This window comes from Tenrec ecaudatus, chromosome 2 (genome assembly GCF_050624435.1).
Source record: "Tenrec ecaudatus isolate mTenEca1 chromosome 2, mTenEca1.hap1, whole genome shotgun sequence".
Taxonomy (NCBI): Eukaryota; Metazoa; Chordata; class Mammalia; order Afrosoricida; family Tenrecidae; genus Tenrec; species Tenrec ecaudatus.
In genome coordinates, this window is record NC_134531.1 from 66,534,079 (window position 1) to 66,655,974 (window position 121,896).

A 121,896-nucleotide genomic window follows, 5' to 3' on the forward strand; every position below is an offset into this window, starting at 1 on the left:
TTCGAACCACCCAGATGAACCCAGTCAACCTAATAATCATAAGAAAAAATGAATGACATTTTGTTTTAAGACAGTTTTGGAGTGGTTTGTTGTACAAAGATAGGAAACTGAAACACTGTTATGTAGCTAGAGGTCAGTGAAACGTTTCAATCAAAAGCTTTCTCTTCCCTTTTAATCCTTATTGATTCCATTCCTTTTGAGTTTGTATAGTTATATTCTAATCTACTATGATTTCTAATATGTCTTAACATCACTTTCTTATGATTGGAGATTTTTATAGTCATCAATTTGTCTCCTGATCTTCGTATGCTACAATTTTTAACTTTTTTATTTTGAATTAGAGGAAGGCTACAGAGTAGGTCATCTTTCCACTCAACAATTCATATATATTTTGCATCATTCCATTGATTGCAATCTCCACAATGAAGCATTTCTCCCCTGTGCTTCCCATTTCCATTCCTCTCTTGTTTCTTAAGCCTCTGAACTTGGTCCTTGGGAAAAGTCTGACCCCTTGATTTCAAATGGTTGCTTATTCTAAGGTATGCATCCCTCATTCGTGTTCCACCTGATAGAACCGTCCATTGCCTGGCTGAAAAGTGAACTATACGGTCAAGTTCAGACCTGGAGGGCAGGGTGCTCACACTTTTTCAGCATGTGAGCTACTTATAAAATGATCAAGTCAAAATGATCTACCATCTACAAAAATGCAAAACATAGAAATGCACCTGGGGAACTTTTTAAAAATGTATTCATCCTCACCATGATGGATTAAAAAAAATTGGTTTCCAGCTGCTCCCATAACAGTGTGCAAGTTAATTTAATAATCTCACCAGGAAAGCTATTTCATAACTCAATTAAGTATTTCCTGAATTTTGATTAAAAGAAAATCAGCATGCTAAACCCTGTGTGTAAGAATCCAAAAACTGTCAAAATATAACCCTTGCTCTCAAAAAGTTTAGAAATCAGTTGCAAAGGAAAAAGTTAAGGACAACAATATCAGATTAGCATTTAATTGGCCTGTTCTCAAACTTGCCCAACTCTAGCGGACACCATTCACATAGAAAACAATTTGAACTTTGTCTTCCTAGAGCTATTTAACAGATTGCATTTCATAGTAAGCAAAACAAAAGCTATTCCTCCAAATAATATACCCTTAGAGAAGGGGACTCTTATCATTTACCTTCGACTGTCACACATTCTGGCCCTACATTTGGTGCTCAGTAATGCTACTTCAGTGATCATTACTGAATTAACAAAATCATACGGTGGTGATCAAGGACGGATCGCTTAAGAAAGGAGACAGAGCCCAGCTGTGAGGGAAAGGACAGGGTGAAACAGGAATCATGGGAGCTAAGAAGGCTTAAGCAAAGTTCCCTCCCTTGAGTGCAGACAAAAGCCTCAGTGTGGCCTTCTATGAACATGGAATAGCATATACCATTAGATTACAGGCTGTAAGCCCATGAGTCTTAAAAACTGCCTCTTTCAGTTACCATCATTTACATGCACCTGAGAGCAGTTATAAAGAGGAAGAAAAAAATTTCCCCATATCAACACCCCCACAGTCTCATTGTGGGGTCTATCTCCTTCTTTAAGGAACTTAGTTATCAGGAAAGAACACAAGTATTGTATGTTTGGCCTTTTTTTTTTTAAACATTTCATTAGGGGTGTTTGGCCTTTTTTAAATTGGAGTAACAAGAACTACAAAGCCCCAACATAGTTCTATCTCCATCACATTGCAGTCTGTTGTGTTTGAATAAAGTAGGGATGGAGCTGCCTCAAAATCAGACTGCTCCTGATCTCTCCATCCTCTGATATCTTCAGAGCCTGCAATGTATGTCAGTGAACTGAGAAGCCAAACGATGGCTGAAGAAGAGGTTGTGTTTGAAGCAGGATGGTCACATGGCTCTAGAGGGCATCTTCTAACACTCTACAGCAGAAGATCCATGCTAGTGTGAAAGCCACCTCAAGGCAAAGAAATCAAGGCTTGGAGGGAGGGGGGATGTTAATTAAACTATGGCTCCTATTCCATGACACGAGAGCAGGTCAACATAGGCTGTTATCAAGTCAGATCAGTAAATAGACGGTAAAGTAGGAGAAGATTGAGTACAGTGGGATTCTATTGACCCATGTGTGTATAGAACCTTCCTACGAAGCAAACAAGCTCCTGTGAAAGCACAAGTAGAGAAAATACAATTTAGCCACCGATGGCATTTCATGCCAAGGTTAAGGGCAAATATTACAGTGCTGGCAATACTATTAATAACATGAACCATAGTAGATAGGAAAAGGCAGTCGCTGTGTACAATTTAGCAGCCCTGGCAGCATAGTGATTACATGTTCAACTGCAAGCTGCAAGGTCAGCAGCTCAAAACCACCAGTCACTCCTCGGGTCAAAGACAGGTCTTTTCAGTCCTATCAAGAGTCACAGTCTCAGAAGCTCACAGGGGCCATTCTCCCCAGCCCTGTAAGGTTGCTATGAGTCGGCATCAGCTCGATGGCAATGAGTTTGGTTTGCTATGCAACTTAGTATCCTTCAAAGACGGGGGATAATGAGCTGGGGACCCCGCTTATTGTTCCACAGATGAAACCAGACTTACGGTATTTCGAGTATATGTTTAGGAATATTTTGTCATGGTGGGCAGGCAAAGAGACTGTGGCCAAGAAAATACCCCCAAGTGGAAGTGGAATGGTGGAACAGGAAGAAGGAGCCAACCTTGCATGGAAGAGCCCCTTCTGGGGTTCTGGAACTTTCTTTCAGAGTGGGCCTGCCCGAGAACACTTGCCTAAGCCAGGCTCCTGTTGAGCTGAACCAGGGCTGCCTATGACTTTGTGAGGGAATGTCATTCTCATTCCTCAATTCCCTTTTATTAGGAGCAAAGCTGATGTTTTGGTCGTGACCAATCTGACTCCATGTTTTACCACCATGAGAAGGTTTATGCCACAACCCCCAAGAGGCCTTCTCATATTTCTTTGGCCTTCTGAGGGAAAATTTGTATTATGTCAAGATTAGGAAATTTCTGGTTAACACTTTAATATTGGGTACACCATGACAGAAGTGTTTGCTTTTTCTTGGAACTCGGATTTCTGACTATCATGAAAACTGAGGTAACCCACACAGGCCATTGACCTTAGGTGTCCGTTGGAAGCCTGAACCTAAAAATATTTTATTCTTTTTATTTTTTTAATCATTTTATTGGGGGCTCATACAACTCTTATCACAATCCATACATACATCCATTTTGTCAAGCACATTTGGACATTTGTTGCTATCATTATTTTCAAAGCATTTTCTTTCTACTTGACCCCTTGGTATCAGCTCTTCAGTTTTTCCCTCCCTTCCCCACTTTCCCTCCCTCCCTCATGAAGCCTTGATAATTTATAAATCATTATTATTTTTTAATGTCTTACACTGACCAACGTCGCCCTTCACCCACTTTTCCGTCATCTATCCCCCTGGGAGAAGGTTATATGTAGATAATTGTGATCAGTTCTCTTTTCTCCCCCCACCTTCCCTTTCCCCTCCTGGTATCGCTACTCCCCTTAATGGTCCTGAGGGGTTTATCTGTCCTGGATTCCCTATGTTTCCAGCTCTTATCTGTATCCATGTGCATGCTCTGGTCTACCCAGATTTGTAAGGCAGAATTGGGATCATGATAGTGGGGGGAGGAATCATTAAAGAACTAGAGGAAAGTTGTATGTTTCATTGGTGCTATACTGCACTCTGACTGACTCATCTCCTCCCCGCAGCCCTTCTGTAAGGGGATGCCCAGTTGCCTACAGATGGGCTTTGAGTCTCCACTCCAAATTCACAATGATATGAATTTTTGTTCTTTGATGCCTGATACCCAATCCCATCGACACCTCATGATCACACAGGCTGGTGTGCTACTTCCATGTGGACTTTGTTGCTTTCAGCTAGATGGCTGCTTGTTTATCTTCAAGTCTTTAAAACCCCAGATGCTATATCTTTTGATACCTGGGCACCATCAGCTTTCTTCACCACAGTTACTTATGCACCCGCTTTGTCTGCAGTGATCCTATGAGGAATGCCAGTTTAATAGAACAAAGTGTTCTTGCATTAAAGAAGTACTTGAGTAGAGGCCCAATGTCCATCTGCTACCTTAATACTGAACCTATAAATATATGTACATAGATCTATTTCCCCATCATATATATTTTTTTACATATGTACATGTCTATATTTAGACCTCTATAAATGCCCTTTGCCTCCTAGTTCTTTCCTCTATTTTCTTTTACTCTCCTCTTGCCCCACTATCATGTTCAGCCTTCATTTGGCTTTCAGTAATTCCTCTCAGTTACATTTCCCTTGACCAAACCCTACCAGGGCTCCTACACCCTCTTCACCATCGATTTTAGAACACTTTTTGTTCCCTTGTCCTGTGTTTGTTAACACCCACTTCCTTTCCTCCACCTCCCCTTCTCATATGTACCCCCAGAACTGTAGGTCCCATTGTTTTCTCCTCCAGATTGTTTATCCTGCCTATCTAAAATCTGGTTCTTAAAAGCCAGTTTGAATCAGCTGAGGGTCTAGATACACTAGTAAGACCATTTTGCCTTGGGCATTGCGTTCTTTTGAAAAATGCCATTTCTGGAAATAGATTTAAGGTCAGTCTAGCAAGAATATTGAAGTTAGTAATTTTTCCCTTTGGTCTTCAAAACAATGCTGTATGAAACCTTCATGACCACAAATTTGTTTATCAGTTCTTTCCACCCCTTTTCCCATGGCAATGGCAATAATATATGGTAGAATTTTGGGAGCATTTTTCATCTTCTAAGAAGCTCTGCTGGCATAATGAGTTGGGAGTTGCTAACTGAAAAGTCAGAGGTTTGAATCGACCAAGTACCACTGACGATACAAATGAGGCTGTCTGCTCATGTAAAACTTTAGTGTCAGAAACCTAAAGGAGAAATTGTACTCTATCCTACAGGGTCGCTATGAGTTGAAATCCACTCAATGGAGGTGGCCTATCTTGTATGTCAGGAGCCCTAGTGATGTAGCAATTATGTGATGGACTGCTAACTGCAAGTTCAGCAGTTCAAAACGGCCAGCTGCTCCAAGGGAGAAAGATGAGGCCTTCTACTCTCATAAAAAATTACAGTCTTAAATAAGTAAAAAATGAAGAAGAAGGAATAAAAAGAGAATTACAGTCTCAGAAACCTACAGCAACAGTTCTATCCTATTCTATTAAGAAGGGGATCTCTTACAGGTGCTATAGCAAAGTGTCACAAAGAAATTAGATGGTGCCTGGCTATCAGATAGACTAGCATCTGGGATCTTAAAGGCTGTCTCCAACCAAGCAGCCATCTAAGTGAGATATCAACTAAACCCACATAGGAAAAGCACACCAACATCAGTCACCAAAGTATTATACATCATATAATCTGATGTTGAAAGCGGGATTAGTTCCAGATCCTAAATTGTGAGAATCTGGTTTGCAGAAGGCTATGGGTGACAGTGGGAGCCCATGATACATTTGTGATAACAGCATAGGAAATACAATTTTTAAAGGGGGATCTCTTCTTTCATCATATTTTATCATTGCTTCTTTTAACATATTTTAAGTTTAACTCCTAAGTCTAAACCCCTTTAATTATTGCTACCCTGACTAACTTCTTATGTTAATGCATTCCCAGAACATGTAGCTCAGTATGAATTTTGTACTGTGTTATTATATTAATTCAAACATAGGATAAGGGATTTGGCCATGAAATGAGCCAAAAGGAAACAAACACATCAAAGGAGGTGAATGACATGAACCCATGTGTCAAAGGAGGTACCCTTAATTAGATGTTTCCTTTAAGAAATTAACCTTGGGTGCTGGAGCCGTCATGTGGAGACCCCTGCCAGTGCTGAGATGCTTACACATTCACTGATTTGGCTTTCCTCCTACAGTCAGCATCATTTCATCTGTTTTGTGAGATGGAGGAGGACTTTGTGGACTGTTGTAGGACATATGGGTTAATGGGCTAATGTTGGACTTGTGGGCTTGGGCAGCACTGGGTTGGGATATTCTCTTGATGCGCACTTAACCTTATATAAAACTCTCTCTTATAAAAAAATTAATTAACCTTGTCTGAAGAGGAAGGGGCAGCCATGTACCCAGGATGTACATCTGATGGCTCTGTAAGATCAAATGTACTGACACCCCAAAAGAGAATAAAAACCCCAACTGTGTGAGAAGAGATGAAGCAGTCTTGGAGATTTTATCCATGTGTGTTAATGGAACATATGCTGATTCTCACCCCACCTCTGTGGTTGGCTATAGTGGCCAGTAGCCAACTCTTAATCTGGTCATACTATAGGGTCACTATGCGTGAGAATGAAGTCAATTGCAATGATTTTGATTCACTTTGGTTTGGTTGTTTCCTTTGGGTCATTGTATGAGATCTTAAATTCTGAGTATTGGCTCTACAGTGGGAGCCCTAACTTTATTTGGAATCACCACATACTTTCAGCCTCCACTGAGTTCTTTCTGATAATTGACTGGCCATGTAAAAGAGTTTGCCCTCAGGCAGTATGAGTTTGCTGGATTCTTCCCTTTTGGAGGCCAGGAGGGACTATTTCTCCCTTAGAAACTTGTCTGAGCATGCCCTTCAAGGAAATTGGAATACTAGGGCCATGTGATCATGAGTGACACCCTGCAGTTAGAGGGCCATGAGTCAATTTTGTAAACCTTTTCTAATATCCAATAGTGTACCTATCCCAATCATGGTCCCTCTCCTACTTCTGTAGTCCAGCCTATGAATATGACGAATTGATCTACCGATCATGATTTTATGACAACTTGTTCTGTGATCCATGTCTGTGTAAGTTGCCAAGTGACTGTGACTCCTGTGGTCTTCTATTGGCCTCTCTCCTTGGCTTATTTGTCTTTGTCCTGGTTAAGACTTAAAAAGTAAATCCCTGCACATTATATTTGAATTTGTGGTCTGGTGCTGCCTAGAACAGCATGAAACTAATCTTCAAAGGATATAATAGATCTGGAAGGCAAACAGAAATCCAAAGGACTGAAGTTTACAGAAAAGAGCTAGATAGGGTGATAAAGGGGGCTTTAGGGAGAGCGAGAGGGTTCTTTGAGGGATTTACTATGAACTTTACCCAAAGAAATCGGTCTTTGTCCTTTATTCCTAAGAGAAAACCTCTTTAGATAACCTCCTTGGAATTTCCCCAGTTATTATTATTCATAAGGGGTCCAGACCTACCTTACAGGCTAAACTAAAAAGCTTACTCCTGGGACAGGGACAACCCAGGTCAGAAAGACCTACCACAGAATATCAGCATGACCTCAAAGGAGAGGAGAGTTGGATTCAATCAATCATGCGTACATTTTTTTAAAAAGGATCTGACACAGAAGTCCAGATTGTGCTTCCTGGTTGGGAAAGACATCAGTTCTTGGGAAAGTGATACAGACCTTTTTTGGAAACATAGACACTCTGCATCCAGAGCCCTCCAAGACCTTGCCCTATGCATCCCTTCATCTGTCTGCTTTTTGCTATAAAAATAACATTTTAATTGTTATTATAGCATTTCCCTGAGTTTTATTGGTCATGCTAGTGACTTATAAAACCCAAGGGTGTAATGGAAGCCAGCGGAACATAAGCAAGGGATCCTGGGGATCCTGAGTTTATGACTAGCATTTTGAAGGGTAGCAGAAGCCCCTGAATTTGAAGGCAGCAGGTCAGAAATGAAGGTACCATGAGACCCCTAAACTTGTGGCTGACCTCTGAAATCTTAGGTAGACGTGACAGTCCGGAGGACTGGGCCCTTGAAATCATGAGATCTGACCTAGTCCTAGTGGATAGAATCAGAGGAGGAAGTCTAACAGTGTCGCAATTGAACCAAAGTGGAACAGATGTCAATCCGAACAGGATTTAATTGATAAGACTAACTGCACTCTAACACAGAGAGCCATAGAGAGTATATTTCAGGATGATTCGTGTGTGTGCGTGTGTGTATGTGTGTGACAGAGAGAGAGATAAGGCATGACTACCCTTTACCTCTTCAAGGGTCCATACACTGCTTTTCAAAGTGGCTGGATCTTTTTGGTCCAAATTTGTTAGTCTGAGTAGACTAGAGAAACAAATCCATGGACACACATATATGTATAAGAAAAAGATTTATATACAAGAGCAATTGAACATTGAGAAAACATCCCAGTCCAGTCTAGATCAAGACCATAAGTCTGATATTAGCCCATATGTTTGATACCAATCGATAAAGTCCTCTTCAGACTCACAAAACACATGCAATGATGCCAAATGTAGAAGATCACAGGCAGTGGGTAGAAAGTCTTTGGGTCCACTGTCATTGGAGACAGCTCAGCACTGGCAGGGGGTCTCTGCATCTGGGTGGGTCCATGTGTTTGTCAGCTGCTCTGTCTCCCAGGGTATGAGTAGAGAGTCTCCCACCTCCAAGGAGGAAACACCAGATCTCCCAGAATTCTTGGGCCCACACAGAAGCCTCATTGGCTAAGATCTAATTGACAAGCTAGACTCCACCCCTACACTCTTACTCCTCAAATTGACAAATGATTCTATATCTACCACACATGGAATGACTACCCTTTCTCTACCTCTTCAAGGGGCCGCTGTATTCATTGCCATACACTGATTTTCAAAGTGGCTGGGTTTTCATGGTCCAAAGTTGGGGTCATTTCAGAGGTGTGAGTGTGCTGAGATGGTGTGGTATGGTGAATTACTTAATATGACTCTTCTCGTCATAATCTTTTAACTCCCACCAAGTAACCTTTTTCCTGATGGGTCTTGGTAAATTATCAAGGGTTCATGATGGAGGGGGTAGTGGAAAGGGAAGGGGAAAGTGAGGAGCTAATACCAAGGGCTCAAGTAGAAAGCAAATGTTTTTAGAATGATGAAGGCAGCAAATGTACAAATGTGCTTGACACACAATGGATAGATGTATGGATTGTTATATGAGGTTTATGAGCCCCAATAAAATGGTGTTTTAAGGGTAGATCCATAGAGATAATAACTGATGCAAGCATTTGTAGAGGATGTAGGAATGGGAGATGGGAGATAGGGAGGGTGAGGGGATTTCAGGAGCAAACACATCATTGTGGGAAGGAGGGAGCACTAGAACTGATTGTGTTTGCAAAACTCATTTTAAAAGCTATTTAACCATGAAAAAAATTATAAAATTGATTGTGGTAGTGATTGTACAATTCTTGATATGATTGAACTATTGAATTGTCTGTTATATGGATTATGTGCCAATAAAACTGGGGGTGAGATAAATTTAGAGGCAGACCTCTGTTTCTCCTATAGGGATTTGTATTAATAGAGTCAAGGTTCTGAAGAAATGGTCTAAAAGGGAATCTATTTCATTTATTCCAATGTCTCCCAAATTTTATTATTACAGCTTACAACTTTGAGACCCTTAGCAGGAATGGTAAAATAGTAAGACTCAAAGTTACTACTTGGTAGTGTAAGGAGAAAGGACACTGAAATTGTTACCGGAAAATATATAGCATTCCCATCTCTGCCGGGGGGGACTGTTTTAACTTTAATTTCTGCCTAAAGCACAACACAATGTTGAAAAAAAGTTATTCTAGGTAAAAATGTCATATAATCTATATATTTTCCTCAGAACAAAATGCATTTCCAACTTCATAATGTGCTGAGTTAAATAAACCCATTAGTTGAAAGTCTGAATAATCAATAACTACAGAAGAGATAGAAAACATAAAGTTCCAAAAATGGCATCTGGCTCGAGTTTCATTCAGAGAATTCTACCAAAACAATGTTATCATTCGGTGCTGCCTAATCAGTTCCAACTCACAGCAACCCTCTAAAACACTGCCCAGTGCTTATGTCAGAACCACGAAAACTATGTTGAAAAAGTCAACCAAAATCTTCAGTGTAAAATTAACCAAACATACCCTCAGGAGGCACTGATGATTACTAGTGATTGGAATGTGAAAATTAGACAGAAAAATGAGGGATCAGTAGTTGGGAGATATGGTCTTAGTGATAGAAATGAAGACAGAGATCCCAAGATAAAATTTTGCCAAATCAACAACATAATAGTAACTATATACTTAGACTTAGACTTCACCAGATAGAACACACCAACATCAAATTGAATCCACCTGTGTGAAGAGACAATGGAGGAATTCACTGTCATCAGCCAAAACAGAGGAGGGGCTGACTCTGAAACAGTCCATCAATTGCTCATCAGCAAGTTCAAGGTGAAGATGAAGAAATTAAAATAAGAATCAAATACAACCTTTAATACATCCTAGTTGAATTTAGAGAACATCTCAAGAACAAATTTGATGCATTAAACACTAATGAGAGAAGAGCTGATGACATCATCAAGCCCATCATGCATGGTCTACGGATGGGTCCCATTCCCAACTACATGGACACACACACCCTCCCCTCCCAGAAAAATGCACTCTAGAGGACAACACAGGGGCTACAGCTCAGAGAGAGGGGCCAGTCTGATCACAGCACACAGGAGCAAATGAAGAGGGAAGGAGAGAAATTGGAACATATCCTGGCCCATCAAGCCCTGGGGATGATATTCCTGCTCAGAGCAGCCAATACACAGAGAGGACCATAGGGTCAACCCCACCATGAGACAAGATGTCCCTCACTGACCCATATCGCTATGAGGGACAACACTGGAGGCAGAGTGAGGGAATTGGTCCAGGTCAGACCCCACCACATGGAAGAAGCACACCAACCTCTGTGATCAGGAGGTGTCAATGGGATCAGGCATCACAGACCCAGAACAAAAATTCTTATCAATGTGAATGAGGGAGAGTGCAGAGTGGAGACCCAAATCCCATCTGTAGACAATTGGACATCCCCTCACAGAAGGATCACGAAGAAGGAATGAGCCAGCCAGGGTGCAGCATAGCACCGATGAAACACAACACTCCTCTAGTACTTTTATGCTTACACACACACACACAATCATGACCCCACTTCTGTCTTATAAATATGGCTAGACCAGGGCATGTACACTGGTACAGATAAGAGCTCTCAACACACAGACTCCAGGAGAGATAAATCCCTCAGGACCAATAATGAGAGTAGCAATACCATGAAGGTAGAGGTAAGATGGGCGGAGAAAGGGGAGCAGGGTAGAACCTATAGCAATTGACATACAACACAATGTGCTTGACACAATGAATGGAGGTATAGATTGTGATAAGAGCTGTATGAGCCCCCAATAAAATGATTTTTTAAAGAATAAAAACAATATATAATAAGGGAACATCAAACACTTAAATAAATAAAAATAAACAAACAAACTTGGGGGAAATTTTTTTTAATAATTACAGAGGCAAATATGTATGCTAATTAGGTCCGGGAGTCATATGGGAACACACCTATGTACATTGTACAGGAATCGTGGTGTACATTTCTACGTACCTTTAGAGGGCACAGTTATCAAAACTACTTAGCCTGTGAGATGCAATCACTAGACTCGAAGGCTTGGGACCACAGTCTCTGGAGACCTCTAGGTCAATTGGCAAAACACAGTTTCGAGATAATGGTCTACATTGTACTGAGGTCGTAAAAGCCTGCAAACAGCCATCAAAAAAGCAATTTTTGTCTCTTCCCTCCTGGAACCAAAAAAAAAAGAAAGGAAGCAGCAATAAGTCCAAAGAACTAATAGTCTACGTGAAGCACAGCCTCCTCTATCCTGAGACCAGAAGAATTAAATGGTGACTGGCTCTGACCAAAACCATAACAGAAGGTCTGTTAGGGGTGGTGGGGAGGGAGGGGGAAATGAGGAGCTGATAACAAGGGCTCCAGTAGAAAGCAGATGTTTGGAGAATGATGATGGCAACAAATGCACAAATGTGCTTGACACAATGGATGGATGCATGGATTGTGATAAGAGTTGTATGAGCCCCCAATAATATTATTTTTAAAAAGAAAGTCTCAGTTATAATGTGTAAAACATATAGAACAGAGTAAAATTTTTAAAAAACAGGTTTATAGTTCTGAAGCAATCTCTGAGACAGTGACCTAAGACAACCATCAACCATAAAACTGAAGACCCTCTCTGAGGCCACCTTTCAGTCAACTCGTGGCTGTACCTACAAAACCAAGACTGACGCCCATGAAGAATGTGCTCCTGAGCACAGTCAACGACTGGGGACCCAAAGGGTAACATTTTCCCAAAACCCAAGACGAGAAGGCAGGGAGAGACAGCAGACAGATGAATGGGAACTGGAAACCCAAGGAGGAAAAGACAGGGAGTGCTGACACGGTGGAAATCACAACCAAAGTCAGAGAACAATTTCAGCATGAATTATTCATTGGAAAACTAGTTTGTTGTATAGACTTTCAACCTAAAGCACACCAAAAAGCTCAATTTTTTTAATTTAAAAAAGTACAACTTAAAAAATACAAATCAGGCTGAACCTTTATTCCAAACAACAACAACAAAACAAGTTCATTGCCTTGGAGTTGATGCCGACTCATAGTGACCTATAGGGCAGGGTAGAACGGACCCTGTGACTTTCCCAGACTGTGACAAGAGAAGAAAGCCCACAGAGCGGCTGGTGAGTTTGAACTGGGGAGATTTCAGATGGCGGCTCAACGTATAATCACTACACATCCAGGGCTCTGACCTTTGTCCAGACCCAGTTTAACTAAAACAAAAAACTGCAGTTGTCATCAGGGGATTAACATGGCGATACACAGCAATGACATATTTAAATGAACATGTATGTGTGCTGTTGATGTTATTTGCCATTGAGTCCATTATAAACTCATGGTAACTCCATACAGTTTTCAAGGCTCACCTGGTTTATTTCCTAGTGCACTTCTGGGTGGGTTTGAACTACTAACCTTTCAGCTAGTAGTCAAGTGCTTAACCATTTATGCTATGCAGGGTCTCCCAAAGGAAAAAGTCATGTAGGAAATGTCAAGGAAAACTGGGCCTTGATGATATCCATGGAACATTTCTTTCAAGGCACACTGAAAGTTAGGCCTAGCCCTGGACTTCTCAATTCTGCATGCCCAGGGCCAGGAAGAGAACGGGGTAGTCTTTGTTGCTTGGTGCCAATTTCAGTTGGACTTTCTGTAGGCCACAGCACATCTTTCTTAGAAGCTCGCTTTTCATCAGTAAGATAGGATAATACTGACTCCTAGGCTCTGGTGAGTACTTTGGAACGTGTCAGCCTCACTGAAATATGAAGTAGTAGTGTACCTACTTACTTCTAGTTCCCCTTCTCGGCTCCTGCCTAAGTCCTTCGCATGCTAACACTTTCAAAGCAAGATATTATACCAGAGAACATTTTCATTACCAAATATGCCTGCTCTGTGTGCAGGGACTTCTGCTCCCATCTGTTCTGCAGAATTTTTCATATAATAGAATTCTTTGAAACCAGATCAGCAAAGTTCTGTTTCAGTGAACCATTTATTCCCTGGGCCATGAAAACAGCTCCTGCAAATAAAACCTTGCTTTTAAAATGGTGTTTGTGAAAACATCCTTTTACCTGTAGCACAGGTGGACATGCTTTGAAAGTGAGATTGCATTCCAAATTTGTCCGTAGAGGTTGGACAACCCTCGCTACTACTGATTAGTTAAAGTCTTGGCTCCTGCTGGTTTCTGCATCTTGAGAACTGCTGCCCAACAGCCCAGCCTCGTGGGGAGCCCCACAAAAGCTCTTGGGTCTCTATTCCAACAGCAGAGGACCATGTTGTCACGATGTTAGCCAACTGCTGATTTTACTTGTGGAATTCTGTTTCTTCCTTCATTTCTGCTTCCCCTTCCCTCGCATGGCTCCTTGATCTGACTTCCAAAATTGAATGACTTAGCTAATCTGTCTGTAAGCAGTCAGGCCAGGGTGTTCCTTAGAGGCAAGGATGATGGCAAGACTTTGTCTTAAATAGTTAGGACTTGTTGTCAGGAGAGACCAGTCCCTGGAGAAGGACATCATGCTCAGTCCAGTAGAGGGGCAGCAAAAAAGAGTCCCCTCAACGAGATGGACTGACACGGTGGTGGCAACGATGCGGATGGTGCAGGACTGGGCAGTGTCTCCTTCTGCTGTTAAGTAGAAGCTGTGAGATGGAGCTGGCTAGACGGCACCTAACAACAACAACAACAACAATCTGTCTGTGATATGTATTCCCTGCAGTCACAAGCCAGTCTGTGCAGAAGTTCACCTGATGGCTGTGGACAATAGATGGCAAAGAGATAGTAGGAGTTTCTGGTGAACTCTAGAAAAACAAACAGAAGCAATAACTTGGCATGTGAACACTATCTCAATCGAGCTGTTACTTAAAAACCCAATAACACAGAAACTTTTTTAATTAAGCTCCTGTGTGGACCCACCCACTAAAATATAGTCATATACCTCTGCCCGCCTCCCCGCAGAAACCAAACTATGGTCCGGAGCCATCAGTAAGAAGGATGGTGTCATTCTTCTTTCAATAACCCAATAAACCCTGCAGGCCCTCCTTTGAAGGTTACCAGTGAGGCATGTGGGAACACAGCAAGTGGTTTTAACTGACAAAACCGTTGTTATCTGCCAGCATTTAAATGTGTCCTTTAGAGATTTAAAATCAGTTCCAATCTCCTAATTTATGCTCTGGTGGTACACATGGATATAGATAGCAACGCAGTCCTCTTGAGAGTCGCTTTGGGATGGTAGGATGGTGATGTGGTCACTGTATCAAGTCCTAGCAGGAGGAAAAAACATGGCACGGATATATTCAAAGCCAGCTTCTTGTTCAATCTGACTTTCCATGTTTCATGTTTCACCCACCTGGTCCGGGTACTCTCCCTGTAATTCACTGCCCAGCTAGGGTGGAGCTGGGCTGCTCCGGCTGGCAGATGCCACAGCAGAACGATGATGTCACCCTGAGCTGGTTCCAAATTGCACTATTATTACCAAACCACATGTATTCTCCTTCATTTATCTCTGCTGACATCGCTCCCCGGGAAGGTTTGCCAGGGCAGATGTGAGCTCCCTTGGCAACAAAAGTGGTAGAGAGTGCACATTCATTTTAAATTCCCAAGAGTTCCGAGTTATTAAATCCTGATTTCTTAACAGTGCATTGTGAATAAAGGACACATCAAAGTGTGTGCCCAAAACTGCACAGAAGAAAAACTTCAAAGAATTTTTGGGGTGGAATCGTTCCCTAAAGCGTACTGTCATTACAAAAACGTTTCCTTCTTTTAAAGGCATGCTGTGACCCACCAAAACAGTGTGCAAATTAAAATCATCCATTTTGCAAGCATCACACATCTGTGAAGAAATGGCAGTGCACTTCAGTTATCACTTGATGTGGAATTAGGGCCCAAAAAATTAGCAAAAGATCACTTTCAGAGTTTCATGCAAGTGTAGGGGGGCAAAAAACCAACTTCAATGCAAAAACAACCCCTCCAATCCATTAGGGAGCAAACAGCCCTGTGAGAAGGCACCTGTGTGCAGCCCTCTGCAGCCAGGCACCTTTGTGGTTTGGCAAATCGAGCATAAGCCCCACTCACCCCTTAAACAGGGCACTTTGGTGCAGTGAACAACCTACGCAATGGCACAGGGTGATCCTGCCAATTAGTTGTTGTTGTTCTTGTTGTTGTGCCATAGAGTCAGTTCTGACTGACAGCAATCCTCTGTACAACAGAACACAGCACTGACCAGCCCGTCAACATCCTTCACAATGGTTCTTACATTGGAGCCCGTAGCTGCAACCACCCTGTCAGTCCACCTTGTCCAGGGTCTTCCTCTGTCACTGGCTCTACCAAACATGATGTCCTTCTCCAGGGACTGGTTTATCCTGGTAACATGTCCCAAGTATGTGATGAACCTTACCATCCGTGCCTCTACGTCAGCATTCTGACTGCTTCTCAGAGCACGGGGCTCTAGTTCTCACTCCTTAACCCACAGGTGTTCCCACTGGCCTCCAGAGCAAGAGAGTCGGCTTTTCCTCTTTTATGTTGTGCTAAAATCAAAAATAATCCCAGTTACTTTACACTTAAGACAGGATACTTAGTGCTTTTAACCAAAAGAATAAAGTGACACTATAGGAATAATAGTGTATAGATGCATGAAGGCCTGGCTCCTGCTGGGGTCTACAATGTCTGTCTCCATGACCATTATCCCTAATATACACTCAGATACACACACACACACACACACACACACCAGCATCTAATTGTTTCTTTTCATGTCCATGGCCATTTCTATTGGATACCCACAGCAGTTTAGGGGCTCTTAGGGGGAAGCTGAGACTGGAAGGGGTACTAGGGCTCTGCTTCCTGCCAGGTCCTATGGAACTACAATAGCAATGATTTTCTTATGACTGATTATGGAAAACACGATGTGCAAAATAAGTAAGTCATAAATGGGCAAATACTATATTATCACACTGCTGTGGAGTACCTAGAATGGGCAGACGCACTGAGAGCAGAGTGTGTTAGAGGTCGCCAGGCACGGCTGAGAGCGAGGAGGAACGGGAGCTCAGTGCTTAGGGAACTTCTGTTGAGAGTAATGGGGAAATTTGGAAATGGATACTGGTCAGGGTTAAACATTATGATGACCAGAATTACTTCACTATATCGTGCGTGTAAAAACTGGTGAAATGGTCGATGTTTTCCTAAAATCCTATTGTCTTTTCATTCCATTTGCCATGACCTTTTTGAAACTCCTTCATATTTACCACTAAGGAACAAAGGAAGGAGGGAAAGGGAGGGGAAAAACTAGCAAAACTGAAGCCAGGCAAAACTGACCTAAACTATACAGATAGAAAATTATACTCTGGTGAAAACATTTTAAATAAAGATATATTTGCCATAAAAAATCAATGCTTGGATCTTGATTCAAACTATTCAATTATTAAAATATATTTTAGTCTATTTGGGAAATTTTGAACATGGATTAGATGACATTAAGAAATTATTGTTAATCGTGTTTAGTATGTTAATAGTATTCTACTTCAGAAGGAAATGTCTTTGTTTTTTAAGGGGTATACATTAATTCATAGGGATGAAATGACATCTCTGGGTTTGTTTTCAAATCCCAGAAAGGAAGTGGGAGAAGGAGAAGAAGAGGAAGAGAGAGATGAGAAGGAGGGAGGAAAAGGTGATTAAAATAGTGCAAAAGAAAATGTAGATGCTTGTTGAAGCTCAGTGATAGACCCAAGGGATTTTTCTATTCTGCAATTTGTTCACATGTAGAATTTTTCATAAGAAAAAGGAAAATAAGAAACAAAAGCAGCTGGCCACGTTCAAGAATGATGTAAGGTCCTGGCACATTCAAGCTGCGTCAGTCCCTGGAAACCAAGGGCAGCGCAAATGTCTGCTTGTGCCTTTGCAATGCCAAAGTCTTGGCTCTCAAGCCCCCCACGTTGAACCAAGGTCCCTGAGCATATGGGAGAGTTGAACACAAGCCTTGCCTCCAATTGATTACAGACAAATGATAAGGTGGATGTTCTTTCCTCTTTTGGAACTTAAAAATCTAGTTTCTACTTATTTAAATGCAACTACTGCCTTAAAGTACCTCCTCAGTTGCTGGAGAGTCTTTCTTCAACCTCAGGAGCAGTCATATTTTTGCTATCTGTTTGAAACAAAGCTTTACTTTCAAGACAATTTATAGTCACATTTGACAAATTAAGAAGGCTCCACTCTCTGCCTGCTCTCAACCCCCACAGCTGACACCTCCTAGCTCTAGATAAAGGACCAAATTCCATCCCTTAGTATTTACCACTATAAGAACAAAGGAAAGAGGTCAGGCCTTGGGGGAGGAGAAATACAAAGACCTGCACGCACTTAAAGTCACCAGTGGCCAAACAGTTTGCACTCTCCCACTAAGCTGCTGCTAACTAGAACCTCGATACTAACTAGGATCTTATAGGCTGCTACCTGCACGATCAGCAGTAAACATCAGCAGCTCCCGGGAGAAAAATGGGACTTTCTACTCCGGTAAAGAGCTACAGTCTCCCACACCCACAGTCAGTTCTACCCTGTCCTATTGGAGTTGGAATTGACCAGCTGGCAGTGAGTTTGGTCTGTTGTTATTGTTTTGTTTTGTTTTGTAACTAGTCTAGAGGTTGGAATTTCAAACCCACCCAATACAACTAGAGATGAAAGACCTACTTTCCTGAATATTTCCTCCATGACAGAGAACAGAGTAAATGTGCCTCTTGATTCTGGCAGGAAATAGCTGGATTTCATGCTCTCTCACACCACACACACACACACACACACACACACACACACACACTCATACACCCCACTCACAAGAACGAATACTAGTACTCCAGGACAGCACAGTCTAACCCCTCAGGCAGGTGTGGTAGGGAGCCTTTTTCTCTGGAGATTCGTTTAGACATTTATAACATCATTCACAGGCCGTACTGGTTAAAAGTCCAACCCATCCCGAGTGTAACAACTGAAACTGCTTCTCTTTGGTGAGACCTGTGATACTATAGCTGGTGTTGATGATTTTGCAGGCCTCATAGCACACATCAAGAGCCCTGGTGGGGAAGTGGTTCTACTTTGGGCTGCTAACTACAAGGTCAGCCGCTCAAAAGCACCAGCCGCCCAGCAGGAGAAAGACAGGGCACTCAACGCCTATATAGAGGATCAGCCTCGGAAATTCACAGGGGCAAGTTCTACCCTGTCCTGTAGGGTCACTATGAGGTAGAATGGACTCTTTTGAAAATGAGGTTGGTGAATTTTGGTCTCTCTGTCCAGAGGCTGTATGGTGTCCATACCAGCAACCAGGAGCCCTGTGTGCTGCCAGTCTCGCTATGCTGCTGTGGGCCAATTGCCCCATCTCTCTGGTCATCGCTTGCCTCCTTTTTTCTTTTTTTAATTAGCTGTAAGGGTACTTTCGAGCTTCGTCATATAAAATAATATTACTGATACTGGGAAGTTTTCTGAAGTCTCTGGACCTCTTGCTTTAGCTCCTGAATCAGAAAGTTGAGCTAAGTGATCTTTTCGACTACAAAATGCCTTCTTCTGTTTATAAACAAAATGGTTTAGCAGACCTCAGAATAAGGAACTTAGCAAGCAAATAAGGGCCTCTTTTCACTTAGCTCAGGAAAGTGGTCTTCAAGTGCAAAAAGAGAATAAGATATACTAAGTTGTTGTTAGGTACCATCAGGGGACTCATAACGACCCTATGCTCACCAGAACAGAACAAAACACGGCCATCCTGCCCGGTTCCACACAAGCCTCACAATTGTACCCTGAGCCCATGATTGCAACCACTGTGTCTTGGTGAGGTTTACCTCTATTTTACCAAGCATGATGTCCTTTTCTAAGAACTGGCCTCTCTTCATAACAGTCTCACCATCTTTGCCTCTAAGGAGCACTCTGGCCTGACTTCTTCCGACACAGAAGAGTTTGTCCTTTTAGCAGTCCATGGTACGTTCGATATTCTTCTCCAACACCACCATCCAAATGCATCAATCTTTGGTCTTCCTTATTCAATGTTCAACTTTCATATGAACCACTGGGGAATACTATCGCTTGAGTCTGTTGCACCTTAGTCCTCAAAGTAATATCCTTGATTTTCAACATTTTAAAGCCGTCTTGTGATGAAAATTTACTCAACGCAATACGCCATTTGATCTCTTGACTGCTGCTTCCATGAGCATTGGTTGTGGATCCAAGCAAGATGATACCTATTGGTCCAGTTGTGAAAATTCTGCTCTTCTTGACATTGAGTCGTAGTTCATCCTGAAGGCTGAAATCCTTGATCTTCATCAACAAGTGCTTCCAGTCCTCCTGCTTTCAGCCAGCAAGGTTGTGTCATCTGCATACAGCAAGCTGCTAAAGCCTTCATCCGATCCTATAGCACAGTCTTCTTCATACCATACAGCGCCTCTGATGATTTGCTCAGCATCCAGATTGAAAAAGGATGGTGGGAGGGCACAATCCTGATGCATACCTGTCCTGATTTTAAACCATGCCAATTTTGTTTCCAAGATATACTATAAGCACTTGAAATCCAGCCCAATCTGGAAGCAGGCAAAATCACAAGCTGCCTCCATCCAAAGACTTTCTTAGGCTGGGCTGACCTTGGAGTTGCCAACCAGGCAAAATTTCTTGATAGGGTGGTCCACAACCCACCCTCTCAGGAAGAAACACAGGAATGCCATATATAAACAGGTGTGCATTACTAGAGCCAAACAATAAACCCAGAGGGCTGGTGGGACAAAGATAAGGAGGGATCCCAGTCAGAGTGGCCATTCATGAAGACCCCTGCCCCTTCCTGCCTTCCAGCCTCTGCTCAGAGTCATTATGTGTGTTGTTTCAGGAACTTCATGGAGATGACAGGATAATGAGGAGGAGGAGGAGGAGGAGGAGGAGTAGCATCACATTATTAGTTCTCAAGATTCAAAACCAGAAATAGCTGTTGTTTAAGTTAAGTTTAGAGGTAAACTGACAGGAAACATCATAAATGCTGAGCCATAAGGTAGCAAGTGTTATGAAATCTACTTTCAAAAAGTGCCAATGAGATTGTGCTGGATGAGATATATAAGGACCATAGTGTTCAACACTATTTCAGTTGCTGGAAGAACTCTTTCTTCACCTGCTCATTTCCATGGACTTGGGTACGACTTCCCTGACACTTTGAAAAGATATTTAGAAAAAATCTGTGTGTCCTTGGCTGTAAAGAGCATTTTGCTCCTGAATAAACAATTTTTGCTCTCTCAGTCTCAGAACCAAGGCAGTGAGTTAAATCTAAAATATTTTATAGCAGAGTGCATGGCAAAAGTATGTTCCCCCAAAATTACAAGAACAAAAGGAAGATTGGCAGGGGAATAAAGAGAGTGAAATTTTCCATGTGAATCAAAGAGTTATATTTGTAGGATGGTAAGGGGAAGGTAGGGGAGAAAGGCGAACCGATCACAATGAGCTACAAAAAACCCCTCCCTTGGGGATGGACAACAGAAAAGTGGGTGAAAGGAGGCATCAGTCAGTGTAAGACATGACAAAATAATAATAATTTATAAATTATCAAGGGTTCATGAGGGAGAGGAGGGGTGGGGAATGAGGAGCTGATACCAAAGTTTCAAATAAATAGAAAGAAAATGTTTTGAAAATTATGATGGCAACAAATGTACAATAGTGCTTGACACAATAGAAGTATGTATGGATAGTCATAAGAGCTATATAAGCCCTCAATAAAATACTTTTTAAACTAAAAAAATTAAGAGTTACACTTGCTCTTTGAGAGGTGGGAGGTAAATATTTGTTAACTATAGGAGGCTTCAATAGACCACCAAAAGTTTTACCTAATTGCCCCTGCTTCTAATATTTAGTATATCTGATAAGATCTTGCTATGCACCCACTCCGTAGGCTGCCTACAGAGGAGGAGGACATTGATGGGAAGAGGTTGTGCCATGGAAGAACAGAAGTCTTCATGAGAGAACTTTCAGAAGGTCTAGCACCCCGGAGTGCAAAGAAGTAGCCTCCAGCAATGTGCCCCTTGGTTTCCTGTCCTATCCCAGTCCCCTCCCTGCCTCCTAGGGGGAAAAAAACTGTCATAAAATAGGCTGAGCCTTTAAGCTATGCATTTATGTGACCATTACAACAAATTTTATTGTCTGTCTGTGTGGTTTTTTACATGCCATTAAACCAAATTATAACATCCAATATATATCCACAACTTATTTCTTACCTCACTATTTCTTGATACGTATGGCTGCAGGTCATACAGTTTAAACATTTACTATCTTTCTTTCATTTGGATATACCGTGCTATTTCATACATTCCTCGGTTGATGGAAAATGATCTTATTTCTAATTATTCTCTTGTGCAAATAAGCTAAACAACTTTATACCTGTCTCCTGGTATGCATATGCAAATGTTTCCCTACATCAATGCACACCTAGAGCTAGGAAACACTGCATCCTACCATGTGCTTACTTTCAACTTTATACAATATTGCCAAATTGTTGTTTAATGCTGTTGTGCCAATCATACTCATACCCTCTCCCCACAAGACATTTTTTGTTGTTCTTAAGTTAATATAAAATTCCATCTTTTAAAAATCATAATTTTCCAGATTATCAGTTAAATTGAGCATCTTTTCATATGCAGTTCTTAATTGTGATCTGTCTGTTTATACCCTTTACCCTTTTTCTATTTTTTACTGATTTGTAGGAGTCCTTTACATATTCTAAACTATTCATTTGTTTGTTATACCTAGGCAAACTTTTCAATCCAACAATCTGAAAACCAAAATATCAGTAATAATTTCTATAGTATAACCTTCAGTTATATTGGTGCTATAAAGAGAAAAATGCTTACCTAATTTTTCTGATCTAAAATAAAATTACATGAAATATTTTCTATCGTTGACAAGAATCAGCTCCTTGAGTGGCCCATAATATCTCATCATATGCTTCAACAAGGCACAGTAAAACTTCCCCTCAGACGTGTAAACTTTATGTATCGTTTTAGGTCACACTTCTCCCCACACAAGGGAGAGAAAAAAAACAGATGGCACACTCAAAATTAGTAAATTTGAATATGCCTTCTTTATAGAAGAGTCAGAAGGATAAGGAAACCATGAGAGATTTCCACAGTGGACCAGCCGCCATCCTCAAAGGAATCGGCAAAAGAGAAGTTGCCAGAACTGCAAAGAAATATAGGCAGACCTGGGTTCCAAACTCCAACTTCTACAGAGCAGCAGTTACAAAACCATGCTCTTCTAGTCCTTTATATTAAAACTTTGACGTGCATACAATGCCTTGTAATACAAAAGGGAGCTATTTTATGGTGCACATGAAAACATAATTGTTACTATTTCTGTATTATTTTAAATGGTTTCTGGTATCTGGAAGTATTTCTCTCACAGATTTCTATGCATAAGAAGAGTGCACTACAGGACTGGCTCCCCCTCCTTTCCTACATAGTGATATACAAGGGGCTTCAAGCAATTTGCAGAAAAATAGAATTAAAACACAATCGAAGATTTTCACAAACTTTTGAAACATACTAGGGCAAATATCAGACTGACTGGCTTTAACCATGAACTTGCCTGACTGTTCTGATTTACACACAAATGCCATGTAAAGACAGACTTAGAAACAGAAGTCGTTCGCAACCTGGGCACCGCCTGTGGTGCTGAGTGGAGAGACATGGCAGGTAGGGGCAACCTCAGAAGGGAACCAGGGAAATAAGTGCTCGGACCTTATGTGGCCCCCTCCCCCCCACCCCCCACTGGAAGCTTCAGAACCTAGGTGCCTTTACATAATCCATGCAGGAGAATGGATCTACCAGGCAAAACAAGAAATACAAAACCATTGCCCAGTCAAGTAGCTTCACATTCTATCCCATGTAGGCAACTTAATGAAGCTATAAAGGGTTAGGATGTATCTTCTTTCTCTTTGAATGTGCATTTGGAACCTGAGTGGCCAAGTCAACACCTTCACTCTGAGCCATACAAAGAAGAGTCCACAAAATCCCAACCCAATCAAAAGCCACTTAATAAAGGTCATAAATGTTGAGTAGCTCACAATCCCTTGTAAATCAGAGAGCTTCTTTGCAAACCCAAGTGATCTACTGTAAACTGTTAGGTGTTAAAAGTGACTTGAAGAATTTTCTTTATGCAAGATAATTAAAAACAACAACAACCTGTCCATTTGTCACACTGTGGTTGCTTGGACGTTTCTATCATGCTAGAAACTATGCCACCAGTATTTCAAATGCCACCAGCGTCATTCGTAGTGGGTAGATTCCAGTGGAAACCTTCCAAACTGAGGTAGGCCAGGAAGAAAGGCTGGAAATCTGTTTCCAAAACTTAGCCAATGAAAACTCCATGGATCTAATAGAATATTTCCAATATAATGCTGGAAGGTGAGCCTGCAAGTTGGAGCACACTCAACATGCACCATGGCTGCAGCAAATGGACTAGAGCAAACCAGACTCTGCCATCAAGTGGATGCCAACGCAGAGCAACCCTATAGGACAGGGTAAAACTGCCCCCTGTGAGTTTCCGAGACTGTAGTTCTTTACGGGAGTAGAAAGCCATGCCTTTCTCCCACAGCGGTTTCTAACTGCTGACCTTGAGTGTAACCACTACTCAGCCAGGGATGCTGGAACACAGCAGAGATTGTGAATATGACCCAAGAGCAGGCAATATTTTGTTCTGTAATACATGGGAGTCCCATGAGTTAGAGCCAACTCAATGGCAACTAACAACAACAATTAAAACAAAGAAAGTAAAAGGCTGATGATGGGGGTGGATACACAGTTCATAGGATATTTTAATCTTTGATCTTCCGCCTTTCATCTTTGCAAAGGAGAATGATCATTGGACAGAAAATAGTAGAGTCAGCATTCCTGCAACAGAGCTGAAGCTGCAAACTGGTGGACAGGACGTAAGAGAGCAGTTGAGCTCAATACAGACCTCCTGCCCCTAACAAAACACATGTCTGACTGCCCCCGAAAGAACCTGATGCTGAAATGAGCTGCCTTTAAGACCCCAGATGCTGTATCTTTTAATAGCCGGGCCCCATCAGCTTTCTTCACCACATTTGCTTGTGCACCCATTGTGTCTTCAGCGATTGTGCAGGGAGGGTGAGCATCACAGAATGACAGGTTGTTAGAACAAAGTGTTCTTGTATTCAGTGAGGGCTTGAGTCTGCCCACTTCCTCAATGTGTTGCCATATAAATATATGTACCTAGGCCAATACCTCTATTTTTATAAATTAATATATGTGCATATCTATTAACCTATGTTTATACCTCTATCCATAGTTTTGCTTCCTAGATCTTTCCTCTGTTTCCTTTTTCTTTCCTCAGCTCCCACCATCATGTTCACACTTCTTCTGCCTCTTAGTGATTCCTCTCAGCTAAATTGCTGTTGCTCCAACACCCCAGGATCTCCACATCGTCCCCCTTGTTGCTTTTAATTCCCTAGTTGTTCCCCTGTCTATGGCATTGTTTGCTCACTGCTCCCTTCTCCCACCTCCTCCTCCCCCAGGTTGCTCCCATTGCTTTCTCCTTGGGCTGGCTTCCCATGCCTATCTTATATTGGTAGGCAGACCAACAATAATGGAGAGAAAACAAAGATTGAATAAAAGGGGGGGGAATAAAAATAAATAATGAGCATACATTGTTCCATGTCTGTCCACTGACATTTCTGACTATCTGCCCACCGGTCCCGAGGAGTTCCTTGAACTGCCCCTCCTAGCCTGAAGTCTATTTTGGGGCCTCCCCGGGGACTTTGTGGCTTTTCTTTGCACCCATTGCTGATCTGTTATGTTCCCTTCTTAGTTCACCCCACTGTGGGGGATTCTGACTGGACTCCCTCCCCACCGTGTGTCCCATATTGTCCTCTATCACAGTATGCTTGAAGTTAGATGACTGGCCATCTAGCAAAGAAGCAGCAAGACCACATGGAATAAGCACACCAGTCTGTGTGATCAGGAAGGTCGACGGGATCAGGTAACAGGCATCAGAAAACCCCAAACAAACCAATAAACAAACAAACATATTGTTGAGAATGAGGGAGGCCAGAGCAGAGACCCAAAATCCATCTGCAGAAAATGGCACATTCCCCCACAGAGAGGTCTCAGGGAAAGGATGGGTCAATAACAGCACAGTCTAGCTCCAATGAAACACGCAATAGTGCTCTGGTTCCTTGAGGCTTCTCTCACCCCCCACTATCATGACTCCAGTCCTGTCTTTCAACTCAGACTAGACTGGAGCATGTACACAGGTACAGATAAGAGCTCAGGAATCCAGGTCAGATAAACCCCTCAGGAACAGAAATGGGAGAAGCGAAACCAGGAGGGTAGGGGGAATGAGGAGAGGAGGAGGAAAAGGGGACCCAATCACAATGATCGACATATAACCACATACACACCCCTAGAAGGAGGAACTACAAAAACCATGGGTGAAGGGAGACAGCAATTGGTATAAGATATGAAAATAATAATAATTTATAATTTATCAAGGGTTCATGAGGGTGGAAGTGGGCAGGGAGGGAAAAAAGAGGAGCTGATACCAAGAGCTCAAATAGAAAGTAAATGTTTAGAAAATAATGATGGCAACATACGTACAAATATGCTTGATTCAATGGATGTATGGATTGTTAGAGGAGCTCTAAGAGCCCCCAATAAAATGATCTTTAAAAAATAATAAATAAAAAATAAGACAAACAAATAAATTAATGAAATGAGCTGCCAGGTGCTATCTCGGAAGCATCCTGGAAACGGCAACAGAAGTGGGCACTGCTGGTCTCAGAGGGATGACCAAGCATGACTTTTCACCCAGCGAGAAGGAGAGGAACAAGTAGATCCTGCAGGAGATTTGGGAAGGGCGAGCCATGATCTCGTGAATTAATTTCACATTCCTTTGCATCCAAGCGCAGCCTGACTGCCAAATCAGAGGAAGCTGTCAACATCCAGCTTCTCCATTTGAGCTCAACATTTGACAGAAACTCTAAGCTTGTGAAGAAGATGGAGGGATACGGCCCAGATCCTCCAAGCCAAACCAAACTCACTGCCATCGAGTCAATGCCAACGCCTAGCCACCTGGTAGGCAGAGTAGAACTGCCCCCTGGGAGTTTCTGAGACGGTCACTCTACCAGAGTCGAAAGCCTCCTCTTTCCCTCAAAGAGCAGCTGGTGATGTCAAACTGCTCACCTTCCAATTAGCAGCATAACCTATAACCACACCACCACCAGGGATCATAAACAGATGCCAATGACTAATCCATGTCAGTCCAGACTCTCTAGTGCCCTGAGGCCCTGCTTGGCCTTGTCCTGTCCAGTGAGTGAAAATCTGAGTACAGCAGACTTGCTTCTCAACTTCTTTGATGACTGAGAGAGGAAGTCAGTATGTTGAACTCAGAACGAAGATCCAAAGTCCATAACAATAAACCACGTTTAGCAAAAAGTTTAATGGAAATAAATGTAAGGTCCTACACTTACATTTTTAATACCTAAGAACAGAATCAGAAAATGTGATGAGGTTTCCAATTAAATGAAATAGATCTCCTTGCTTGCTTTTATTTCTTCTCTCCAAAACCTACCAAAAAAGATGATAGAACAACTTTCTAAAAAATAAGTATCAGTCCACAAGAACAAAGAGAATGAAACAGAGCAAAAGAGGACAGGAGATGTGAGATACGTGAGAAAGATGAAAAGCAGGCAGAAACTGATTTGGGCAGAGCCAAAACCACCACCAACGTCCCACAAATGGAGACACCAGTGAGAATGAAACACTGGAAAGGCCCAGGGTTATGAGACAACACACACACGCATTCCAGGTACCCCAGAAAGGAGGAGTGAAACATGGAGCTGTTTGAGGGTACTGAAAAAAGACCCCAAATCTCAAATATAATTGAAAAAAATATCCACTAAGCCTCAAACAGGACAAAGACAAAGATAGATCATCCAAACGAGAGAGCGCAATGTCAGAATGACGTCTAAGGGTTTGCAGAGATCTGGGGACTTAAAACGGACATGGAGGGCCAAGGAAACCGTCACAGACATTTGTTGGTGGCAGGTCAATACAGTACCGTTGCAGGTGGGACTACAAAAGTGGGAGCAGAACCCTGATGGGGACACAGACGTTATATCAGACAAGATTGGAATGGGGTTCTCCAAAGCAGTCTCACGACGATGGGCCCCATCAAGGACTGCCCCGCCGTGAGCTGACTGGGAGCGGGCTTGGGTGGAGGAAATCCACTTTCCAGTACATGCTGCCTGAGGGCAGGACTATTCACATCCGGGAATGGCCAGGAGGAATGCAATGGAGGCTTAATCCACAAAGGGGGTGTGCAAATAAGTGTTGGGCTTCCGCTCTTATGCAGAGCCTTCTGCAAAGTGATGCCCCAAACGTCAGCTCTGATACAGAGTGAAAGTGTGAGAATAATTTGATATTCTGACTCAGTAGAAATTAGTGGTGAAATGAATTCATTTCAAATCTCCATTCACATAAATGAAAATATCCATGGACTAAATTCTCTTACACTCTTATAAAGATGAGGTAGACAATAAATTTTTAGAGTGTGTGATAATATTAATAGAATGAGTTGCAGAGGGGGGCGAGGAGGGAAGGGAAAAATGAGGAACCGGTATCAAGGGCTCAAGTAGAAAGCAAATGTTTTGAGAATGAGGATGACCACAAATGTGCTTGACACAATGGATGGATGGATGGATGGATGGATTGTGATAAGAGTTGTACGAGCCCCCAATAAGATGATTTTTTTAAAAGAATGAGTTGCTTTGTGAGGATGTGTTTCCATTCACTGCAGCCGTTCAGCAGATGTTAGACAACTGCTAATCCAAAAAGGAACAAAAATTACTCATAATTTGAATATAAAATCGACCCTGCTGACCTTTAAAGTCACACCACCTATGGTATCCTATGATTCTAAATTTTATACTTTTATCATTGCATAGATAGAATGAAATAGATCTTGCATGTTCTGATGGGGTCCTACAGGTAGGTGGCACTGTGGGATAAGATTAAATTCAGCAAACTGCTAGTCTGATTCTTCTGAGTTAGGAATCTGGTAATAAGTACTATCAAGAAGTCTAGTGGATTTTTAGAACTCAGAAATCTAAGCCCATGAGATATTGTTCCCAGGTACAACAGTTTGACTGACACATGAGACTGCCTGCATTCGTTTAGCATCCTCCTTAGCTCTGGCCTTCTGCCTTATTCAGGCCTAAACACTTCTCAATGGATTTTTGTTGTTCTTGGATAACAAAATAGGTAGGAAGCCAATGCAAATGTTCCTTCACATCCTGCTGTCCTGCTTCATTTGCAGATGCTTTCTTGCAGGGCTCCTGGGACCTGGCAGTGTTTCCTTGTGTTGTATACAGGAGTCGCTATGAGTCAGAGCCAACTCAACAATTCTGATACCAGCTTTCTGGATTTGAGCTAGCTGTTCCCTCTCTAGAGAGGGCCCTGATGGTGTAGTGGGGTGAAGCATTGTGCTGCTGATCACAAGGTTGGTGGTTCAAGCCCCCCAGCCACTTTGCCTGAGAAAGATGAGTCTGTCTGTCCCTCTCTAGAAAGAGCTAAAATATTCAGAGCATTTAATACATATTTATGGAAACATCTGTGAATTGTGTGTCTCACAGAGGAAAGCGTAGCCAATGACTACTTAGTCCTCCAACTCAATCACTTCTACAGTTTCAAAACTGTCTTCAGGATTTCCAGTATCATTTGTGTGCATGAACACCCATCCCACCCCCGTCTCGCAAAAAGTAAACGTTCCAAAGAAATAGTATGTTTCTTGAAATATACATTCTGATGTGCTTACTTTAGATTCCTCTCATATCATAGCTCATATGTAATCCCTTAGGTAGCTTATGGAAGGGGGGGAAGTAGTACCTCTAGTGATCCGTGTAATATACTGCTATAAGGCAAATTGCCATATTTGTGGAAGAGGGAAGAATATAAACTTTGTGGACTCAGACTCGACATCAGCAGCCAAATTTGCCCCCATTCCAGCCAAATGATCTTAATGCTGTGGGGCCACTGTGTGCTGGGAGAATCTGAAGTGAAGCAAACCAGTCTCTGTGGATTTGCAATCCGTGCATTGTAAATACAGCTGTGGCTTCCATCACACAGGATGAGGTTAAAGCTTCTAAAATCGATGAACGAGCTGCTCCAGAAAGCATAAAAGCTTCCGGCTTCTACAGCAAAAGCCGAAAATCGACAATTAGAGCACACACTTACTTCAAGAACATGTGTTGTTGTTATGGCTGCTGGGTACCGTTGTTCTGACTCCTAGCAACCGACAACCATCCTCACAATTGCTATGTCTGAGCACGTAGCTGCAGTCCCTCGGTCAATCCGTCTCCTCGAGGATCTTCCCCCTGCACTTTATCAAGCATGATGTCCATTGACAGAAACTGGTCTCTCCTGATAACATGTCCAAAATATATGAGACCAAGTCTCTCAGTCCTCAATTCTATGGAGCATTCTGGATGTACTTCTTTTAAAACAGATCTGTTTGTTTTCTGGCCGTCCCTGGTACTTTCAGTATTCTTCAACATCATAATCCAAATGTGTAGATTCTTCTTTGGTCTTCCGTAGTCATTGCTCAGCTTCCACGTGCATAGAGTTCGGGAGGTGGGGGCAGGGGGGGTCGTTTGAAACCATCACAGCTTGGCTTGATGCACCTTAGTCCTCAAAATGGCATCGTATCTTGTTAACATGTGGGCAACATGTGTGCCCAAGGGAGTACTTCGTTCGATTGCTTGACCGCTGCTCCCATGAGCATGGATTGGGGAGTCAAGTAGAATGAAATCCTTGACAACTTCCATCTTTCTAGTGTTCTCTGCCTTCAGCCAAGATCCAATGATCCCCCCTAGCATATGCCCCTCTGAGCCTAGCCCGAGCTTCTGGCAGCTCCGTGTCTATGTACTCGCGGTCGTTTTGTAATTTCGGGTCACCTTGCAGATAGATAAAAGTTCAGAAGTGGGAGCTTGGCCTGCGGTCCCGTGGATCTGTGGCTTGCTTCAACAGGGGACTCCCTTCCTCCAACTTTCCACCACTCTCCAGTTTCCTTTCCGGGGGCACCGGCGAGAACATCTTCTTGGCCATCCCCTCTTTGGGGGACCAACGAACACTTTGACTGGTGACCTCCAAACCGACCCCTCCAGAGCTCTCAGATCCATCAGAATTGTTCCCGAAGCTGAGACCGGCGTCCACCAACAGGTCAACCTGCATCTGCGGGCCTCTGACACCTACTGCTCTCTGAGCTGCGTTTTCTACCGCGACCATGTGGCCTGGGAGGGCGGGGGACACTTCTTCCTCCAGCTGGCGAAGGAGCAACAGGAGGGGGCCGAGCGTCTCTGGAAGCTACAGAACCAGCCTGGAGGCCGAGCCCTCTCCCAGTATATACGAAAGCCCCCCAAGATGAGCAGAGTAGGGCCCCCAGATGCCATGGAAGCTGCCTGTCCTGGCCCTGGAGGAAAAACTTCACCAGGCCCTTCTTGACCTGCATGCCATGGGGTCCTCTCACACAGACCCCCATCTCGGTGACTCTCTGGACAACCACTTCCTGGGAAAGGAGGTGAAACTCCTCCAGACGATGGGCGACGCCTGACCCACCTCCAAGGGCTGGCCAGCAGCCCCAAGCCAGCGGCCGAGGATCTCTCCCGAATGATTGTCCTCAAACACGACTAGGAGTTACGGCACCCACCCTCTGCCTCCCAGCTCTGCCAGAACCTGTCCGACCCCTGGGTCCCCTCCCCCAAGCCAGGGGCCAAATGGAAAAAGAAGAAAAAAGGGTAGAAGTGGTGTCCAACCTGTCAGTCTGGTCACAGCCTGATGGTGCCTCCTGGGCAGCGAGGGGGAGGGAGAGAGGCTGGGGGGGCGTGATCTTCTCATACGCTGGGAACACCTCGTCTTTCGTTGCCTTGACTTTGCTGCTTGCTGACCCTGGCACGTTGTCCACTGATATCAGATCCACGTGACTTTGCCCCACCGGCCTGTGATTTTCCTGTGTGCTGCATCATTGCATGTGGCTGTGTGGGTCTGAAGAGGAACGATGGGCTAGTATCAGACACATGGACTTGAATTGGAACGGGCTGGGATATGTTATCTTGATATACAATTGCTTCTGGATATAAAGCTCTTTCTTACACACGAGAGTCACTGGATTTGTTTCTCTAGTCGACATGGCCTAACATGGGGCTATTGCAGTCATTTCTGAATTATCTGCAATAAAATTTTCCTTGCATGTGATATTAATGATATTGTTCTACAATTTCTGAATTCTGTTGGGTCTTCTTTCTTTGGAATGGGTACAAATATGGGTCTCCTCTAGTCGGTTGGCCAGGTAGCTGTCTTCCTAATTTCTTGGCATAGACTACTGAGATCTTCCAGTGTTTCCTCGGCTTATTAAAATGTTTCTATTGGTATTCCATCAATTTCTGCTGTACAACTCCACTACGATCAACCAATCATCTCATTCCAAATATGTTTTCTCTACATCATGACTCATATTTTTCATCCCTTCACTAACTCCTAGTTTCCAGAGCCTCTTGGTATCTGTGCACTCTTCCTCTGGCAAGCACTGTCTGCTTTCAGGATTAATTCCTTGTAATTCTCTGCCATCGAGCCAATGTTGGTTCACAGCAACTCGACACAGTTGCCAGAATCAGTACCTAATATGTGATCAACTTAACTGGTAGCTGTAGGACATCTCATAGGCTTCTATTCCCCCACCCCCCAAAAAGCCAAACGCACTATCACCAAATCAATTTTGATTTATAGTGATCTTAAAAAGTAGAATTGCTCCTTTGGGTTTCTGAGACTGTAACTCTTTACTGGAGCAGACAGCCTCATCTTTCTCCCTCAGACTGGCTGGTGAGTTGAACTGCCAACCTTGCCGTTAACAACCCTATGATTACCACACAGCACTCCCAGGGTCCCTTCTATTCCAGTGGTTCTCAAACATGTATGTGCCTCTGAATCATCTGGAGGGGCATGTTAGACCACAGCTTGAAGATCTCACTCACAGTGTTTCTGATTCAGTAGCACTGAGACCAAGTCCAGTGATTTGCATTTCTACCAAATTCTCAGGTAATGCTGATGATTTGGTCCCTTGAGACCACACACTGAAACCACAGCTAAGCCTCTACGGTTGCTGTTAGTTGCCATGGGGTCAGCTCGATAAGCTTTCCCTGTTTTCGCACTGTGCACGTGCCCGTATGTGCTTGGCAGCATTATGCACCACACAACAGCACACTGCACAGCACTGCGCCATCTTCATGATCACTGAGGTGTTAGAATCCGTTGTAGAGGAGACTGATGCAGTGCCTTCCTGTCTAGGGGGCTCATCTTTCCGGACAGTATTCAGAATGGTTATACAGGAGGCCTTCAAATTTTTGTGAAAAAAACTTTTTTATTTCTCCACTACCTTTCTGAAGTCCCCTCACAGAAAACAATAGTCAGAGTAACTCAGCCTGTAGGTTGGTACTATTTGGGTAAGCTTTCCATCAGCTCTAAGGCAGGGCAATGAGTTATGTTATTGAGAATATGGCCACCTGTGAATAAGAAACTTCTAAGATCCTTCTCCTTGGCAAAGATTCTGGATATAAAACTTTCAATACGGCCTGTGGACAAGAAAGGACTCAGACATTTGCCCTGTCCAGGAGGCTGTGTCTACCGAATAGAGTATTTTGCTAAATGAGATTTCATAGCATTGGGAGAGCGCCTACTCTGTGCCAACCCGTCATTGCACTAACACTGGAGATACACAACTAGGTCATTTAAATGACGGTTCACCTAAATAAGTGCAATAATTCATAATAATCTCCTTCAATGGTTTGACTCCCTTTTTAATATAAAGATAAATCCACAGTAAAGCATAAAAATTCTCCTATGATTCTCACATCACATTGTGAGGGAAACAAAAGTGTGAGAGGTAGTTACACAATTATGCATCAAAAGAATAATTAAGATTGAAGAACTGTTTATGAACTACTCAGAATTCAAAGCACTGTGTGTGTTCACTTCCTAAGGCGGCCATACCAAACAACGCAAACTAGGTGGCTTAAAACAACAGAAATGTATTGTCCCACAGTTCTGGAGGCCGGAAGTCTGAGATGAGTGTCTGCCATGTTGATTTTCTCTGACCGGTCCCAAAGCAGAGTCTGTTCCATCCCTCATCCTAACTTCTAGTGATGCCCAGGGATCCTGGGGAGGGGCCTTGGCTGGCAGCAGCATCATTCTGAATCTCTGGCTCCATTATCTACTAGCCACCTTCACTCCGTGTCTGACTCTTATCCTATTTTATAAAGACATCAGTCCTAGAGGATTAGCACCCACCCTACTCCAGTAGGACAACCTCGTTCACCTACATGATAACCTCTTTGACACCTCTGTTTCCAAACTAGGCCACACTGGCAGGGACTGGGTCTTAGGAGTTCAACACGGCTTTTGGGGGGACATAATTAAATCCATAACACTACATCAACTGAAGTATGTTATGATGAAAATTGATTGTGGTGATGATTGTGCAACAATTTTTAATATATGCAGGCCATTAAATTGTACAATGGGTGCGTGATACATCAATAAAACTTAAAAAACAAAACAAAGTACGTTGTGATGAAAACAGACTGCATTCGGTGCTCTTAAAATCCGCATAAAAGGAGTAAACGAAAGCATGCCTTTAAAGGTGTCTGGCAGATAGCTAAAGGCTGGAAATGAGCCAATATGTATACTGATTTTTAGAACCACCGTACATAATCAGCCTTAAAAATGGTTGCTGTGAAACAGTGTGTGCTATTTTTCCTTGAATGTAGGACAACAGATGGAAAGACTAAAACCTCCCTCCTCCTGCAGTCATTCCACATAGTAGCACCTTGCCTTCCTTCCCTGCTCCAGGTTTTCGCAACTTCCACTAAATTCAACACGGGCTGTGTGCGGCATTATATCGTCCTCTAGTGGTTTCAAAGATATCTCCTCTCCTTTCTTAAAGGCCAGCGCTTGTCACTAGGCCACCTACGCACTTGGTGCTTTACAGCCATGTCTGTGGCTGTCATAGGTCCTAGTCCCTGAGAGAAGCTAGATTCTAGGACCCACCGCAGCACTGCCAAGACAGTGAGTGTTCAAGCGTGTTAGTTCGGGTAGTGCACATCACTGGCTTTCTTTTAAAGTAGGTGTTGCAATAAAGTTTGCCACTGCCGCAGGTAGTTTCAAGGAAAGCCAACATAAAATTTTTAAGTAGTATAGCCTGGGAGTGTAAAAAATTCTGAAATGACAACTTTAACCTCTCTATTAAAAAGAATAAATGGAAAAAAAGAAGAAATGTAGCACATTGACGTATGTGGTGACTTCCAGGCATTTTGGAGTGAACCTTCACATCTCAGTCAAGTCCCGAATGAACACCTGGCTGACCACATTAGGAAACTGGAACCTTACAACTCACTAATCTCTCTTTTGTCTTTTTCACCCTGTGTATCCATTTGACACCTGTGTACGGCTTCTGCCAGGAGCCCTGGAAGCATAATGGTTATGTGTTGGTGAACAATTTCCAGCTGCTAGGCAGGGGAAAGATGAGGCTTTCTACTCCCATACAGAGTTACAGTCTAGGAAACCCACAAGGCCAGATCTACCCTGTCTTAACGGGTCACCCAGAGTGAGAATTAACTCAATAGCGATGAGTTTGGTTCTTGTTTGTGCTGTTTGCTGCTGCTAAGGAACACTCATGGTCTGTTTGCGCCAAGATCCGGACATACATAGGACACATCTGTTAACAACTCCATTGCAAACCCATCCCTCTCTCCCCAGATTTGTGTTGTCATCCTAATAGTGGGTCTATGGACTTAATCCCACCTGGGAATGCATTTTGCTATTTTCAGTGAACCACAGCGCGGTTCTCAACCTGTGGGTCGTGACCCCTTTGAGGGTCTAACGACCCTTTCACAGGGTCACCCAATTCATAACAGTAGCAAAATTACAGTGATGAAGTAGCAACGAGGGTAATGTTATGGTTGGGGGTCCCCACAACATGAGAAGCTATTAAAGGGTTGAGAACTGCTAGTGTAGAGTGTGTCATAAATCTAATCATTTCTGAGCTCAGGGGAGCAACACGGACACAGAAACAATGCCGCCTGTCCATCACCAAGGAGAAACGGCTCCCAGGCCGAGAGAGATGAACAACCACCGAGAAAGGAAGAGGTGCCCTGAGGTGCTGCCTGCAGGTAACCTCCCAAATTTTCTTTCAAAGTCTTTCTGTGAACAGCAAACAAACCATAGCAAATGGATCTTGACCGAGGCTGAGATCACAGGTCTATCTGAAACTGTGACCCAGGACAACAAGCCTCACTCCTGGCCTTCCAGTAAGGAAGACAGCCGGGCTTTCAACCCCGAGAAAAGCAGTCACTGCTAGGACTGGTTTTAAGAAATTTCTACACAGGCGAGGGAGGGGCGGGGGGGGGTTTGTTTAGCATTAATAATTAAGCAGTGGATCAGAAATGAGATCTTATGACTAATCCTTTAACTTAAGTATTTGGGGTTATGGGTTAAAAAAAACATACTTTATCCCACAAATTCCTTGGAATGATATGCAGGATATTAATGATTTCTATAACTAAACTATCAAAAATCTCTATCTGGTGAGAAAGAAGCTATCTCAACCTTCGCACTGAGGGCTTTTTACACACACTGTTGCAAAATGTGGCCATGGAGTTTACTGTTGTTATACTGAGACTGTTACCCATGCTACCACAGGCTTCAAGACAAAATTTCATTTACTTGTAATTAGCAATATTTCAAAATATATAATTACATATTGTTTTGTGATTAATCACTATGCATTATGCTTTAATTATGTTCAATTTATAACAATGAAAATACATCCTGCATATCAGATATTTCCATTATGATTCATAACAGTAGCAAAAAACAATCTTATGATAAAGTTATAAAGTAGCAACAAAAATAATCTAAAGGTTTGGGGTCACCACATCAGGAACTATAATTTTTTTTGCTTTTTTAAATCATTTTATTGAGGGTTCATACAACTCTTATCACAATCCATACATATCCATTGTGTCAAGCACATTTGTACATTTGTTGCCATCATCATTCTCAAAATATTTGTTTTCTACTTGAGCCCTTGGTATCAGCTCCTCATTTTTCCCCTCCCTCCCTGCTTGCCCCTCCCTCATGAACCCTTGATAATTTTTTTTTCATATCTTACACTGTCTGACGTCTTCCTTCACCCACTTTTCTGTTGTCCATCCCACAGGGAGGAGGTCACATGTAGATCCTTGTAATTGATTTCCCCTTTCCACCCCCACCTTCCCTCCACCCTCCCAATATGGCCACTCTCACTACTGGTCCTGAAGGGATCATCTGTCCTGGAATCCCTGTGTTAAGAAACTGTATTAAAGGGTCACCGGATTAGGAAGGTTGAGAACCACTGTGCTAGAATGTGAGAGAGCAGATTAGAGAAGAGAGAGACTGGACTTGAAAAGACGAGTTAGGAGGGTGCTAGAATGTTCCAAATACAAAGATGACAGTGACCTAGCCTTGATGGTGACGATAAAGATGGAAAGGCTGGTCTGACTCAAGAAATACGTAGAAGGTAAATATCATGAAACTTGATGAGATATTAAAGATGACACATCTTTATTGTTGACTAGCTGACTGAGATGAATAGCCCTATCCAATGAGACTGGAAACATTAGAGCAAGTTCAGGTTTGAGGAAAAGATCAAAAATTTGCTTTTAGACATGACAAATTCCTTTTCTGAAACAAGCAAATGTGGGGTCATGGAAAACTGAAGAAGAGGATATTTCAAGAAAGAGTGCAGTACTAACTATGTGGACAACTGCAAGAAATGTGGTGATATGCTGTCTGAAAAATATATGTCTGTAACAGAGAGTTGCTTCAAAAGAACTGTGAACTGAAGGCTTGGTGAGAATAGCGTAAGACGTGAGCAGGAGAGAAACGTAGCCGTGCATTGTCTTCCAACACAATAAAACCAATGTATTGGTGTTGGCCCGTAAGAGAAAAGTGTCATTCCAATCAAGTCAACAAATAGCAACCAAATCAAATCTCTACTGGAGAGGAAAGTTAATTTCAGTTTATGCATGTCATTTGGTCATGTTCTCTGAGCCCCAGAGTAATGCAACTAGCTTTAATAAAGCAAAATATACATAATATGTAGTTAGCTGTTACCACTGCAATTTTAACTAGAAAATAGCAATTTTACCAAGAAAAATTACTACCAAAAAGAAGTCACTTGGGAAAAGTGAAGCGTTTGCTAGAACTTCCCTGGCTCAGACCACTGAGCCAATGAGTTTCACCAGGCTCAGACAAAAGACATGGGCATTTATACATACCTTTAATGAATAAACACAGTACTATGAAATACTAAAAAAATAAAAGTGCCACTGAGTTGATTTCCACACATATCAAGCCTATCGGATGGAACAGAGTTTCTCCTTTGGGTTTCCGAGGCTGTAAATCTGCGCAGGAGCAAAAAGCCTGTCTTTTCCAGGTGGAATGACTAGTAGAGTTTAACTGCTGATCTTGTAGTTATCACACCAACATGTAACCCACTTGTAACCCACTGTTCCACCAGGGCTCATACTACAAAATATTCTAAATCACATTTCCCACCGTAGCTGATGAGTCTTTATTCTCTTATTTGTCTCAAACAAAAATATTGAGCGTTTAGCTTCTTGGGGAGGAATGGGTTGTCAGTGTTGTTAGATGTGATACTAGCGGTGTGGTTAGGGTAAACATTCCATCAGGAATATATCAAACCCATGGCCAGGGCATCCTTTTCAATTCATCTCCCTCACTGCCATGCAGTGGCGCTGTCGGACAGGGGAGAACTCCCTGTGTGTGTCTGAGATGGCAACTCTTCATGGGAGGAAAAAGCCTCACTTTCTCTCACACAGAGACAGGTAGTTTCAAACTGCTGACCTTGAAGTCAGCAGCCTAACTTGTAACCACTATGCCACCAAGGCTCCTAAGCTCTGCCTTATAACGACTCTCACTTTATAGGTGAAGCAACGTAAGGTCATTTGCTTGAAAATGCTTCTTCCTCCTCACCTCAGAGGAAGGGGCATTACCATACTACCAGCCAGCCAGAGGAGTGGATTGATGAAACAAGAATGTCATCATGTTGACGATGATTACAACTGGGCGTTGGGTACAGGAGGTTCATTATACCGATCTCTGTAACTCTTGTACATGTTTAGAATGCTCAGTAATGAAATGTTGAATTTTTTAAAGTCATGCATACTTGTGCGCTCAGCACAGAGGATATGCCTTCCCACAATATCCTCTCCATGAATCCAAAATTCCATCCAAGTTCCTGGTCAGCTTCTACCAGTAAGCCATTTCTGGTCCACTTGTACCATACTTTACTTGGGGAACCTTAGCATTTGGGATTTTGAATATATAATGTTACTAACCACATTTATTTCCCATAATAGATTATGGAGTTCCAACAGGCAGAGTCTAATTTCAACATCTTTTATGCTATTAGCGCCCTTAGTGGATACTCAAATTAACTAGAAGAGTACAAACTATAACTCATGCCATTTTCAAATCCAATCCCCTGGCCCTAAATTCCCCGATGGGTTTTTTTTAATTGCCACCTATTCTGACTCATAGTGACCTTACCGTCATCCCTACTGAAGACTTACTCTGTGTCATTTACTGGTCTACACACTTTTCACAGAGTCACGCATGTACCCCTTCTCTCAATCTTAAAGAAGAATGTTGTGATGTTAATCACATCAGCAAATGTCAGCCAAATTTAAGCTCCATTTGAAATGCGTTAACCTTGATTTATATGCATCCTTCTAAATGAAGCTCTCTCATCTCAGAAGGAATGGAGCTAGCTCTAGAAAAATATGATAGCTCATAGTGACTCTACTAATTGGGTTTTGTGTGGACTTGGCTGCCCAGGATTCTTAGTGGTTTGGCAGGTAAGACCTAGTAATTCCCCACGAGGTGATTACACAGTGCAATCACCTCAATAATGGGGTCGGTAACGAGCCACCCATCAATTGTAAGAAGATTGCGGTGGAATGCAACTCCCTTACTCCCATCACAGTCCAGAAGCAATCAATCTACAGAAACTTTTCTCAGGGGTGTGGCCTGTTTCCAACAAAGTAGAAGGATTCATACTTCCTGGTTTTATATTATATAGTGACAATAATCAAAACAAGCCTACTACTGATAAAATAGTAGATACATAGACCAGCGGGAAAAATTAAGAGTCCAGAAATAAAACCATACATCTGTGATCAACTGATTTGTGACAAACATGCTAACCCTAGCCAATGAGAAAAGAGGTTTCTCTAGAGAAACAAACCAGGACACTTAGGATTTTATATATGTTTGTATAGATAGTAGGAGAAGATAAGAAATAAACAGCTAATAATAGAGCAGTACAAATGGTTATAGTGCAACTCACTTCTGTGACAGCTAATACACCGGCAGTCCTTCAAGTCTTGAGGGCCACCAGGTGCAAGTCAAGGAAGCAGACAGCTGAGTCCTCTGCAGAGTAATTCAGGCTACCCAGCCACAGGCAGCAAATAGCAAGGCAGGTCACCAACAGTCAGCCAGATGCCAGCGTCAGACAGTCCTGAGCTCAAGCAATGTATATTGCAGTAGCATAGCAAAGCAGGTCTTGAAGGAACCTCAAACTACAGCGACACAGTCCATGGGTTAGGTGTCCCACAGGTACTGTAGCTTGCAAATCGAAACAGAGAACAAGTCAGCCACATACTGGTCTGATCATCAAAGAGCAAGAGACAAGAAAGGTGAGGCTCGCTGAGTAATTTATCTCTCTGCCCTTCAATTAATCCCACATGTGTTTATCGGCCAGGTTGGCACAATAAACCTACCAATCACAAAGGTATAGGTCTTTTTTTTTTTTACCTTCAATATGCTTCAAAATGATGCTAGGAAAATTGGGTTTCCACATGCAAAGAAATGAAACAAGATCTTTGCCTCAAGGACATTTATAGAGGTCTAAATACAGGCATGGACATATGTAAATCTACTTATACTCTTATACAAGCCAACCCGGATATCCATCAAGGCACCTGATTTTACCACAAAAAAAACTGCATTAAATAATGCTAAAGTGGTTGAAGGGAGAGGTGAAACAGTGTAAGACACAACAAAACAATAATAATTTATAAATTATCAAGGGTTCATGAGGGAGGGGAAGTGGGGAGGAGGGGGAAAATGAGGAGCTGATACCAAGGGCTCAAGTAGAAAGCAAATGTTTTGAGAATGATGATGGCAACAAATGTACAGGTGTACTTGACACAATGAATGTATGTATGGATTGTGATGAGTTGTATGAACCCCCAATAAAACAGATCAGAGCTGGAAACATAGGAAACCCAGGACATATAAACCCCTGAGGATCAATAATGTAAATAGTGATACCAGGAGGGGAAGGTGGGGGGGAGAAAGGGAGAACTGATCACCATTATCTACATATGACCCCCTCCCTGGGGGATGGACAACAGAAAAGTGGATGAAGGAAGACATCAGTCAGTGTAAGACATGAAAAAATAATAATAATTTATAAATTATCAAGAGTTCATAAGGGAGGGTGGGAGAGGGAGTGGGAAAATGAGCTGATAGCAAGGCTCAAGTAGAAAGAAAATGTTTTGAGAATGATGATAGCAATAAATGTACAAATGTGCTTGACACAATGGATGAATGTATGGATTGTGATAAGAGTTATGAGCCCACAATAAAATGATTGAAAAAAACACTTCTTTCTTCCTCTGACTTGGAATGGGTCATTGAGAGCACTGCTTCAGAACAAATCACCTGCTTTCCAGATAGCAAGGGTAGGATGGCACAGCCAACTCTAAATGCTGTCAATACATTGATACCTATAAAAAGTTGAACTGGCAAAAGTTGTGTGCTAGCTATGGTTACAACAATAACAAGAAAGGAGGGGCAATTGCTGAGGCTGCTCTATGTACAACTAAACCTCTCCTGGGAATTGGTTTAGGAATTGATACTTTGGTTGGGAGGCTTATAGTCATGGTTTCATGAGACATCTCTGTTAAGTAGTCTAGTAATGTACTTAGTGATACTATGCTGCCTCCTGATTCATTGTGTACTGCCTACGGTCTTACAAGTCGTCGGTCAAGCCATAGCATGTGCTATCTCTTTGCAGGGAAAAACAGAGGAAGATGGAGACTCCAGAATCAGAGGAAATGGGAAGTGTGGCTAATTGCTTCCATGAATAACTGCCTACTTTGTAATGAGGCCAGAAGAACTAGATCAGTGGTCCTCAAACTACGGCCCGCGGGCCACATGCAGCCCACCGAGGACATTTATCTGGCCCGCTGGGTGTTTCTGCCCCATTTTTTTTTTACTTCAGAATAAGATATGTACAGTGTGCATAGGAATTTGTTCATAGTTTTTTTAAACTATAGTCCAGCCCTCCAATGGTCTGAGGGACAGTGAATTTGCCCCCTCTTTAAAAAGTTTGAGGAGCCCTGAACTAGATGGTGGCCGGCTACCATTACTGAGCATTTTGATCAAAGATGCTATCAAAGGATCCTGTGCTAGGAAGGAAAAATACAGAACAGAATGTCAAGTTCTCATGAACTCTAAACTTTCTGGAGCCATGAAAATTGATAAATCCATGACACTACTGAGATAATCTTTAAACTTTTAACCAAAAAAAAACATACCTTGAAATCTTTTTTTTTCTTTTGCTTTTTTTTCACACCCAAATGTGCCTTTATTTCTTCCCCCCTTGCTGGCTCAGTTCAAGACTGGAGCTACACACCAATTACACTTGTGCTTCCCACAGCTCTGAAAACATGCACACCCCAACCCAAGATGCCAAAGAGACAAAGGCTGAAGGACTAGTTTTATTTTTTTTGTTTTACCATTTTATTGTGGGCTCTTACAGCTCTTATAACAATCCATACATCAATTGCATCGAGCACATTTGTGCAAATGTTGCCATCATCATTCTCAAAGCATTTCTTTCTACTTGAGCCCTTGCTATCAGCTCTTCTATTTTCCTCCCTGCCCCACCTTCCCACCCTCTGGAGTCCCTGATAACTACAAATTATTATTATTTTCATATCTTACACCATCTACTGTCTTCCTTCACCCACATTTCAGTTGTATGCCCCCCTCCTTGGGGTGGGGAGGGTTGTACGTTGATCATTATCAGTTCCCCCTTCTCTCCTTTCTCCCCCCACCTCCCCCTACCCTCATGGTATCACTACTCCCATTACTGTTCTTGAGGGGTGTTGAGGACTCTTATCTGCACGAGTGTACATGCTCTGGTCTAGCCAGGTTTGTGAGGTAGAACGGGTCAAGATAGTTAGGGGGAGGAAGCATTAAAGAACTAGAGGAATGTTGTGTGTTTTGTCAGTGCTATAATGCACCCTGATTGACTCGTTCCTTCCTTATGAACCTTCTATGAGGGCATGTCCAAATGTCTACAGATGGGACTCAGGTCTCCATCCCAAACCCCCTGGTTCGCATTGAAATGGTTGGGTTTTTTGGTGGGGGGGGGTAACTTCTGATGCCTGACACCCGATCTCATCGACATCTCGTGATCACATGGGTTGGTGTGCTTATTCCATGTAGGCTTTGTTGCTTCCCTGCTAGATGGTCATTTGTTTAAGTTCAAGCCTTTGAGACCCCAGATGCTATATTTTGTAATAGCTAGGCACCATCAACTGCCTTCACCACATTTACTTACGTACCCATGTTGTCTTCAGTGATTGTGTCTAGAAGGGAGTATCACAGAATGCCAGGTTCTTAGAACAAAGAGTTCTTGCATTGAGGGAGGGCTTGAGTAGTGGCCCATAATACTTAACATATAAATATAAGCATATAGACCAACATCCCTATCATTATATATTAGTATATTTGCATATATACTTGCCTATATTTAGACCTCTATAAATGTCTTTTGCCTTCTAGTTCCTTTCTCTATTTCCTTCTATCCCACTATCAAGTTCGACTTTCATTCGGCTCTCCATATTTCCTCTCGACTATATTGCACTTAATCAAACCCCACCAGATATTCTATGCCCTCCTCATCATCAATTTGAGATCTCTTGTTATTCCCTTGCCCCTGAGTTTGTTGGTTCCCCACCTCCGCCCCCGCATTTCCCACACCTCGGCATCGCCCATGTCCCCCTGGAACTGTCAGTCCAGTTGTTTTCTCCTCAGGATTATTCTGTAGATAGACATAGGGAGGGGAAAAGAGAGAGAAAAGAAACCCAAAAAGAAAACCTATAAATAGGTCCAGGCCTATCTGCTGACCCTTATGAATGTTTTCTGACCAGGTCTGATGAGGTGCCCAGCCCTGTCCTCTGAGTCTGAAGTCTACTTTTGGGATTCCTCAAGGACTTCATTGCTTTGCCCCCTCACTGCTCTGTTGAGCTCCCTTTGTGTTTCGCCCTGGTGTTGGGGTGTCAGACCAGGCACCGTTTCTGAATTGTGTCTCCAGTGCTGTCCCTGGCAGCATTATGGGTCAGTGATGAGATGCCATGTCTCCTGGTAGGGCTGGCCCTACGGTCCTCTCTGTGCATTGGCTGCTCCAACGGGTCACTGACTTGGGGCCCAAGACAGGACATTGCCACCTTTGTCATTGTAGTTGGTCCTGGTGGCTTCCACCAGCTCAGCCAGGGCTCCTTGGTCTTCCAAGTTCACCTGTGTGAAGGCAACAGTGGTACAGGTCTTTCTGTGCACCTGCAGGCCCAGCTGGGCCTTGCCCTTGATGAGGCAGTGGGGGACCCCCACTTTACAGCACAGAGTGGGCAGAAAGACCACCAGCTTGATGAGGTCCACGTCTTCGTGTGCCATCACCACCACCTGAGCCTTCTTTTTCTCTACCAGAGTGGTGATGGTATTGACCCCGACTCGCAAGACAGGCAGCCTCTTGGTGGGGATGGTCCCCTTGCCGGCAGCCTTCATCTCAGCCTGGACCAGCAGCCTCTGCTTCATCTCCAGCAGCAATTTGTAGGCCAGCTTCTGTGGCTGAACAGCTAACTGGCGGTCCAGGGCCTGGGTGAACTGGTTGATGGAGGGCAGCACCTTTAGCCCCTTGTGCTGGCTGGATGCCACTGCAGCCAGATGTAGTGCAACCACCGGATGAAGTGGGTCAGGTCCCTCTTGGGCTGGGTGTTCTAGCCAATTCTGAAGTTCTGGGGCTGCTTCTCAAACAAGGGGTTGCCCACCCCTTTGGCCTCCTGCTCCTTGACAGTGGGTGCTGGGCCACCTTCTTGCCCTTGGTCTTTTTCCCTTTCTGCATCTTGGCTGGCTGTACAAGAAAGCTGAAATCCTCCTAACATCTAACAACACGCTCATTTCTCAGCCAGCCCATGACTGTGATTGCCTTTCTTCTGCACAATGTCTTCTCATAAGACTTCAGGACCAAGAGATTCCTGGCCAGGACACAAATGCAGAATAGCCCCATTCCACAGTGGATTTGAGTGAAAACTGGTAGTAAGATCAGGTACAACTCCAAATGAAGATGTTGGCGAAGGACCAAGCTGGTCCTGTGAGGATGCAATGGCATGAAGCCTGGTCAGTTGCCACCATCTGATCACTTGAACCTCTATTGGCAATCACCTGGCTTCTTTCTTGCTTTCAATGCTAAGAAGTTGACAAACAATATGTGAGCCCTTTGGTTTGAGAGAAAAACAAACAACAATCGTTTAACTTAATGAAAAGGATTTGCCTCGAGTATTGTGCACCTTTAAACACTGTCATATGGTATCGAGTTGACAGCAGCCACTGGAAAGGTTAGATGGGAACTTCAGGAGCAGTGAGATTATGCTGATGATGGTGGGACAACATTACAGAAAAACCAGCTCACTGACATAGAGTTGATGCTGACTCATAGTGACCCCCTGTGGGTTCCCGAGACTGTCACTATTTATGTGGGTAGAAAACCCAGTCTTTTCCCCGAGGGGCTGCTGTTGGTTTTGAACTGCCCACCGTGTGGATCATAGCCCAGTGCATAACCACTATGCCACCAGGGCTCCTTTTTGACAAAAGGGGGGTGAAAATGGTTGCATAACTCGAGAAATGTAATCGAGGTCCCTAAACTATACAAGTCCAAACTGTTGAAATGGTGTAGGAGGGACTTCAAAGAGTTCATGAAAAAATTGCATTGCTTTGTCCCACCCAGGTGAGGCAATTTCTGGCTGAAAACACTTCTTTTGGGGCAGAGTAGGCTCAGAGTTATCATCCTACGAGGTCCTTGTGTGTATGAATCCAGAGGAAGATGAGGCTTTCTTTTTTTCTTCCTCTTTGTTGTTACTGTTGTTTTTTAGTCATTTTATTGGGGGCTCTTACAGCTCTTTTAACAATCCATACATCAATTGAATCAGCACAATTGTATATGTATGTCCATCATCATTTCCAAAACATTTTCTTTCTATTGGAGCCCTTGGTATTAGCTCCTTTTTTCCCTCCCTCCCCGACCCTCTCACCTTCGTAAACTCCTGATAATATTTTTCATATTTTATACCATCCATTATCTCCCTTCACCCATGTCTGTTGTTCATCCCCCAGGGGGAGGGGGGGTTACGTTGATCACTGCAATCAGTCCCTCCTTTCTCCCCCTTCATCCCCCATCTTCCCCTACCCTCATTGTATCGCTACTTTCATTATTTGTCCAGAGGGGTTTATCTGTCCTGGATTCTCCATGTGGAGAGCTCTTCTCTGTACCAGTGTACATGCTCTGGTCTAGCCAGATTTGTAAGATAGAACTGGGTGGTGATAGTGAATGGGGAGGAAGAATTACAGAACAGAGGGATGCTGTGTTTTGTCTTGCTATGCTGCACCCTGGCTAGCTCTTCCATTCCTCGCAAGCCTTCTGTGAGGGGATGTCCAACTCTCTACAGATTGCCCTTGGGTCTCCATTACCATGCCCCCTGGTTCGCATCAAAATGGTTGTTTGGGGGGGGGGACTTCTGATGCCTGACATCTGATTCCATCGACACCTCATGATCACATGAGTTGATGTGCTTTTTCCATGTGGGCTTTGTTGCTTCCCTGCTAGGCGGCCCTTTAAGACTCCAGATGCTATATCTTATAATAGCTGGGCACCATAAACTTTCTTCATTACATTTGCTTATGCACCCATTTTGTATCCAGCAATCATGTCAGGAAGGTGAGCATCACAGAATGCCAGATTATTAGAACAAAGTGTTCTTGCATTGAGGGAAGACTTGAATAAGAAGCCCAATGTTCATCTGCTACCTTAATACTTAAGCTATATGTACACAGACATATATCCCTCTCATTATATATATATGTGCCTGTATAACTCTATAAATATTGTTTGCCTCCTCCTTCTTTCCTCTGTTTCCTTTTGCCTTCCTCTTGTCCCACTACCATATTCAACCCTCATTTGGTTTTCTGTCATTCCTCTCAAGGCTTTCTTTACTCATAAAGATCGACCGTCTTGGACATCTACAAGGACAGTTCTATTCTGTCCTACAGAGTCACTGAGTCAGAATGGACTGGATGCCAAGTCTTTTAATGGATGGACAAAAGCAGCTGAGGCTGCATCCCTTTCATCTCAATGACTCCCTCCCTGAGCCTCAGAAGAAGACACCGCTCCATACTGTAGAGAGTGGCTGTGTTTTCACAAGTCGATCACCAGCCTTTTCTTCTGAAATACCCCACGGTGGTCTCTAACCTCTACCAGGGGTCCTCAAACTTTTTAAACAGGGGGCCAGTTCACTGTCCCTCAGACCCGTTGGAGGGCCAGATTATAGTTTAAAAAAAACTATGAACAAATTCCTATGCACACTGCACCTATCTTATTTTGAAGTGAAAAATCAAAAGGGGGAAAAACACCCGGCAAGCCAAATAAATGTCCTCAGTGGGCCGCATGTGACCCACTGGCCATAGTTTGGGGACCCCTGCTCTAAACACTCAGTGAGATAGTTAAAGTTTATTGTGCCAACCTGGCTGATAAACACATGTGGGGTTAACTGAAGGGCAGAAAGATGAAGGGCAAAGAAATAAATGGCTCAGTGAGCCTCACCTTTCTAGTTCTCGGGTCTTTTGCTTTCTGATGGTCGGACCAGGATGCAGCTGCCAGCCAGTTCCCTGCTTCAGCTGGCAAGGCTCACTTCCTACAAGACATTTCTGAGAAGCCACATGGACCTACCCCAATGCAGCCCTGGGTGCTGGAGCAGCCATGTGGAGACCCCTGCCAGCGCTGAGATGCCTACACATTCACTGATTTGGCTTTCCTCCTGCAGTTGGCATCATAGCATGTGTTTTGTGAGATGGAAGAGGACTTTATGGACTGGTGTCAGACATACAGGCGAATGTTGGACTTGTGAGCTTGGCAGCACTGGGTTGGGATGTTTTCTTGATGTGCACTTACCCTTTATATAAAACTCTCTTATACATCTGAGTTTCTGTGGACTTGTTTCTCTAATGTACCCAGACTAACGCACTCCGTGAGCAGGCAATTGCATTAACTTTACCACCAGGGTCTCTGTAAATAACTACAGGTCCTCCTATTGTTATGGTGATCAGAAACCTGTTCTAGTCAGGCAGCTGGAGACCAAGGATGATCGTCTTGCACATCCATGACATGCAAGGGTTTTAAATGCTCTGACCACCTTTGGACCAAACATTCAGTTACCTCCAAATTGCCTAGTGGCTCTGTTTCCTCTCCTACCCCTCTCTCTGGAGTGGGTTGTTGAGCTGAGGGAGCACACTCAACAAGACTTCTAGAAGCGGGAGCTAGGGATTGGACACTGTGGTTGTTGAAGATGTCTCTGTGGACTTTACCCAGGGCAAGCGGCCATTGCTGGATCTTTCCTAGAGGAAACTCTACAGACCTGTGATGATGGAAACATTCACGCCTGGCCTCAGTTCTTGCTCAAAACCTTGATGATGGAGAAAAGCTACGCCCTGAAAATACAGTACATTCCTGAAACATAACACCTGGTCCTCCATGATAGGAGAAATATGTGAAGTGCATGACCCTGAAGATCAGGATAACAACCAGAAAATGTGTGTGAGAAGACATTTGGTACAGAGTGTCTGTGACATTAATGAAGTCAATCGGCGTGGACAGACATTCTGCTGGATTCCTAGTCTGCTCGTGCTCAAAAGCACTTCGATGGAACCATTCTCTTCGGTGTACCTTCAGTGTGGACAATCCTCCCTGGACCAATCACCACTTAAGCATCCTACTCGATTTCACCCTGAACGTAACTCTACCAGTGCGGGGAACATGCCTCACCCCAGCACTCCTGTGAGAGCTCTTACTGGAGAGAAACCCAAGGAATGGGGCAACACCTTTAGTAAATCCTCGCATGTCCCTGTACATTTCAGAAGTTATATATATATATAAAACTGTACATTTCAGAAGTTATATATATATATATATATATATATATATATACATCCATTATCTTTTAATTCCATTTTATGCTAACTTTTCTGCGTGTTTTGCCCCTTGTGTATTCCCAACCACAGAAAATAAAGAAAAATAGTAATTCTTGTATTCTTTCTTCTTCCAAAAGGATAAAAATGCCTAATTCACAAAGACACTTAACCAAATCTCTTTCTTCTATGTACCATCCTCACACACTTCTGCGATTCTAAGGTAGCAAACTTCATCAATACACTAACTCCCAAACAAACAAAACACTAAGGCAGCTGCAGACCTTTTCCATTCTTTTTTAAGGTAGATTACCTCAACCTCCCTCAGGAAAAGAAGAATGATTCCATCAGAAGGCTGGAAAGTGTGGTCTGGGTTCCCTGTGGCACAATGAAGGCAAGGCCATCAAGACTCACAGATGGTCACACCTAGAAAACTGCACTGAGGTGGGAGAGATAACATAGTAGTTTGTAGAGCTGGGACATTTTGGCCAGATATTTAGTTCATCAAACTCACTGCCATCGAGTCAGTGCCGACTCATAGTGACCCCCTGTGGGTTTCTGAGATTGTAACTATTTACAGGACTAGAAAGCTCAGTCTTTCTCCCAAGGAGCTGCTGGGGGTTTCAAATTGCTGACCATTCAGATCTAGTTCATCAAAGGTGTCCAAAAGAAGCTATATATATATATATATATATATATATATTCAAATAGATGATAGTTATCTCTTTGGGATCACACACTTTTACTTGACTATTTGCTTTGGGCTCTGTGCCTTGGCCAACCCCACCCCTCGGCACCACCACTCTGCCCCCACCAACACACACACACACTTTTAAGATTGGTAGAATTCATGGGCTTCTCACCAGAGGAACATTTGTTGTTGTTGTTAGATGTGATGAGTTGGTTACAAGATAGCAAAACATAATGATCCTGCAATTGTTTACGCTCATTGTTGCAACCACTGTGTCAATCCATTTCTTTGATGGTCTACCTATTTTTCACTGTCCTTTTCCAGTGGCCTGTGGCCTCTAACATTGTGTCCTAAGTATGTGAGTGAAGTCTCAACATCCTAGCCCCTAAGGAACTTTCTGGTACTTCTTCCAAGACAAGTTTGTTCATTCTTCTGGCAGTCCAAGTCACATTCAATATTTTTCACCAACACCATGATGCAAATACACAAACCCTTCTTTGATCTTCTTTATTCAGTATCAAACTTCCATGTGCATATAAGGCAATTGACAATACCATGACTTGGGTCAGGTACCCTATAGGCTTCAAAATGATATCCTCGCTCTTCAACACTTTAGAGGAGTCTTATGCAGCCGATTTGCCTAATAACTCTTTGATTTCTTGGCTGCTGCTTCAGTGATCACTGAAGCACTCAAACAATAAAAATTAATAAACTCACTGCCATCGAGTCGATTCAGACTCCTAGCACTACTCACACGAATTTCGAAGTAGGCGAGGCCTGCGATTAAGAACGCATAGAGGAAGGCGCCGTACCAGTGCTAACCTGTAGGTGGCGATGCATTGACAGGTAAGTGCAAAGACCGCATCAGTGGGAAGGGCTGCGAGGAGGCGGGGATACGGCTCCGTCACCCCGGAGGAGGGCGGCGCCTAAGAAAGGGCAAGGGGAAGCGAAAAGTACATCGTGCGCACGCGCAGGGCTGGGCACTCCCCCGGGAGTGAGGGCTGCTGGGCTCGATGACGTGGCCCGGCCCCGTCCGTGCCGGCTCGGCCTCCCGGGAGCCCAGCGTCCCTGGAAGTACCCGCGGCCTAGTCCCGACGCGCGAGTGCCGGTGAGCAGGGGCTGCGGGCAGCGGCCGCCCGGGCCTGCAGGGACCCGCCCGGGCCGCGGCCTTGGGGAATGACGCGCCTGCGCCGGCTGCTCCGCCGCAGCGGCAAGACATGAGGAGGCCGCGCGGTGGGGGCAGTGGCGGCGGCTCCTGAGCCCCGGGATGGAGGAGAAATACGGCGGGGACGTGCTGGCTGGCCCCGGCGGCAGCGGCCTCGGGCCGGTGGACGTGCCCAGTGCTCGGTAAGGGACCGCCTCCGGAGCCGCTCTCCCTGCGCCCGCGCCCGCCGGCCCGGGAGCCGGCGTCCACCGAGCGCGCGGCGGGAGCGGGCCTCCCCGCTGACCGCCCCCCGAGCCCGACCACCGCCCCTGGCTTCCCGGCTGCCTCCGCGTCGCCCTCGGCGGGCGGGCGGGCGCTCTGGAGTCCGGGGAGCTGCTGCCTGGAACCTTGAACCTCAGAACTGCCAGCCAGTTCTTAGGGCGCGTGCCGCGGTCTCCAAGAGACGCTGCTGTTGGCTCTTCCTCCCTGGAACGCCAGCTTCCAAACCGCTCGGCTGTTCTGACGTCTGGCTGCGCCGAGATAGAGGAAGGGGAGCCCCCCCCTCCCCCACCCCCGTCTTCCCTTCGCATGAAGAAGCCCCAGTGCAAGCCCGGTCCTTAGCGGTGCAGGGGGACGAGCTCACCCAGGATCCAGCCCCCGGACCTGGCTTTCGTTTTCGGTCTTTAAGTCTGACGTTTAAACAAGAAATATGTTCTCAGACCGACGTATTGACAGAGTGAAAAGTGAACACTCCCCCTTGCTTTCAATCCTTTCACCAACCCCGAAGAGGTGAGAGCTGTGGCCACGGTCCAGTGTGCGCGCCCAAGTTCTGGGGCTGGTCACTTCATAGAGGCTCACGCCGCGTCCCCACGGTGTGCTTAGCACTGGTTGTCATGGCCTTCGTTTTTAATGAACTTGGCCTTTTCTCAGTCTTCAGTGCTGTTTTTTAAGATAAGGATTTCCTTTTATAAATTCTTTACACCTGTTAGCAGTGGTTCTATTAGTAACTGTTGACATAAAAAGGAGAGGACACAGCGGGAAACCAAGTTAAACCAACTTTTGGTAGGATGGATTTCATTTTCTAATTGGCTTTGAGCAGCTCATTTATATATCACAGCAGCTCACATGTAACTGATTGACATATGACAACTAAATGCAATAGGGAATTCTATAAGGGGCATTACTGAAAAAAAATGGACTGGGAACAGCAGACCAAAGTGTCCTAGCAGTGTTAAATTCCCTACGCTTGGCAGCTGTACTGATTTTTTGAGAATGCCCTTGTTTTAGGAAGTACAGGTGTTTAGGGGGAAAGCGGCATGATGTGTGTAGCTTACCCTCAAACAGTTAAAAAGAAAAATAGAATCTGTATATGTCTGTATGTATATACAGAAAGGGAATCTCGCAGCTCGTGGGAGGGGCAGTTAGGCACTTGACTGCTGTCCAAAAGGTTGAAGTCTCCAGTCTACCCAGAGGCACCTGGGTGGGAATAAAGGCCTGGCAGTCTATCGAAAAATCAGCCAAGGAAATGAAAAAAGAAAAATCAGCCACAGAAAGCCCTGTGGAGAATAGCTTTGCTCTGACATGCATAGCCTCACGCGGTTGCAATCAAATCGCCAGCAACTGGTTTGGGAGGGTGGGTGCAAGCGTTCACACAGATATGGGAATGGAGAGCTAGGAAAGTTTCACACACTAGTACATGCAGAGTTCAGAACCAAAGCCAAACACATCACCGTGGAGTTGATTCTGGACTCTCAGACCCACCTTATAGGACAGAGTAGAACTGCCCCTGTGGGTTTCCAAGACTAACTTTATTGGAGTCAAAAGCCTTTTCTTTCTCCCACAGAGTGGCCGGTGGGTTCAAACTGCTAACTTTGTGGTTAGCAACTCCGCTCACAACTCACTACCAGGGTTCCTCTACCTGTAGAATTAAGAATCTGAATTACTCTAAAGCCCATGTGTTGTCCGTTGCCATCAAATCAGTTCTGCGTCATGCCCAGCACAATGCCAGCCCCGTGCCATTCTCACAGTCACTCCCGTGTTTGAGTCCACTGTGGCAGCTATGATTTCCTCTGCTTCGTGGACCCTTTACCCTGGTCGCGTAGTGGTTACGTGTTGGGCTGCTGACTGCAAGGTCAGTCATTTAAAACACCAGCTGCTCCACGGGAGAAAAAGCACCTTCTGCTCCCATAAAGAGTTAGTCTAGGAAACTCACGGGCAGTTTACCCTGTCCTGGAGGGTCGCTGTGAGTCGGCATCGATTTGATGGCAGTGAGCATGGTTTTGATTACCTTGGGAGAAGGACATGCTTCCCCCTGATAGCATGTCCCAAGTATCCTTTCACTGTACTGCTTTGATCTGCATGCTGAGCAAATAATCCGAGAATAGTGCCCACCATGCATAGTGCCCTCCTCATTGTAGACAGCTAAACATTAGTTGAATGAGTTGACATTAAATTGTACACACTGCCTTTTTTATTTAATCAGTGAACTTTGGATCTTCAGCCAGTGGCCTTATCTTTTCTTGGAGGTTTGAATTCAATCCAGCTGACATTAGTGAATTTGGAAATCCAGGTTTAGAGAACTAGAGAATTCTCTAAGCCTTCCCAGAAAAGACCCATGTCATCCCCTTGGTGATTCTAATTAATGCTAACAATGACTTAGAGTTTGGGAGATGGATTGGCTGGCTTACCTTGTGTTGCCCAAAGGGTAGTACCTCAGGCTTGAGAGAAGGGAGGGCTACTGCCTTTTGAAGAACCTCCTTACCACACCACCATCTTCACCCTGTAGACAATGAAGGACCCCTGTAACATGAATTAGGAGAGGCAGCACATCAGCATGTGATTACTTGGCCTCAGCTCCAGTATTTCATCTTCTGCCCAGGACATACAGGAGGACTTTAAAAAGTGTGTGGGATCATGAGGTGTTGATGGGATCAGGTATCAGGCATCTAAGACCTAGAATATAATCATACCCAATGTGAATTGGGGAAGGGGGAGCATGGAGTAGAGACCCAATGCCCATCTGTAGACAATTGGATGTCCCCTCACAGAGCGGGTCACAGGGAAGAGATGAGCCAGTCGGGGCAGTATAGCACTGATGAAACACAACTTTCCTCTAGCTCTTTGGTCCTTCCTTCCCCCCACTATTCTGACCTCAATTCTACCTTACAAATCTGATTAGACCAGAGCGTGCACACTGCTGCAGATAAGAGCCTAACAACACAGGGAATCCAGGATAGATAAACCCCTCAGGGCCAAAAGTGAGAACCCAGGTAGGGGTACCAAGAGGATTAGGGGAGGGTTGGGGGAGAAAAGAGGAATTGATCACAAGAATCAATGTAGAACCCCCTCCCAGGGAAACGAACAATGGAAAAGTGGGTGAGGGGCGACGGAGGATGATGTAAGATATGAAAATAATGATCTATAACTTATCAAGGGTTTGTGAGGGAGGGCAGGTAGGGGAAGGGGGAAGAAGAAATGGGAAGCTGGTATCAGGGGCTCAAGTGGAAAGAGAGTGCTTTGAAAATGATGATGGTGGCAGATCTGCAAATGTGCTTGACACTGGATAAGTGTATGGATTGTGATAAGAGATGTAAGAGCTCCCACTAAAAGTATTTTTAAATTAAAATTTTAAAAAATTCTCCAGTAAACAAACCGTATGAAAGGGTTGCAGCATGAGGAAGGTTGAGAACCACTGCCCTAATCCAAAGTGCTAACAAAAGCAGCATAAGCAAGGGAACCTCAAAAGTTCATGGAAAAATTCCTTTTTTAAATTCCATTTTTCTGTGAACTTTTCAAACCCCCTCATATCAAAAGTCACATGACTGAATAAAATATACATGACAATTTTGAATGTGTGGATGATAAAAAAGAATGTGTACATCCATGGACATGCAAAAGAAAATGTATGGAAGAATATACCTGGAACCTGGAGATGGTTAAAGTGTTACTAAAACTGGCCAATCAGAAGTGTTAATAATCTGTTTTAGAATCAAAGTGGAAGATTCAAAAAAGTAAAAGAGTATCAAGAAGTGTTTCATGTTAACTGATATACCTACCATGTGGAGGACCCCTGATGGTATGGTAGCTTATGGGCTATGTGTTGGGCTGCCAACCAAAAGGTCGGCAGTTCAAAGCTACCAGCCACTCAGCAGGAGAAAGATGAGGCTTTCTGCTCCTGAAGGATACCCAGTCCCAGAAACCCAGAGGGAGTCAGTTCTGCTCTGCCAATAGGGTAGGGAGCTAGGAGTCAGAATTAACTTGATGGCAGTGAGTTTGGGTTCTTTGATAATGTTACATATATTAAAATCTTGCCATTTAAAATTCTTGTTAATACTTTAGAATGGAAATGGTATAGAAATTACATTTAATTTTTTATCCTTACCTTGATTAAACACTTTGGGTGGTGTAGTGAGCTATGAATTAGGCCACTAACTTCAAGATCAGTAGTTTGAGACCATTGCTCCTCAGGAGAAAGCTGAAGAATGTCGGCAACCATGAATTCACAGTCTCAGAAACCGATACAAGGTCACTATGCATCAGAGTGGTCTCAGCAGTAGTTAGGCTTTCTCCCCACCCCACCCCATAAAAGAAGCATTGGTGGTGCAGGGGTTAAGCGCCCACCTGCTAATCAAAAGGTCAGTGGTTTGAACCTACCAGTTCTCTTTGCAAAAGAAAGACATTCGCTTTGGGAAAGATTTACAGCTGTGCTAACTCTGGGGCGTAGTTGTTCCCTGCCCTAAGGAATCACCAGTCAGAATCAAGTCCATGGCAACAGGTTTGCTTTTCCTTCAGCACTTTACATCAGCAGTAAAGTGAGCTGAGCATCCTTCAGTACAGTGATGCTCAGACCCCTTCCGAGTACCGTGAGACCTGAACGCAATGGGACAGCCTCACAACTTTTCCACCTTGCACTTGGTGCATTCTGACCCCTTTTCTGCCCCTCTCTTTTAGAGGACTGCATTTGAGTTGTCTTTCTCTTTCCTTTCTTCAAGTTCCTCAACAGACAGGGTTTGTTTGCTTGTTATTTATCTGCAGTATTTACAGACTTAAAAGCAGGTTACTAAGTGGCCTCTCACTCTTAAGAGTCCATTTCAACGCTTAGTGACCTGCAGGAGACCGTAGCACTGCCCCGTGGGTTTCTGAGACTAAATCTTTATGGGAGTGGAAAGCCTCATCTTTCTCCCCCAGAACAGCAGTGGCTTTGATCTGCTGACCTTGCTTTAGCAGCCCATCATGTAAGCACTCACTAGGCCTCCAGGATTCCAGACAGAACAGCGTAGGCAACCTAACTAACCAAGAGCATTTTTTATTTTAGTTTGCTTGTTTCTTTAATAAATACATTGAAAAAATTTGCCAGCCTGAAAGAGTAACTAGCTGTCACATGGGGTGATGATCTGTTTGGGTATTTTTATATATTGTTTAATTGTATTAGTGAAACCAGATCTCAGCTGTCATCCTTTCAGTTCTACTACGAGTGACCCCATTGGGCATAGTAGTACTGCCCTGTGAGTTTCTGAAGCTGTGAATCTGTATGCAAGCAGAAAGCCTTTCTCCCATAGAGCACCGGGTGGATTCAAACAGCCGACCTTGCAATTGATAACACAGTGGGGACACCAGTGATTTCTACAGTGCCTTATACTCTTGTAAAAGAACAACAAAGGCCACAGAGTTCTTTGTGATCTCAGTAATACTAAAATTTGTTTCTGCTTTTGTTTTTCAGATTAACAAAATATATTGTGTTGCTGTGTTTCACCAAATTTTTTAAGGCTGTGGGACTTTTTGAATCATATGATCTCCTAAAAGCAGTTCACATTGTTCAATTCATTTTTATATTAAAACTTGGGTAAGTGTGTATGCGTTTTGGTTCTATTTTTTTATGGTTTTTTAAAGTTTCGTTGAAAATTCTGTTTTGCGGGGCGGGGGGAGAAATCCTGTTTTAGCTGAGAATCTTTAAAGAAAATTTACATAAATTGGATTGTGAAATGTATTCTCCCTGGCAAATATTTTATTTAAAAACACACATGCATAGAAGAATACCTGTGGTTCGGCCACACAGATGTTAGGAAAGGGATTGTTGGGCTCTCACTAGCGTGCCACAACACAGACTTTCACTTCAGCTGTCTGACGTCCCATGTCACCTAGCCTCTAACACCCTCCCCGTACACACGAGAGTGAAAATGAAAAGGGAAAATAACTTCTATGTATCTTTATTAATATCAAATTTTTAATAAAACTTAGGGGACAGTCTTCTCAAGACACTGAAGTGTGGCAACAAGACTATAGGATTGTTGCCCCGCATCAAACAGCAGTGTTTAGATTGATCAAACCGTTTAAGGGAGGTCACGGAAACCTCAAAGATGACTCAAAAGAAGGAAGCTTGTCGTCATGATGAGTGAAGAAGTCGATAGAAAACCGTTTGATAGCTACTGAACCGAAGTGAGCTCCACTTAGTTCTGCATACTCATCTGTGTGCCTTTTCAAATGAAAAAGAAAAACAGGGTTTGCCTTGCAGGTGCCTTGGAAGGGTCTCAGGGAGCCTCGGGCCATAATACTGCCGTAACTCAGGCAGCTGACAGGCACAGACACTTACTTATCTGAAGCTTGTCTTGGCACAAATAAGCCTTAATTTTGAAGTTAAACTAAACAGGGCTTTTTACTGTGCTGTTGGGGCATCTTAAAGTACAGTATGAAGCTTAAATTGTTTTCTTTGGTACGAAACCCTTTCTAAATAAAGAGCCTCTAGACCGGTGATATTGACAGTGACACCTTCTACATTAATAAAACTATTAAAGACTTTAGGGTGCAAATGTTGATCATTCTAGAAGGTGATTGTTGAATTGGAATTTTTTATCTGAAACTGGGGAATGTGAAAGATAGGGACATATTAACCAGTACTGCATGCCTTTTATCTCAGAATGTATTACTGAATTATGGAGAAGAGGTGAATTTTTTATGGGGTGTTAAAAAACACAGATTCCCTGTGTGGCTTTTGAATGCTCCTGAAATCAGTTCCAAAAGAAACCTTTCCAGGATGTTGCACTGGGAACCTTATTAGCATAAGTGTAGTTCCTCAGTAGGATTTCTTAGAGCAAGGCTGTGGAATGTCCCAGCCCATGGCTGGGTAAGGCCCATGAAATCATCAGTACCAGCTAACATCACAGGCCTCACCAAAGAGAATCGCAATAGGGATGAGTTAATTAAATGTTTGACCAGTATGGCCTGCAAAAGATGTTATAATTATCAAAATGTTGGCAGAAAAAGCATATCCCATCCACCTCACACCACCCCCAGCATTAGAGGATAGCATACTTTTCAAGTTTTGTATATTTTTTTAATTCATGCCTTAAAACCATACCTTATATTTTATTTTGATTAATATTAATACATTTTTATGTTTTAATATTTACATTAACAGGGCTGCATTTTTTATGGTTTTGTTTCAAAAGCCATTTTCTTCTGGAAAGACTATTACCAAACACCAGGTGAGTTTTTTATTTTCTTGGGGGGGTTGTTTGTTTTGTTTTGTTTGTTTTTCAGAATTCTTTATCCTAGCAACTTTGCATTCAGTGGACCAGTCTTTAATGCTCATTCCTTGGTTGGAGGTACTTAAGGAATGATTTGAATGTATAGTCCAACATTTTATTACTATTTGTCCTTGACTTGAATACCATATTTTGAAAATTAAGACTGCAAAAGTATAATGATGAGATGTTAAAACGTTTAAAATTATAGAAGAGGGAAGAAAGTTTAAGTGTGCATGTAATTATCTTAACCTTACTCTGAAAGATTTACAAATCAGACATACTGTCCAAGAGCCCAGTACAAATGCCATTGAGAGGCAGGTATAGCGCAGGAATGAGGGCTTAGCCTCTGGAATCTAGCCTATTAGCTCTCGTTTTGAGCCTGCTGCTTAATTTTTGTTTGCCTCGGTGTTCTAGTCTGTAATGTGAGGGTAATAATGGCTTCCTATGAAAGAAGCTTTGGTGGTACAGTGGTTAAAACACTCAACTACCAACCAGAAGGTTAGTGGTTTGGCCCCACCAGTCACTCTGCAGGTCTTGTAATGGTTACAGCCTTGGAAGCCCAACAGGGCAGTTCTCCTCTCTCTGGAGTCTGTCAGCTTGATGGCAGTGAGTGTTTGGTTTGTAATGGAGCCAGGCTGGGTGCAGTTCCGAGAATAGTCTGTGGCATGCGATGACTGCAATACGTGGTAGCTGCCACTTCCATTGTCGCCGCTATTCCCTGTAGGTGCCTAAGATGCAGTATTCACACCAGAAATGTCTTGCGTTAACACACAGTAGTCTTTCATTATCGTGTCTCTGGGGAGCTGTTACACACCACTACGTTTGCTTTATGCCCCCACTTAGATACCTGTGCCAGGATTTTTTTGTTTAGGATGACAAATTTAGGTAACTGTTTTAGAGATTAAGGGCTTTTATTTTATTTTTAATGGAATTAATCGCTTAAACCCCAACTAAAACATTTTCTCCTTTTAAGTAATTCAAGCACTGGAAATTCCGAATGGAAAGTAACTTAACATATTCAGCATTAACTAAAATATTGTGTACATAGCAAACAGGTTGAAAAACATAAGTCCATTCTGTAGAAAAACATTTCATAATTTTATAAATGGTTAAAATTTTTAAAGTGTGCTTTCATACATAAACATAATCATAAAAATAGAGGTATTGGCCTATGTGCATATATTTATATGGCAGTACATTGAGGTAGTAGACGGACTTTGGGCCTCTCCTCAAGCCCTCCCTCAATGAAAGAACACTTTGTTCTAACAACCTGGCATTCTGTGATGCTCACCGTCTCAGCACAGTCGCTGAAGACAAAAGGAGTGTACAAGCAAATGTGCTGAAGAAAACTGATGGTGCCCAGCTATCAAAAGATACAATGTGTGGGGGTCTTAAAGGCTTGAAGTTAAACGACCAGCCATCCAGCAGAGAAGCCACAAACCCACATGGAAGAAGGACACCAGACTGTGCGATCATGAGATGTTAAAGGGATTTGGTAATAGGCATCAGAAGACCCATAACAAACAAACAACATTGTTGAAAACCGAGGGGGAGCAGAGACCCAAAACCCGTCCATAGACAATGTGACGTCCCCTCACACTAAGGTCACAAGGAAGGGATGAGTCAACCAGGGTGCAGTATAGCACTGAGGAAACACAATATTCCTCTGGTTCCTTGAGACTTCCTCACCCCCCACTCTCATGACCCAGTCCTGCCTTTCACCTCTGGCTAAACCGCACCATGTACACTGGTAGAGATATGAGCTCAGGACACACAGAATCCAGGTTAGATAAACCCCTTAGGAATACAAATGGTAGTAGCCACACTAGAAAGGGAGGAAGAGGGAACGAATTGTAATGATCAACACATCACCACCACCCATCCCCCCAGGGGGACAAACAACAGAAACGGGGGAAAGGGCCACAGCAGTCAGTGTAAGATATGAAAATAATTTATCAGGGGTCCATGGGAGGGGGGGGATGAAAGAGGAGCAGATACTATTACTTTCAAGTAGAAAGTAAATGTTTAGAAAATAATGATGGCAACAAATATGCTTGATACAATTGATGTATCGATTGTTATAAGGGCCTCCAATAAAATGATCTTTAAAAATATTGTACTTATGCAGCACCAAAATATATATTTATATATATATTGTACTTGAATACGATTGGTAAGGTGAATTTAAAAAAACTAATATTGTACTTAATAGAAAATTGCCCTCACAAATCCAGAGTTAGGGCATTTTCACTTGATCTTAGCCAAAAGGCTGAGAAGCGATAGAGTTAGGGCATTTTCAAGATACCTATTTAATTTCAGTATATGTAATTATTTCACCTTTAAAATTAGAGTTGCCACTATTATCTTTGAGTGTTTGATTTAAATTTTGAACTGTTTCAACATTAACTGAATATGACTAAGATTTTTAATTTTTGTTTTCATTTATAGTGGATCAAAATATTTAAACATGCCGTTGCTGGATGTATTATTTCACTTCTGTGGTTTTTTGGCCTTACCCTTTGTGGACCACTAAGGTAAATAAAATGCTTATTTAAAATATTCATTTTTCATTTTGAATGTTTGTTTTATGTCAGATATTTGTGCAGATGTTTCATCACTCCCATGACATTGAACTGAAGAATTGCCCAACTGTTTTCCACAATGACCTGTACCATTTTTCATTTTACAGTTATTTCACTAATGAAGAAAAAAAATATTATTTAATGAGAACTTGAGAATGAGATTTGTGTATCGCCTCCTGTTGACTGGTGATAATTTTATTATTATGAGGTGTGTGGCGAAACATAGAATTTATCATCGTGACAGTTTTTCAGTAGATAAGTTGGTGGCATTGGTTACATTCACAGTGTTGCACCTGCATCACTGCCACAATTTACTTCGAAAACGTTGGTCATCCATGCAAGCTCTCCAGCCATGAATGCATTACTCACAATTTCCCCTCTTCCTGAGGCCCTGACATAATTGTTCCACGTGACAGAGTAGAACTGCCTCCACAGGGTTTTGTGAACGCTCGTCTTTATAGAAGCAGGTCACCAGGTCTTTCTCCCGCAGAGCTGTGTGTTGAAGTCAAACTGCCAGTCTTCCTGTGTGTGTCCAGGCTCTTAGCCACTGTGCCACCAGGACGCCGCTCAGATCAGGGAAATTGTATACCATTAGGCCTTTTATGTCTGGCATGCTTCACTCAGCTTATTCTGTTCAAAGTTTTTCCATGCTGTAGCCTATCTCAAAAACATTCCTTTTTATAAGTGAACGCAGTTCCATTGATGTATGTCATACATTATGTCTATCCATTTATCTGTTGATAGGTGCTTGGCTTGAATTTCTAGCTATTCTGAATTATGCTATGAATATTGGTATACACGTATATGTGAGCCCCACCTTTTTTTAATGTCATTTTGGTGGAATTACTTTTAATAGACATATTTCATATGCAGCGACTTCACAAGGTTCATGAAAAACATTCCTTTATCCTTTCATATCATGTTCAATGAACTCTTCGAAGCCCTATCGTGTGTGTGTGTGTGTGTGTGTGTGTGTGTGTGTGTGTGCACGCACACGTGCGAGAGAGACAGAGACAGAAAGGGGATAAAGTAGAATTTCCCTCATGGAGTTTCCTAGACTGTAATCTTTATGGGAGCAGAATGCCAGGTCTTTTCTCCCACAGAATAATGGCTGGGTGGGTTCAAACTGCTGGCCTTTTGATTGTCACGGCAAATGCTTAACCAGGCACATTAAATAGAGATATAAATATGGTTAAATTATAATAAAATGAACCTCCATGTAACAGCACCCAATCCCAAATGAAGTGTTACCAATGCCAATATAATCTGAAATCTTGTGTGTCTCTGCTGATTGACCCTCCCTCTCCCGTCAGCTTCCATGTGACCAGCATCTTAAGTTTTACTTCTACAAGTGTTTTACTTTATGTAAACAGAATTACGTTGTCTGTATATTTCTGTAACAGTGCTTTTTCCATTCAGTATTAGGTTTGAGATTTGCGCTGCTTAATGCATGTCAGATGAAGCTGTTGACCCTGTAACTATTTAGGTCTTGGAAAGCTACCGGGGCAGTTCTCCTCTGTCCTGTAGGGTCGCTACAAGTGAGAATTGACATGATGACAGTGAGTGAGTGAACTTAGAGTTCAATTTCATAACAGTTTTCTTAAAGTAAAATTTCCATGGCATGAAAGTTAACCCTTTTAAGATAGAAAATCCATTGGGGTTTTTTCTGTATTCACAGAGGCTTACTTCTTTTGTAACTGCTGCATGGTGCTCCATTGAGTGGACTTGATGCAGTCTCTTTATCCATTCTCCTGCCCAGAGACATTAGTTTGTTTTCTGTTTGGTTATCCATGTGTGGCCTTATAAGGGTTTGCTTGTACACATAGACAAGGATTCTGTATGGTAACCCTAGGAGTAATATTATTGGATGAGAGCTTCAACCTTTCTAAGGTGGATGCCAACATATTTTTGAAAGCAGTTGTATCAATTTATTTTTCTCATAATGTTCCATAACAGTAATTGAATGTTTCTTTCCTAGTAAGGACATGATGTATCTTGTAAATGATCCCTGCTTTCTTTTTGTAGGACTCTGCTGCTATTTGAACACAGTGATATTGTTGTAATTTCCCTGCTCAGTGTTCTGTTCACTAGTTCTGGAGGAGGACCAGCAAAGGTATAATTTTCCTTTATCAATAACTTGCAAGTTTAAAATATACATTAAAAATATATATTTAAAGCAATAAAACATTTTCCTACACCACTTAATGCTATAGTTTTTGTGTGTGTTTATGCTATTTAAAAATTTTCTTAACATTTTCTTTTGAAGTGGTTATAAATTCCTAGAACGTTGCAAAATCAGTACAGAGAAATTGAAAATTAGAACAAAGCAGTTTCTAGGAGTCAGTATTCCCCGATGGTAACATTTTAACCAACTCAGATACAATATTGAAATCAAGAAGTTGACAGCAACACCATTAGTATAAACATTGTTCAGCTCCCACTCGTGTGAGTGTGGTGCTTGTCTTTCTGTGGCATTTATTCACATGTACAGATTAATGTGACTACTACCACAATCAAGACACGAGACTGATATTTGCCCACTGAGTTGAGCTTATAGGATAAACATTGGGCTGGAGACTGAAAGGTTGACAGTTCACACACACCACTTGTTCCAAAGGAGAAAGATGAGGCTGATTTATAGCCTCAGAAACCTAGACAGGGTTGCTGTACGTCAAAATCACCTTGATGACAGTGGATCTTTTACATAAGAGCCTCATGGACACTGGGTTAAGCACTGGGCGGCTAGCCACGTTAGTAACCACCCCATGGGAGAAAGCTGGCGCTCTCATAACCATCTACGGTCTCAAAAACCCTGAGTCAACTGACTTGATGACAGTGAGCTTGACATTTCTTGTTTTTCTTTTACTTGTTTGTTTGTTTGTTTATACATATGAATCCCTGGTGGTGCAAATAACTGAGTGCTCAGCTGCTAACTGAAGGGAAAGACCTAGCTGGCTGCTTCCATACGGATGGCAGCCAGCAAACCTGTGAGTGTGTCACAAGGACTCATCCTGATTCAGCGTTGACTCGATGGCACCTAGCAACAAGGATGTTGGTAGGACATTGCCATAGACAAAAGAGAAAAGAAATTAGGGACGAGGCTTTAGCCCATTTGTGAAAGGGATTTCCAGACTAAGCAGTGGAAGCAGATGAATAAAATCAGAAAGTGCACAAAGTGCTTAGTACACTAGAGTAAGGGAAGACCTGGTCTACAGATTTCAAATTACATCATGAATATTAAAACACAGACCACTAGCCCTGCCCCCCTCCCCTAATGTACTCCAGAATACATTTCAAGTTGACTAAAGATATTTGAGGCTCTTAGAGACCTATTTTAGTACTAGTCTTTAGTGTAGCAGCCCTGGTGGCACTGTGGTTACACTTTGGGTAGCTCACCTCAAAGTCAGCAATTCAGAACTCCCAGCCATTCCTCTGGACAAGGACAAAGCTCGCTACTTGTGTCAAGAGGTATAGTCTCTGTCACTACTTTGTTTTTCAAATAATGTGACTATTGTAACCCATTGGATTTTGTTGTGCTGGCCTGTTAATAAAAACATGGGACCGTTGTCCTTTTTTAAAAAGTGGCAGTCTCAGAAACCCACAGGGGCCGTTCCATCCTGGGCTCCGGGGCCTCGGTGTGTCAGAAGTGACTGGGCAGGGAGTGTGGCTTTTGGAGTAGTGGGTGTAGATAGATACTTTTATCTGTGGGCAGAGAAGAACTTGCTGAGCATAAAAGCAATAGGGGAAAAATCACAACGTTTGGAAAACTCAATACAATTGACTTTAGAACGATTGCAAAATATCTGTAACAAATCGTTGTGTGACTAAGAGCAACAAAAGATTGCCACAAATAAAGCCATTTTATATTTCTTTAAAAATAGAAATCACCCAAATCAGTTAAGAAGAATGCTGAGATGCTCACGTCAGAAATGAGCAAAGGACAAGGAAAGTCAATGCATGAGAAAAATAAAATAACTAAAACACACCCCGCCCCATCCGCCCCCCAAAAAAGTTTTTGCCTTTGTCTCCCGTTAGCGTCCATAGTGAATCTGGACCTCTACTCCAGGACTCAGTGGATGTTTCATTCTTAACTGACTTGGGCGCTACGACATTTTCAGTTGCTCGCTTTCAACAAAAAATTAAATTCTAGTCACTCTATTTGAGAGTTGTTGATTTCTATATTGTAATCCAGTGAAATTATGTTTCTGTATTAGAATCAAATGAATTGGTAGAACTTAAAAATCTATGGCTTATTGACAACTGGCTTTGCCAGAGTACCCGCCATACTTAAAAGAATAATCAGGTGTGTAGTGGGAATTGTATAATGAATGGAGCAGGCTCTGCAAGGGTGGGTTGGAAAGGGGGAACCAATGACAAGGAACTTCATGTGACCTCCTCCCTCTGGGGCGTCGGACAGGGCAAGATATGACAAAATAATCATTTATGAATTATCAAGGGCTCATGAGGGGGGGGCGAGTGGGGAGGGAGGGGGAAAATGAGCTGATGCCGGGGCTAAAGTGGAGAGCAAATGTTTTGAGAATGATGAGGGCAATGAATGTACAAATTGTGCTTTACACAATTGATGTAGGTATAGATTGTGATAAGAGTTGTGTGAACCTCTGATAAAATGATTTAAAATATTAAATAAAGAATAGTCTTTTCAGTTTAGACTTATAGTGAATGCAGATAATGTGACATTTATACCTGTGAGTGTGTAAATACAGAATGTATAGTAATGTGCCTTTACCTCTAACATTCTGAAATACTTGCAAAAACTGCCAGTATGTCCTTTCTTTCTTTTTTGGGGGAGTCAGACACGTTTCATAGTAGCATGCTCACCTCTGCCCTGCATGATGGTCCATGTGGAGGGAGAGAGAGCAGTATGTCCTTTCTATAATCTGTCTATATAGTCAAAATTATTTTCCCAGAATGAAAACATAAGCCTAGAATGTTTATCATTGTTTAATTGCTTTATAGCTTTACTAAATACTTAAAATCACTGCCAATTTTTAGTAATATGCCTTTATTATTCTTACCTAGAGAAGAAGGATAATAAATATAGCTTTAAATCCTCAAGAGTACTATATTATGAATCCTGAGAGCATCCATGTTGTCAAATAACTGTCTATCCCTTGCATGTTACAGAGTAAGATAAACTCTCTGCCATCCAGTCATACCGACTCATAGTGACCCTATAGGACAGAGTAGAACTGTGAACTTCCGAGACACTGTTTATGAGAATAGAAAGTCCTATCTTTCTCCTTCAAAGCAGCTGGTGGATTTGAACTGCTGGGTTTGTGGATCACAGCCCAGTGTGTAACCAGGACTCCTGCAGAGTAAAATAAGCCACTACTAATTATCATTTAGCTACTTGAGCTTTTTAGCCAGAAGGAAAGTAACATTTAGAATAATGTCTCCAGGGAGGAGACTAGCCAGTCAGAGTGCAGTATAACGCCGATGAAACATACAACTTTCCTCTAGTTCTATAATGCTTCCTCCCCCACTATCATGACCCCCAATTCTACCTTACAAATCTGGCTAGACTAGAGCATGTACACTGGTACAGATAAGAGCTGGAAACACAGGGAATCCAGGACAGATAAACCCCTCAGGACCAACATTGAGAGTAGTATGTCGGGAGGGAAAGGGGAAGAAAGGGGGAACCGATCACAATGACCTACTTATAACCCACTTCCATGGGGATGGACAACAGAAAAGTGGGTGAAGTGAGACCGGTCAGTGTAAGACATGAAAAAATAGCCGGGGGCTTAAGTGGATTGCAGGTGTTTCGAGAATGATGAGGGCTCTGAATGTGCAGATATGCTTTACACGATTGATGTATGTATGGATTGTATGAGTCGCCAATATTAATTATTTTTTTAAGACATGAAAAAAATAATAATAATGATTTATGAATTATCAAGGGTTCATGAGGGAGAAAGGGGGGAAAATAAGGAGCTGATACCAAGGGCTCAAATAGAAAGAAAATGTTTTGAAAATAATGGTATGGCAACAAATGTGCCTGACACATGGATGGATGGATTGTGATAAGAGCTGTACAAACCCCCAAAAAAGTGATTTTAAAAAAAAAATTTAAGTCTATGAGCAATAACAGTTTGTGTATAATGTCATGTCTAGCCATATTAAGAAAATTATTGGAAGTTTTCAATATTACATGTCTTAAATGCCTTTCATATATACTGTAGAATTTGTTGGAGTTATTTTATATCTTACGCTATAAATTTATACTATACAGCATGAAGGCTTTAATTTTTCTTTAAATGTTTGGATTTTTTAGACATAACCTTTGCAATTCATAGTCAATCAACCATGAAAGAGTAATGCTTGTAATATGTTCTTTATTTTCAGACAAGAGGGGCTGCTTTCTTCATTATTGCTGTGATCTGTTTACTGCTTTTCGACAATGATGATCTCATGGCTAAAATGGCTGAACACCGTATCCTTTGTAATAAATTGTAGTTAGTTACTGAAAATCTTTTTTTTTTTAATTACGGAAAATCTTACAGAAAGACAGAAGACTGACAGAATGGGCAAGTAGCTTTACCTGGTTAATCATGAATGAAACATTCGTAGATAAACATAGGTATTCTAAAGCAGCACTCAAATAGTGAATCAATTAATTGTAAATTAAGTATTTCTTTAGCATTTCAGTATTTTAACAATATTCTCAATTCAGGAATTTAGGGACATCCAAAGAAAATTTCAGAATGTCCTGGTGCTATGAAAAGGAGAAGGAAGCTGGTGGCACAATGGGTTAAGCTGGGGCTGCTAGCCAAAGACCGGCAGTTCAGACCCGTGAGCTGGTCCGTAGGAGAAAACACTCCACTTCACTTTAGTTTCACGGTCTCAGAAACTATGGAGCTATTCTACTACGAGCAAGACAAAACAATATATGATTTCCCACTCAGTCTGTTGACACACTTGTATATAATTCAAATGTTCATTTTAAGTCAGTGACAATTACTAAACTGCACTCCCCTTTGCCAAGGACTTCTAATGGCATGTCAAAGTACATGCGGTGAAGTCTTGCCATCCTGGCCTCTAAGGAGTATTTTGGCTGTATCTACTAAGACATGTGTTGGTTCTTTTGGCAGTCTGTGGGACTTCAATATTCTTCGCCAGCACCGTAGTTCAAATGCAATGATTTTTTTCTTAGGTCTTCTTTATTCAGTGTCTAACTTTCACATGCATATAAAGCAATTGAAAAGATCATGGCTCAGGTCAGGCACATCTTAGTCCTCAAAATTGTTACTGCTTTTCAATATGCTATAAAAGAGGTCTTGTGCAGCAGATTTACCTAATGCCATGCATTATTTTATCTTTTGACTGCTGCTGCCGCGATTATTGATTGTGGACCCAAGAAAGATTAAATCCTCGACAAATTCACTCTTCTCCATTTATCATGTTACTAATGGTGCAGTTTGAGGATGGTGGTTTTCATTGTACTGAGTTGTAACCCATACTGAGGGCTGCAATCCTTGATCCTCATTAGCACATACTTCATGTCCTCCTTACTTTCAGCAAGCAGCGTTGTCTCATCTGCATATCGCAGGTTGTTAATAAGCCTTCCTCTGATCCTGATACCTCAGTCTTTATATGATCTGACTTTTCTGATTATATTTTGTTCAGTATACACATTGAATACACATGGTGAGAGGATGCACACCTTTCCTGATTTTAAACTATGTGAGAAAGATGAGGCATCTGTTCATCTAGAGCAGCAGTTCTCAACCTATGGGTCATGACCCCTTTGGGGGTCGAACACTCTTTCACAGAGGTCACCTGATTCATACCAGTAGCAAAATTATAGTTATGAAGAAGCAACAAAAATAATTTTATGGGTGGGGGGGTCACCACAACATAAGGAACTATATTAAAGGGTCGTGACATCGGGAAGGTTGAGAACCACTGATCTAGAGAAGTGCAGTCTCAGAAACCCACAGGGGCGGTTCTACCCTATCTTAATGGGTTGCTATGAGTTGGAATCCACTCATTGACGGATGAGTTTGGTTTGGAGTAGTGCTGTTTTCTGTTCCCACAACTGCCTCTTGATCCATGTACAGGTTCCAAATAAGCAGGTTCCTGTCCTGCTCAAGATTATCCATGGTTGTGATCCACAGAGTCTAATGCCTTGGCATAATTAATGAAATACAGGTAAACATCTTTCTGGTGTTTGCTCTCAGCTGTGACCACCTTTGTTCTGTGTCCTCTTTCTGAATCCAGCCTGTGCCTCTGGCAGCTCTCGGTTACAACCATTGTTGGATGATCTTCAGCAAGATTTTACTTGGATGTAATGTCAGTGATATCTTTCTATAATTTGAGCATTCTGTTGAGTTACCTTTTCATGGAAGGGGTACAAATATGGATCTCTTCCAGTCACTTGGCCAAGTAGCTGTCTTCAAAATTTCTTGGCTTAAACAAGTTACTGCTTCCAGTGCTTCATTTCAATTGGTATTTCGTATTCAATTCCTGGAGCTTGTCTGTGACTGATGCTTTCAGTGCAGCGTGGACTTCTTCCTTCAGCTTCTTGTTCATACGCTACCTCTTGGAATGGTGGCGTATCAACTAGTGCTTTTGGGCACCGTGATTCTGTAAATTTCTTCTGTTTCCTTTGGATGCTTCCAATGTCATTCAGTATTTGCCCATAAAATCTTTCAGTCTTGCAACTTGAGGCTTCAGTTTTTTTCTTCGGTTCTTACAGTTTAAGGTATACCTATTTTTAGGTCTTTGCACATTTCATTATAATATTTGTATTCTAAAGTTACCCTTTGAAATTTTGTGTGCACCTCTTTGACTTCCAACTCATAACAACCCTTAATGTGCTTCTCAAGACTGTACTTCTTTATGGGGACAGGCAGTCTCTACTTACTCCCTCAGAGCATCCGGTGGGTTTGAACCACCAAGGCTTCTGAAGAGGTTATGTACCGACATTTGGTAGTTCTCTTTTAAACGCTATTGTAGTTGTTTCAGAGAATTGCAGTCCACTCCTTAAGTTACTTCTTAAAGTGATGGAGTTTTTGTCTTGCAGGGATTTTTTAGAAGTAACATGTTAATGAGAGTAGCTAGGTGTTCTGTCCCTGGAATTATCTATATTGAACCCAACGTACTTTGGCAAAATTTCCAGGTAGACTTGACAAGTCAGTGGACGAGTACGTGCTTATTTTCCTTTACCCGATCGATCCCTTAGCTGAAGGACATCACGACAGCGCGCTCACTCACATGCTGTACACAGCCATCGCTTTCTTGGGTGTGGCAGATCACAAGGTACGTTCCCTCTCAAGAGAGCCTGAAACATCACAGCAGTTTTAACACAAGTGCATTTAAAATAAGTTATAGGTAATTAACAATCGTCCCATTGTTGTAGTCGTATTAAGCAATTTGAGCCATGGAAAGAGTACTACTGGTTACAACCCTTCAAGTGTATAGTGTATGTATGAATTTGGTATTGAACTGTGTTTCTGATGAGCTTCTCGTTTTACTTATAGGGTGGAGTCTTGTTGTTAGTCCTGGCTTTGTGTTGTAAAGTTGGTTTCCACACAGCTTCCAGAAAGCTCTCTCTAGATGTCGGTGGAGCCAAGCGTCTTCAGGCTTTATCCCATCTTGTTTCTGTGCTTCTCCTGTGTCCTTGGGTTATCGTGCTTTCGGTGACAACTGAGGTGAGAACAAGAACTTCTTGACAACTAGTAAAGAGAGTTGCTGTTGATTATAAATTTTAACTCATTGTATTTTATTTTCTTGATGTTGAAAGTAGCATAAGTTGATTTTTCATGATAGTTTTTGAAAAATACATTTAAAGTTAACTTTATTGTTTATAAAAACACAAATATAATACTCTTGCATTTGCATAACCCTCAAAATTCTAATAGCCCAAAGAATTCAGTTGAACAATTAAAATTACCTGTCCGGTGTTACATAAAAGAATTATGCCGGGTGAACAAGTAAATGTGGTGAAGAAAGCTGAAGGGATCAGTTATCAGGCATCAAAGAACAAAAAATCATATCATTGGCTGCACACCTCCTTGATAGGATCGCTGAAGACAAATGGGTGCATAAGCAAATGTGGCGAAGAAAGCTGATGGTGCCCGGCTATCAAAAGAGATAGTGTCTGGGATCTTAAAGGCTTGAAGGTGAACAAGCGGCCATCTAGCTCAGAAGTAAAAAAGCCCACATTGGAAGAAGCACACCAGCCAGTGCGATCACGAGGTGCCAAAGGGACCGGGTATAAGGCATCATGCAAAAAAAAAAAAAAAAAAGATGTGTGTGTGTGTGTATGTGTGTGTGTGTGTGTGTGTATACCATATTGAATGAAGGGGAAGTACAGAGTGGAGACCCAAGGCCCAAGTGTCGGCCACCGGAGATCCCCTCATAGAGGGTTTTAAGAGAGAGATGGGTCAGTCAGGGTGCGAGGTAGTACCGATGAAGAACACAGCTTTCCCCCAGATCCTGGATGCTTCCTCCCCACAACTACCATGATCCGAATTCTACCTTGCAGGACTGGATAGGGCAGAGGTTGTACACTGGTGTATATGGGGGCTGGAGGCATAGGGAATCCAGGGTGAATGATACCTTCAGGACCAAGGGTGTGAGGGGCAATGCTAGGAGAGTGGAGGGTGAGTGGGTTGGAAAGGGGGAACTGATTACAAGGATCCACATGTGACCTCCTCCCTGGGAGAGGGATGGCAGAGAAGGGGGGGGAAGGGAGACTCCGGATAGGGCAAGATATGACAAAATAACAATGTATAAATTACCAAGGGCACATGAGGGAGGGGGGACAGGGGAGGGAGGGGGAAAAAAAAGAGGACCTGATGCAAAAGGCTTAAGTGGAGAGCAAATGCTTTGAGAATGATTGGGGCAGGGAATGTGCGGATGTGCTTTATACAATTGATGTATGTATATGTATGGATTTTGATAAGAGTTGTATGATCCCCTAATAAAATGTAAAAAAAGAAAAGGTAAAAAAAAAGAATTATGCCTTTGCTCTTTTTTTTCCCCACACTTTGCCTTTCCAATTTATAACTGGAAAAGAGGAATTGATAAAACATCCAGTGTCTTACACTGCTTATGTTTTGATGTTTTATGAATCATGTTGAAATCTGAGAATATTGGCTTCTATGCAAGCACAAGTAAAACATAAGCTGGGAACTTTGGGCCCATATAGTAATGACAGCTTTTTTCTTTTCAGAGTAAAGTTGACTCTTGGTCCTCTCTCATCATGCCTTTCTCCGCGGTGATCTTTTTTGTAATGATCCTGGATTTCTATGTGGATTCCACTTGTTCCGTCAAAATGGACGTTTCCCGATGTGCCCGCTACGGCTCCTTCCCCATTCTCCTTAGTGCTCTCCTTTTTGGAAACTTTTGGACACACCCCCTCACAGAGCAGCTTCGAGCTATGAATAGGCCAGCACACCAGGAGACCACCGAGCACGTCCTGTCTGGAGGAGTGGTAGTGAGTGCTATATTCTTCATTTTGTGTAAGCATTTCCCCCTTATTTTCATTTACACAAAGTTGTTTTTACAGACTATGACGTTCACATAACTAACTTTCAAAAATTGTTCAGTGCTTGTATTTGGTGCCGACTGCATGTTGGTTTTGGTAACGTAAGCTTTTAAATCTTTTGTAATTGCCCCTCCTTTTGTTTTCTTCCTCTTGTAGCCGCCAACATCTTATCATCTCCCTCTAAGAAAGGACAGAAAGGTACCCTTATTGGATATTCCCCTGAAGGAAAACCTCTGTATAACACCATGGGCGATGCTCTCCAGCATAGCTCGCAATCCATCCCTAGGTTTATTAAAGAATCACTGAAACAAATTCTGGAGGAGAGTGATTCTAGGCAGATCTTTTACTTCTTGTGCTTGAATATGGTAAGATTTTAAAATATTAGTGGCATGTCTTAACAGCTTACTATTCTAATTTTGACAGTTCTGGTAATTCCTAAATTTCTGAAGGTTAGAGATAGAATAAAATTCACTACCCCTCAAGATAGTCATTCTCAGGCTATCTAAACAAGTAATTTTGAGGCGTTTAAAAATTAACACAGGTAGTATGCTATTTCAAATCAATAAACATAGTAGTTTTTATCTGCTCTTTAGATCCCACTATAGACCCAATGATTGTGAGTATTTTGAAGCCTAGTTTATTAGTATATACATATGAATAAAACTCTCCATTTAATTAATGTATAATTAAAAAATGTAACTGATTATGCTTTGTCTTTGTTAGTTTATAGACTTCCAGTATAGATTTCAGTTAAGCATCCAAAGAGGCAGAGTTGTATTATTATTTCAAATAAGATTTGGCCTTTCATCCTCCTGATTAAGTTCTGGTAAATCCATATTGAAACAATCTTTTCTAACATCTCCCCTTTCTCATAACTTTTTTAGCTTTTTACCTTTGTGGAATTGTTCTATGGCGTGCTGACCAATAGTCTGGGTCTGATCTCTGATGGGTTTCACATGCTCTTTGACTGCTCTGCTTTGGTCATGGGACTTTTTGCTGCCCTGATGAGTCGATGGAAAGCAACTCGGATTTTCTCCTATGGGTAGGTATGACCATCCATGTGATGTGGCACTGTGAGAAAAAGTGCGAATGCTTCTTAGAGAAGAAATGAAAATATCCTTTCAATCCGGAGGAGAAAGCAACAGACTGATAGTTCTGGGCGGGGGGTAGGGGGGGTCACGGGAGGGGGGAGGGGCAGAAAGGAAGGCAGTTGTTAACAAACCCAGGGACAAGGGAACAAGTGATCTAAAATCAATGGCAAGGACGGCATAGGATGCCTGGTGGGGCTTGATCACGGGCAATGTAACCAAGAGGAATTACTGAAACCTGAATAAAGGCGGAACCTGATAATGGGACCAAGAGGAAAATAAAAGAACTGGGAGGCAAAAGACATTTATAGAGGTCTAAATATAGGCATGTACATATGTAACTATATTTATATATAACGATAGGGAAATTATATACATATATTTATATGTTAAGCATTAAGGTAGCGGATGGACAGTACTTGGGCCTCTACTTAAGTATTCCCTCAACACAAGAACACTCTTCTAATAACCATGCGTTCTGTGATGCTCACTTTCCCAACACAATTGCTGAAGACAAAATGGGTGCATAAGCAAATGTGAAGAAAGCTGATGGTGCCCAGCTATCAAAAAATAAAGCATCTAGGGTCTTAAAGGCCTGAAGATAAACAAGCAGCCATCTAGCTCAGAAGCAGCAAAGCCCACTTGGAAGAAGCACACCAGCCTGTGTGATCATGAGGTGTAGATGGGATCAGGTATCAGGCATCAAAGACCCAGAACAAAAAATCATATCAATGTGCATGAGGGGGAGCGTGGAGTGAAGACCCAAAGCCCATCTCTAAATAATTGGACATGCCCTTACAGAAGGGTCACAAGGAAGAGACGAGCCAGTCAGGGTTCAGTATAGCACCGATGAAACATAACAACTTTCCTCTAGTTCTTTAATGCTTCAGCCTCCCCCCCCCCCTCCCACCACCATCACTTCCATGACCCCACTTCTAACAAATCCGGCTAGACCAGAGGATGTACACTGGTACACATAAGAGCTGGAAACATGGAATCCAGGACAAATAAACCCCTAAGGACCAATAATAAGAATAGCAATACCAGGAGGGGCAGGGAAGGTTGGGGGAGAATGTAGAACCCAATCACAATGATCTACATATAGGCCCCCTCCCAGGGGAAGGGATAGCAGAAAAGTGGGTGAAAGGAGACAGCAATCCATGTAAGACTTGAAGAAGAAAATTATAAATTATCAAAGGTTCATGAGAAGAAAAAAAAATTATCAAGGGGTTAGGGAATGAGCCGATACCAAGGGCTCAAGTAGAAAGAAAATGTTTTGAAAATGATAGCAATATTTGTACAAATGTGCTTGACTCAATGGATGGATGTATGGATTGTTCTAGGAGCTGTATGAGCCCCTAATAATGTTTTTAATGAGTACAAGAAAAAGGTGAAAAGAAAATATCCTTTCATTAAGGAGATAATTCACTTCTACAAATCTTAGCACCCAAGGTATTGTGATAAGACTTACTCTGAGTATAGATTGGTCTTTAGTATTCTCTATTTTACCTCTTTAGTTTTTAATGTCCATTACAATAGCTACACATTCCCTACAGACAAAATTCATGATTGAAGGGTTTATTAACAGGTTGTAATGCCAGTGAGAATGCTCAGGGTAGTTGTTTGTCAGGACATATTACAAAGTTCTTTCAAATGTGCTAATAAATTCCCAGAGGGCATGCCACCGCAAGCCTGAACCCAAAGGCATTCCGCTCAAGCCCCATGAATGAGCAAGCCCAGCCTCCTCAATTAAGTACCCAGAGGCACCTCATTCCACAAGACAGCCTCCTGCCCAGAAACATCAGTGTACTTGCTCCGTGGAAGTGCACTACTCTTCCATGCTCCGACTCCTGATTCTGTAGTCTCTCTAGTGTTACAGCTATCCTTTGAATCCCGGAGGTTCACCACGCAGGGATCTTGGGTCCAGAGAATTCACTCCACTCTTGGATCTTGCTGGTGTTGAGATCCCTGTTCTCGTTCTCAGAAGACTCGTTTTAAACACAGCAGGTTGGCATTCCAGGAAATCCTGTTCACATTTACTCAGATGAGTCCTGTCAGTATCGCCCTCGCCTTCTTGCCAGACCTATGCAGAAAAAGGCCATTTGGTTGGATTTAGAGATTTGGGCAGAAGAGCCACATTAAATAATGTATGGTTCCTACAAGATCAATATAATGTTGCTTTCATTTGTTTATATTTTGGAAAATAGATGATCGGCAGATAGAAATCATGTTGGAAAAGAAAAAAAAAAGAAATCATGTTGGTACAAAGCAGTATCCCATGTATCTTGAGAAATTCAAGAAAATTTCTTAAGCAAAGGGCTTAAGAAGGAAAACTTATGCTAAGAAATTAGGAAAGGCTTTCAGTGAACATATTTTAAGCATTCAGAAATGGTTTAAAATATTGGTAAATGTCTAATTTTATTTATGTAGCTTGAAAATAATCTCTCTTTTACAAAGTAATGCTATTTGTACTTTTAAAAATATTTATCATGATTCTTTTCTAAAACTATGCCCTACCCTTTTAGGTATGGCCGAATAGAAATTCTCTCCGGATTCATTAATGGACTTTTTCTCATGGTAATAGCCTTTTTTGTCTTCATGGAATCTGTGGCTAGGTTGATTGATCCTCCGGAATTAGACACACACATGTTAACAGTAAGTCTTTTCATTTTTCTATCTGAGTCTCTGCCCTTAAAGCCATACGGTTGCTTTTTTCCATATAGTTATTGATCTAGGAAAATTTTAGTTTTGTTTAAATCATCATACATTTGGATTGACATTTATACCATTGCCTCTGAATTCTTTTTTCTTATATTTTCAGTAATTAAAAATATTATGAGACACTGTGAAACACGCAGAATTTGTCTGATTTTTAGATGTTTTGTTTCAAGGTGTGTTTAGATATCTGAGGGAATTTGCAAAATGTTGAATTTTTTTTTTTTTTAAGAAATTGGGGACAGAAGTTGACTTGCCAAAACATTACAGGAAGATACAGTTTAAAGGCTTGCCTCTTCTCCTTACCTTACCTCATAGATGAGGGGTGGAATCCCTCTGCCCGCCTCAAAGTTTTATCAGTTTCTTTTCTCCATGTTCCCATTGTGTCATGCACAGTGTTCTACTGACAACATTGGTATTATAATTTTATTTGTCATTCTTCCACAATTAAGGTGTCTCCAACACAGAAAAAGATACACAGTTAATGAAAGATATTCCAGTCAGGTCTTCAAAACCTGAACTGTTTATCTTTCATGAATTCAAATTCTAGCACATAGCTTATAAAGAAAAGGTGCACATTTAGTTGTTGAATGGACTAAAAGCAGTTATGAATAAAAGCATGCTTTGTTGGTAGAAGCATGTGTTAGTTAAATGCTTTTGTGGTCAGTTTGGAAGTATTGGATGTTCAAATATTTATATCTTTGATCTTTATGTAATGTTTATCATACAGAAACATTCACAAGAACCTATAGCCGGACATCATTCACTGTATCCTTGTTTGTAAAGTGAGGGGCAAATGGAAGTAACTCAGTTCCCATCAGTGAAGGGGACTAGTTAAATAATTTTAAAACATATAAAACAAATATATGTCCCAAAAGGGGAAATTGTAGATGTTTGTAAATTACATAACTTCTGTGCTACTACTTATAAGAAAGAATAGTGCAGAGAGGTAACTTCATTTAATCTCTTAGAGTGTTCATTAATACACCGTGTTTTTTTTGTTTTGTTTTGTTTTGGGGTGTAGTTGCTTTTACTTTAGAATTTTACTATATGTAAGACATAATAAGATTATATTTATTAAATAATCACAACCACTGCCATTAAAAACTGGTGAAGTTTGTTTATAATATAAACAGGAATTCAGGTACAGGTATGTGTATACCTGTAAGCAATACTTCCAAACCCTTTAAACAAAACCCTAGTACCGTTTAATGATATGTCATCTGTGAACCAAGTACATGTTGTTATTGGTCATGTACTTAGAGCAAATTCTTATCTCTTGGTACATGAAAGTTAAAATCTTTCCTCTAAAATTCATACTTTAAAAGTTTTATATTTATATACTGAACTTAGCAAAGTTTCCTGCCAGTACTTTTCAAACTAAACAGAAGAACATAGTAATTATTTAGTAACTTTGCAGAAGTAAGTTCATTAAGAATTTACAAATTCACAGGTTTTCTCTCCTCCCTTTTCCTAGCCCGTTTCAGTTGGAGGGCTGATCGTGAACCTCATTGGTATCTGCGCCTTCAGCCATGCCCATAGCCATAGCCACGGAGCTTCTCAAGGAAGCTGTCACTTGTCCGATCACAGCCATTCCCACCACGGGCACGGACACGGGCACAGTGACCATGGGCACGGGCATGGGCACAGTCATGGATCTGCAGGTGGAGGCATGAACGCAAATATGAGGGGTGAGTGGGGCCATGACAAAGATGCTGCCATTCAAGGGTGTTCTCAGAAACACCTCTGTTATTATTTGTATTGACTGTTGAGCTTCTGATAAAGAATTTTTTAACCATTTTATTGGGAGCACTTACAGATATCATAACATCCCACAGTTCAAACACATCAAGCAGTGTTGTACAATTGCTACCACAATTAGATTCAAAACATTCACTCTCCTTGAACTCCTAGACAGCAGCTCTCCCCTTTGTTCTGATACAGTTTTATTTTCACAAAGCAAGCCATGGCTGAAAAAGAGATGAAGTCTTATGCTATAGAATTGTTTTCTGCCCTACTGCTTCCTGATCATGGCTGTGATAACCTGTGAAGTCCCCTAGTAAATCCCCGCAATTGTGAGTTTGGACTGTGAGGTCTGTGTGGCCATTGCAATGAATTACCAAACCCATTCAGCAGAAAGTAGAGTGTTGTGGGAGGAAAGTTGGTGTCAGAATAAAATAAAGAGGGACGAATGCATGTCTGACCTTCTGGCAATATAGATGCCAGAAGAAGTCAGCTATGGCCCACTGTGTGGCTTCTGCACTTCTGTTACTTGGAAGTAATAAAAAACTGTAGCAGTAATACCTTTCCCAAAACAAGTTTTTAAAATAAACTAAAATAAAATGGATTCTCTCATTATCAGGATGTTTAGCTATGCCATGTTTCTTTTTAAAATAAGGTTTCCACAGAATATCTAGCCATGTACTACATTAATAAAGAAGAACAAGTATTGTATCATTTCAGGAGATATCAAGATTTTTTAATAAAATGTATAATGTGCTTCTGATGACACTCAAACTAAAGGATAAAATTAACAAACTAAAAAGGCAAACACTAATGGAATCGTGTTAAAGCTAAACAAAAGTTCCTGCACTCAGCAACACTCTTCAACATTGTGTTGGAAGATCTACTCAATGTAACACAACAAGAAAAATAAATATGAGGGATATTGTAAAAATTATATAAAGTTACAACTTGGATAGGAAATAATTGCCTATTTAAGAAAAGCTAAAAAAAAGAAATTGAAAATTAAACTAATATAAATTTTTTAACTGGTTTCTGTATAGAAACAAACTCATGTTTGTGAACATCCTTTTTTTTTTTTTAATTTTAACAATTTATTGGGGCTGATACAATTCTTTTCACAGTTCATGCATATACATACATCAGTTGTATAAAGCACATCTGTACAATCTTTGCCCTAATCATTTTTTTCTCTTTTCTTCTTTTACATTTTATTAGGGACTCATACAACTCCTACCACAATCCATACATATACATACATCAATTGTATAAAGCACATCCATACATTCCCTGCCCCAATCATTCTCAAGGCATTTGCTCTCCTCCCAAGCCCCCTGCATCAGGTCCTCTTTTTTTTTCCCCCCATCCCTCCCCATTCCCCCCCCCTCATGTGCCCCTGGTAATTTATACATCGTTATTTTGTCATATCTTGCCCTATCCGGAAACATCCATTTTTAAGTTAATTATTGTGATTACAGAGTTCTTTTTTTTTTTTAATTTTTTTTTTAAAATCATTTTATTGGGAGCTCGCACAACTCTTTTTTTTTTTTTTTTTTAACAATTTATTGGGGCTCATACAATTCTTATCACAGTTCATACATATACATACATCAATTGTATAAAGCACATCTGTACATTCTTTGCCCTAATCATTTATTCTCTTTTCTTTTTTTATATTTTATTAGGGACTCATACAACTCTTATCACGATCCATACATATACATACATCAATTGTATAAAGCACATCCATACATTCCCTGCCCCAATCATTCTCAAGGCATTTGCTCTCCACTTAAGCCCCTTGCATCAGGTCCTCTTTTTTTTTTTTCCCCTCCCTCCCTTTTCCCCCCTCCCTCATGTGCCCTTGGTAATTTATACATCGTTATTTTGTCATATCTTGCCCTATCCGGAGTCTCCCTTCCCCCCTTCTCTGCTGTCCCTCTCCCAGGGAAGAGGTCACATGTGGATCCTTGTAATCAGTTCCCCCTTTCCAACCCACTCACCCTCCACTCTCCCAGCATCGTCTCTCACACCCTTGGTCCTCAGAGTTCTTTTCATAATAGCAATTAAATAGACATTATTTACAAGGGAAACAATAAATATACCATAATAAACTTGTATTGCAAGCGAATTAAGATTTTTTTCATTGTGCTATAAACAATGGGTGCAATATAAATCATTTAATGTGTTAAATTGTTCTGATTGTTTAATACTCATATAAATGATTTGGGTAATATCAAGACTTGACTTAAGCATGGTTCCTAAGAAGCATTCCACGTGAATGGTACTATCATAAAATCCACCACACTCTTCATAGTTGCCCATGTACTTAAACTGTGTTACTGTTCCCCTGTGGGCACCATAGGGAAGTGGCCATGGTTTCAGTCGTGTGTGAAGTACCAGCCCTTAGCATAGTGTCTGGTATGGAGTCCTCATATACTGCCCAGTCCTATACCATCCTCATAAACAGCAGGATTAAACTAATTGTGATTGGCCGATTTTCAGTAGTAGTTTGCCGGGCCTGCCTTAGTCCAGAAGCTCCGCTGACATCTGTTTGGTATAAAAGCTACACAGGGTGGGTGTTCAGTAATATTTGTAAAATGGGCAAAAGAACGACATTAGATGTAACTACAGTTTCTTGTGTTTCCGTCTGTATTTGTAGGTGTGTTTCTACACGTTTTGGCAGACACACTTGGCAGTATCGGTGTGATCGTCTCCACGATTCTGATAGAGCAGTTTGGATGGTTCATTGCTGACCCCCTCTGTTCTCTGTTCATTGCTATATTAATATTTCTTAGTGTTATCCCACTGATTAAAGATGCCTGTCAGGTCCTACTTCTGAGACTGCCACCTGAGTATGAAAAAGAGATACATGTTGCTTTAGAAAAGGTACTGTATACAGTTCTTCCTTATGTTTCCTTTTTATAAAAGCAAGTAGAATTCAGTATGACCTAGCAGGGAATGTGCAAGAGAGAAGTAAAAGAAAAAAAACAAACATGACAGGACTTAATGCACGCACAGCAGGGCTAGAGTAAAGGGAAAGAGGTATTTTCTTGGCAAAGACTATTGTGCACATCCTGATTTCTCCCCGATCGTAGTCTAATGACCTTTCATTGGGACTTGTTTTACTTTTGGTTTTGGGTGGACAAGCAGCAGAGTTAATAGATAATCCAATATTAAAGCTTATTTGGGAGAGTTAATACTTGAGAATAAGCAAGAAATGCATTTATTTATAGGATTAACAAAAGTCATTAGATCCTATATTGTTATTATAAAGTTAAAGAATTAACTAACAAAGCTAATAGCTTGATCTTAAGAATAAACACATAAACCAACAGAGGGGGGAAATAGGTCATCTAGGCACTTGGGAGAATTTAGGATTTGGTAGGATGGTATTTCAGATCAATGGGAAGGAAGAGTTGGCCTAGATCAGTAATTTTAAGTCAGTTACATTTCCACATGGAGGGAAGGAAAAGCTTTTTCTCCACAACAATACCATATAAATTTAAATCCAGAGGATTGTATGACTAAAAAATAATGAAGGTGTAAAATAGAAGACTACTTATGTAATCATGGAGATAAGGCCGTATTACTAATTTCGTAATGGAACCAGAACCAAATCTACAGATTGGCAAAAGATTCCATTAACAAATATGAAGTACACAAAGAATGTACAGATGTGCTTTATACAATTGATCTAAGTATATGTATGGATTGTGATAAGAGTTGTATGAGCCCCTAATAAAATGTTAAAAAAAAAACAAATATGAAGTACAAAAGGCAGACCAGCAAAAAAGTTCACATGATATATTAAAGACAAAAGTTTATTATCATAATCCTTAAAATAAGACAGTCTCGTAGGATTGGATTAAGGTTTTAAACAAAAGGCAAATCCAGAGTAGAATGTCTTCCACTTTGTGGCTTGCCATGTTATATTAAGGAATCGTCATCTACTGATAAAACATTAGCATCTTAAGTATATGTGTGGTAGCATATATTGTATTAGCTTAATCACTATTTCCATAAGTAAATTTAGTAAGATTTTCTTACCCTTATGTATAAGTGAGTACTATATCCTCCTTTTAAAAGTAATTTTTTTAATTTCAAAAGTAGTATATGTTGACTACAGAAAGCTTCAAGCTACATAATAATCCAAAGCTAGGAGAAAAATTAATACAAATACAGATCATTTTGCCACCTGGAAAGAAACACTTGCTAGCTATTTTCTATATAATTTTAAAATGGCAAAAAAGAATTAGAGGGTATACCCAGTAATTCAGGTGAAAATCTACTGCCGCCTAGTTGGTTCTGACCATTAGCAGCCTTGTAGGGGTTTTCCACAGTGTAGTAAATCACCCTCAGGAGCCAACACCCCATCTTTCTCTTGCAGAGCAGCTGGTGGGTTTCAAACGCCAACCTTTACTCCTAGCATTGAGGAAGGGAAAACCATAAAACTTTTTTTCATTGCTACTTCATAACTAATTTTGCTACTATTATGAATCATCATGTAAATATCTGATATGCAGGTTGTATTTTCATTGTTGCAAATTGAACATAATTAAAGCATAGTGATGAATCAAAAACAATATGTAATTATATATTATGAATTTTTTTTTCTAATTACAAATAATGAAATTTTGTCTTGAAACATGGTGTAGTCTGGGTAACAGTCTTCACACCTGGTACTCATGTGGGCGTATCTGTGTGTGAGCAGACCCGCCTGGAGACCATCAGAAATATGTTTTCCAAGATGGCGGAAGGCACGGGTGCCGGCCCGAACTCAACGCTGCGAGGGCTGCGCAAACGCATGGTTGCCGCAGCCCATGCTATTGCTGAAGAAAGACGGAATCAAAGTGGTATTAGTGCAGATGTGATGAAAACCTCCAATGTGTCATCATTTAAACCCGTAATTGACGGCTCTGTTCTTAGAAATGATCTAAAGCAACAGCTCGCAAAAGAACGCAGAGAACAAAAACAATGACTCCAAGATGCCAATAAGGAAATCCAGCTACTAGAAAAAGTAAGAAAAGCGAAGTTGTTGTATGAGAAGCAGCTGGAAGAGAAACATCGGAAGCTGAGGCAACAAAATGAAAAAGAGGAGCTGCGAAGAGCATCTGCAGAATTTAAAAGAAAACAAAAGTTACAGGAAGACAAGGAGAGATATAAAGCTGTACTGACCCGAACATCAGCGCACAACAGCCGTGGTGACTTACGTCCAAAGAGGTGGTCATGGGAAAGTTCTTTTGCCTTCAATGTGGAGAGCGGATCTGCCAACCGACGTTCTAGTTCAACTGAGAAAGTTGAACAAAAAAGTGTCGCTGTCAACAGACCCGCATGTACCACAGCTACCGGTCTTCATCCTCCTCCTCTGAAGAGGCTCACAGAGAAGAAGAGAAGCGCGTCTTTGAGCAGCAAAGATATTAAGATGTACTCATCTACCGAACTGGACCAACTACGAAAGGAGGAGAAACTAAGTGTTCGTCGCCTCTACCCTCCACACGCGATCGTTAGCCATCTCCTGGACCCAACACTAGCGTCACTAGCTAGAAGCAAAAGTGTGACTTCCTTATCCATCCCAGGAAAGGAGACATCAGGCAACAGTATCAGTGTTGTCCAGCATCCTAAGACAGCCATCCGGACCCCTAGAAATGATGAACCAAAGACACCCAGTTTGCCTCCAAACTCTACAATAAGCATGCTGCTTTGGGGAAAACCAAAAATCCTGCCCAAAGGAAAAGTAGAGATGCCTCTTGTCACCGGTATGGAAGCATTCCCTACGGCTGGCATGAAAGTGTCCCCCAAGACGGACATAAAAGCCTCCTCAGAGCCCAAGGGAGAAGCTTCCCCCGAAGTCTCTCCTAAAACTAGCCTAGACATCACTGTGGAAGCCCCTCCAGAGGCCGGGGTGGACGTGTGCCCAGGGACCAGCATGGATGTGCGCCCCAAGACCACGGCTGACATCCCTCCCACGGCCACAGTGGAAGCGAGTGGAAGCGAGATGTGTGTGGTAACCGCCCTTGATGGCAAAAAGGAAACCTCTTCTCAGTCTGTTCAGAAATCTGCCTCAGGTCTTGGGAGCAAGAAGCGCTTGCCGTCCAACACATCATGTTATCGGTGGTCTTCTACAACCGGGGGTCGCCCGCCTTCTCCCATGAACAGGCCAGCCCCAAAGAATCGCCCTCCAACTCCTTCTTCGAAGACATCATCTAACTCTAACAAAGGAACACCTGTTCAACAGACCGGGTGTGCAATAAAGTCCCCAACGAGAAGCACACCTGGGACTATGAACGCCGAGGAGGCAACCAAGATATTAACTGAAAAGCGACAGCTCGCTCAAGAGCTGAAGGAAAAGGAAGAGGAGGAGCAAGCAAAAGGCGACACACAGGAAAGTGCCATGCAGAAAATGCAAGTGCTGGCCAAGAGGACAAACGAAGGCCTGGGCAGGGACCTTTTGATCATGGACCAACAGGAAGAGGTGGGGATGCAGAGCCAGGTTGCACAGGAAGACCAACCAACAGTCATACAGAAAGGGGATGCCAAAATTAAAGCCCAGGAGGAAGCTAATGAGCAGAAGAAGGAACATGAGAGACGTATGTTGCAAAATTTGCAGGAACGATTGGAAAGGAAGAAGAGAATAGAGGAAATTATGAAAAGAACGAGAAAGAGCGACATTAACCCTTCCAAAGCCTCTGAAATATTCTACAGCGAGCCAACCGAAGACGAGGCAGATGATGAAGAGGAGTCGTCAGATAATGAGTCAGATGAAACCACCTCGTCAGAAAGTTCCAGTGTCAGCATTCCACCCCAAGAAATACAAAAAGCGAGGAACTTCAGGAAAAAGTCTTTTAAACTCACGTATTTAGATGCACGTGGGGATTATACAACCAAAGAAAGCACAGCACTGAATGGTGATGTGAAGATGGCAAAAAAATCTACACAAGATGCATTGATTCAGGCTAAAGCTCCCAGGACCATGACTAAAGCGGTTGGCCACAGTGGCAAAACCAGAAATGCATCTTCCAAGAGCCTGGGCCACAAACCTTCAGGGTGGCTAGGGGATCGTATTCTCAGTCTAGCTGACCAGCTAGAACCACCACACCTTTTAAAGTTCGATGTCAGTCTGAACAATCAAAGAGAGACTGGGAATTTGCTCCAAAGTCTTCGCTTTTCTCTGGGGGACAGCGACACAGAAGAAACGTAACTCAACTCACCCTGAATTGGAAAGGCGCGTCGAGCCGCCCCGGAGCTTTCGTCATCTCTCTGGGCGATCCCTCAAGCAGCAGCCTCGTCGCCACTTAGTTGACAACTTTTGATGGAAACCTCACAAAGAGAGTCAGCGGGGAAAAAGAGAGGGTCTACATCATGAAATCATCTGGCTGCGCCTCCCATGGTCCTGCCTGTGTCCTCTACGTCTCTGGCCGTCTAGGCAGAGAGGCTCTGAGTAAAACGTCAGCTGTTTTTCTTAAGCAAAAAAAAAAAAAAAAGAAATATGTTTTCCAATGGTCTCAGGCCACCCCTGTGAAAGGGTCGTTCGACACCAAAAGGGGTAGTAACCCACAGGTTCAGAACCGCTGACTTAGGGAGACAATAGAGAATACAAAATAACCTTTTTACACAGCCCAGGCGGCTTAAAGAGATGGGTAGCCTCCATTCCCCTTTCTCCTCAAAACGATCCCCTTTGAGTCAGCATCGACTGGATGACAGGGAGCTTGGTCTTGGTTTCATTTCTAATATGATCTCTCTCTCTCTCTCTCTCTCGCGCTCTCTCGCTCGCGCTCTCTCTCTCTCTCTTTCTCTCTCTCTCGCGCTCGCTCTCTCTCACTCTCTCTCTCTCTCTCTCGAGCGCGCTTAATAGTGACTCTTGGGCAAAAGGGATTGTTGTGTGTTAAGTAAATTAACGTGTAAAACTTAGCTCTCCCACTTTTCATTTGACAGATACAGAAAATTGAAGGCTTAATATCATACCGGGACCCTCACTTTTGGCGTCATTCTGCCAGTATCGTGGCAGGAACCGTTCATATACAGGTGACATCCGATATGCTGGAACAGAGAATAGTACAGCAGGTAATAAGTCTCTTTTTATAGCCAATTGAGATCATTCAGGCGTACGATTGCGACTTACTACAGATGCAGCTAAATTCGCTAGCAGTACTCCAGTGTTAGGGTAGGGGCACTGTGAACACTGGAGCTGGACACAGGGATCCATTGTCGGTTTGCGGGATGAACCCCACTGGAGACGAGGGTTGTTTTCCTTTTCTACTCTGAATGACAGGACAGAAGTTGACTCACATTCTGAAAAAGCCTATGTAGGATCTGACTAAATCATCAACTGAGGGTCTATCTTTGTCTATCTGTAGCCCTAAAAAATGTATCAGTTAAAATGGATATTTAGATGGAAAGCCAGCCACTAACAGAAGGTCCACCATCAATAGTATAAAAATTGTCATTTCTATCCAGTGAGGGCCCCGTGATTAGTGTGAAGGGCCCTTCCGTGTCCCTGAAGACCCTCTTTAATACACTCGCGTATTCCATGCTATCTATGTGTCTATAGTTATAACACACTATATTAAGACATGCATGTTTCTAATCTAAGTAAATAATAAACTTTAAAATGTTCGGTTTTTATCAGGTTACAGGAATACTTAAAGATGCTGGCGTAAACAATTTAACGGTTCAGGTGGAAAAAGAGGCATACTTTCAGCATATGTCTGGCCTGAGTACTGGATTTCATGATGTTCTGGCTATGACAAAACAAATGGAGTCCATGAACTGCTACAAAGACGGTACTTACATCATGTGAGATAACTCAGTGAATACCTCTGGGGAATGAACAATGAAGATTAAACGATCACAGTATTTATGGTATTGCCAGAAGGAAGAAAATTGCACATAATTGTACAGAAGCATTTTACCATATTTGAATTTTTTTAACTCCTTTTTGGATCAAAAACTCTCCTAAAGGTGTTTACATGCAGAATGAAGCAATGATTGTACAAATAACATAATTATTATTTGAATTATGTGTATAAATGGAATCTTAAAATTTGAACAAGCATAATGTATCACATCATCTTAGAAAATGAACAACTAATGATGGATCTGGTGAAGACCAACATTTTTTGTGTATTGACTTTTATGTTCAGAAAGCATTTCCAATGTAAATATGTATGTACATGTTTATTACAGAGACCCAATGAAAAAGTGATTTTTTAAGTCAATTTTTGCATAGCCTATGGATAAGATAGAAATAAACATTCTATATTTATGAATTTTCTGTACATAAAACTGATTTCTAATTCCAACTTTTAAGTCTAGTAAGTGCAATCTGTATTGCCATTTTAAATGTATATTAAATTATTTGGGAGAAACTTCACCACTGGTATAAGTCAAGCAGTGAGAATAGGGAAGTATAACATTAAATTTTTGATGTATTACAAAACTACTCTGTAAAATAAATTTTTTACTTTTGGTAATATTTGAAAATGAATAATTTATTAGGGTACAGAATTTTTACTAAGGTTGTCCATGTTATTCCTTCACTGTCTTCCTCCAGAAAAAAGAGAACTTCCTTTCTTAGATCTAGTACCCCAAGCTGCTGAGCATGTTGATAACCAAACTATTCTAGGCTTTTCATTTTTCCATTTAGCTCCACATATTGTAGAGCAACTAGTTGAGAAAATTAAAAATAATTGTGAACTCAGAAGTGAATTCGCTACCTATGGATATGCTTGTTACTCCCTTCTAATTTCTGGAACATGTGACTGCATACTAAGTAAAGAATAGGTGGTTGTTTTAAGGTCTAAAAAGTAAAATCTGCCATAAACACTTGAACACCATGAAATCAAAATATCCTATTACTACTTTGTATGTGAATATCTAGTTTGTATTTTTTATTTCCAATGTAAATAATGTATAGTCTCAAAAGGCTTTACAGTAAATAGATTTTATGAACACCAAAGAATATCCAAAAATCTTTTGAATAGTTCTTTCTATTTGTAAGTATATGAATACTTCCATTCTTATGCTAGAAATTTTGATAGGGTGACTTAATTTTGTGGGGACTATTTTCTTACCTATATCATAATGGCAAGTATATTGTAAATCATATTTTTTGTCTTTGCAGTTTTAACAATGTGAAGGGTTTTAGAAATGTATGAAAGGTTATTTTGAGATTCCTTCTCTTTGCCCATTTTTAGTCCAGAATCTTCAATCCATACTAAAACTTTTGAGTGGTGAGAAAATAATCACAAACTGATATTTTAAGTTGACAGATACAAGGAATACAGCACCACAGTAAAGTTGTTATGTAAACATCAGAAAACTAAATTGTGATTTGAGAGCTAGGTATCAGGGTGAGTGATGAGTTGGAGCTTAAAGCAATGCAAGTGGAAGGCAGGGACATTTCAGTAATGAGAGACCCAGGGGACTGGTTCCAGCTCACACAAAGCCTGTGGCCTTAGGCAAGTCTGCATCTCTAATTGGTTATCTTTTTTTCTCCCTTCATATGTGAAACCAATATAAAATCTGCTCAACTCTGCTTCACATGATATTGAAGAACTAAAGGGAATTAATGTATGTGAAAATAAAGGGTTAAATAAAGGTGAGGAATTATTGTTTCAAGTCTGACTTTAAAGGGAACTTTCCTTATTTTGCCTCTCTTTTTTTCTATTTAAATCAGCATCCCAAGAGATTAATTAGATGTTAAGTACACACATAAGTTTAAATAAGACCTTGCGAATGGCCTCCCAGAGCTGCAACCAGCTGCAGACAGTGGTGCCACCCTCAGAAAAGGGGTCGAGCCCAGGGAGGATACCACAAGGTCAAAACCCCCAGCCACTCCAAGGTAGAAACACTTAGTCTTGGAAACTCATAGGGGCCATTCTACCCTCCCCTATAAGGGTCACTGTGAGTCAGCATCAACTCAATGACAATGAGAGACAATTTTTGGTTTCCCTGACTCAGACAACTCTCAAATAGGCGAGAACCATCCATTGAGCAAGCGTGGTATATAAGTTTCCCAGTGGCTAACCTGACAGTGTGCCTGGGTGAAGTTCCACACACCGTTAACACCCCAATGCGATCACTGACCATGACATCTGAGGAGACCTACCAAAGGAGAAATGACCCACCCTGTGTGATGTCAGGACCTCCAGCTCATCAGAACTGACCCATCAGAACCCAATGTCACCAGTCCTATGAACACATGCACCCAAGCTCTCCAAAAGCACTGCAGCCTTGAAGGACCTGCGGAAACCTGCCTACTCAGCACAAGCCTCCAGCCAGGAGCCGATCACAGCCCCTCTCCTTTGTCTCTTTCTTAGATGTGATGTCCTTCCCTTGTTTTCAGTGTCAGACTCTGTTTCTTAAGCCATGGCCTCATTTTTGTTTTGTATTTTTTATCCATTTGAGCCCTTATGATAAATATATTTATTTACTTAACATTTGGGATTTTAAAATAATACTTAGAGTCAGTCATTAGCCCTAAGAATCATTCACCACCTCTCCCTTCCCTTTGTCCCTAACCATTGTTTTTTTTTTCTTATTACCAGTTTGGGCAGTTGTGATTTCCACGTGTAGTAAATTTGACTACTTTTGTAATGTAAGTATTTATGCAAAATAAAACATACTTTGAACTCAACTCACTTCATCAGAAAAGTAATGTTATTGTTAGGTGCCATTGAGTTGACTCTGACTCATAGGAATCTTAGGTACAACAGAACCAAACGCTGCCCTGCACTGCACTGCACCATCCTCAGTCAATATGTTTGACCCACTGGTGCAGCCACTGAGTCAATCAACCTGCCTCATCCAGGGGCTTCCTCATTCTCACTGACCCAGCATGATGCCCTTTTCCAGGGACAAGGCCCCAGTGACATGTCGGAAGTATGTGAGACAAAGTCTCATCCTTGCTTGGAGCATTCTCTTCTGGCTGTACTTCATCTAAAACAGATCTATGTTCTTTTGTCTCTCTATGATACCTTTTAATATTCTTTGCACCGTAATTCATACACATTTCTTCAGTCCTTTTCAATATCAAACTTTTTTTTTTAAATCATTTTATTGGGGGCTCGTACAAGTCTTGTTAAAATCCATACACACATCTGTTGTGTCAAGCACATTCGTTTATTTGTTGTCATCATCATTGCTAAAGCATTTACTTTCTACTTGAGCCCTTGGTACCAGCTCATTTTTACCGCTCCCCCCTCCCTCATGAAGCCTTCATAATTTATAAATTATTTTCCCCTATCTTACACTGTCCAACATCTCCCTTCACCCATTTCTGTTGTCCATCCCCCAGGGAGGAGGTTATAGTAGATCCTGGAATCATTTCCCCTTTCCACCCCACCCTCCCGGTATCACCACCCTCACCACTGGTCCTGAAGGGATCATCTGTCCTGGATTCCCTGTGTTTCCAGTTCCTATCTGTACCAGTTTACATCCTCTGGCATAGCCAGATTGGTAAGGTAAGGTAGAATTGAGATCATGATAGTGGGAGAGTGGAAGCATTTAGGAACTAGAGGAAAGTTGTATGTTTCATTGTTACAAAGCACCCTGACTGGCTCATCTCCCCATGACCCTTCTGTAAGGGGATGTCCAGTTGCCTACAGATGGGTCTTGGGTCCCCAATCTGCACTCCCCCTCATTCACAATGATTTGATTTTTAAAAATTCGTTGATGCCTGATACCTGATCCCTTTGACACCTCATGATTACACAGGTGTGCTTCTTCCATGTGGGCTTTGTTGCTTCTGAGCTAAATGGCCGCTTGTTTACCTTCAAGCCTTTAAGACCCCAGATGCTATCTCTTTTGATAGCTGGACACCATCAGCTTTCTTCACCACATTTGCTTATGCACCCATTTGTTTTCAATGATTGTATGGGAAAGGTGAGCACAAAATTATATTTTTTGTTGTTTGATGCCTGATAACTGATCCCTTTGACACCTCATGGTCACACAGGCGGATGTGCTTCTTCCATGTGGGCTTTGTTGCTTCAGTGTCCAACTTTCACATGCATATGAGGCCACTGAACTACCAGGGCCTTGAGGGGACACACCTTAGCCCTCAAAAGATAGGTCCAGAAGGGGTGGCCAGGAGGGAGTAGGGGTGAGACCACTGTAGACAAGGGATTCTGCCTTTACTTTAGATTATGATTCTCTAAACCAGTATTTACTATAGCAATGCAAAAATGCATGTTTTTACCAATTAGCAGCAGCATTGTATAAAATCCTCTGTCATCCAGATACCCACTTGTCAGTTTCTCATATTTTTCTACTTATTTTATGCATACACACCTGTATACTTCATTTTTCACTTGGACATTATTCTATAAATATTCAAAAACATCCTCATTGTTTTACATATTCATAATAGCCAAACAGCCCAGCCTTTGATCACTTTGTGAGATGGTATAAAGGAGCCATAATGGCACTGACAATTTGGAACATTTGAACTGTGCTGGCAAAAAATAGTCAAAATACCATGGACTGCCGGAAGAACAAACGAATCTGTCTTAGAAGTATAGCCAGAATGCTGCTTGGAAACAGGGTTGGCAAGACTTGTTCCTCATACTGTGGACATGTCCCAGTCCCTGGGAGAGGCCATGCTTGGAAGGCAGGTCAGTGAAAGAGGCAGACCCTCAAGGAGATGGGCTGACAGAGTGCCTGCAACAGCGGCTTCAAACAACGACTGTGAGGACGGCTCAGAACTGGGCAGTGTATTCTGCTGTACGTAGGGTGGCTGGGAGTGTGAACCAACTCAACAGCACTTAACAACATAACAAGAGCGAGCCAGTGGCTCAAACCTACCAACTTCTCCCAAGACAGAAACATGGAACGGTACACTCCCTTAAAGCCCTCCCTGAGTCCGCTGAGTAGAATCAACTTGATGGCAGTGGGGCTGGATTCTGCTGTGGGTGATTACTTTGGACCCACTTAGATAGTTCATTATAATCTTATTTCAAAGTCTGTAAATGTCCCTTTTGCCGTGTAAAATAACATGTCCATAGATGCTAGGAATCCGAAGATGCTCATTGGACAGGAGCATCATTTGAGTCATGGCATGCGATAGTTACCATGTATGTACAACTGTCAAATACTTCCATAGGTAAATCTCATATAGCTAGATATTCACAATCGGTTCTAATGCTCCCTCCCCTCTCCCACTTTCATTGCTCCCCAATCCCCCTCACCCTCCCACTTCCCAATCCCTCTTCTTAATAAACCATTGCATCAATTATTGTCTCTATGCATCTACTCCTGTGCTTCACAAACACTGGGAAAAACAATGAAAAACGAAGTGAAACAGAAAGAAATAATATAAATTAAAGAGGGGTTGAGAGTCAAGATGGTGTCCAGGTAGAATCATCCGCCCAGAGCTCTTGCTGTTCAACCAGAAAATTCAGAACCATGGGAAGCAAGCTTGAGAAGAAAACAATGGGACCAACAGTTCTGGAGGCACTTGGGGGTGGGGGAAGGGAACTGTGAGCAAACAACAGCATAGACAGGGTGTATTATTAGACAGGGTTCTCTAGAGAGAAAACCAGATTGCTGATAATTATATATATATGTATTTATAAAGATAGATATAACACAAGAAATGATCAGTTAAATGATTAAAGCAAATAGCTCAGTGCAACTCACTCCCGTGAGAGTTATGAGACACTAGCAATCCTTCAAGTCTTGAGAACTGCTAGGTACTGCTCTGTAGAGAGAGCTAGGCTATCCCAGCACAGGCAGCAAACAGCAAAGCAGGTCACCAACTGTCAGTCCTCAGCTCCGGAGATGTAAATTTCAATTGTGTGGTCTTAAAGGTACCTCAACTTACAGCGAGACAGTCCACAGGCTAGGCGTCCCACAGGTAGTGTGCCCTCTAAATTGAGGCACAAAACAAGCAAAGCAGCTGCACACTGGTCTGATGATTAAAGAGTGAGAGACAAGAAAGGCGAGGCTCAGTGTATCGCCGCCTTTCAATTAATCCCACTTGTGTTTATCGACCAGGCTGGCACAATAAACTATCTCACAGGGGAACAATTAGGGAATTCTAATCAATGAGAACAGTAGAGAGCCTGGGTGTGCTGGAGCAATAGCAATCTAGCTGAAAGGAAGTACTAAGAGGTGGAATTAGGACAGGTGTGATGGTGGAGCATGAGAAAGGCAAAAGGAAACAGGAATGATCTAGGAAGCTAAATAATGGATAACCCAGAACAAAAAAAAATCATATCAATGTGAAAGACGGGGAGTGTGGAGTAGAAACCCAAAGCCCACCTATAGACAATTGGACATCCCCTTACAGAAGAGTCACAAGGAAGAGACGAGTCAGTCAGGGTACAGTATAGCACTGATAAAATATTCAACTTTCCTCTAGTTCTTTAATGCTTCCTCCGCCCTCCTCCCCCACTATCATGACCCCAATTCTACCTTACAAATCCGTCTAGACCAGAGCATGTACAGATCAGAGCTGCACACACAGGGAACCCAGGGCAGATAAACCCCTCAGGACCAGTAATAAGAGTAGTGATACCAGAAGGGGAAAGAGAAGGTGGGAGGAGAGAAGGGGAACTGATCACAATGATCTACATATAGATCCTAGGGAGACGAACAACAGAAAAGTGGGTGAAGGGAGACAATGGTCAGTGTAAGGCATGAAAAATAATAATTTATAAATTATCAAGGGTTCATGAGGGAGGGAGGGGAAAAAATTAGGAGCAGATATCAAGGGCTAAAGTAGAAAGAAGATGTTTTGAAAATGATGGTGGCAGCAAATGTACAAATGTTCTTGATACAATGGATGGATGGATGATTGTGATAAGAGCTGTACAAGCCCAAAATAAAATTATTTTTGAAACAAAAGCTGTGGATAAAGGTATAAACATAGGTGTGTACTTATGTAAAAAATTAATTCATAAAAATAGAGGTATAGGCCTATGTCCATATATTCACATGGCAATACACTGAGGTATTGAACAGACTTTGGGCGTCTCCTCAAGCTTTGCCTCAACGCAAGAACACTTTGTTCTAACAATCTGGCATTCTGTGATGCTCACCCTCCCAGCATGATCACTGAAGACAAAATGGGTGCATAAGCAAATGTGGTGAAGAAAGCTGATGGTGCCCGGCTATCAAAAGATACAGCATCTGGGGTCTTAAAGGCTTAAAGTAAAACAAGCGGGCATCTAGCTCAGAAGCAAAAAAGCCCACATGGAAGAAGCACACCAGCCTGTGCGATCATGAGGTGTCGATGGGATGGGTAAGAAGCATCAGAAGACCCAGAACAAACACATCATTGTTGAGAAGGTGGGGGGCTTGAAGCAGAAACCCCAAACCCATTTGTAGACAGTGGAACATCTCCTCACAGAAGGGTCACAAGGAAGGGATGAGTCGACCAGGGCCCAGTAAAGCACATATGAAACACACAAGATTCCTCTGGTTCCTTGAGGCTTCCTTGTCCTTCACTATCATAACCCCAGTCCTGCCTTTAACTGTAGACTGGACCGGACCATGTACACAGGTACAGCTAAGAGCTGTACAGAGACACACAGAATCCAGGTCAGATAAACCTCTCAGGAACAGGAATGGGAGTATCAATACTAGGAGGCTAGGGGGAAGGTAGGCAAAAGAGGGGAAGAAGAAAACCTATCACAATGATCAACACATAATCAGACCCACCCCACCCCCACAGATGGATGAACAACAGAAACTGTGGTGGAAGGGATATAGTGTAAGATATGAAAATAATAATTTTTAATTTGTCAAGGGGTCATGAGGGTGTGACGGGGGAAGGGGAAAGAGAGGAGCTGATACCAAGGGCTCAGATAGAAAGCAAATGTTTAGAAAATGATGGCAACATATGTACAAATATGCTTGATACAATTGATGTATAGATTGTTATAAAAACTATAAGAGCCCCCAATAAAATCTTATTTAAAAGTAAAGAAAAGACAACCAATAATATTTCAAAAACCAGAGAAGAAATTTCTGTCTCAGAACAAGCGAGAAATATTTGAACTGAGAGCAAATTCAGGTAGGGTCGAGAGGGAGGTCAATGAAGTATCGTATTATCCCATGGTTCAATCCACCATAATCAAGTTTACAATAATCTCTGTCTGATAGTAAAGCTATTTGAGTCCTTTGCCTGTGACTGGAGGGCATCTGCCAGAGGCTCAATCTGACTAGATACTCTGCAAATGAATTCTGGGTTCCCACTGTCCTTCATAGCTTTCTACAAATTGGGTGTTTACAACTTAAACTCTGATACTTTTCCCATCATCATATTTGGATTTTGTTATCATCATCTTTGGACAACACAAGCTGGTGTACTTCTTTTAAATAGTTTTATTGGGTGCTCTTACAACTCTTATCACAATCCACACATACATCCATACATTTGTTCATTTGCTGCCCTCATCATTCTCCAAACATTTGCTGTCTACTTGAACCCTTGGCATCAGGAGCTGGTATACTTCTTTGACGTGAACTTAGATGTCCCCTGCTTAGATGGTTGCTTGTTTGAATACAAACATTTAAGACCCCAGACACTATCTGCTTTCTTCACCACCCTTTGCTGTAGCACCCTTTGCTGTAACATCACCCTTATCTTCAGTGATCCCTTCATGAAGGGCCATGCTATAAAAACTGTTCTTGGATTGGGGCTAAAATTATATGGGAGTCCAGAGTCTATCGGCTTGTCCACAGCTTATGAACAACTGTGATTTACTTTGGCAGTTATATTATGACAAAAACAAAAACCAAGAACAACAATGCCTGGGGTATAAGGCAATTGCATTGATAACATCAATAATTTACCCAATGGCATAGAATTTAAGATACTGTTTATATAATGCATTTATGTGTGCTGCAGTTCATGAGTTGTTGCTTTGTACAGATTGATTTCTTAATTGATGGAGCATGGGGGTTGATGCTAGGGGATAACCTCCTGAATCGTTTCTTACAAGGCAGATCCTTGCCTCTTAGATTAAAGGAGTCTCCATTTGCTCACCTTGAGGTTAGCAGTTTGGGACCACCAGCAGCTCCATTGGAAAACAAGGAAGTTCTCTATTCCAAAAAAGGTGACAGTCTCAGAAATTCTTAGGTGCAGTTCTACCCTGTCATATAGGCATGCTGTGACCTGGAGTCAACTTGATGGCAGTGAGTTTGGTTTTTTTGGAAGGGTCAGAAGGTGGGAAGGAATGGGAAAGAAGTGCAAAAATATGGCAAACTGGGAGAGGAAGCGAGAAGAGCGCTGTTATATTGTGGGGTTACAGTCAATGTCATAAAACAAAATGTGTATAAATTATTGAATGAAAACCCAATGTGTTCTATAAATGTTCACCAAAATCATAATATAAGTTAATAATACTAACAGAAGACAAACAAACACATGTGTAGACACCAAGGTTTATTAGTGGCCATCAAGGGCAGGAGGCAGGAAGAAGAGAGGTGGGGTGGGGTGTTATCATTTATGGAGCACTGAGTTTCTATTTATGATGATGGAAAAATTGCATCAATTAATGGTAAGGGTGGCACAACTGATTAATATCATGTGTGTTAGTCTGTGTTGACTGGAGAGACAAATCCAGAGACACTCATATGTGTGTAAGAGAGAGCTTTATATCAAAGAGTAATTGTATATTAAGAAAACATCCCAGTCCCATCCAGTTCAAGTCCCTAAGTCCGATATTAGCCCATATGTCTGATATCAGTCTACTAATTCTTCTTCGGACTCACATAACACATGCAATGATGCCAAATGCAGGAAGATCACAGTGGGTAGAAAATCTTGTGGATCCAGTAGTGGTGGAAGCATCTCAGCACTGATATGGGTCTCCACGTGGCTCCTCCAGCTCCAGGGCTCTAGCTCCAGCATCATAGTGCCATGTGTCTTTTCAGCAGGAAGATGAAGCGGAGAGTGTGGGTGTGGCCTTCAGTAAGCTATTTATCTCCTTAGTGCCTCCAAGTGAGGTCATCAAGCTGCGACCTGATTGACAGGCTAACCTCCACCCTATCACTCTTTTTTCTTTTTCTTTTTCCCATCACTCTTAATAGTCTGAAGTTGACACCAGATTATGTAACTACCACATAATTGATGTCAATAAGTTGTGAAAAGTTGAAGTGGCAAATGTGCAACAGATATATTTACAAAAGCAACAAGAAGGCAGCTGCTGAGCCTGCTTCAAAAAGGAAAACAAACAAAACTCAGTCCCATTCAGTCCACGGCCATTCACAGCCACCCCATAGGACAGGATAGAACCTCCCCCATGGGTTTCTGAGACTGTAACTCTTTACAGGAGTAGAAAGCCTCATCTTTCTACCACAGAGCGACTGGTGATTTTGAACTGCTGGCCTTGTGGTTAACAACCTCAACACATAACTACTATGTATAAACACCTGGTAGGCTTGGCTTCCTTGGTGTGGAGGTCATCATTTCATGGGATATCCAAACTAATTGGCCATCTATCATGTTTCGTGCTTCTGTTCTATTTCCTACTTCATTGCTAGTGCCTGATGTCTTAAAAGCTTGCAGACAGCCATCTAAGCAATAATTGGTCTTTTAGAAGTAGGAGTCCTGGTACTGTAGTTGTTATTTTCTGCTTTCTTTTCAATCGAGGTTTTCTCTGTTCTGTTATTGTTGTTGGCATTATCTTTGGCGTGGTGCGGGGGTGAGGTGGGGGAGTTGTGGATGGATGTATGTTTTTCTTTACATGAAATCCAAGATAGGTAAATCTATAAAGACAGGAAGTAGACTAAAAGTGTCTTGGGGTTACGGCAGGAAAGGTTGGGGGGAAATGAAGAGCTAATAATAATGAAGACAAGCAAGTAGTAAATATCTTAAAATGTACCGGGGTGATGATGGCACATCTCTCTTTAATATGTTTAAATCATTGTATATTAAATGACTTATATCAACAAAACTGTTCAAATTAGTCTCGGAAACCAGTATGGGCAGTTCTGTTCTGCCTATAGGATGGCTGTGAGTCAGAATGCACCCCATGGCAGTGATTTGGTTTGAGTTGTCTGGAACAAGGTCAGGAGAAAGAAGATGGTGCGTCCTTTGCCATGAAATCAGCTACCATTCCTGAAAAAAACCAACATTCGACTGTACCATCAAGTCGAGGCCAAGCCATAGCAACTCTATAGGACACATAGTGTCCCTGTGTGTTTCCAAGACTTTTATCATTATTATTAAATACTTTTATTGGGGGCTCTTACAGCTCTCATCACAATCCATCCATCCAGTGTGTCAAGCACATTTGTAAATATGTTGCCATCATCATTTTCAAATCCAAGACTCTTTATAGGACAAAAAAAACATTCTTTCTCTCGAGCACCGGCTGGTGGTTTCAATCTGCAGACCTTGGATTCCATAAAATAACCTTGATCAATAAGGGGGAAATGCATAACAGACTTTCAAATCCTCAGGGACCTCCTGGAGCCATGAAGGTTGGATGAACCCTTAAAAGTATTGCCCTGAGATAATTTTAAAACCTTAAACAAGCAAACAAACAAATCCCTTTAAGACAGTGGTTCTCAACCTTCCTAATGCACGACCCTTTAATACAGTTCCTCATGTTGTGGTGACCCCCCCAGCCATGAAAGTATTTTCGTTGCTACTTCATAACTGTTTTTTTGCTACTGTTATGAATTGTAATATAAGTATCTGATATGCAGGATGTATTTTCATTGTTACAAACTGAACATAATTAAAGAATAGTGGTTAATCACCAAAAATATGTAATTACATATTTTAAAATATTTATCTCTAATGACAAATAAATGAAACTGTCTTGAAACATGGTGTAGCATGGGTAACAGTCTTCATGCAGGGTATTCCTATGTGGGCAGACCTGCCTGGAGATGGACAGAGGAGCGGTGTCTTGGTTCCTAAAATCATCAGAAATATGCATTTTCTGATGGTTTTAGGTGACCCCTGTGAAAGGGTCATTCAACCCCAAAAGGGGTCGCGACCCACAGGTTGAGAACCGCTGTTTTAAGCTATCCTAAAACAATATTTTCCTCAGTAAACAATGTCTACCTTGACCACTAGGCTCTTTAAAAAGTCTCTGGAGGGTGTTGAATTGACAACAGCAAGGGCGAAGCTCAGTTGGGAAGTTTCGGAGACAGGAGTCTGTTCATGGGGAGTTGGAAAAGGATCACCAATGGCATGATTGAACTTGCTGAATTGCAGCATGTTCTACTGAGTACGTTTTCAGCAACAACAACAACAACAACAAAAAGAAATGAAGGAAAAGGGAAAACCAAGGAGAATGTAAACAACCCCCCCACCTCTGGAGCAGTTCCAGACTCCTATTTAAGTTAGAATTGACTTGCCAGTAACTGACTGCACCGCTGTTTCCTAGCCCATCCTGGAGTTTGTATTGAAAAAAACAACCCTTCACCATCTATGGTTTTAACAGGGCTCCAGGAGACAACAGAGATAAACAACTAGGCCACCTTGAAACATTGACTTCTCTTTTCTAAGATACCAGTCATTGTCTGATCTCCTGCTTAGGTATTCCTGCCCAAGTTTCCTTAGCAGATTGCTTCTCCTCCCTGGCTCAATCTTTAATTGTTGAAGAACCTCGGGGCTTGCTCCTAGGCATCCGTGTTCTGCTAACCTTCCCATTTGGTGGCCAACTTTCAATGCTATCTATGTCAGAAGTAACAACGACCTCCCATCCTGACCACTTCCCAAATTGCAAATGCTCACACTCAACTGCCTCATCAATGTCTCTTTGGGGTTTACTCTCATAGAGTGAGTCTTGGAAACTCGCAGAGCCAGTTCTACCCTGTGCTAGAGTTCCTGTGAGTCAGCATTGACACGTTGGCAGTGAGTTCTTTTGTTTGTTTTGGATATCTGGAAACATTCCAAATGTACTAGAATTATTTTGATTTCCTACCCAACTCTGCCGCCCCCTGAAATCTGTTCACCCTTTCATTTTCTTCATTGTGTTACTCAAGCCAAAGACAGCAGTCATCCTAGATTCCGCTGGTTTTACAAGTTATTATTACCTAGCAACTAAAAACTAAAGTAAAATAATTTATAATTTCTGTTTTTAAAAAGACCCAACAACTCTTATCTCCAAAACACATTCCCATCCACCTCCTCTGTCTAGCAGTACTAGTACCACACACGCCATTGTTTTTTTGCCTGGCACCATACAATCAGTAGCTTCTTTGTATCATAAAAATGTGTACAGAAAAAAAATGTGTACAGCGAAACATTTGCCCATTGGACATTTTTCTGGCATGCAGTTAAATGATAGTGATTACATTATCATGCTGTGCCGCCAACATCCATAATCATGGTATAGGAGACTAACAATTCCCTTTGTTTCACTGATCCTCCCACTCAGCCCCTTACCCCTACCCCTACCCCTACCCCTTCTCTGCACCAAGGTGAATGTAAATGAAAGGGAGATAATGCCACACCTGGTGTGAAACTCTCCCAGGATTCCCTTGCATTTAGAATTGCCCAGACTCCTTGCCTAGACTTACAGGTTTGTTCCTTTTACCCTTGCTGACTTCCATCTCATCCCTCCTGCTCTTCCTCTATTGTCTAGTCGCACTGGCCTTTCCAAGCAGACCAAACTCATTCAGACCTAACATTTGCACAGGCAAGCCCCTCCTCTCGGAAAATTCTATTAATTAAATTGCAGCTTAACTGTCACTGCCTCAGAGAGAATTGCTCTGACCGCCAGGTCTAAAGTAGCGACCGACTGTATTTGTATCATTTTCTTTTCATTCTCGGCCTAGCACTAGCACGGAGTTGTTGTTGTTGTTGTTGTTGTTAGTAGCAGTAGCAACCCGACATACTACAGATCAAAACACGGCCGGGCCCTGCACCACCCTCACAGATGGTGGTTGGGTTTGAGTCCACTGTTGCAGCTACATCTCCTTGGAAGGCTTCCTGTTTCCCCTGGGCCTCCACTCTGTCAAGCATGACGTCATTTCCCAGGTACTCACCTTTCCCAAGAGTGGGTCCAAAGTATGAGAGTCCAAATCTGACCGTCCTCATTGCTAAGGCACATTCTGGCTGTACTTCCTCCAAGATAGATGTATCAGTTCTTCTGGTAGCACCTGGTACTCTCAATGCTCTTCGCCGACATCCTCCTTCAAATGCACCCATTCTTCAGTGTCTTCCTTATTGATTGCCCATCTTCACATACCTACGAGGCAACTAAAAGTACCACGCCTTGAGTCAGGTGCACCTTAGTCCTCAAAGGGACATCCTTGCTCTTCAACACTTTAAAGCAGTGCTTCTCAACCTTCCTAATGCCGCAACCCTTTCATACAGTTCCTCATGTGGTGGTGACCCCCCAACCATAACATTATTATCGTTGCTACTTCATAACTGGAATTTTGCTACTATTATGAATTGGGTGGGGGAAAAAACAAAAAATAAATAAATAATAAAATAAATAATAATTGGGTGACGCTTGTGAAAGGGTTGTTCAACCCCAAAGGGGTCGTGACCCACAGGTTGAGACTCACTGCTTTAAAGTGATCTTGTGCAACAGATTTTCCCAATGCAATACATCATCTGATCTCATGACTTCTGCTTTTGTGAGCATTCATTGTGGATCCAATTAAAAGGCATCCTTGACAACCTCAATCTTTTCGCCACTGACCATGGTAAGAATTTCTGTTTTCTTTACATTAAATAGTTCATGCTGAGCGCTGCAGTCTTTGATCTTCATAAGCAAGTGCTTCGAGTCCTCTTGGCTTGCAGCAAGAAAGTTTGTGATATTTGCATGTCACAGGTGCTTAGTAAGGTTTACTTCGATCCGAATGCTGTAGTCTTCATAAGTTCAGTTTCTCAGAGAATTTGCTTTGCATAGATTGAATAAGTTTAGTGAAAAGACACAACTCGAATGCACACCCTTCCTGATTTTTTTAAAATTTGGAATAAGTTTATTTATTTTTTAATCATTTTATTAGGGGCTCATACAACTCTTATGACAATCCATACAAACATCAATTGTGTAAGGCACATTTGTACATTCATTGCCCTCATCATTCTCAAACTATTTGCTCCCTGCTTAAGTCCCGGGCATCAGCTCCTCATTTCCCTTCCTGATTTTAAACAATGCAATATCCTCTTGTTCTTTTTTTTTTTTTTTTGGTCTTTTGTTCTATTAAAATGACTGCCTCTGGGTTTATGTATAGGTTCCCCATGAACACAATCACATGTCCTAGAATTCCCGTTCTTTGCAATGTTATCCATGGCTTATTATGAACCACACAGTCAGTTGCCTTTGCATGGTTCATAAAACGCAAGTCAACGTCATTCCAGTACTCTCTGCTTTCTACCAAGAGCCATCTCACCATCTTCCTAATTCAATGCCCTTTTCTGAATCTACTTGAATTTCTGGCAGCTTTCTGTCAGTGTACTTCTGTAACCATATTTTCAATTATATTCAGCAAAATTTTACTTGCATCCGATACTTAGTATTATCTGATTTTTTAATGTTTTTACTTATGGATTTATACTCTCTCTCCTACTAGATGCTAGCCTTATGAACACTGAGTATTCCATCTATTTTGTTCAGTGCTGTGGCCTGAGCGCCTTTCCACAATGTGCCAGACATCCCTGAGGGACACCTCCCCACAGAGAGAACTATTGCGTCTCAATGTGTAATGACACACAAAGGGTCTGCAGGTCGGAGAGAGGCCAGGTATTCTAGGGATATTTAAAGTTCAAGAATTTTTATTAAATTAAGGTTTATAGTTCACACAACTTGTAAAAAGATTCCACAAACCAGTTTGTCCTCACCTAGATTCCTTATGCTTCTGGACTTTTACACTGAGACTTTTAAAAAAAATCCTTTCATTGGGGGTTCTTACAGCTCTTCTGACAATCCAGACATGCATTGTGTCAAGCACATCTGTACAGATGTTGCCATCATCCTTTCCAAAACATTTTCTTTCTACTTGAGCCCTTAGTATCACCTCATTTTTCCCTCCCCCTCCCACCCTCATGAGCCCTTAATAAATTATTATTATTTGCATATCTTACACCATCCGCTATCGCCCTTCACCCAGGGTTCTGTTGTTCATAATCCGGGGTGTGTGGGGTGTTATATGTAGATCACTGCAATAGGTTACCTCTTTCTCCCTCCACCTTCCCCGTACCCTCATGGCATTGCTACTCCCATTATTGTTCCTGAGAGATTTAGCCGTACCAGTGTACAAGCTCTGGTCTATCCTGATTTGTAAGGCAGAACTGGGTCATGGTAGTGGGGAGGGTGGAAGCATAAAGAACTAGAGGGGTATTGCATGTTTTGCCAGTGCTAGACTGCACCCTCTTGGCTGACGTGATCTTCCTGTGCCTCCCTTGTGACCCTTCTGTGGGGGGGTGTCCAATTGTCTACAGATGGACTTTGGGTCTCTACTCCACTACCCTCTAGAGACTTCTTAAGATGTCCTGAAGGATTTATCTAAATGCAAGAGAGGATATTAGTTCATATGAAGCATCACCCAGTGAATGACCGGAAGTTAGTCTGCTGTTCAGCACCGCTGCAGCAAGTGTGTTAAGCCTTTCTTGTTTGAGCAAGGAGAGTGCCTGGTAAAAGCATGGACACCCTTCCCCAAAACTGAGTTTCCCAGAAACGGGCTAGTTCTGCGAACAGCTGCACCCTCTGAAAGCACAGACCACCCATTTCATTGTTCCTAGAACCAGAACAGACTGACCTTGTACAACGAGCAAACAGTCAAGTACACCCCACTGAGCAAAACCGCACCTTACCTCAACTCCCCAGAAGCTTCAACGGGTGGGGGGGAGTGTTAAAAAACCCCTCAAGTGCTCCCCTGGCACGGCTTCCACAGCTTCACTTTACTGTAGGCTGTTGAACCCGTCCGCTTGTCCCCAATAAAGCCTGCTTTTTTAATCAGTCCTCGGCGAGTTTGGTCCATCTCTTCTCGTTTCGTGCCTCAGTTTACCTAACAGATAGTGGACACCGTCTAGTTTACACAGTCTTACTCACTGTGGTTGTCACTGTGAGGGGTAGTTTCTAATGCAGTGTTCTAAATTGGGGACTTCCATTAGAACTTTTGTATGAGAGATTGATGATCGGCTCCACAATCAGTCCCTTGCCTTCTCTGACTGGTGAGGTCGAGCTCTTCCATCATCTTTCCCACAGATACAGTCTATCTGATTCCTTTGTATTCCATCTGGCAAGGTCCATGTGTATGTGGGAGCATCAAAAACTGGGTGGAAAATTTGAATGAAAATTGTGAACATTTCCAGTAACCAGCTGAAGCCCCTTCATACCCCGTATAGTAGCCATTTATGTTGTTGAATGAAAAACTAAGTATTTCAAGTGAATTACAGTTCTCCTTTGGTTCCAACTTTGGTATTCTCATCACCAGTAATTATTAATGCATATTTTAATTGCATGTTTGACCAGCTTCTGACTACAAAAGTTAGTAAAAATCTTAACTTTACAATTTTGCTGTTAGTAGTTGATTTGTAATTTTGAATAATATTCATATTAACTGGTCTTCTTTATAAGCATATGAGTTTTCTTTTTTTTACTTTTTATTGTGGGTTGGGGAAAGGTTTATAGAGCAAATCAGTTTTCCATTCGACAATTCATTGACTATTGCTCTAGGTAATTGATATGAACCCCCACCAGGGAGCATCACTTATCCCACTTCCTTCCTGTGTGTCCTATTCCCTGCTGCTCCTTTGACCTACGTGCATGAATATTATCCTATCACTGACAGTAGAGTGCTTCAGGTAAATCTTAAGATGTTCTTTTTGACAATGAATGCAAAAACAGTCCTCTTGACTTTGTCATGACTGGCAAAGTAGCTCCATGATCTCATCCTCTGAGTCATCTCAATTAATTATGGATGAGCCATTAGGCATATTCCACCCTGGGCACAATTCCTGTGAACCTGTGACATCTGCATTCAAGTTATTTGTTTCAAAGGATGCTGATGTGACAAGCACAAATTAGACATTTCCATTAGGGAGCAAGAGACCTTGAAAAGATTCTAAAGCTGATGAAGTAAAATGTTCATAACTATATCTGGGTAAAAGATACTTGGTGGGTTGTTGTAATTTTTTGTATACAATTTTTCTAAATTCAAAATCCTTTTCAAATACAGTCTAAAACAAATTGCCTCTGGAAAACAATTTGATTTTTTGTTTGCTTATTTATTATTTTTAACAATTTGATTTTTTTGGCTGATTAAGACAGTGGCTTTATTCTCATGAAGAAATCACTTAAAATATGGGTGCTATAGCAAAGTATACTGAAGAAATCAGATGATATCTGGCTATTTGAAAGAATAATGCTTGGGGTCATAAAGGCTTGTCTTAACACAAGCAGTCTTGTAAGCAAGATAACAGCTAAGTCTATACAGAAGCAAACTAGCCTATGTGATCCAAGGATTTTAAGTAATAAAATCCAAGACCAAAGGAGGGAAACAGTATTAGAGCTTAAATTCTGAGCAGCCAGTTTGCAGAAGGCAGTGGATGACAGTGAAAGCCCCAAATCCATTAGCAGGCTCTTCACTTGGATGAAGTATCTGGTGACTCCCCTCTGACCATATAGTCCAGAGATGTGAACAGCCTTGCTATCAGACAGAGAACATTGTAAAGTCAAGTATGGCCGATGTAGATAGGTTCAAATATAACACCTTTCATTTGTTCTCCCTTTGACCCATTTTAACTTTGTTCTAGTTTTGCTAGGTTTGTTTTTGTATGTTTTTTCATTATATGAAATCCACGACAGGTGTGTGTGTGTGTATGTGTGTGTGTATGTATATATATATATATATATATATATATATATATATATAAAGTAACTGAAAAATCATTTCTTGGGATTGTGGCAGAGAGGCCTGGTGGTGTAGTGGGTTATACACTGAGCTGCTAACTATAAGATCAGATGTTTGAAACCAACAGCCATCTTTCTCTGCAGGCGAAGATGAGGCTTTCTACTCCCTGAAGAGTTACATTCTTGGAAACACATAGGGGAAGTTCTACTCTGTCTTATCGGGTGCTATGAGTCAAAATGGACTCCAAGTCAGTGAGTTTGTTTTTATTTGAGGGTATGGCAAAAGGAGATCTGGGTCACTTGCTGAGCGCCCAACAGTAAGGTCAGAAGTTTGAAACCACCAGGAGAAAGATGAAGCTTTCTAATCCCATAAAGAAACTTACAGGGACGGTTCTATCCTGTCCCACAGGGTGACAGTAAATCGGCATTAACTCACTAGCTGTGAGTTTGGGTTTGGGTGTTATGGCAGGGGAGGTTGGATGAATAAATGAGGAGCTTGATACTAGCTTTCATGAGATGATCACTGAAGATAAGGGTGTGACCGTACAGTGTAGAATAAAGCAGATGGTGCCTTGCTATCAATGGGAATCATTCGTGTCTAGGATCTCAAAGGTTTGTAGTCTAACAAGCAGCCATATAAGTGAGGAGTCAACTAAGTCCACATCAAAGGAGCACACCAGCTTGTGTGATCCAAAGATGATGTTAAGAAAATTCAAATATGATGAAGGGAAACGTATCAGAGATTAAATTGTGAACACCCAATTTGTAGAAGGTTGTGGAGGAAAGTGGGAGCCTGAAACCCATCCGCAGGCTATGGAGTCAGATTAAGCCTCTGGCAGATCCACTCTGGCCACAGGGGAGGGGCTGGAACAGCTTCACTCTCAGACAGAAATTACTGTAAACCTGGTTATGGTGGATCGAACCATGGTGTAATATAATACTTAGTCAGTAGACTTCCCTCTTGACCCACCTGAATTTGCGCAAGGTGCAAGTATTTCTCACTTGTCCCACAAGTCATTTCTTCCCTGACTTTTAAAATGTTGATGGTGTTCTTTTCTTTCTTACTCTTTATTTTTATCTCTGTTATTATTATTCTCTTCTTGCTATTTTGTTTTTTATTGCTTCTGTTGGTTCTCCCAGTGTTTGTGAAGCACAGAAGGAGTCAATGCATAGAGACAGTAACCAATGCAATGGTTTATCTGGGATGTGGAATGATGGTGCGGGGACTTCAGCAGTAGAATAGATTATGATGATGTATATGCAACTCCTTTTAAAAGCAATTTAATCATGAAAGTGTATGATATGTGAATACTGTATCAAGAAAACTACTTTAAAAAAGAAACCAAACTTGATGTATGGTTACAGTGGGTAGAGTTGGAAGAGTTTTTGCTTAGGAGTCATTAGTTTATGTTAGTGGTAGTGGAATAATTTGGAAAAAGAAATCAATAATGGTTGTATAGCATGAAGAGTATTGTCAATAGCACTGAATTATACATGTAAAAATTATATTATATATATATAAATAATTGTGAACTTAGAGAATGATGTTGTTCCCCCTAACCCCTCCGGCTCACCAAGAATGATTGTTGTGTATATTTTTGTTATAATTAGAAAAAAGTAATTACATGAATAACAGTAAGTAAAAGTAGGAAGAAACTGTTATACAATTGCGTGTGGTAATAATTGTACAACTGTTCTTGATATGATTGAATTATTGAATTGTATGGCATGTAGATGAAGTACTCATAAAACTTTTAAAAAATAAGGAGATGCGAATAATGTCACATTGTGACGGCTTGTGTGTTGCTGTACTGTTAGAAGCTATGTCATGGGTATTTCGAATGCCAACAGGGTCACCTGAAGTGAATAGGTTTCAGCAGAGCTCCCAGACTAAGAACAAATAACAAAGAAGGACTCAGCTGCCCCTTCGGAGTAAGAGTAGCCACTGGAAACCTTCTGCATAGATACTGGGGCCTAGTGAATGGGAACAGAACATTGTTGGAGATCATGCTGGAGGATGGGCCTCTCAGGGTCAGAGGGCACTTAAAATATGATTGAAGAGGAGCTGATTTTCAGAGTGGATGTTAGCTGGTAACGCCTATAGAAGTGGAGCCTTCAGTATCTTCATTGGCTGATGGGGCATGACTCAAGCTAAGGAGAAACAGCTGCACAAAAATCTGCCAATGATTGGAACTTGGAATGTGCAAAGTATGGATCTAGGAAAATTGGAAGTTATCAAAAATACAATGGAACACATAAAGATTGATATTCTATGCATTAGTGAGCTGAAATGGACTGGTATTGACCATTTTGGATCAGAAAATCATGTGATTTACTGTGCTTGGAATAACAAAAGAAAGAGGAATGGCCTGGAATTCATTGTCAAGGTACTTTGCAAAATTAATCTTGAAGTACAATGCTGTCTGTGAGAAGATTATATTGATCTGGTTTTAAGGAAATCCAATCAATATAATTCTATTCAAACTTATGCACCAACTACAAAAGCTAGTGTTGAAGAAACTGAAGAATTCTACCAATGACTTTGGCCAGATTGATCAAACATGTGATTAAGGTGCATTGATAATTATTGGCAATTGGAATGCAAAAGTTAGAAACAAAGAAGAAGAAACGACAGTTGGAAAATATGGACTTTGTGACAGAAACAAACCTGGAAATCTTATGAGAGAATTTTGCAAAATCAACGACTTGAACATATACTTACCCATAGATGATATACATAGACTTCTCCATATGAAATACACAGAAGTTAAATTGACCACATCTGCAGAAAGACACGGTGGAGAAGCTCAATATCAGTAGCTAAACTCAGGCCAGGGGCTGACTGCAGAACAGGCATTCAATTGCTCATATATAAGTTCAGGTTAAAGCTGAAGAAAATTAAAACCATTCCACAAGAGTCAAAATATGACCTTGAGTCTATTCCATCTGATTTTGGAAACATCTCAAGAAGACATTTGTTGCACTGAAGACTAATGACAGAAGACATGATGAGCTGTGGGAGGATATCAAGGCCATCATCTATATGAAGAAAGCAAAAGCTCATTAAAAATATAAGAAAGTATCAAAGTAGATGTCAGAAGAGACTGAAACTTGCTCTTAATCATAGAGTAGCTAATTAAAGAGGAGCTGGTATCAAAGGCTCAAGTAGAAGAAAGTGTTTTGAAAATGATGATGGCAGCATCTGTACAAGTTCACTTGATATAACTGATTTATGGATTGTTATAATATCTGTAAGAGCCCCAAATAAAACAATTTTAAAAAATCATACAGCAGCTAAAGCAAATGGAAGAAACAAAGAAGTCAAAGAGCTAAATAGAAAATGTCCACGGGCAGCTCAAGAAGACAAAGTAAAACATTAGAATGAAATGTGCAAACACCTGGAGTTAGAAAACCGAGAGAAACACACACTCAGCATATTATAAACTGAAAGAACTAAAGAAAAATGTTAAGCCTCGAGTTGCTATATTGAAAGATTTTGGGGGGCAAAATATTGATGACACAGAAAGAGAAGATGGAAAGAACATGCAGAGGCACTGTAACAAAAAGAACAACCATATATACTCGAATATAAGCCGACCTGCGTATAAGCTGAGGTACCTAATTATTACCTCAGAAACCAGAAAAACTGATTGACTCAAGTATAAGCCTACGGTGGAAAAGGCAGAAGCTATTGATGAGTTTCAATAATCAAAACAAATGAAAATAAAATTACTAAAAATTGAGACATCAGTGGGGTAATGTATTTAAATATTTATTTTAAATAAAAAACATAAATAAAAGGACAAGTCATTTAACATTAGTAAACCAGCACAGTAAGTGGAAAATAGGTTCAACAAAAACAATAAGGTATCAACAATGATACCTTAAGAGTACTATTCCCTGAGCTCGATCAGCAACCAAGCTAAAATGGAAAGAGTTAAAATCCTTCAAAACTGGATTCCTCATCATCATCTGTATCCTAATGTAGAGGTTCAGCTGATATGAGGTCATCATAGACGCTGTCCTCACTGAGATCGCCGTCATCACCATCACTGCTGTCATTTTCATACAAAGCGCAGTCTTCACTGCCATCCATAGCATTACTAATACTACATTTCTGGAAGGCACGTCGCACCATGTCTTCTGGAATGTCTTCCCATGCAACTCGGACCCACTTTGTTATTAACTCTTTGTCAGGCTTCATGAGATTTCCTCCTTTTGTTAGTCGGGCTTGACCAGATGACATCCATTCATGCCACATCCTTCACACACGGTCTTTAAAAGGCTTATTCAAAGATACATATCATAGGACGGCTCTGATTGGTTAGATGTGAGTAAACAAAGATTCAAAGCCCTGCAGTGTCAGCGGGGCTTTGAATGAACAGTGGAGAAACAGCAATCACATGCGAGATAACGGGTGCTCATCTCGTTACCTGGGGGGAGGAGGGCAGCAAGATGTTACACCTCGTTGGGGTACCTCTGACCCATGTTTAAACCAAACCCCAGTTTTGTTTTGTTTTTAATTTAATAAATCTTTTTATTGGGGCTCATACAACTCTTATCACAATCCGTACATACATCAAGCACCCTTATACATTCGTTGCCCTCGTCATTCTCAAAATTCGCCTTCCACTTGGGTTCCTGAAATCAGCTCGTTTTCCTTTTTTCCCTCCCCACTCCCCCCTTCCCTCTTAATAGTTTATAAATAATTATTTTATCTTATCTTACATTGCCCGGCGGTGTCTCTCCTCACCCACTTCCCATTGCCCATCCCCCAGAGAGGAGGTTACACGTAGATCCCCAAGATCTGTTCTCCCTTTCTACACCCCTTCCCTCCCAGTGTCGCCACTCCCACCGCTGGTCCTGAGGGGTTCATCCGTCCTAGATTCCCTGTGTTTCCAGATCCCTACTGCACCGCTGTGCATCCTCTGGTTTAACCAGGTCCGGAAGGTAGAATTCCCCATTTAAAAAAAATCATTTTATTAGGGGCTCATACAACTCTTTTTACAATCCGTACATACATCCTTTGTGTCCAGCACATTTGTACATATGTTGCCATCATCATTCTCAAAACACCCACTCTCCACCTGAGCCCCTGGCATCAGCTCCTCATTTTCTCCTCCCTCCCTGATCCCCTCCCCCCGAACCCTTGATAATTTATAATTATTATTTTATCATATCTTACATCATCCGATGTCTTCTTCACCCAGTTCTCCGCTGTCCATCCTCCAGGGAGGAGGTTACATGTAGACCTTGTCATCTGTTTCCCGTTTCTCCCTCACCCTCCTACCACCTTCCTGATATCGCCACTCTCACCACTGTTCCTGAGGGGCTCATCTGTCCTGGATTCCCCGTATTTCCATTTCCTATCCGTGTCAGTGTACATCTCCCGGTTCAGCCAGTTATGTAAGGTAGAATTGGGATCATGATAGTGGGGGGTAGGAAGCATTAAAAAACCAGAGGAAAATTGTATGTTTCATTGTTGCTACACTACACTCTGACTGGTTCGTCACCTCCCCACAACCCTTCTGCAAGAGGATGTCCAATTTCCCCCAGATGGGCCCTGGGTCCCCACTCTGTACTCCCCCTCATTCACAATGCTGTGATTTTTTTTTTTTGTCTTTGATGCCTGATACCTGATCCCTTTGATGCCTTGTCATCTCACAGGCTGGTGTGCATTTTCCATGTGGGCTTTGTTGTTTATCAGTTAGATGGCCTCTTGTTTATCTTCCAGCCTATGGGTGAACCATTTCTAAGCACATTTTTTGTGCTGAAAAACTCAGTTTATACACGAGTATATATGGTCGTTAACATTCAACTATTTCGGGAGATAGCATATGGGTAAGAACCAATGGTGCTGACAGAAGAGGCTCCAGGAATTGATGGAATACCAATTGAAATGTTTGAACAAGCTGATGAAATACTGGAAGCATTCACTCATCTTTGCCAATAAATTTGGAAGACAGCTAGTTGGCCAACTGACTGGAAGAGATCCATATTTGTACTCATCCCAAAGAAAGATGACCCAACAGAATGCTCTAATTATTACAACAATATCACTGATTTCACACGCAAGCAAAATTTTGCTAAATGCCATCCAACAATGGCTGTAGTAGTGCTTTGACTGTGAGCTGCCAGAGATTCAGGCCTGTTTCAGAAGAGGATTTCGAACAAAGGATATCAGTGCTATTGTCAGCTAGATCTTGGCTGAAAGCAGAGACTACCAGAAAGTAGAAAATGCCAGAAATCACTTGTGTATATTGGCTATGTCAAGGCATTCGACTATGTGGATCACAACAAACTGCGGATAACCTTAAGGAGAAGTGGAATTCCGGACGGAACACTTCACAGTGCTCATTTAGAACTTGTACATGGATCAAGAGGCAGTTGGACAAACAGAACAAGAGAATACTGCATGGTTTTAAATCAGGAAAGGTGTACACAACAGGGCTGTATCCTCTCTACATACTATGCTGAGCAAATCATCAGAGAAGCTGGATCGTATGAAAAATGTAGAGGAAGACTTATTAACATGTTGCAAAATGCTGATGACACAACCTTTCTGATGAGAGTGAGGAGAACTTGAAACGCTTGCTCATGACGATCACGGACTGCAGCCTTCAGTATAGAACATAACTTAAATGTAAAAAAAAACAAACCAAAAATCCTCACAACTGGATCAATAAGTAAGATCATGATAATGGAGAAAAGGTTGAAGTTGTCAGGATTTTGTCTTGCCTTGGATCCACAATCAATGCTCATGGAAGCAGCAATCAAGAGATCAAAAGATCTGTTGCATTCTGTAAATCTGTTGCACCATACCTCTTCAGAGCACTGAAAAGCAAAAATGTTACTTTGAAGGCTAAGGTATGCTGACCCAAGTCAGGCTATTTCTGATGGCCTCATATGCATGTTAAAGTTGAATGCTGAATAAAAATATTCGAAGAATGGATACATCTGAAGTGTGGTGCTGGAGAAGAATATTGAAAGTACCATGGACTGCTAAAAGGACAAACCAATGTGTGTTGGAAGAAGTAAGGCCAGAGTGCTCCTCAGAGGTAAGGATGGCAAGATTTGTCTAACATACTTCGCACAAAATGTCAGGAGAGGCCAGTCGCTGGAGAAGGGCATCATATTGGGTACAGGAGAGGGGCAGTGAAAAAGAGGAAAATCCTTGGGGAAATGATTAACAACAGTAGCTTGCAACAATGGGGTCAGGCCTAGAATCAATTGTGATGATGGAGCAGGACCCAGCGGCACTGCTTCCTTCTGTGTTTCGTTCTGTTGTGCATAGTGTGGCCATGATTTGAAACCGACTCGGTGGTACCTAACAACAATAAAGCGTAGTAAAAAGAAGTCTGTTCTAAAATTGATTGTGGTGATGAATGCACAACTCTTTTAAATATAATCAAACTATTGAATTTTATGTGAATTGTGTCAGTAAAATGTAGAAAACAAGAGACACTATTATTAAAGGGGCAATATTGTGGAAATACAAAAAAATCTAAATGCAGTCCCTATATTACTAATTTGTGATTTTCAGAAATCACCAGAGTCCCTCTGCGCTTCAATACCTCCATCCTACGAGACTAAATCAAACCAAATTCATGGCCACAGAGTCCATGCAGACTCATAGCGACCTTAAAGGGCCACGTAGAATTGCCCCTTTCCGTTTCCAAGATGGTAACTTTGCAGTTAAGCCCGGTCTTTCTCCCGATGGTTTCAACCTATTGGCCTATTCACTCAAAACTCACTGTCCGTGTGGGTTTCAGAGACCCTACCTCGTCGAGACATGAAAGCCTCGTCTTCCTCCCGTGGAGCAGCTGTGGGTTTCGAACTGCTGACTTTGCTGTTAGCAGCGGAAAGGTAAGCCTCCTGGGACAACCAAAAGAAAGACTATAGATACCATATGAAAGCCCTTTCTGAGAAGCGAGACGCTCCCGCTGCATAGCAATGTAAGAGAGGAACGAGTAACCGGAAGCTGGAAGGAAGCCCCTCTCTCCAGCTCGTGGACCTGCAGCCACTCCGCGGTGACTTTTCCCGGACGACGCACGCCGGCGACGCCCAGCCAGGCGGCCCCAGAGCGGAGGGCGGCGGCGGGGCCACAGCTCGCGAGGCTCGGGCGCCGGGAGGCGGGCTCGCCAGGCCCCGCCCCTTTCCGAACGTCGTCGCGGGATCGCCCAGGAAACGCATTCTGCGAAGCCGCGGCCGCCAATCAGAGGGCAGTGAGTGCCACGAACAAGCCAATTGGGAGGGAGCCGAGCGGGGTTTAAACCTGAGCCCCGGCCGGCTCTGCTCGGCGTGCTGCGGAGGAACGGCTGTTGCTCTGCCGGCGCTTCTGGTCCCCAGCGTGCCTGGGGCTGCCGCCTTCTGCGTTTTCCCTCGGAATTCCTGCCTGGGGAAGAGGAAGCCATGGCTCTCCGAGTCACCAGGGTGAGTGGCTGCGAACCAGGGAGAGACGTGGCCTTCCTCGCTGGGCGCCCAGTCTACCCTTTTCGCCTGCAGAACCCCTGGGCCGGAGCTGATCCCGGCAGCGATTTGGGACAGCGGGTGGAGGTGGGGGGTTGCTGAGGTGAGCTCCTCGCCAGTGCGAGGGGTTAGGGAAAGGGGACAGATGGCACACACACACAAAAAACTCTGAAGCGTTTAGGGGGAGGGGAGGGGAAAATGGGAATTCTTATTTTATATATATATTTTTTCTATGCAAGGTGGGGGCAGGGTGGGCCCCACCAACCATGAAACTTCCTTCCTGGGGTGGGGGGGTAACCAAACCAAGCTCACTGCCATGGGGTCGACGGCAACTCACAGCAGTCCTGTAAGACAGGGTAGAACTTGCCTCTGCGAATCGTGTTAACTTCAAGGGGCAGCTGGTGATTTCGAACTGCTGACCTTGAAGTTAGCAGCCCAACGTGTAACCGCTAAGCCACCGGGGAAAAGGTGGCAGCAATTGGAGGCGTCCATTTCTTTCCAATATAGATCCCACTGTATTTTGGGGTTTGTGGGCCTTTCACGGAATTCCCTCCTTTCTAGTGATTGCAGAGGGTCGTGGGGGCGCGGGGGTGGTGGTGGTGGTGGTGAATTGACTCGTCCCGGCCCTGGTTTCCCTTCCCAGCCTATTTCTAGCCCTCAAACCCCTCGCTTCTGCCCCACCTTAATTAACTTGACTTCCTCCAGCCTGGCTAAACTCTTAAAGTGGTCTTGCTTCTTGCAGAACACGAAGATAAATACTGAAAATAAGGCGAAGACCATGGGTGTTGCAGGCGCCAAGCGAGTGCCTATGGCCGCTGGTGCCGCTTCCAAGCCCGTGCTGAGGCCACGGATCGCCCTTGGAGACATCGGTAACAAAGTCAGCGAACAGCCCCAGGCCAAAATGATTCTGAAAAAGGTAGCTTATCTTCCTGACCCCAACCTCTGTTCAAGAGTACACCCGTGGCTCTTGTTGGAGAAAAACATTTCATTCTCTCTTTTCTCTACAGGATGTAAAAACGTCAGCCGCTGGGAAAGTTGTGGCCAAAAAAGTATCAAAACCACTGGACAAGGCACCTTTGCCTGAGCCTGAGCTTGAACCTTTGCCTGAGCCAGAACCTGAGCCTGTTAAAGAAGAAAAGCTTTCGCCTGAGCCTATTTTGGTAAACTGATTGTTGTGTATCAATCCTGCGTGCAGTAGCCATTTGAGGAAACAGTAGTAGCATTTCTTTAGTGCTTTCTTGTTAACTCACGGAATCTTCACTCTGAAGTAGGTATTCCATGCACTTTTGAAAAACAATGGCTCAGAGAGTTTAGCTTTCCCAGAGTCTCATAGCTAATAATAAGTGGTATCAAAAGGATTCACGCCCAGGCTGTCTTTTTTGGGCTTTTTTTTTGCCCCCCTCCATAGAAAATATAAAACAGCCTGTTTTTAATTGCTCTCTTCTATTGCCCTCTTAATGTTATTAGGTAGCTGCTTGGACCAAAAAGGTTACTTAAAAGTTCAAGGCTTCTCTGTCCAGAATTTATTGGCGAACAGAAATATCCCCTGACTATTTTTGTCAGTCACCCAGTTTCTGTAGGCATATCATGCTTTTGTTTCTGTTGTTTTTTTCTGTGCCAATGTGGATGCCTCTGATATATTTTTGCCCACTCGTTTTATTGAGATATATTTCACCTGTCATACCACTTCCACAGTCAGTCCTATTTTAAGAGTTGTATGTAGTACATCCCAGTTCATTCAGTCCCATCTTCATTATTTACTCTGCATTACCGTCCAACCCTCCCACCCACCAATAGATCGTGTTAATGTGACATTAATTGGGCCACAGCATTACTAGTGCAAGAATTAAATAGGACTGGACTTTAAACTTTTTTTGTTTTTTTCTTTGCAAACTGTCCCTCTCCCCAGAGATTCTAGAACGCCTTTGGGAACAGCACTTAAGGTGACATATGTATAGTGCGGATGCCTTTACAAGCATGTTGCACTGTACACATGTCGAAATTACCTTGCAGTTAGGCCCATTTTTCAGCAACCCTGCCCTACAATTCAAGATGCTGTTAGGAAAAAAATAAAAAAGTATTTTGGGTGAATGATATCGTTTTTCCAAAGAAAATGATGGGCTGCCCTTCTAGGTGGCTATCTAATGTGAACAGTAAATAATAAGCAAAGAATCCCAGGGGCTTCAAAAAGTCTGGGAAAATTTAAAAGATAGAATTTTTCTACAGAAATTTTGTTGGAGTCCCCTCAGGTGCTTTTATGAAGCAAAAAGAAAATGTAGCACTTTGGAGATGAGAAAATAGTGTTAAGAAAAAGAAAACAGTATTAATACTTATTTAGCATGAGGAGAACCCAATAACTTTTATTAGGTTCATAAATGTCTGTTCAGACCCCTGTGAAGGGAGGAAGCCAACTAACAGGCTGCTGTGCTGAAAAATCTAAAGTGCCTTCTGAAGCTCTCAATTTTTAAATTTTAATTAAAGCTCATTGGGAAACTGATCTATAAAAGTCATTTGCCCTAGCTTCTTGTGTCTTAAGGGTAAGAGATTTGAGGTTACTACTTTAGTATTGACCCTCTGGACACATAAAACATGTAGCTAATCTTCAAAACAGCTAAAGCACCAGCTCTTAAAACTTAAAGTGTTCTATGAGCCCCCAATAAAATTAAAAATTAAAACCCAAAACTTAGTTTTCTTCCGTAAACTTCTACCACCCTACGTTTGTTCCTATAAATAATCTCATTATTTACTTGTCTTTTCTAACTTTTAATTTCCTTGAAGACTGTAGCCAGTGCCCAACATTAAACTTGAAGTTGCACAGTAAATGTTTGAACATTGGGAGAAAGGAAATGCCTCTTTACAGGGAAGTTAACTCTTATTAGCTGGGACAGAACTTAACATTTTGAGTAATGAAAGAAAGATGTGTACCTTCTGAAGACTGACTTGCCCTTGGTGCGAATTAGTCAGATGGTGTGCTGGTAAACAGATTCATTACCTATCAGTTACATCTGTAGCGAAAGGAGTCCTGGTGATGTAGTTGGTTAAATGTTGGGCATCTATCTAACCTCAAATTCAGCAGTTCAAACCTACCAACCACTCATCTCAGAAAACCCAAAGGAGTTATTCTACTCTGTTCTTAGGGTAACATTGAGTAGAATCAACTTGATGTCAATGAGTTTTTTCTGTGGGGGTGGGTGTTATTTATTTGCATTTTTCTGTAGCAAAACCTGGAGTGTGGATTTATTTTCTTCTGTTTTATCTGTTGACACATTTTGCCAACTGAAAACAAGCTCAGTCTAAGTTACTTTTTCTATATTAACTACACCTTAAAGAGGAATTTAATAAATCTGAGAAGAAAAATATGTCCTTTAAAAAATACAGGTATATTCAGCAGATTTTTTTCTCCCTTCTTAACTTTTTATAGTGAATTGGTTAAAGGGATACAAAGGAGATCAGTTTTCCATTCAATAATTCATACACAATTTTCTCTCATGTCTTTAATTTCAGTCCTCACAATGTAACACCACGTATTACCTCCGTGGCTTTCTATCCTTCCTTTCTTAACTCTTCTGACTAAATTTTGTCCAAATGCTGCCCCTTTGATCACAGATGTTTAATTATTCTAAGGTGTGCATACCTTCAAAGATTATTGTCAACCTGACAGGCCTATCTGTTGTTTGGCTGGAAATTAAGCCCTTAGGGTGAGTTCAGGTCCAGATCTGAAAGGTGACTAAGTGGTATAGGCTTAGGGCTTCCACCAGTCTCTATCCAACCAATGATCTTGGTCTTTTTGGTTTGAGTTGTTTACATTTTTCTCACATTCTAGCTAGTCCTTTCCGCCCCCTCAACCCCCCCCCCCCAATCTACTAATATCTCTCCTTTTCAGAGCAGCAGGGCGGTGGAAACTGTTAGTCCATTTGTCCACTAGACTGATTGATTCTTCAGTTTTCTTTCCTGTGCTGGGGAGAGGCCAGTGGAAGCATTTTATTTAGATGATAGCCCCTCATGAGCTTTCAACACCCCAGTCACCACTCAACCAAGTAAGATGTAGAGCATTTTCTTTGTAGACGGTTAAACAGACAGTTTCTTGAATCAGTACCAATCTAACCTTCATTCCTAAACTTACAGTATATGCTCCTCATTGCTATTGCTTCAAGAGATCTCTGTTGTTTCAAGGTGGATACTCCCTCTCCAAGCCCAATGGAAACATCTGGATGTGCCCCTGCAGAAGAATACCTGTGTCAGGCTTTCTCTGACGTAATTCTTGCAGTGAGTGATGTGGATGCAGAAGATGGAGCGGATCCAAACCTTTGTAGCGAATATGTGAAAGATATTTATGGTTATCTGAGACAACTTGAGGTCAGTACTGTCACTAGTCTCTCCCGCCCCCAACTACATCAAACTTAATTGAAGATATTTCCCATTAATGGCTTACAGAAATTCAAGCAGGACATAGGCAATACTTCCAAATAGGTTACAATGTCCAAATTCTAAATAATAGCAAGACTCTTTTGCTGGAATTTTCTCTAGTTCATAAAGCTTAGATTTTGGATGGTAGGATGTTATCCTTCTATGGGAGGAAGTAGAAACTGGATGTGAAGAGATGTGACTATATGTGTCTAATGTTTGGTTTTTCCCTCAGTGATGGAGTTGTTTCTAAAACATTGTATTAAAAACTAGCTTATACATTCTAAATGTTCCAGAGCTATTCTTTGGTAACTGACATCTCTGGAGAGCCATTTCCCATGAAACTGGCTCCTGAGGATAACCATTTCTTTTGTAGGAAGAGCAAGCAGTCAAACCGAAATACCTAGTGGGTCGGGAAGTCACTGGAAATATGAGAGCCATCCTTATTGACTGGCTAGTGCAAGTTCAAATGAAATTCAGGTTGCTGCAAGAGACCATGTACATGACTGTTTCCATCATTGATAGGTTCATGCAGGTAAGCATGATTCAGTAATTCAGCTACAGCTCTAGTTTAGTTATGAACAGTTTTTCAGATGCTAGAATGCTCTAGAATGGCATTCTAGAAGTTTGAAGTCCGCGTGCTGTGACAGCAAATTTATGCCTCACCTTCTTCTGGCTTGATTTTCTGCTGTTTATTGGTGCAAACAAACAACACTCCTTGCCATTGACTTGATGCTTGACTCATTGGTGTCATAGTAGATCTGAGTATGTCTTGAGGGACAGGGTGGCCTTAACTGAAATTTTGTGGATGGGAGCATTTCTATGTGTCCTTTTCAAATGCATCTTAGTTAAACATCCAATTGAAATTCCTGTTTCAGAATAACTGTGTGCCCAAGAAGATGCTGCAGCTGGTTGGTGTCACTGCCATGTTTATTGCAAGCAAATATGAAGAAATGTACCCTCCAGAAATTGGTGACTTTGCCTTTGTGACTGATCACACTTACACGAAGCACCAGATCAGACAGATGGAAATGAAGATTTTAAGGGCTTTAAACTTTGGCCTGGGGCGCCCTCTGCCCCTGCACTTCCTCCGGAGAGCATCCAAGGTTGGAGAGGTAAACGGATCAATCACTTGCAAACTCGCTGGTATGGCACACTTGGAGAGTAATGCTGCTGACCTGGTCTAGCTCACAACTGACTACGTACTGCACAGTGGGAGGGGCCCCGGGGAGTAGGGGCAGCAATTTAGCCTGACAACTAAACAATGCTGGCAAGGGATGACAGTATTCTTTATTACTAACCAGGCTGCGTATTAATGATGGCATTAAGGCCTTTGGGAGCACTGCATTTGAGAGTTTATAGACAACATATCCTTTGTGCTTATTCGTACGGACTTACTGGGAGCCCATTCTGAAAGCAGCAACCTATGGATTGTGTTACAGGTGGATGTTGAGCAACATACTTTGGCCAAATACCTGATGGAACTGACTATGCTGGACTATGACATGGTGCACTTTCCTCCTTCTCAGATCGCTGCAGGAGCTTTTTGCTTAGCACTGAAAATTCTTGATAATGGTGAATGGGTAAGTTACAGTCCCACAGGTAGGAAGCCTAGATTACCCAAATTCAAAGGATATTTACCTAAATATAGAACTTTAGTCATTAAAGGACAGCTCAAGTGGCTCCTAAATAGAGGAACCTTTCAAAAAATATGTGGTGTAAATAAAATATATATCTATACACACGCCAAAGGAATGTTTAAAAATGATAATGCTTTTATTTTGTTGCCAGATTTCCTCTTTCTATATTAATATCCCTTTGGGGAAGGCAGAATGTCTTGTAATTTTCATATTACAGATTAAGAAACTCAAGCCAGATAAAAACTTAATGTGTATTCATATTCACTAACAAACGTTTCTACAATGTGAGAGGCACTAGGTGCTACCCTAGACTAGGAATATAACTTAACAATGGAACATTTATCAAGGAATGTGAGCTTTAGTGTGGGCAAGTCCTCAATTACCACAGTGAAATTGGGTTTGAGTGCATGACTATATAATAAGGTTTACTCAAAGAAGGATTTCTAGGAAAGGAATTGCCTCCCTCAATCTTCATTAACAGCTAGAAAGTATTTTATAAAAATCACTGTAGATGAGCATTTTTAACACAAAGATTTGTTGTCTTAGACACCAACTCTGCAGCATTACCTGTCATACACCGAAGAATCTCTTTATCCTGTTATGCAGCACCTGGCTAAGAATTTAGTCATGGTGAATCAGGGGCTTACAAAGCACATGGTAAGTCAGTCAACAGCATTCTAAGATGCTGGGCCAGAGGAGGAGCAAATAGTACCTCAGGCCTTGAGATGAATGAATAGCTGCTTTTAAGAGTTTAAATACCTATATACCTTTGGGTCTTAGAACGTTTGTAGTAGTATTTAGTCAACACTGCTTTTCTCTTCCAGACTATCAAGAACAAATATGCAACATCTAAACATGCAAAGATCAGCACTCTAGCACAGCTGAACTCTGCCATCGTTCAAGATCTAGCCAAGGCTTTGGCCAAGGTGTAACTTGTGAACTTGAGTTGGAATATTTTAATATCTACAAATAAAATTGGCACTATGTGCTATCTGTACATATTATATGATACACTTACATTTAATAAAGTCTATGGCTCTTTTTACTTTTTATAACTTAAATCATTTGAATGTGATTGCTTCCTCATTTGTTGCTTCCTAAAAGTTGTCTTAAAGGAATGGTAGACTGTAAAAGAAACAACTGATTTTCACGTAACCATGGAAACTAACCAATGTATATCATCGTTGCCTACTGGTTTTAAATAATTGGTGTTTCTTGTTTTATGTACCTGACTTTTTACTTTACTAATGTGAATTCCTGAGGTGGTAAGACTTTCATTTATAATCTGAATTTACATAGGTCGGCATGTAAGCCAGTCAAAGCCCTACGACCTCCCTCTTGTTCTCTTGTTTTCCTTTTCATTTGGGTGATGGTTACCATAGTTCTAAGTCTACTTTTACCACTATCCTTTGTCAGCTGTACATAATTCCAACCCTTTCGTATTGGGAATATAATTTTTTGTTTTTCTAAATTAAATAAAATGTGCTCAAAACAAAACTTTATGTAATTTACTTCTCCACCTGAAGGATGTCAACAGTGGGATTATCTTTATGTAATTTACTTTTCTACCTGAATGATGTCAACAGTGGGATTGTCCTGTGAATTATCAGATTGTAAACCGGCTTTCCACATGGATGTCTATGTATGTCTATGTTACATAGTATCATTAGGGGTATTGAGCTCATTCCAGAGCAACCGTTATGTGCAACAGAACAAAACTGAGCAGCCTCTGCATCCTC

At 41.9% G+C, this 121,896-nt stretch overlaps 3 protein-coding genes and 1 pseudogene across 4 annotated transcripts; 3 read left to right on the forward strand and 1 right to left on the reverse strand.

Moving 5' to 3' along the window:
• Positions 1-44,040: 44,040 nt before the first annotated feature.
• On the reverse strand, positions 44,041-44,746 carry LOC142440006 (large ribosomal subunit protein eL8 pseudogene; annotated as a pseudogene).
• Positions 44,747-50,530: 5,784 nt separating this feature from the next.
• On the forward strand, positions 50,531-88,482 carry SLC30A5 (solute carrier family 30 member 5). 2 transcript variants are annotated; one of them, XM_075541124.1, is made up of 16 exons: positions 50,531-50,657; positions 56,413-56,535; positions 58,108-58,174; positions 60,665-60,750; positions 62,824-62,911; positions 67,168-67,255; positions 70,007-70,083; positions 70,305-70,475; positions 72,002-72,290; positions 72,473-72,681; positions 73,201-73,358; positions 75,930-76,059; positions 77,597-77,810; positions 80,525-80,751; positions 85,798-85,926; positions 86,492-88,482. In XM_075541124.1, exons 1-16 carry the CDS (start codon positions 50,563-50,565, stop codon positions 86,660-86,662), a joined length of 2,322 nt encoding a protein of 773 aa, XP_075397239.1. In that variant the 5' UTR covers positions 50,531-50,562; the 3' UTR covers positions 86,663-88,482. The 2 variants fall into 2 exon arrangements, with proteins under 2 accessions (XP_075397239.1, XP_075397240.1); XM_075541125.1 differs by having other exon boundaries at positions 50,553-50,896.
• Positions 80,773-85,778, forward strand: LOC142439044 (uncharacterized). Its single transcript, XM_075541126.1, has one exon. It carries the CDS (start codon positions 83,288-83,290, stop codon positions 85,061-85,063), a length of 1,776 nt encoding a protein of 591 aa, XP_075397241.1. The 5' UTR covers positions 80,773-83,287; the 3' UTR covers positions 85,064-85,778.
• A 25,430-nt stretch (positions 88,483-113,912) lies between the features above and the next one.
• Positions 113,913-121,654, forward strand: CCNB1 (cyclin B1). The gene is made up of 9 exons (XM_075541127.1): positions 113,913-114,077; positions 114,856-115,029; positions 115,121-115,273; positions 118,287-118,469; positions 118,894-119,052; positions 119,396-119,632; positions 119,960-120,100; positions 120,704-120,814; positions 120,982-121,654. The coding sequence occupies exons 1-9, from the start codon at positions 114,057-114,059 to the stop codon at positions 121,087-121,089; spliced, it is 1,287 nt and encodes a 428-aa protein (XP_075397242.1). The 5' UTR covers positions 113,913-114,056; the 3' UTR covers positions 121,090-121,654.
• Positions 121,655-121,896: the final 242 nt, after the last annotated feature.

Coding starts and splice junctions, on each gene's coding strand:
- CCNB1 (XM_075541127.1), top strand. CDS start 114,057: ATGGCTCTCCGAGTCACCAGG. Junction 114,078..114,855: donor TGGCTCTCCGAGTCACCAGG/GTGAGTGGCTGC, acceptor TGCTTCTTGCAG/AACACGAAGATAAATACTGA. Junction 119,053..119,395: donor TCATTGATAGGTTCATGCAG/GTAAGCATGATT, acceptor TTCCTGTTTCAG/AATAACTGTGTGCCCAAGAA.
- LOC142439044 (XM_075541126.1), top strand. CDS start 83,288: ATGTACTCATCTACCGAACTGGACCAACTACGAAAGGAGGAGAAACTA.
- SLC30A5 (XM_075541124.1), top strand. CDS start 50,563: ATGACGTGGCCCGGCCCCGTCCGTGCCGGCTCGGCCTCCCGGGAGCCC. Junction 70,084..70,304: donor TGGGTGTGGCAGATCACAAG/GTACGTTCCCTC, acceptor TTTTACTTATAG/GGTGGAGTCTTGTTGTTAGT. Junction 72,682..73,200: donor ACTTCTTGTGCTTGAATATG/GTAAGATTTTAA, acceptor TAACTTTTTTAG/CTTTTTACCTTTGTGGAATT.